Genomic DNA, 144,179 nt, shown 5'->3' on the forward strand with positions numbered 1-144,179 from the left:
AACTGGCTTTAATAATTTGTCCTTTTTGATGCCATCCCCATTTCTTAACACTAAACACTGCTGAAAACCACTTATTTTGCACGTATGTACAAAGATAATATAAACAAAGGATAAATAAAATATTTTACTGTAGCCAACACAAATGATATAACTCACCCCTATAACAATGGGTGTTCACATTATTTTGTCCAACTGTACAAACTGTGTGTGTGCATACTGCATACATGCAATCTTTCAAATGTCTGGGGTTAGTACGTAAGTTTTTGTTTTGTTTTTTAAAACAAAATGAATACTCGTAAATCACCTTTAAGAGCAACGACTTATGCCGTGATACTATTGTTTTTGTTTGGGCACACATTAGTATTCTTTCAAATACCACCACGTAAATAGCACATTAACATATTCATTCAGTACCATGATGTAACATTCTGAGACCATCACAAAACAGTAGTATTTTATAAGTGTGTAATCTCAACAACCCACTAGTCTATAATGCCTAAAAAAAAGTTGTCTAGGTAGTCAGCTTATTAGGTGTTGAGACGCAGCCATTATGAAAATCAACTGTAGCTTGTCATGCTGGATCCAGGCTCTCCAGCGAAGAAAGTTGGACTGCGAGTGTCCATAAAGACTGAATGCAAAATAAAAGCAATTGGACTTTTGACTTAACAAATATTAAACCTAATATTAATCGAAAGACCTTTAACTGTTACCCTGGGTCTCAAAACAAGTGTTAAACTTAACGAATAAAGCAAAGCAGTTATTGTAAACGCCGTGTAACTTACTACATGACAGCAGCGCATTTATCACTGCTGGCAAGCGCGGGCTTTAACTTGGCCTCACGTCTATGACAGCTTTTGCCACCTATTTGTACTAAAACCCGACTTTCTCTAAGAAAAATGTGGCACATTAAACATGTACCAGGCGCCTCAAAAACAATGTATTACCGTGCAGAGAGAGCCAACTTCAAACAGTCGCCATCTTGAACGCTTCACGACCTTTTACACTGCTGGGCTGTTTGCGCAGACGAAAAACTTAATATCTGTGAATATCCCAGTGTAAGTGCAAACCAGAGGTGAGAGTTAATGGGTTAATCATAGAAAGGATACTGACCGACTCTTCTGTCTCGCTGTCACAAGATCACGGCATGAGTGACAGAAAGGTGTGAAGTGCTGCTGTGCTGAGATGAGAGCTAGCTAAGCATGTAGCGGCTTCAGCGTGACAGAATCTCACAGCGCATGCGCGGAGATTTAAAGGACAAACATGTTTATTTGCAAGACCGCAAGCGTATAGGCATAACTAAAATACTGTCAGATAGTAATTTGTAGTTCGTGATAGTAAAACGTATTTTATCATACACTGACAGTGACCATGGCAAAAATTAATTACAACTATTATTATTTAACAACAACATTAATATTATTAGTAATGTTGTTGTTTTATTTAATACAAAACACTGTATTATAAGATTTGTTATTATTATTAAAAATCATAATTTATAATAATAATAATAAACTCTGAGCTTGTTGTCTTGCAGTGTGTAAACAGCTAGGCCTACTGCTACAGGCATAAATATTTTTTTTCTCATGCAACTTTCCACTAATTTTTTAATGAACCTTTGTAAAGAAATGCTGGGTATGTTTCCATACACTTTTTGCATTGTGAGCTCAGATTTCCATTCTTCCATTCTTTCCAGTGTCCCAAAAGTAAGCACACTTAAGCCACACCAGAAAATAGTTGTACAGAAATACAGCAAAATAACAAACCAAAATATTAAAACTAAATTTTAATAGAATTTATCTAACAAATTAATTCATAAAATTTTAATATCTGTCTTTGATTGAACCAAGTCTTTTTGTTGCTGTAATTACCTCTTTCATCAAATAAGTGCAAACACACCAGTCTGCATGTCACTGAGCTATTCTCTTAATAAAGTGTTGTGCAATTATAGTCTGGTAAGAGGCATTCAGTAATGAGGTTTCAAATACATATCTGATTTATTCATTGTTTAAGGGAGAATATCAAAGAGTTATTGGCAAAACTTAGAAAGGATAGCAATCAGATAACACCCTTACAGCATTTATGAGCACTGGGGACCCGATCCTGAGCGAAAGACCAATAAGAAAAAAGAGACGGGCATGGGATTGACCAGGTGCAAACCCAGATAACACTCCAGCTTCATGCTGATATGATGATGTGAGTGCTGTGAAACCAGTAGTAATCTCTGCAGCTTTAAAAAATATATATATATTTTAATCTCACTTATTTAACATGCCCACTCAAACTTCTAGATCCCCTGGCATGACGCAGTGGTCTGGCAAGCCCCTTACCACTTCAGACAAGTATGATTTAACCTTACAGCAATTAGCCCTTAATAATTTAGCATGCATACCATACATGCCCTTTATTTAATTAATGGGTTGTCAAGGAGAAAATGTACTAATCACTCTAAAAAATATATTGGGTAATTTTTTCTACTCAAATCCTGGGTTTAGCCTTTTGGGTCAGTGTTACCCAGTTCCTGGGTCAGACGTAACAACCCAGTTTTTGCGTTTAGATCCTGGGTCAGACATTTAATTTACTGCAGTCTTTTCGCAACTTCTTCAGGATAGAGCAGTTCTCAGCTCCGTCAAATTGGTGCATGTCTTCGACAAACCAACCCAAATTGGGTAGTTTTTAACCCAGTGTTTTTTATTTTTTAGAGTGTATAACGGGCATTAGATATATATATAGGCAAAAAACAATTTAAACTTTGTTAATATTAATAAAAATAATTGTTTGTTTTAGTTCACAGTGCATTAAGTAATGTTAAAAGAAGCAACTTTTTAAAATAACAATTTATATTGTTTTATATTTATATTTCTATAATACATATTAGTAAATGGAGAAATTAACATTAACTAAGACTAACATTGTTCATGTTAACTAATGAATATTTATTGTAAAGTGCTACCAATAAAATAAAAAGCAAGTCTAAATATGTGGATAAAATGTTATTGTTACTTTAATAAAATTGAAAATTTGCAACTCAATATGCACTCCTGAGACTTCAGATAACATTTCAAATTTCTCGGATGATTGCCTTGTTTTCTCAAAACAGATTTGAAGGTCTACTATTACACCATTAGGTGGAGCTATTTTCCTGCCACACACCATTGCACTCCCCTGCTCTTAAGAGTAACACCACAAGCATTCTAGCACAATCTAGCAATCAAACATTAGAGTGTTGTGGAAAATATATAAATACAGAAAAAATCATATTTTGGATCTGGATCAGAAAGAGAAATTATTTTCTTTATTCCAGCTGCACAATAAATCTTGCTTCTGCAAGTATGTATTTTTCTTCTCGAAAATGATCACTTAGGGACAGTACAAAAAACATGATTCCAGGAAAAAGCAATAAAATTAAGCCAGAAAAAGAAAAATATGCATTTTACATATAGAGAATAGAGCAAATAATATTGTAATACTGCCAATCCTGCCAACCTTTTAACCAATACAACCATACATGCATACACATATACCCAAGGAAGAAAAAAACACTAAGGAAAGCTCAGAATTAAAACAGACAGAGTTTAGACCAAACCATTATTACATTGTGTTGCAAATGGCTCTGCCCTGAAGCTCTGCTAAATTCTGAGTGGAAGAGAAAGCCATAAGGTTTTAAATGTTGCATGCACATGCAATGTATTTCCCGCCCTGCACAGCGTTTACACTTCACGGTTTAATTCCAAATAATCTCCTTTAGATTTATCAAAATGCATCTGTCAGAAGAGATAAAAACTTTCAGCTGAATCCCATTTCCCTCTGTGCTAATAGCACCATTACAACACTGTGTCTGTTTTCGTTGTACTGGATAATTATGTGCGAAAGCTTCTTCATTAGGCACGGCTGAGAATAATTAAACAGACATTTTGGATATATTTTTTTTCTGTGTGAAAGAATGTTTTCAATTATGTATGCAAAGGACCACACGTTCCAAAAAAAAAAGTAGATAAAGCATACAGCCAATGAAACATGACTAAAACATTACTTCTTGGTATTCAGTTTCCAGGAGTCTCAGTACCATCCAGAAGGAAAGTGCCATTTAAAAAAATCTTACAATGAAGCAAAGCTTTGCTTATATCAACAATGAATCTGCATATATGTTGTGTGTTGTTTGCATTCGAGTTTGCATGGGAGATACATATCAGAGGCATCCCCTACTGAAATCACACTAACAAGCAGTGCAGCATGTATTATACAGCACATTGCCACTGCATGATCCAAACTGACACTTTGGGAGCTGAGAGCCAGTTTGAGACTAACTCTGCTGGTATCATTTATTGAGAGCCTGAAGCATCTCAGTAGTGGTTCGGCTGGCATCTCTTCTTATTCACGTTCCCTTGTCTTGCAGATAGCCACACTTCAGTGCTCTGTGTATTGCTGTCTAATGATTCCCCTGCTTTTTAATGAGACCACGGATCACATAACTTTCACTGTGTGAAAGTAACCAGGAACATAATAAAGAGGCTGCCGATCATTTGATCCGTTCCAGCCCCGCTGTTGTTTGCGCCTGCACTCAAGTGATGTCATGTCTTAATCCCCCTCTGCATGTGTTTGTGGGTGTGACTAATATGCAAAGCACAGTATGTATGCTATATGTGAATGTGACGTAGCAGGCTCGGTATTTATATTTTTGGTACATACAAACAATTTCTCATTGCAAATCCTATCCATTGGATTGTGATTTTTTGAATTGTGTCATATATGTGTGTGTGTGTGTGTGTGTGTGTGTGTGTGTGTGTGTGTGTGTGTGTGTTAGTGGTTGGTTTTTAGACAACTGAGTGAATGCACTTGTATGGTTGTAAAGGTAAACAATAACCAACGATGGCACTTGCTGTACCCAGACAAGATCTTTAAAATCAAAATTCCATCCATGTCTGACTTAAGTTGCAGTTTTTCGAACTGTGATAATGAGTGATGTCCTCTCAGACTGGCACTAGTAATGAGGTAATCTAAATGCAACATCAAAATGAAGCATTTCTTTCCTGTGACACTAGAATATATATTTGATTTTAATTATTTTTTCTTACACTTCTTAGTAGAAGCCTTCATATATATTTATTTTATTAAACGCAGTTTCCATAATTGCAAGTTAGCTACTGTGTCTTGTCTAAAAAAAAAAAACTTAAAAAAAAAAGCACGCACCTCAAGCCGGAGATGCTTGTTTCCTTGGTAACGGGGGTCTCGTTGAATTTCTCCATTGCACATGAACGCGCCTGTTCTGGAGCTATCTACGGGTGATAGATGGAGACAAGCTCACGTTGATTATTATTTTGGAGAAAATTTGTGCACCCCTCTCTGTTTTAAATGATTGGAAAACAAGTTTATCGACAGTTCGGCATGTAAACGATGATCTTAATAAGAATGACCGCGATTTATCAGGTTGCCATAATTTTTTTTTATTATTATTTTTTTTTTTTACAAAGCTAGCCTTCTTTAACTTGTTATATTGTTATAATGTTGCATATTAAAGGAAACTAAGTTAACGATAGATAGGCTGCACATCTAAATGTAACCAACAGATACATTTGAAAGAATAAATGTTAGGATTCCATAATAAACTAGTTTGTCAGGGGTTTAAATATTGGTTGCTTCCGTGTGAGACAATTCTGGACAACGCAAACCAATAGGCTACATAATATGAAGAAAACGATAATCTTTTATTAATTTATTAATCTTTTTAAATCTAAAAATTCACATAAATAATATGTAGGCTACATCTTGCTGATCTCTTGTGACTTAGCCTACACATCAACGTTGTCCAATCAGTTCAATCACACGGTTCTGTGATGACCTGAGATTTTCCTCGCATTAACGCAAACGTTTTGAAGTCTATTCGACCGTGACAGCTCTGTGATATCAGGCGTAATCTGCGAGTGCGCGCGCATCGGTGCTCGAGCACAGTTCTCAGCACCAAGGACAGCGTCTCTCACAGAGCATCAGGTCACCCTTGACAAAACCTTGACTACCATTTAGTCACGGAAAGAGCGGGAGAAGTGAACGCAAATGACTACAACATTCCTGGCAAACTGATTTCTCCACCTTTTCCCAAGATAGAGAGCGCGAGAGAGTGTGTGCGCTCATATGTGAGGCGACTATCAACAGGAGCGAGCATCATTTCTACAAAGGCGTGTTGACATGGGCTTCTTGAATATGAACGGGTTGCATGAGCGGACTCAATGAGTGAAGCCCATTCCTCAGCGGACTAGACTGAGGCGATCGCATTCCAGTGCTGCTGGAGAGGACGCAGTGAGAGCGGATCTGTCTAATCAACGGACATCGACACGCATCCTCCACGGGGCACTCAGCTGGACTCCTCTGCCATCCAGGGCAAAATGCGTTTGGTTCTGTTCGCCTTCCTCATCTCGTGCTCCTGTGCGAGAGGCGGATGCGAACCAAAGACTGTGAACATTGGAGCTGTCCTGAGCCAGAAGAGATATGAACAAGTGTTCAAAGACGCTGTCACTCAAGCCAACAATATATACGGCAAAGACAAGTTCAAGATGAACGCTATTTCAGTCACCCATAAGCCAAACGCCATCCAGATGGCACTCTCCGTGTGTGAGGACCTCATCTCTAACCAGGTAGCCTATCACTCGCAAACCATTATACTCAGAAAAATGCATTTGAAAACGTATAATAGGCTACATTTGTTGATAAAATAATTTAAAGTAGTTATACGATGTCATAACTAATACTATCGATTTGGGGGATTTTTTACGGATTAGAAACATCTATCTCGATCTATCTGCATTATATTTAAAATTTCACTTAACTGCTGCTAGATTTCACAAACAATTAGCCTATTGAAACAGATGTTGACATTTTGAAGTAGAAAAACTGACAACGTATTTTCATGTAGCTAAAACGTAGCTACAATAACCTTTCGTTTTTATTTACAACTTCAAAAAAATCCTGCACCATTTCTAATGGCTGCTTACAAAAAAAAGTCTAGTCTACTAGGCGTTGTTTCTGTAAAAAATAAATAAAAACACACACACACACACACACACACACACACACACACACACACACACACACACACACACACACAAACACTTCAGAATATAGGCTATAAGTTCATTCATTCACGGGTAGTCTTTTTCAGCCAGATTTAGTTACTGTAACTTTGTATTCTCCAAGGTCAAGCGGTGTCTCGGATCTTGAGTGCATAATGTTGCACAAATGAAAACATTCAACAGGATCCAGGGGTCCATTTTGACCTTACCAATGAGTGAACGTTTTGCAGCCTCACTGCCGTGTTGAAAAGACTGCTCAGAGGTTATATTAACTGAGTCTGATATCATGCTAAATAGGATATGTGACAACCTGTGATTAATGTGGCGTCATATAAATACAAATCCAAGTATAAGTAAAGCGTTAAAGATAACATGACTGACCCCACTATATGAGGCGCCATGGCATCACCGCTGGCCCTCCGCCTCTATTTTATTTTAATAAATAAAAAAACCAGGCCAACATGGCGCCAGACTCATAGATAACAGCTGCTTTGTTCTGCGAGGAAAACTCTTAACAGAATATTGCACAGCATGGAGGCAGAGATTATTGACTTCAACGCTGTAACACGGATTACCATCCAAGTCACACCCGCCCTAACATACGATCGCACGCGCGCAGACGCAAACGTGCCTTCATAACAACTATCAAACTGCTGCTAGATCAACACCTTTGCAGTTTACTGTCAATTGGCTCGTCTGGCAAGGGTAAATCATTGCGTTCCATTCATCTAGGTTATAGGCTAGCACTTAGATTTTATTTTCATTTAGCCTAAATATTTGTTTCTATAGCCTAATTTTTGCTTTGCATTTTGTAAGTGTATTTACAAACGGTATTTTGATACCGTTTATCATATGCTCACACCAATATCAGCAAACAATAAGCACACACAAAAAACAGATTTAAAGCATATTTTAAATAAGGCATTTTAATTTTTTATATATTTATTTCATTTCATTTTTGGTCGTTTTCAGTTATATAGGCCTTGTTTCTGTTTTTAAAAAATCACACAAAACAACAAAACACTTCAAAATAGACTATAAGCAGGAGTCATTTTCAGGAGTCATTTTTTTAGTTACTGTAATTGTATTCTCCAAGGTCAAGCGCCTTCACGAATAAGAGCATGCACAAATGAAAACATCAACAGGATCCGGGGGTTAATTTTTATAATATAATTAATAATAAATAATTATGTAGCAAGAAATATTGATTTGAGGTAAATTATTTGTATATTATTTTATGGGGGAAAGATAGAAAACTATCGGCTTACGTCGAACAAGGCGGAAACTCGACAACAGGTCTACAAACGATAGCTGAAAGTGAAAAATATCTGAAACTTGGAAATTTTCTTCTGGAGTCGAGATTAGCGTATTGCATTCAAATTATGACTTGAGACGGCGTTAGTGTCCTATTTTTTAAACGAATATTTACGATAATTCCGATAGCACGTGAAGGCAGCATAATAGCTTCGCGCCAGTTTCAGTAACCCGGATGAGCGGAATAATACAGCGTCCATAAACAACAGAGAATTACCAGAGTGGCCAGTAGATTTTACTTCACTTCACTGACCGATTAAAGTAAGATTCCACATCGTAGAAGCCTTTTATGTTCAGTCCAAACTGTAGGCTATTAATAAGGGTAGGCATACATGGATATGCCTACCAGTTTATCATCACTTCACAGGAAGCAATCAGGGAAATTAATTTACCACTCATCCCAAATGACGTTAGCCTGACAAGCCAGACCCACGTCAAGATGTTTGGTCTGGAAACTCACCATAGATAGACAGGGCTTAATCCGAGGGGCGGGATAAACGGTTGTCTTTCAAACTCCCTCTGCACGCGATAGGATAGCGCTACACCAACCAGAGCAACGAAGGTGAAACAGAGCTTGTTGATAGATTAAACATTCACCGTATCCGGTCGGCTAAACTCCGAACACATCTTCCCTTTTTAAGAATGAGTGCCGTTCTTTGTTCTTTTCTCAGAGAAAAGCTTAACTCCAAGTCTTCCAGAATCGCGGTCAAAACTGATTCGAAAGACCGCCGCCGTTCGCCAGGTTCTGTGTTTACTAGAAGCACAACTCAGCCGTTGTCATTATGGCCCCGCCCGCCGACTCTATACACGATGTGATTGGCCCGTCAAGATTGAGAGGAATACAGCTCAGAAGGGTATTGAGAGTACCTAGACACTTTCGGGCAGATTAAATTTGCTGCTTCTAGGGTGCGTCTAGATTGGGTTTGATTAGGTCAAGAAGGTTATTATAAAATACCAGAATTTAAGGGGCTTTTTTTTAAGTTTGAAGTTTTTGTGACAAAATACAAAACAAGTGACAAAGCTTTCTCAGATTTCTCTCCTCACTGTGATCTTTATTTCCTCAGGTGTATGCGATCCTGGTGAGCCACCCACCCCAATCCAACGACCATCTGACTCCCACTCCGGTGTCCTACACGGCTGGCTTTTACCGCATCCCTGTTGTGGGCCTCACAACCCGCATGTCCATCTACTCCGATAAGGTTAGTGTGAGAGTGTTTAAAATGTAAAAACATTTTCTGAATGAAACTAAATAAATAAATTGAATGATGGTCCTCCCCCATGATGGTTTTCTATTCCTGCATCACAGCAGAATAATGTGATAAATGTGCATAGCTTTTGTGATTGACTTTAAATCTTTTTAATTTAGATTCACTTATACCCTTTGACAAGATGCCTTGGCATGCTAAGAAGGGATGTTGGGATCAATCTCTAAATTAATTACAGTTAAATTGATTAAGTCCTAATGAACTGAAATTGCCTCGGCCCTTTGAGATTCACCAGTTATTTCCCCCCAACCTTCCATTTAGAGCATCCACCTCTCTTTCCTGCGCACGGTGCCGCCTTATTCCCACCAAGCCCAAGTGTGGTTTGACATGATGCGTGAGTTCCAGTGGAATCACATCATCCTGATTGTGAGTGATGACCATGAGGGCAGAGCGGCACAGAAAAGACTGGAAACCCTGCTGGAGGAGAGGGAGACGAAGGTGAGATGCGTGGCTGTCGACTCACGTGGACCAGCATTTAAATGAGTGTGTGTCTGTAAGTCAGCGTGTGTTCCTCTAATCAATATCTCAGAGGTCCTCTATATATGTTAAATGTTTCCTTTTTTCTGTTGTGTAAACACATTTCTTTTCATTGGCTAACATTATTTATGCCAGAGACATCAGCAGCGTCTTAAGTGGTTTATCTGCAAAACTTTGTACTTTTCTACTCATCTCACATTGCTTTTTTACCATAGTCAGATTCTCCTATTTGTCTATCCACAACAGGAGCAAAATGAGGGACTTAGCCTGGGGCTGTGCAAAAAATCAACCAAAAATCAGGCAGGGGATTTGGTTGCTTTGAGTTTGTCGAGAATTTCTTCCCACCAACAGACTGTGACTGATTTATTACGTTTTCTTTGTGTGCAGCTTTGCACTGTTAAATAGTTCACATTATATAGGAAAATATTTCACAATAAATTTAAAGGTAAGGGTAATTACACACTGTGTTTAACCTCTATAACGTTTGTATTTGTACACATGTATGTGTATAATGTAAAATTATACATATGCATTGTCTAGATTGAAAAAAAGATTTGTAATTCAATAAAAAGAGACATTTCTTCAGGATCTGAATCCATTAGCATGGCACCGTATTTTTAGGACAGCCGCAATGTCGTTGCAATGTCATGTTCAGTAATGGCTGCCCCAAGGCCAGCTGTTTTTATATGCACATGCTCAGACTGTTCAAGAAAGTCTTTCTGTCGTGTTATTTATTACGGCAAAACTTTGCCTGCACATTATCCAGTGCTGGATGGCTGTTTTTCTCGCTGTAGTTTTCACACACACACACACACACACACACACACACACACACACACACACACACACACACACACACACACACACACACACACACACACACACACACACACACACACACACACATATTTGTTCTTGCGACATATGGGGACATTCCATAGGTGTAATGGTTTGTATACTGTACAAATCATATTTTCTATCCCCTTACACTGCCCCTGCCCCTAAACCTACCCATCACAGGAAACATTCTGCATTTTTACTTTCTAAAAAAAATGTATCCTGTATGATGTATAAGCATTTTGAAAAGTGGGGACATGGCCAATGTCTTCACTTCACCCTCTCCTTGTAATACCTATGTCATGACCCAAAAACATGTCTGTCCACACACACACACAAACACACACACACAAACACACACACACACACACACACACACACACACACACACACACACACACACACACACACACACACACACACACACACACACACACACACACACACACACACACACACACACACACATATACATTTTGATTTGACTGTATATATATATAAATTATTCAGACACCTTCAACAACAAATTTAGGTCAACCAATTACCAAGCAAGCAATGCTTAATTTTGTTCAGTCTGTGGTGTAGTGTAAAAGGTCAAATTAGCAATTAAAGAAAAAAACACTTAAGCAAAACATGGTCAGGTCAAAGTGTCTGAATAATTTTGGTCCTAAATTTGTATCAATTTTACTGGTAGTCCACTGTATGAAGAATATTTGGGTATACTATGTCACAGTTGACTTTATTTTGCTATCCTAATTTACATAAATTAACTATAGTGACCTGCACCCACTAGTAGAACATTTTATCTGGTGTCTGAATAATTTTTGGTTTGACTGAATATATAAAAAAAGCCATTAATTACAACCACAAAAAATGTCTGAGAATATGATCAGCAGCCTTATGCATATTCTGACTGCACAAAAAAAACTTTGTATTATATGCATGCAACTATGTATTAAATGCATAAAAATAATCTCAAATAATCCATGTCCATCCATTTAATCTATCAGAATTGTACTCTTTAATTTGACTTCTGCTCTCTAAAAGCAACAAATGCTTGACAGACAAATAAATACATATAGGAATCCAGAGTCATGTCTCTAAAGAATGTGTATTATTTTGATAGAGAGCTTAAAATATTTTATTTTGGAGCATGTGTCTGGACAGACACCTTGTGGCAGCAATGTGGCAGCATGAGCTGTAGTTTATGTTCTTTTACGGTAAATTGACGAAGAAATTTTAATTGATGGATGGCATGAACTGGATTAGGTTGTGCTTGAATGTGCTGCACAATTAACAAAACAGCAATGCATTACAACGAAACAGAGTTCGCACTCAGGGCAGGTGTTTAATTAAATTTAGGTGAAAAGGTTCAACCAATATGAAATATTATGGAAAAGAATTTCAGATGAACTCATCGAAAATAAGAGTGAACATGTTCAGACCATTTGCGAGGATAGATAAGGTTGGTTGATGTTTTTGCAAACCCCAGGATTAGAGTTTCCCAATTTGAAGCAGAAAAGTGGAGATTTGTTGGAATGCTTTACTGCGCACCATATATAACTGTTTATAATATTCTGTGTCTGCATATTTTCTCTGTGCACATTATTCATCAGAGTAAAAACAGGAACTATGAAAACCTCGACCAACTGTCCTTTGACAACAAGCGAGGACCCAAGGTATATTTGCATGGTCAATGCACGCCGCCCAAAAGTTATCTGAGTAGCCACTAGAAAGCAGTCAGACAATCAACAAACCGATTCCAGAGATCCTTATCCTGCCAGCACGTCTATTTATTTGTTTGGATTCTTTTTATGATTTCAATCGAGAATGGGTTATTGTTTCTGTTAAAGCGTATACAAAAACTCGCTCCCCCACCTGTCACTTTTTTATTTTTGTGTAAAGGAATGCATGTATTGAAGCCAGCAAGATTGCAAGTCTATTCTTTTGACACAGTGCGTGGAGATCTGGTCGTGTGGGACAGGCACTATCCAGATGTTTACTCCCACCTTTCTGCAGCATTTCTTCCTTTTTTGTTGTTTTTTTGTTTTTGGTTGGGAAAGAAGCCACCACCACCACCTGCCTTCACCTGTTTTTTGCTTTCCGGTTGCATCAATCTTCTTCTCCCTCTTCCTCTAACATGCACGTTTTTCCTTGGAATCTTGATTCCCTTGAGTTTGCATGTGAAAATGCAGAACTTTTTTTTTTTTTTTTTGTTGCTCCAAGCTTACTTGAGTTTTTTTTTTGTTAATTTATGCAATTTATCTCAGAAACGTTTTTACTTCATTTTTTAAAACCCCTCCTCCCCCTCCCCCCAAAAAAGAAAAAAAAAGAAAACAAGGAGAGAAAAAAACGCAAGCGCTCAAAGAGCATGGTTCATGGTGTGAATGAGTCAACTACTTGACTAATGGTGTGTCCTAATCCCAGGCAGAGAAAGTGCTCCTGTTCAGCCAAGACACAAATCTGACGGCTCTGCTCCAGGAGGCCAAAGAGCTAGAGGCTCGAGTTATCATCCTGTCTGCAAGGTGAGTTCATCTCCGAATCGGTAATCGCTAATGTTACTGAATAATACATGTGGCCAGCCGTGAAACTCATGTGGTGTAGGCAAATATGGCAAAGATTTGGTTTGAGAATTCTTAAAATATGTTTGTGTATCACGGTAAATTTTTCAGCACTGAATCCCTTCTATTCGATTCAGTTGAAATTTGAATTGAATGGCCCCACATCTTGTGGGATTTTCAATTGGAATGAGGGGATAAGAAATGTACTGGATTTCTACCCTGGTCCACAAGAATAACATATAATATAATATAATATAATATAATATAATATAATATAATATAATATAATATAATAATTCATTACATTTATATAGCGCTTTTCTAGGCACTCAAGGCGCTTTACATAGAAGGGGGAATCTCCTCAACCACCACCAATGTGCAGCATCCACTTGGATGATGCGACGGCAGCCATATTGCGCCAGAACGCTCACCACACACCAGCTGATTGGTGGAGAGGAGACCGAGTGATTAAGCCAATCAGGATAGGGGGAAGATTAGGAGGCCATGATGGACAGAGGCCAGTGGGCAAATTTGGCCAGGATGCCGGGGTTACACCCCTACTCTTTATCGAAGGACATCCTGGGATTTTTAACGACCACAGAGAGTCGGGACCTCGGTTTAACGTCTCATCCGAAGGACGGATAATATAATATAATATAATATAATATAATATAATATAATATAATATAATATTTCTATTTATTTAAAAATTCGAAAATTACAAAATCTTGTTTGCTATCTCAAAGTTCAAGAATTGAATTGAAATTTAAAAGGCATTTTCAATTCACTGTGTATATTTGAAAAGCTAACAATTTCAGTGAGTTTATACAATAAAATATTAAAAAACAAGTATAGCAAATTAAGCTTTAATGATGTCAAACACTTTTTAATAGTTAAATAGGCGGTTAATAGTTAAATGAGCCAGCATCTAATTTGTTGACTAGAGATTGCCTCAAAATGTCAAACCATTTGTCTGCCCTTCATGAGTCACTCATATTCAGGCCCACACAGAATATGCTTGACTATCCCCAACTGACTTGAGGGAAAATTTGAGGCATTCTGTGTAATGGATTTAAACATGGCAAAATGCAAAACTTTATGAATAATGATTGCCCTTATTTCGGTGTTCTTCACTCACAGATTCCATGTGGCTTGCTCATAACATTAAAATTGTAGGTGTTTAGTCCAATCCATTATAACCAATCTATGTCCAATTGCAGTGAAGATGAAGCCGCAGCCATTTATAAAGCGGCACGCCAGCTCAATATGACAGGCTCTGGTTACGTGTGGCTGGTTGGAGAGAGGGAGATGTCTGGTAAAGCACTGAGTGAAGCCCCAGATGGTATGTACTGTTCATCCTCTCCGTTTTTATTCTCTTGCTCTCCTTCTCTCTCTCTCTCTCTCTCTCTCTCTCTCTCTCTCTCTCTCTCTCTCTCTCTCTCTCTCTCTCTCTCTCTCTCTCTCTCTCTGTCTCTCTCTCTCTCAGGCTGTTTAACAAACTGAACATGTTTGCCTTTTAAGCTTTTTATACGATTACAATTTGCAATCCCCACCGACGAAATCAGTGTCTGTGCTGTACTTGCGTGTTTAAACGTTTAAACAGCTGCATGTTTAAAGGTTTTAAACACAGTGATTCTTTACTCATTGTACTGTGCTTTATGTCTAATGTTTAATTTGTTTCATTTTTGAGTGTTTGTCCTTTCTTTCAGTAGACTACAAATGATGCAATAGAGAGTTGTGGTAATCCATATTGGTTTGAATGTGCGCACATTTTTAAGGTTTGGCTGTCATGAGTTTATTTATAAGTGGTGCTTTGCTACCTCCACGTTAAGGTGCGGATACGATGGTAAGCGACTACCGCATTTCTTTGTTCCTGGCTTTTTTATATACACATCCGTGTTCAACTTCACATCATTCTGCTCAGTGCTGACCCTGTCCTAACCCCCCATGACTTTCACAGTCCTTCTGTCTGTCTTGAGACAATGCGTCGCTCATATGCAATGCACGTTTGTTTCTCTCTCTGGCAATGTGTACATTTCTTTTTTATGAGTATGCCTTGACGTGCTCTTAAAGTGAGAATCGTGTTGTGAGGCATTGGCCAACACCATGTAATGTTGTCAACTGGGCAGGCTTGCTCGGCCTTCAGCTTATCAATGGCAAGAACGAGTCTGCGCACATCTACGATGCCGTGGCTGTGGTGGCCCAATCCATTCAGGAGCTCTTTGAGAAGGAGAATATCACAGAGCCTCCTCGAGGCTGTGTTGGCAATACAAACATCTGGAAGACTGGCCCACTCTTCAAACGGTGAGGCCAGGGATGAGCGCTGGCTAGCATTCGCTAGCTTTCCAACCAACCAACCATCCATTTGCTGTCATGCATTGTCATACATTACCACTGGCACTGACAAGAGTGGAAGCTTTCACACCACAAACATTGAAATCACAAGCATTTGGCTTCTAAAAACATGCCTTCACTCCTCAAAAGGAGTAATAATAGAGTGCACGGACACATCAAGCCTGTTAAGTTGTTGATTACATTGGCCTTGTGAAATCTGGTGGCACTAATTTGCACTTGAGACCCAATTTTGAGACCCTTACAGGTGTCATTTCTGTTCTCCTATGTCTGTGCCTGCACATTCCGTGCCATCCGTCTCCACCCCACACAACATTCCCTAAATCCTCCCTAGTTAGTCATGTCTTTTCCTCAGAAATACCTGCATCTCCCATCTCTGAATTCCTGGTAAACTTCCATTACTTCGTCATCGTCAATGTCTTCCTTTGTGTTTGAATGAGCATTTTGTGCCTTTTCTAAAAAACCCATCTGGTGTACTAGAGTGCTGATGTCATCCAAGTACCCAGATGGCCTGACAGGCCGCGTGGAGTTTAATGATGACGGAGACAGGAGGTTCGCCCACTACAGCATTCTGAACTACCAGAAAACCCGGCTGGTGCAAGTGGGCGTCTACAATGGCTCGCAAGTATGAAATTGGCTCAGTCTTTTTAATGAGCTGTCCTTCTGCTTGGCGCAAACATTTGCTAATTTAACAGTTTGGACAGTAGCATGCTGTAGTTTTATTGTAACACTTTACAGTAAGGTCACAGCATTAGGTTTCTTGAACCAACAATGAAGAGATGCTGCTTACTGCAGAACAAATGGGTGATTGTTTGTCTTAAAAATCATATGCATTATTTAAAAAATGCAGACAAATTAATTTAAAGTATACTTTCTGTATGTGTCTGTGTGTTTGTGTGTGTGTGTGTGTGTGTGTGTGTGTGTGTGTGTGTGTGTGTGTGTGTGTGTGTGTGTGTGTGTGTGTGTGTGTGTGTGTTCAATTATACTGAATTAAACTTTTATAAGTAAGCCTATATTGTTCATTTAAAAAACATTTGAATTGCTTTTACAATATCCCAAAATAAATGATTGCATAGTAATGGAACTTAATGAAGGTGAATGTTTTTTCCAGGTAGTAATGAACACTCAGAGGAAGATTATTTGGCCAGGAGGAGAAACTGAAAAGCCAAAAGGCTATCAGATGTCAACAAGATTAAAGGTACTTCACTGCAGGTGTATTGGTGCCTCTTTTTTTCTTAAAACCCCTTGCATTTACATTCAGTTCTCTTGTTTCTTTGGTAGATTGTCACCATTCATCAAGAGCCCTTTGTCTATGTGAAACCGACGTTACGAGATGGAACATGTAAGGAAGAGTACACTGTAAATGGAGTCCTGATCAAAAAAGTTATCTGCACGGGCCCCAATGAGACCATTCCAGGTATTATGTGTTATATTATACAATATATTTGGACCAAAGTTGTGCTTTGTCCAGATCTGACTGGCTTGTGTAACTCTATAGGTCGCCCCATAGTGCCTCAATGCTGCTATGGATTCTGCATTGATCTTTTGATCAAACTTGCAATGACAATGAACTTTACCTATGAAGTGCATCTAGTGGCCGATGGCAAATTTGGCACTCAGGAGCGTGTAAGTAATATGATAACTTTATTGATTCTTCACCTGCCTGTAGCAAAGGTCATGCAGCTAGGCTTGTCTGTGCATTCCCAAGCCTTTCTTCACAGATGCCATTAAGAATCTGCTAAAAGATGTATTAAGTTAAGCACATTTAGGCATGACAAGTTGCTTAACGTTATCTTCCTGACGTCAGGTAAATAACAGCAACAAGAAGGAGTGGAATGGCATGATGGGAGAGCTCCTGAGTGGCTTGGCAGATATGATCGTGGCTCCACTTACTATCAACAATGAACGAGCCCAGTACATAGAGTTCTCGAAACCATTCAAATACCAGGGGCTCACAATACTTGTCAAAAAGGTTAGTCTACAGATCATCATTTTAATGTACAGACTTTAAAGGGATAGCTCACCCAAAATAAAATTAAGTCAATGCCTTACAATGTATGGGCAAAATTAATTCTTCTAAATATCTTCATTTTCTGTTCCACTGAAGAAACCAAGTCATACAGCTTTATAGCAACATGAAATAGATACATGATTGCAAACATTTCATTTTTGAGTGAACTATCACTTTAAAACTTCATTATTTACAGTGACCAATGAGAAAATAATAGATGAATATCTTGGGTCAGTTTCATGGCTACTAAGTTTCAAATAAAGTATCTGAAATGTAATTAACGTCTGGAAAAAATCCTCTGAGGACATGATTTTCTGGGACGGAAATAGTATTGCAGTTTCTTGATTTAATTGAATTCCCTGAAGTGGGCTTATCTCTGTACTGAGAAAATGCTGTGATAAATCAATTGACTCTGAAATACAGTGAAATCTATTAATACACCTCTAACCAGCGTAGATGTAGACTCCATTTGATACACCATATGGCGGGCAATGCATGTTGGCAATGTGGGTGGTGTTTGTTGGATTGGATAAAGCTGTGTTGTTTTGCAGGAAATACCACGAAGTACACTGGACTCGTTCATGCAGCCTTTTCAGAGCACTCTGTGGTTACTGGTGGGTCTATCGGTCCATGTTGTGGCGGTGATGCTCTACCTATTAGACCGTTTCAGGTAAATTAAGACTTGTTACATGCATCACACCTTAAAGGGATAGTTTATCCAATCTTGCCTGTCATTCCTTTCCTCCGTGCAACACAATATATGATATTTTGAAAAATGGCTCAGTGTTTATTTTTCATACAATGAAAGTCAATGGGGTTCAATGTTGTTTGGATCCTAGCGTTCCTTGAAGCATCTTCTTTTGTGTTCTGCAGTAGAAAGAAATTAAATCAGGTTTGCAACAACAAGGGTGAGATGACAGGATTTTCATTTTTCATTGAACTATCCCTTTAAGACTCATCCTTAGATGTAGAAATGACTGAACACACAGTTGTGAGAATGTATTGATATTAAGAAAGTTTGCTGAAGATCTCAGAAGTTTGGCTGAATATTAACAACATTTTCTGGATGCAGTCTAAAAGCATCTGTCTCTGACTGATATGCGCTTTGCCCTGCAGCCCGTTTGGAAGGTTTAAAGTAAATAGTGAAGAGGAAGAAGAAGATGCCCTCACTTTATCCTCTGCTATGTGGTTCTCCTGGGGTGTACTTTTGAACTCCGGCATTGGAGAAGGTATACATCAGCAAGGAGAGATTATTATTTGGTCTATTGCGCCGTGAGGTGGAAATATTGCTGACTCTGTTGTCTGATTGATTTTGCAGTAAGCATAATTTTCTCTATTGCTCACCTCCCCACTTACATTCACAGGTGCCCCTCGGAGCTTTTCAGCAAGGATTTTAGGTATGGTGTGGGCTGGTTTTGCTATGATTATTGTTGCATCTTATACTGCCAATTTGGCAGCCTTCCTAGTGCTGGATCGGCCTGAGGAGCGCATTACCGGCATCAACGACCCTAGGGTGAGCACTAACTGTGAAGCAGCTTTGCATGTTATACAACATAATATCAAATACGACTCTAAATTACTGTGCACAGAGATTTCGCATTTCACACGCCATAAAAACACCACATATAATTAAGCTCGTCAAGGACACATAATTATGGGTCATTTGTTAGCAAAGGTTATTTTTATGTGCCTCGTTTCATTATAACAGCCTAGGTTGATTCGGTCATGTGGGCATGTTAAAGTTAGCAAAGGACTGAATGTAAAAATTTGAATAAAAGAATAAAGAAAAAAAAATGGATATTAAAGTCACTTGAGTATAAGAATATTCTGAATGGTATTTTCTAATATAATATGAGATATTTACTTATAAATGTACAGTTTTTTTAGTTTTTTTTATTTACTTATAAATACTTACAGTTGCAGATGCACTGCAGCATGACTTCAGTGAACATTTTTAGGCCATACTTATCTTGGTTTGCCCTGTATTCCCACAGTTATTTTCTTCTCAGAAATATTTAATGTCATAGCAGAGACAAAAAGTCAATTTATTTGATTTGCAGACACCAAACACCAGCTTATTTTAATTATTCAGCATGTTTTGAATAAACGGTCGCTTAAATTACTTTGCATAGCACCCATTTATAACAGGCATCCACCTTGCATTCCAGCTGCGAAACCCATCAGACAAGTTCATCTACGCCACAGTGAAGCAGAGCTCTGTGGATATTTACTTCCGGCGCCAAGTTGAGCTAAGCACCATGTACCGCCACATGGAAAAGCACAACTACGAGAGCGCCGCTGAAGCCATCCAGGCTGTGCGAGACAAGTCAGTCAACAATTAGTTTCCCCTAAATTAAAAACATTGCTATTTTTTGTTGTGCCAGAACAGGTTTATTGGATTTGGAAGCTGTTGTTTTAAGGGGCCGGTCATCGATATCAATGCCAGAAAGTGGGCAGCAGAGAGATAAATTACCTTTCAGTTTAAAGGATGACACATATTCCTCTCTCCTCACTGAGTGTCTGAAGAGCAGAGAGAGGCTAAACTCCTGTTAGTGTGATTCAGTACAGCATCATTGCTGAATACAAAACAGGGTAGGGAGTTGTATTTTAAAGAAAGACCTTCAGTACAAGGCTAAGACGGGAACAGATGGCAGACAGCCAGTGTTTAATACATCTCCCTTACAAATTTTTAACATCTGGGGTTCTATGATCTTCAGGAATTAGACCCACTTATCCTCATTTAGAAGATGCAAGTTCTTCAAGCTGTTTGTGTAAAAAGTAGTAGAGGTGCAAATTAATGATTAAATACAGTGGGGTCCAGAAGTCTAATACTATTAAAAAATTGGATCTAATTTATTTTGATCTTTCTGTTTATCAAAGAATCCTGAGGAAAAATATTAACAAAAATATTAAGCAGGAGTTTTCAACATGGGTAATTATGATGCACATATTAAAACAATTTCTGAAGGATCATGTGACACTGAAGACTCGAGTAATCATGCTGAAAATTCAGCTTTGTCATCACAAATAGAATAGAGATATTTGAAATTGTAATAATATTTCACAATATTGTTTACTGTATATTTACTGTATTTTTGATCAATTTAGATGCAGCCTTGGTGAGCATCACAGACTTCTTTCACAATTATTTAAAACAATTTTTGAATGGTATTGTAAGATAAAGATTTTAATTTGCAAAAATGCAAGACCATATTTTCATTACAATATTCTTCTTCCCATAGCAAACTCCATGCATTTATATGGGATTCAGCAGTGTTGGAGTTTGAGGCCTCGCAGAAATGTGACCTGGTCACCACAGGCGAACTGTTCTTCCGCTCTGGATTCGGTATTGGCATGCGCAAAGACAGCCCATGGAAGCAAAATGTCTCACTGGCCATCCTCAGGTAATCTCAGTCAAGACTAATCATCCACGATATACTTTTGTTTGTTTTTCTCTTTTTTTCCCCACCTCCTGTTCCTTTCAGCTAATCCCTAGGCTTACCGCAATCTGTCAACTGTTTCTATTTCTGGAATAACGGATTGTTTGACTGACGTGTTGGATCTCTGAATTAATAGTTCCCATGAGAATGGCTTCATGGAGGACTTGGATAAAACCTGGGTCCGTTATCAGGAGTGTGACTCCAGAAGCAATGCACCAGCCACACTCACTTTTGAGAATATGGCAGGTATGATCACAGGATCTCTTTTACTTTTTAAAGGGTTGACAATGACAATGATGAAATCCCTAAGATTGTTGGAATGTTGGTTGCTTGTAGCTATTTCTACTAGACCGTGGTATCCAGTTGTATGAGCTAGAATATCGGATGTTGATATCATCATGTCTTTGCTCATTCGCATTAAAGGGATAGTTCACCCTGAAATGAAATTAAAGCCATCTTTTACTCACCCTGCTTTTGATTCAATGCCCTAGGTCCTTCTATTCCTTTCGGACCTCAAAAGCAGTAATTTTAAAAATTGTTCTGCACGCGCTCCTTCCTATAAAGGCAGTGGATAGCAACCAGGGTAAAACATTACAAAAAATATACAAAAGTATGACGCAATGATATAGTGAGATGTGCTTCATATATGGAAAGTGTCCAGGAGGCATACTTTAAGGTTTTGCGAGAAATAAACTATTATTCAGTCAAAACACTGAGCTCAGCCATTACTCTGTGCGCGTTTCTGTAATGACTAGTACAAACCGTCAGCAGGCACGGTTATTATGAATATTATGTAGCGGGTGCCATGACAACAGTGCGTGAGCATGAGCGCCGCACATGCTGATGGTTCATACTAGTAACTGTCCACTGTAATTATAGGAAGGAGCGTGTGCAGCATTATTTTTTTAAATTACTGCTTTTGAGGTCCGAAAGGAGTAAAAGGACATAGGGCATTGAATCAACAGCAAGGTGAATAAAAGATGGCTTTAATTTCATTTCAGGATGAACTATCCCTTTAAATTAAAACCGACCATCATCACCAATGGTCACTGATGCTCATGTCACTAAAAAGTAAAACAATAAAAAATAAATGCAAATCCCTGTCAGTATTAACGACCCTAGACTCTGTCTATTGCCCTCTTTATCACATTAAAGACTGTCTGGAAATAATCAAATCCTATTTTTTTTCATACACAGGCGTGTTTATGTTGGTTGCTGGTGGCATCGTTGCCGGGATCTTCCTCATTTTCATTGAGATTGCATACAAACGACACAAGGACGCGCGCAGGAAGCAAATGCAGCTGGCCTTTGCAGCGGTTAATGTCTGGAGGAAGAACCTACAGGTACAGTAGCCTCCCAACCCCCAAACTCATGCTGGAAGTTATTAGAGCCAAAAACATAGGCCAATCATCGGCTAAACCATGGTTTCTGCCACAGAATGAAGAAGTCTCATATATTTCTTCTAGTCGCATGTCTGTCATCCGTTCATGATGCGACTTAAAGGTCATGATGAGGCAGAAATTAACACATCACCAAAAGAGTGAATTTAAAAAGAACAGCCAAATAAGGCAGTCAAAAACGAGCAGCAAATGTTACAGATAACTAAAGCAATATATTAATGCATGCTAAAATCTTTTAGATTTTTTTTTTTTTACAGTAGAGTATAAAAGTGTGAACTTACAATGAGCTTAACTTTAAAGCAGGGATTCTTAAAAACTTTTTGATGATAAGGAAATCTGATGATACACTTCCTAAAATGTAAAGCCAACTATAAGCCTTTCTTATGTAAAGACCTATTTATACATTTTGGATGTTCAGAAGTTTATGGATGATAAGATTTTTTTCAAGAAGTCTTATGCTCACCAAAGCAGCATTAATTTGATCAAACATAAAGTAAAACAGTAATATTGCAAAAAAATATTAGAATTTAAAATAAGTGTTTTATATTTAATATATATTTTAAGGAATAATTTTTTAAAGTATTTTTTTCCTGTTGAATGTATACAAAAACATATACTTTCTTTCAAGATTCTTTGATGAATAAAAAGTTCAAAAGAACAGCACTTATTTTAAAAATAATATTTGCAACAGATTAAGTCTTTACTTTCACTTGTTATCAATTTAATGGTAATTAAATGGCAAGTAATTTTAGATTTATACATCGGAAAAAAGATAAACCTGTCAATTAAAATGTGTTTGTAATTAGCTTTGGCTTTAGAACAAGGTCAATATAATAACCAATCATTTAATTTAGGAAACAACATGTTGTCTTTAAAATATCAGGCTTAATAACTTCTTTATATAATATAAATGGGTCTTTGGCATCAAAAACGTAATTAAAAAAAATACTGCTTCAGATAATACTAATAAATCAAAGTATGATCTACCGTTATATACTGTTTATAATACAGTGTGATTGTGAATATCTGCTTAATAAATAGAACTTCACGGTTATACAACAATGCCTCAAGGTGAAAAAAGATAACAGGCCTTTTCATTAATGTGGACATTTGGCCATGCAACGGCACACAAGTGTTCAAAATAATTCCTTTATGATAATGATAAGAGTGGTTCTCAGCAGATCCATGCAAGGACACATTTCTTACCATCCAGTCGAAATGCTCAGCATGATAAAGCAGCTCCTGCAGCCTCACTACAGCCAGTAGCATTGCTTTTATTGAGCAGCTTGACAAATACACACACACACACATTAAAGGAGCCTGTGATGCTGCTGTGGAGTCAGGAAGATGCATGCTGAGCAGGCCGGCTGAATGTCCCTGCTGGGCTCCAGCAGGGATCAAACCGTCCTCACGCCCTATACAGATCAGTGTTTGTCTGCTGCTGACCTCCAGCTGTATCCATACACAATGGGTCACAGGCCAACATGATGCCCGGATGTTGGCAAAAGTAACAAGGTCAGCCCAATTGAGACTTGAGACCAGGATGGCTTGCACAACACATGACCATAACTGAACTGCTGTGAAAGTTAGTCCGTTGTTGAAGCGAGATTACTTTTCCTAATGGGATGCAAGTCATTGAGCGTGGCCTTGTTACTTTAGACTCATTATTAGCAGGCACATATTTCACCACAAGGCAAAACACTAAATCTAACTAATGGATCAAGTGTCACTGTGATATCCAAACCGACTGCAATCTGATCAACTTCACACATCAGAACAGTCATGTTATAGGGAGTTAAGTGTTTTAACCTTCAGGCTTTAACGCCTACTTAAGTCACAAGACAATATTGCACAGTTAATACGCCCACATGTGCCGCCTACGTCCAGTCAGAGGTCAAGCATTGTTGAAGGCTCATAATTAGAGAAAAAAAATATATATTTGACCATATGATGATTTTCCTCCCACTGTTTATTGAATACAAGAAAAATAATCCTTATATAATTTACTTGCAAATGAGCCTCCATGTAATCCCCATCAGAATGGGCAAATATGGATGTTTAACCAGCGCTAATGGCGATCGAGTGTGCCGATGAATAATTCCTTCCTGAAAGCTAAAAACAATTATTTCACACTAAAACCGCCACGCTCATTCCAGGTGCACATGCAACGTATGCAAAAGCCGTACACACAACTGCTTCCTGAATGCATGAACAGGCAGATCTGCCCTGGATGCATTTGCATTTCAAACCAGAGCGAGCCAGGAGCAGATCAGGAGCCCATGTGATGTGGGCTAGCTGCCCACTCCAGAGAGGCACTGCCTCATCATCACAGGGCTTTGAAATGCAATGGATGAAATCACTGACGGTTAAAGGAGCTTGTACGGTCACCCTTTCCTTGAGAAACCAGAATGCATTATGTAAAAACAATGAAAATCTTATTGTGGGCATTTTTGTGTCTTGTTTCTTTTCTTATGTTGTTTGAGAGAGCCAGACAGTGACTAATGATTCTCAAATGCTAAACTAATGGAAAAAAAAGTTCAATGCACTTTACTTTACAGAAGCATTTTGTTGACTTTGGGTTAAAATACATTTAGAAAGGAACTCTGCAAATCATGACTCATGACTGTGTTTCACGATCAATTACTCTCTTAAATATTAGATGATTTGATGACACATTTTTTTATGACAAAGCAAGTTGGTTCAATGTCATGTAGTGTGACTCCCTTGAGAAATACATTTAAAGGCACAGTATGTAAGTTTCACAATTATTATGTTGTGAATGAGCGTGGAATCTTGGGAGTTATCATCTTCACCTCCACTGCCGATGCACTGTGTGTGTTCACTCGGTGGCTGGTATGATACATTTACTGCACATGGCAGTAAGCTCGATATTAGAATATCATATTAATAATAGCTGGATGACTTGTGTTGCTAAATGGAATGCGATTTAAACTATATTGTATGGTGGTGAAAATGCTGTATTATTTTTACTAAATAAAGCTCTTTCTGATTATGCTATGTTAACCACTTGACAAAATGGCGTTGTCACTGAAGCATGGTACAAACTAGGGCTGCACGATATTGGAAAAAAATTACATTGCGATATTTCTTTCCCCAACGGTATATATTGCGATATTGAGAGCCATCAATCCATGCTAAAGTCAATAATTACCATTCCGTGATATTAAGAAATGTTGGAAAGTATGTACAAACATGAAACTAAACCTCCAGTAGGTGGCAGCAGGTGACCGCCTTAATGAGTGAGTCACTGAGTCGTTCATTCAAACGCTGAATCGTTCACACTTGTTGCTATGAGTAAGACGCATTACGGGTCTGCTGTGACCGATTATCACTGCTGAAATAGAACAACAACACTAAATATTGCATCTAAAATGTAAGTGACTAAGTGATTGTTAATTAGTTGTTTATGCAACTGTCATATGAAATCAGTGTCATTTTCAGTCGGTATTCAGGAAAACGCTCTAGTGTTGTGATTTCTCCTCGAGAGGCTGCACGAGCGTGAACAGTGCGACCTTATTATCATCCGTTCATTATATATCCACAATCGATCGCCACTTACACTAAATTAATGCACAAACATTCTTGCATTTTGGTGATTCGCTAGTTATTTTTTGTTTTAATCAGGCTCTTGTCCGTCAGTCAAGTAAAATTCTCTTTCATTTGTTCCTTCAAAACACCCACATGTCCCGGACAAGCGTTAATGTCGAGCCCTGCTTTGTATTCGTTGTAAAGATCTTTGTGGTGCCGTTTTAAGTGATCAGACAAATTGGTGGTGTTTTCTTGTTTTGTGGCCACAAGACACTTCATGCAAAGTACCTCTTTTTGGTCAACATCCTCCTTTATGTAGCCGAAATAGTCCCCCCACAAACCCTTTTTTTCCCCTCTTCGGATCCTCTTCGTCGCACATTTTAGCAGTGAACGTTTGGTCGTGAGGGGTGAGCAGCGGCACAGCGAACCAATCCCTGTGCAGGCATGAGGAGCGTACATGTCGCTCCAGCAACAAACTCGGGTTTACTGTGTGCTACCGTTCTCTTAATACACCATGGGCTACTACCCTTCACATCGCACACGTGCACATCGCGATGTCGATGTTAAAACAGAATATCGTTCAGCCCTAGTACAAACATGTTAAATGTTGTGGTAAATCAAGAAAACAATAGATTCAAACAATAGGACTAACAAAGGCATATTAAAGCATCTTTGGTGTTTCCATGGTTTCTACAGAAATCAAGGGTTGCGCGGATAGGACAATTAAAATAGCTGATTTCTCTGGATTTAAACCTTGTTGGAAACATTTGGGATAATGCAAGTACAGTACAAGTCAGCAAAATATATAAAATCGTTTCGTTGATATTTTAATCCAAAAATCTTACATATTGTGCCTTTTAAACAATGTATTTTTGGTTCTGTTTCTTTTCTTGAACCAAGAAAATTTTGTGAAACCAATATGAATACATTATTGAAATCCTGGCACATTTGTTGTAAACAATATAGATGGGAAACTGGTTCACAAACCTGTTTATGCTACAGCTATTCATACATTGTATTGCTGTAAAGTAAAGTGCAGTTGCAGATGGTCACATTTTGAGTCGCTCACTGTAGGGGATCAGACATATGGTCCAAATGTGTTAGTAAATGAGGGAGTGACGGTGCCAGCCAAGGTCAACTGTCATGTCATTCATTTTGCATTTCCCTTTTTGGTTCCATCTATTGCATGTCTTCTGGTTGAATTCACCACCCCCCTCCCCGACGCTCTTGTCTCCTCTTATGAGCCTGCACATCCCTTCCTCCTTCCTTCATATGCCCATTATACCCTCACTGGGGTATAATGCCAAGGAACTGTGTTAAGTTACAATCGTTTGTTGATGAGTTGGTAATTTTTTCCTGAAAACACAAGAACATCTCCTCCCTTTCAAAATGGAGCCTGTTTTCCCCCCCCATCTGATTATGTTTCTTTTGCTTTTTTTCTTTGCTAATGCTTTGGCTTTCCATTTATGGAGTTGCAGAACTGTGGATGATCACACAATCCACAGAAGTCCTCCTCCTCCCCTCTTTAGAGTGTCAGGATTGTAAAAGATTCGAAGTAAGACTTTCTGTACACATTCTCATCCAGTCTATGCCAGTGTCCTCTTTCCTTGTAGAACGCACCGTTCTGACTCACAGCCAGGATGGAAATGGAGAGTGGACAGGAGACACCATGTTAATTGTGATAAGCACTAAAATTAGCAGGGTAGTGCCATTCAGTAGCTTTCGTAGTCGAGGTGGGTGGTGATGGTTGGGAAACCAAACACGCTCTTCCAGAGAGCACAAATAATTGTTCTACATATACTGTATATTTATTTTAGGATAGGAAAAGTGGTAGAGCAGAGCCCGACCCCAAAAAGAAAGCCTCTTTTAGGTCCATCAGTACCAACCTGGCCTCCAACATCAAGAGACGTAGGTCGTCCAAAGACACGGTAAGAAGATTAAGAAAATGACGCCCTGCCTGTACTTCTATCTTCTCGCTCTTTTCCTCTTTTTCTTCCTCCTCCTTCTTGGCCTGCCCTGTTTCTTTCGCTCTCTTCCTTTCTCCTGTCATCTCATCTCTCCTCTCCAAAACAAACGTCTCATCTCAGACTATCTTCACCCTCACACATGGAGTTACAGTCATGGCCACATGTCTGTCAGTCAGCCATCTATACTCCATCCAGACATCTGTTGGGAAAGCCCAATCAGGGATCTAGCTGCCAGGGAAAGTGTGAAGAGGGAACAGAGGAGCACATTTTAGGGCGGGGGCGGGGCTTGTGGGTTTGACCTTGCAGGAGGGGGCGAGGTAGCTTCTCCTTAGCGCCTGTGCTGGTCTTTCTCCCGCGCCTAACCTTGATGTGACTTTACGCTCTGTTTTCACATTTTCTTTTCTTCTTTCTTTATGTGTACTCGTGTGTCTTTCCTCTCATCGCTCGGTCCTGTAATGGTTATTTCCATGTACCTCATTTTCCTTTATTGTCCCATTTTTTGTGGTTGCTCTCACAAAGTCACCCTGTATGCCTCCCGCCATGCACGGTATCGCCATTAACAGCCAAAGACAAGCACACTAAAATAAACTAGGCTGTTCCCCCCCGACAGGCCTGCACTACCAAGATCTCTGCGTTTATTTTTAACCATCCAATGTTTTCTTTGCAGTTCTATGAATAAAAAAAACTTTCATTTTCAGGAAATGCTGCTCAGATGGGTTTTGTGTCTACGTTTACAATGTATTGAACTCTCAGAGCTAAGATTCCCAAACGGGTTCGTTCACACAAACGCCTCCTCACTGTGTTTCTTTGGTCCCACAGGTTTAATAAGACGTAGCTCTCAAACTAAACAGCTACCGGCTCTGAGGATTCAATACAAACAAATGTGCAAACACAAACAGACTATTTCATTGCATTACTTTAATTGGTTTAGACTGAGTTCTTTTTCAATTGCTCGCTAGACATTTTCTGTGTATGGCAATGATTGACCTGGGGCTTTGTTGCTTTCACCGTCAACTTGTAAAATTATTCTGATTGGCAGCTCATTTGGTCAACAGGTTACGAAGAAACATCCAAATCCATGTAGCTCACATTTAAGCAAGATGGTTTAAATCATATATAGATGTGAGGGTGCTAAATGCGTTCTTAACAAAACCTGATATGATATTATAAAATATTTGTCAAAGATGAAGATAGAATAGGAGCAGATTAAAGATACAAAGCCTATAAGTTAAATGGTGACACAATATCTTGTTGAACTGATGTTTACCCATCACAGTCCTAATCATCATTTTCTTTTCTATCAGTGTTTTTTATAAATGGATTTGAATGGCGTTTTGAATGTCGGCGTCCACACCACATGCCACACTGCCTCTCTCTTCCTCTACCAGCATGAACCTTCTGGTTGTAGAATAGAGCTATCTCAAGCTTTTCCCCCTGTTTGTAGACAGGGGGCATTGTGGTTATTGACTCGGAAACACCATAAACAACGTTGTTATGAGTGATGGTATCACGACACCCACTAATGCCTTCTAGCCAAAACTATATCCTCGTCATGTTGTCATGACTTAAAGGGACAGTTCACCGAAAAATGAAAACCCTGTCATCATTTACTCACATCATCATCATGTATGATTTTCTTTATACCGTGGAATAGACCTTGACAGGCAGCGCCATGTTCGCTTTAATTCCTGTTAAAAATCAAAGATGCCGCTGATGTGAAGGTCTATACAGTCGTTGATGTTTCGAAAAAAAACTTGGGGTCCAAAACAACACTGGACCCCATTGACTTTCATTTTATGGACAAAAACAAAGGCACACAACACACGTTTGTTTTTGTGAAATGTGGGGACATTCCATAGGCGTAATGGTTTTTATACTGTACAAACCGTATTTTCTATCCCCCTATACATTTCCCCTTCTCTAAACCTACCCATCACAGGAAGCATTCTGCATTTTTGCTTTTATCAAAAAAACTCATCCTGTATGATTTATAAGTATTTTGAAAAGTGGGAACATGGGGAAAGGTCCTCATAAGTCACCCTCTTCTGTAATACCTTTGTCATTATACACATTTGTGTCCTGATATGTCACAAAACAAGCGCGCGCACACACACACACACACACACACACACACACACACACACGTCTGGTTCACTATCTTTGTAGGGACTTTCCATAAACGTAATGGTTTTTATACCATACAAACTGTACATTCTATCCCCCTACACTGCCCCTGCCCCTGCCCCTAAAAAACTCATACTGTATGATTTATAAGCCTTTTGAAAAGTGAGGATCGTTGGCTGGTCCCCACCATGTAGGTGATGGTTTTACTATCCTTATGGGAACATTTGGTCCCCACAATTCAATATAAACAAGGACACAAACACACACACAGACATTATTCAAAGTATCTTCTTTTGTGGTTCACAGAAGAAATAAAATTGGTTTGGGACAATGACATGCCTGAGTAAATGATGACCTCAGGGTGAAGTATTCCTTTAATTAAATGTTAGCCTTTTCCATATATTTTTGTATATGTGAGTGAATCAAAATAAACCTTTCAGTATAATAATCATATATAGTCGTTCAGAAATTAAGAAATAGCCTACTGAAGGTGAAACCTGTGGAGGACTGGAACAACCTGCACCTTGTGCTGCATATCAGGTCCAGCTGTCATATTTCATTAGGACAGTTACTATGGCGACAATACTTCTAGGTCAGGTAAATTATTAGCCATGGGCCAGGAGACAGAGTGCTCTCGTTTGTGCCATTACAGGTTTCTTGTGCAGGCGTTTTCCTGTGTTGATATATGGTACAGTTTAAGGAAGCGTATTCATTTCGCACTGTATACGTGAGCAATGATCCTTTAAGAAAGCAATTGTACAGTAATAAATCCGTGACCTTGTTTACTCTATTTACCTTAAGCCAAAGTCCAAGAAGGCCTGTCTGTTTTTACAACATAGCCAAATGATTCTGGATGACAGATAAACAAGGCCTGCAGTGGGTGGAGCGATCGCCTCCGTCATAACAAACGTGAACTAAATACCGGGAGGTACAGTACATATTTATGCACATATATTTGCTCTTACTTTTCCTTTTTCTGCTTCCTCCTCATCTATAGCCATATCCCACGGACATTACCGGCCAGCTCAACCTGTCAGACCCCTCTGTGAGCACAGTGGTGTGAAAGTGGAGAGAGAAAGAGAATTTGACAGGTAGAAAGAAAGCGAGAGAGAGAGAGTGAGAGACTGGAAAAGCAGGAGGCGGTGGGCTCTGAATCAGACAGCTTGAGACGACACCTTCAGCACCGTCATTTGAGCAAAATCCAACAGTCTCAACATATGCACACTGGGTATGAAACTCCTATGGACACACTGTGCCAAATTCAACCGCACTGGAGCAAATCCACACTGCCACACAGTTCACAGCAGACCAACACTCACAGATACACAAAGTGCTTCACTTTTTACAATTTTTTTGCACACGTCTAAAGAGTTGTTTTTTTTTTTTTTTTTTTGTGTGAGTTATGTAAATATAGGCTATTCAGACTTGTGTTTCTCCACTGTAGGTCATCGTTCAGTCTTAACAAGAGAAAATGATACCGAAATAGTTTTTCACTTTTATGATACAGACATTCATACACAGTTCATACATAATATAGCCTACATCTTTCTACCTCCACCTAAGATATATGTAGCTTATCTCTACACTTTAGTAGTGTTTTGATGTTTTACCATTTGAAAAGAGCAAACACAGAACATATCTTTGACTTGTTTGTGTATTTAGAGTTGAAAAAGTGGGTCGTTGTAGAAAATGCGGTACTATAAATAATACTGTAGGTGAAAGGTTGGCACATTTTGATCATCGTTGCACTGCGTTTCTTAATATTCGATTCTCTCTCTTTACTGCCGTTTTCAAAACGCACTCTCCTAAAGTGGCCCGAGTTGCTTTGGACACATACTGTGGATTTTTGACTACCTTGTTTCTCTACTTTATTTATCAATTTATGTTTTTTTTATCTTTTATAAAACAAAAATACATATATATAATTCTTTTTTGAATGAGAATTATCTGAATATCAGCATATAATATGGGGTCTATTCAGCCAGGGGCTAAATGTAGCAGATCCGACCTTGTCAATCTAAATGTTTAATGGCAAAACTATAAGCAAACGAAAGGAACCCGTTTATGATAAAGAGTGGCGTAGATGTAATGAAGCAGATATTATTACAGGATCTTTTGAGCTTCATGTTGAACCCTGCTTGAAATTCCCTGTAATGATTTCTGCATCATTGTGCGAGCTGGTAGCGTGCATCTTTTCGCTACCACATAGGGACCTTTCCTTGCATTATACATATCTCATCATGTCATTATAATATCTTAGCAGTATTATATTTTGTCTGTGTGTACTAATAACACTAGATGCTATTTCCATTGTTTGTTGTCAAGCTTTTGCTCTGTGGACTAGTGAAATGGTTACCAGCAAAAGTGGTAATTTATAATCTGAGTCAGTCGTCTTTTTAAGTAGGCTTTTAAAAGTATGCTGACCAATTATAGGCGAGTTAAAGTATTAGATCGCTGTATAGATCGTTTGTCTCAAACAATCAATCTGAGGACTTTGCTAACTATTGTGAGAAGTTTAGAATGTGAACTATGCGTACTGTAAGAGTAAGTTATGAGGTTAAGTTTTATAAGATGAGCACATGAGTTTTAGATTCAAATCGAGAGTTTTTTTATTTATAGAAAAACAGTTTGATTCATAGTTCAGGGTGTGGTGGTTTTTGCTTGACAATGTTATTATATTTATTGGGTTGGGTTCAGCAAAGTGTCTAAAGTCCAGTTTTACTGTGAACATGACTGTGAGCTGCTTTATGTCAAAGTGAAATTCGTTCTGAAGCGAATAACTTGTTAAGCAGATACGCATATTCTCTGTAGATTCATGAATATTAAATATGACCTACTTAGAAAAATATATGTACTGCTATGTTCATCAAGCTAATATTTGATCATATAATTAGAATCTGTGTGGTGAAAACCCACGACGTTGACAGGAATGAATTAAAGTGTGTGGCTTAATAGGAAGCACATTTTTTGACAAAGCAATGCAACCTGTCCCATTCACTGTTGTGTGCAAACATGCATCATTTCTTAAGCTTTAAGATATCGCAAGGCCATTTGAATCTGCTTTTTCCATATTTTTCGACCACCAAATGTGCTTTTGATGACTATTCCAATACTGTTTGTGAAAAAAAACTCGGAATCGAATTCAAACAAAGATATATGTTTAAAAATGTATAATTGCTGTACTCCAGTGTGCCAATAAAATATGTATCAAATGAAAAAATCTAACCTGGATTGAGTAACTATCTACCCGTACCCTGTTAGAAAGACTAATGTTTTAGCAAATCAATAAAGTAAAGGTGTACTAGAAGTGCTAAGCGAAAGCTTTAGAAACAGAAAATCAGATATGAAGATTCACTCCAAGATTAAGAGCAAAGGTCAGCCTTCTCTCGGCTATAATTAACTGTGAACTTTCACACTGAATGCACTCATTCATATTTGGATAATTACCTTGCAGATGTCATATTTACATTACTATTCATGACATATTATCAAGTCTTACTATATGTGTTCTGTATTACCTATACTATGTTTTAATAGTTCCCTACAATACTGAATGGGTTTACCACGAGGAACAAAATCCACTGCTTTAACGTAATGTTCCCACATTCATTATTCAAAAAGATATGAAATATGCCACAATAACGTTTATCATCACTATCTTGGCACCACTCGTGCTCTTGCTCTCATGAGGATATTGCACAGCATGAGAGCACACAATGCCATTTGTTTCACTGTCACGATCAAAGTAGGGAACAACTGACTAAATCTATTTTAATCTTTCAGGGTTTTCTGAAATATGTGCTTGCAGTTGTGAGTTTTCTTACAACAGGAAAAAATAACGTAGGGAATATTCATTCATCATTTATATTTACAGCTGTTGTTTTAACATATTGGTCTCATGCTTGTAAGGGTATTACTTTAAATGTTAAAATCACATCAAATTAATTATCATTGCACAATCCGCCTCTCACATTAAACAGACATGGTCACAATCTGGTGTGGAGAAGGTGTTGTGCCAAGACGGGAAAGGAGGAGGTGCTCTGAATCTGTTTGTTTTGACATTTTGAGCAGAAGTAATCCAAACAGGCACGTAGGTCAGTGAATGGACAAACCCTCGGGCATCTTGCAACCTGATGCTTGCTTGTCTTTGTAAGCTAGCAGCCCTACAGCTTCTACATCAACTGAAAAGGTAGGCATTTATAATGGTGTTTATATTGTGTTTGTGCCATTTTATATCACTATTATGATAGGTGAGACAGCTAGGGAGTTTTTAATGCAGCCCTGTCAGAGACTGAAAAACATAATAACTATGGAACTATATACATCTATGGGATCCAGATATTAACAATGTTCTAATCTTTAAATTAAGTTTTTTTCTTTCTTTCAATATACGGTAACTCTTCTATTTAGAGTCTATGCTAAGCTTGATCACACACTGATTTCACTCCAGACTAAAAAAGTATAGCAATTTAGTGCAACCATTTGTTCTAGTTTATTAAAAGCTTGATCAAAGTATAGTTGGCTTATGAAGGTAGGATTTAGCACCCACTCAAGAAATTGTTCTTTTTATTGAGTGGGTGCTAAATCCAGAGTTAGGGAAGCTACTTTGAATGGTAATCATATTTTTAAGTTGCTAAAGCACAGTTTCGAAACTAAAACTAAAAGTAGCTACACTGAAGTTAGCAGGGTTGCAATGTTTTTTTTAAGATATAAATATATACTTGTCAATTATAATTTAATCAAAGCCATACAGCAAACTTGAACAAATACATTTTTACTAAATAGCTAAACAAAAACATCCTAATAAATCATGTAAAAAAAATATCTATGTAGAGTCAATTATGAATCATTTTTGTGAATCTGTTCGATTTGATTTAATGAATCGGACGTTTCAACACAATGGTTGCTTCTCAAATGAAAGGCTGCATCTTAGACCCCGTCCACATGAAGCCATAGCTTTCCATATCCAATTCATCCCGCCACCCCCCTCGTTTCAAGAAATATCTTACGTACATGGGAGAGCAATGAAAAAGACTCAAAACGATGTAGTATGTATGCCAAGGCCAGTATGTGGCGCTTTAAAGCGATTAGCATATGGCTTTGTATCAGTAGAAACCCTGGAGTATATTCAAATGATTGTGCTTGTGCCCCTCATATCCCCCTGAGACGAGAGATTTATGCATTTTATTTCTGAAAAAATTGCTCCCGTGACGATATTTGCGTTATCTTTGGAATGTTTAGCAGAGTCTAAAGACTACAGCCAGCAGAGGGAGCCATTTCCACATGTTTTCAACCCGCACATGGGGGATGGGAGATTACACTCACAGCTCAGCTCGCAGCTGCAGGCATTCATTTAAACGGATGCTAAACAATGTAAGTGTTTTAACTTCTAAAATTAATTTCTATGAAAGTTAAGCTTCCAAAGGCACTGAAAACGCGCCAGACTGAACTCGCATTGTGAATGTATGCTGCGATTTATGGCGTTAAATGTAATCTGACTCTTAATCTGAGTTAGTGCTGTGATACTCACGCAGCAGCTTGATCGTTATATTGAACAGACACGTTCAGTATTTAATTGTAGTGTCTGTAATCCATTAGAGGTGGCTTTGGGAATGGCCTCACAGGGCAGCGAAGCATTCTGGGAATTGTAGTCTTTCATCCCTATGAGACAAAAATACATTTTCTGTCTTTTCTCAGTCTAGAAGGCACCAAATTCAAAAATAATTTCACATTTCTACTACATTAATGACCCAGTTTAAATACAGATTCATCTTTCCAGCACTGAAGTGCCCCTTTAATTCTGCCACAGAAATAAACTAAAAACGGAGAAGAATAGTTATGGATAAAAGGGGTAAAGCAATGGTAGGAATTGAAGCAAAATCCCACGATAAAATAATAATAAATACATTTGCTACTTAACAAATGTGTTTTAATAACACTTACACCTACCCTAACCTAAAAAAAAAACAAATATGTGTGGACGAAACGCTGATATGGTAAAAAAAAAAAAATGTATACGTATTTAGCTAAACAAGTCTCCGTGTGGACGAGGCCTTAGTAAGTCTGTGGGTGCTTCTTAATATCTATTCTCATTTCCTCACTCCGTCCGTCCGCCATCCTATGCAGGGGTGGTAAGTAATCAAGTAAAAATACTTTGATACTTTACTTAAGTATTTTTTTCGGGGATCTGTACTTTACTTGAGTATATTTTATTTGCATCTACTTTTACTCTTACTCCACTACAATATTAAAGGCAAAGTTTACTTTTTACTCCAATACATTTCCCCATGCCCGCTCCAAGTATTAAGTATTTATTACACTTGATTTCCAAACCGATCTGGTCGGTCATTGATGATCCAGTCGGGTATAGACTTGGAAAAGCTGGCAAGTCAGGTTTGCCACACTAACGTTAGCTCAGTGTTTCCCCAACTTTTTTATTTTGCGGCACAAAATTTACTATGAAAACATCGGTAACATTTTACAATACAGGTGCACTATTATATTTCATGCCTAACTAATGCACAGATAACCATGAGTTAATGTATTACTAATGAAGAACTAAACCATTTATTAATGATTATCAGCAACTAATGAACATTCTCTATGATTAATAGATTAAGTAATATATGAATTGCTATTAAATATGACATCATTAATTCCCTAATAACATATTACATTAACTAATAATGTAAATTCATGTATTCAAAGCCATGCATTTCGACTCTCAGTTGTGTTTAATTCATCATTAATCATAACAATTGGCAAAATTATAATATGACTTTACTTGTTGAGGCACATGACTATTAACTAATTGTTACGTAATATGTCATTGTGGTTATGGCTTTTGAATTAATTTTGAATTAGTTAATAGTATCTTGCTCCTCATCTGTTTTATGGAGCTAATGTTATGGAACATGTCTATTTTAAGTTTAACCCCTATACTGCGTTAAGGTGCTTCATTGTCTCCTATTAATTGCAAATCTAACAAATTCTTAATTGCAGTATCTAATCTTATCATTTGTTCAATTAAAGCATTGCATATCAGTCCCAAAAGATTTTATCTGCTTAATTATTGATATTTACAGTTAATTTGAATATTTACTTTTTACTTTCGGTACTTGAGTACGTTTTAAATCTGATACTTTTGTACTTTTACTCAAGTGATGTTTGAATGGAGGACTTTCTACTTTTACTGGAGTATTTTTTTATTTAGGTATATATACTTTCACTCGAGTATAACTTTTGAGTACTTTTACCACCTCTGATCCTATGACCCGGAAGCCGATTGAGCTCAGTCATCTTTTAGGACATTTCAAAGAACTACTGTTGGTGCCGTTTAGCATCGTTATTGAGGAAGAAATAAAATGCGATATGGGACCTCTTATGGGTACTACATAGCAGCATTTGACAAAGGTGCTGTAGAGCACCTTTAAAGATATGGTGCTATTTGGCACCAAAAGTGGTTCCCCTATGATTACAAGCCAAGAAGCACCAATTTTTTTAGAGTCTACAACAAATAAAAAGCAGTTAATAACTGTGAATGATTCTTTGTTAATAATAACTGGTAATATTAAATAAAATATGGACAAATGTGGTATGTTGTCGAGGCTGAAGCTTACAATATAAATAGTTATCTCTAATGTTCAAGAATCCCGACTAAATCCAGCGGTGAAGAGTCATCATTAATTGACGACGCTTTGAAGTGACGTTTAAGGGAGCGAGGATATATCATTTCACTTGATTCAATTCCTCCGTCCTCACGTCTTTTCCTTGCGTTCTTCCCTCACATCCTGAAGGAGCTAAGGCTTGAGGAAAGGAAACGAGGATGCACAAATAAGAATTGGGAAGCACCCCGTGTCCTTGCTCCAGTCGTTCTGAGGTGTGTGTAGGACAGAGTCCACCCTCCTCAGCATTAAAGGCTAATGAGACAATCTAGTACAGGGGTGTCCAAAACTCTGTCCTTTCTGAGTTTAGTTCCAACCCTAATTAAACACACCTGAACCATCGAAAGCAAGGTCTTATGCGTACTATCGACCTTGAATAGCTGGTTCAGGTGTGTTTCATTGGAGTTAGAGATAAACTCTGCAGAACAGTGCTCCCCCAGGAGCAGGATTGGACACCCCTGCACTACATGCATCCTTCAAAACAAGCTAAATGAAGGACGGGAATTGAGGGCTGCCTTCCAATAATCCTTATAATTGAGGCAGCCTTCGGCGGAGCTTGATAATATGGCAGCTGAGATATGCAGCCTTATAGGACTCAGCCTCCCTTTTGAGAAGCACCTTAAACATGAGAGGAACCGATTTACAATGAATTGCACTTTTACATTATGCTTCAAATCATAGAGGACCATACGGACGAACTGATCAAGTAGAATGCATCGGAAGTTCCAACACTGTGTCCAAATTCAGAGGCTGCATTCTTCGAAGCACACAGACTTCAGAGGGCATAACTTTGAAGTTCAGGAAGGTTGAGCCAAGCATTGTTAAATGGCACTGCAACTGTGACAGCTGCCATTTAAAAGGGCAGGAACGTTTGTCCTGGACTTTTTTTTGTGTGTGTGGAAAGTTATATTCAACTAGCATTTATGTACATAATAAAAGGTATAAACGATCTATAAAATCGCATCCTAGTGTATATGACAACATTTTAACCACTTTATTACCATTTTTATAGTTAGATATTTGAGTTGAGTTGAAACCCAATACTTGCATTTAAAAGGGTAATCCGGCTTTTTTCCAAAAATAAGAGCAATGAATAATGGAATTGGCTAGGCTACAAAGGATCCATCCGTTCTTTCCTTTGCATTGTGGGAAAAGAGGGATCATATTATAGACCGCATTCGAAGGAGACTTGAATTGGGACAGCATTTGTCCGCACCACTGCGATGCATTCAACCTTTGAATGCAGCCTTCAAAGGATGCAGCCTCTGAATTGGGACCCAACCCTTAGGCTACATGGTTCAAGAGAGAACATGTTGGACAAACTGATTCACTACATTGAATCAGATGTTGCAACGCCACAGAGAGGACTACTCGAACGGACAGATTCACTGGAATGAATCAGACTTTCCAACCTTTTCTCATTTGATATAGTAGCTGGTTACTGGGGCAAAATAAAAAAATAACATTGTTATTTGTAGTAGCGTAGCTTTTTTAAAAGTTATTTTCTTCCAAACCCAAGTGATGGATAACATCCAAATTTTTTCAGTTGGCAAAATTGAATTTCTCTAAATTAAATTGCATCAATTCACAGAATTTCAATTCGGCCAACTGAACAATTTAGATGTGATCACTTTTTTTTAACAGTGTGATTAATTCTATGTCTTAAAAGATTGTGTTTGCATATTTATGATAGACATCACAGTCAGGGCCGTACAACTTGGACTGAAATATTAATTTAATCTCTGCGGCCCTACCGCTTGTTTTTCCCATAGCAGGCAGCTTGTATGAATCTCTGAGTGCTTCCCGTACAATGAGTACAGCGCAAACAAAAGATCTCGCCGTGTCTCTGTATCCACATCAGCGCTGTGGATGTGTGCTGAAGAAATCTCTGTGGAAGTACACACATCTCACTGATGAGCGCTGTCAGAACGGATGCTGCCTGGACAAAAAGCGCCTCCTGGTGGTCAGCCTGGTACTGCTGGCATTGTGTGGCATGGTGCTGCTTCTTCTGTGGAACTACCAGTGTTTCATTGTTAACCACATGTGCCAGGACCCGGAGCGCAATTCAGAGTATGTGCTGTTTGAGATGGATGAGCAGAGCATTCTTCATATGGACCAGCCTGAAGCTGCGAGGCCACGACAGCTGCTTACAAAGAATAGGCTACTCTTCCAAAGGGCATATAGAGACTGAGGGAGAGCGAGGAAATGAATATATAAGAAAAGGTCTATTACTTTAGTCTTTAACCTTATTGAAAGAGGAAAAAATACTGAAGTAATGTAGTCTATTGATGTACATCAGAAGTAGTCTTCTTATAGATATAGCCTAGATAGCCTACAGCAAATGTATGCATGCCTAAAATGGACACTAGAGGAAGTAAATAGTTGTTAAATTGTAATAGTTCTGTTCAGTGTGTAATATTGTGTGCGTGGTTATAATTTGTGTTCATTTTGTATAATACAGGCCCTGTTTAAATAAATATTGCATTAATCGATCTTCTTGGCATACAAGCACAGTCATTTTCTGTGGTGAAAGGCCCTGCATGCTCATAGCTTACAATAGGCTACATCCCTGCAATATGAGCTCAGATAACCTAACAGAGTTTCATGTTTTTGTAATTTTTTTTAAATATTGATGACAGTTGCAATGCAGCATTTAGAGATAAACCTCGTCTAAAAAACCCAATATCATTGTCCCTGTGCTGAATAAAAAACAAAAACAACGACCATCAAACAATGACCTTCCTATTGGAAATGAGTCTCGACATTGTGTCTGGAACACCTTACACCTACAGTTGTCGCACAGGAATCTTATCACAAGGTGTGTGTGTGTGTGTGTGTGTGTGTGTGTGTGTGCGCTTGTTTATATTACATTGCGGGGACCAAATGTCCCCACAATGTATATAAACTTGAGATACCAGCCAGCAGTCCCCACAATGTAAATAGATTCATAAACATACTAAATTATGTTTTTTTGAAAATGTAAAAATGTTTCCTGTGATGGGTAGGTTTAGGGGCCGGGGCAGTAAAGCGGGATAGAATGTACAGTTTGTATAATGTAAAATCCATTATGCCTCCCAGTCCCCACAATTCACAAAAACACAACTCTCTCTCTCTCTGTCTCTGTCTCTGTCTCTGTCTCTGTCTCTCTGTGTGTGTGTGTGTGTGTGTGTGTGTGTGTGTGTGTGTGTGTGTGTGTGTGTGTGTGTGTGTGTGTGTGTGTGTGTGTGTGTGTGTGTGTGTGTGTGTGTGTACGTGTGGGCATGTTTTTGTGACATATGAGGACACAAATGTGTATAATGTGTAGGAACTCCTCACCACACAAACAGCCACTCACAACCTCGGCTCGTATCGCCTTAAAACTCCCACAACCAATCTCCTTACTATGGGAGATAGTACCCCAGTCTGTGGAATGCTCTTCCTGACCACCTGCGGACCCCACAGACTGTAAATGATTTTACGCATGGTCTTAAAACCCACCTTTTTAGCAGAGCTTTTAATTGACTTGTTACTTCTTTATTTTTCAGTTTTATTTATTTTATTTTATTTTATTTTATTTACTTATTTATTGATTGTTATTGATTGTTTTTAATTCTGTAGCACTTTGAGATTTTGTTACATATAAAGTGCATTATAAAAAAATTGTATTATTATTATTATTATTATTATTAATGACATGGGTATGACACATATACAGGAGAGGGTGAAATATGAGCACATTGGCCATGTCCCCACTTTTCAAAAGGCTTATAAACCATACCCTCCTGGAACCCAGAAAAAAAGTTTTTCGAATTTTGTATTTTTTCATGTCATTAGATTGTTTAAAGCATAAGAAACAAATGGACACATTATTTTTTAGGAAAATTATATTGTATTCATATGTTATGATATGTCCTCTGTAGTTGACACCAGGACTCAGTTGTTAAAAAAATGTAATGAAATGAAATTGCATGTATAGGCAAAAACAATGGGATTTATTTTTAATTCACGAATACATTTTTAAGTGTCAGGATTTTTTTAAAACAAACTTTTTTTAAAGATGATTCTGAGCTATGTTATAAAAGATATAACGGAATGCTTTGATATACCATCTTACTTTATGCAATATGTGGGTAAAATGGCCATACTTGGATTTTCCCATTCAATACAATGTATCGGTATATTGCATCTAATTTACATATTATTGTGTTCTTGGTGCAACATGTAATTAAAAAAATAAGTGTAATAAGGGGAGTAATAATTGGCAACATTTTCATAATAATATGTAATATTTCATTGGAATATTGTTATGTAATTTATTTCCCTATTTACTATTTGTAAATATTTGTTGTGTACCTCTACAGTGGACATTTATTAAATCAATGCCCTGTATTGTAACAAAAAGTCATATTTTGATTAGAAACCCCATAGTATTTTCCTGAGATGTTGATTTATAACAAACAATTAGAAAATTAATGAGATTTAAATTATAATTACAAAATATTATCATATTTCCATAAGAGTGCTAAACATTAATGTCAGCTATTTTTAAAGAGCAAGAAGTTGTTGTCCTGGTGAAACCTCCAAACATTTTGGTATCAGTGCAAGGCCCTAAATCCTGACTCAATACTGTGACGTGTGTGATGTCACAGAAACTCACTAAAATATAATGTCCACTACAGTGGACAAAAGTCTATTACTGGGTCCCAGGAGGACACAGGATGACTTTTTTTGAGAAAGTAAAAATGCTGAATGTTTCCTGTGATGGGTAGGTTTAGGGGCAGGGGCAGTGTAGGGGATAGAAAATACGGTTTGTACAGTATAAAAACCATTACACCTATGGAATGTCCCCATATGTCACAAAAACAAACGTTTGTGGTGGGCATTTTTTTGTGTGGAATATGAGGACACAAATGTGTATAATTACTTGACAGGTAGGCTATTACAAGGAGAGGGTGAAATATGAGTAGCCTACATTACCCATGTCTCCACTTTTCAAATGGCTTATAAATCGTATGAGTTTTGTTTGTTTGTTTTTTGTTGAGAAAATAAAACTGCAGAATGTTTCTTGTGGTGGGTAGATTTAGGGGCAGGGGCAGTGTAGGGGGATAGAATACAGATTGTACAGTGTAAAATCCATTACGCCTAACTATGGCATGTCCCCACATTTCACAAATCAAACGTGTGTGTGTGTGTGTGTGTGTGTGTGTGTGTGTGTGTGTGTGTGTGTGTGTGTTTTCTTGTGTGTGTGAGACACAATGTATGACTTCAAACAGTTCAAAAGTTTCTTAAAGTCACCATAAAATAAACTATTTTTTTCAATTATTGTTTTCTTAGTGCCATAAACAGCTGTCCACACTTTTTGAATAGATTCGCCTACGTGTAGCAGCCTATCAAGTCTAACAGTCTAACCGCGAAAACCTGCACCACGACACATGACAGGAACAATAGTGCCATGCCCTTATCGCCTGTATTAACACACGACGTTACAATAGTGCCTTACTTGCATGTCTTCGCTGTCATTTGTCCTGTTTGGATCGCATCGCGTGGATGGTATCCATGGGTAACCAAGAGCAATGCCAGATCATTACCGCCACTGCGGCTCTTTTTCTGGCAGTCACTGGCATTATTCTGCTCGTCGTACCCAACAAAGACATCAAAGAGCCGCCAGAGTTTATGGTAATTACTTTTTTCTTATTCGAGACACACACACAGGCTACAAATCCAAAAGAGGGGAAAAGGGGTAATTTAGGTTAATATCCTCGCGACTTTTCGATGATCACGTTATAAGATCAGGAAAATAGGTGCTTATCTGTTTTTATAGCCGGTCTGTTTTTTTATCTGTATACAATCGGTAGTTTTCCGGTAGTGCAAAAAATAGCTAGCGCTCTTCCTCTGCGTGTTTAAAAGTTTTCCCCTCATATAGGCTAGGAGTGATTTTGAAAACTGTGGATTCTCTCACCGGTTAAACACAGTAGCCTAGCCTTGGGTTTCCCCGCTGCAGCCTTGCAGGTGTTGGGGACTCTGATGAACATCTGCAGCTGCCACATTAGAGCAATATAGGCTACATTCTGGGATATAAAATAAAATAATGCATTAGATTAGGCACCGAACGCCTATTCCACTCAATCGTTCTTCACACTGTTGACTTGAAACCGTCTGAAAAAGGCCGACACTCGTTCCACGCCATCGAAAAGCACCTGTTGATCGAACGCCATCTCAAGCTGCTGTGAACGCGCCGCACGCACCGCTGCCATGTTCTGGAGGCTGAGCTCGTGAGGCGCTGTGGAAACAGCTCACTGCTGTTCATCCAAACAAAGCATCACTGATATATTCACTCGTTTTCTCTAATTACTGTTATATTTTTCACAGATTCAGTGACAGTGTGAAACTATTATATTTCTATTACACACTTTTAAAATAATTATTTGATTTTTATTTATTTACGTTAAAGCTTTAATTATTTGGTAGTCATAGGTGGTAGGGGGTTGTGTGTGTGTGTGGGGGGGGGGGGGGGGGGGGGGAACAACATTTACATTTATACATAAAGGAAGATAATTGGAGGAATGTTTGTTACCAAGCAGATCTCGGCTTCCACTATATAGTCAATGTATAGTCAAACACACATACCTAAAGGATTATTAGGAACACCATACTAATACTGTGAATAGGATAGCATCTTGCAGTTGATGGAGATTTGTGGGATGCACATCCAGGGCACAAAGCTCCCGTTCCATTATATCCCAAACATGCTCTATTGGGTTGAGATCTGGTGACTGTGGGGGTCATTTTAGTACAGTGAATTCCTTGCCATGTTCAAGAAACCAATTTGAAATGATTCAAGCTTTGTGACATTGTGCATTATCTTGCTGGAAGTAGCCATCAGAGGAGGGGTACATGGTGCTCATAAAGGGAGAACATGGTCAGAAACATTGGATCCATGTTCTCTAGCATCAACAAGGCATTTTCGCCCACAGGGCTGCCGGATACTGCATGTTTTTCCCTTTTCACACCATTCTTTGTCAATCCTAGAAATGGTTATGCGTGAAAATCCCAGTAACTGAGCAGATTGTGAAATACTCAGACCGGCCCGTCTGGCACCAACAACAATACCACGCTCAAAATGGCTTAAATCACCTTTCTTTCACATTCTGACATTCAGTTTGGAGTTCAGGATATTGTCTTGACCTGGACCACACCCCTAAATGCATTGAAGCAACTGCCATGTGAATGGAATGAAAAAATTAAACTGGTGTTCCTAATAATCCTTTAGGTTAGTGTATATATATATATATATTGTTTTTTTTCTTTTCTTTTTTTCTCACAGTTGTGAGTTATAAAGTCAGAATTCTAAGATATAAACATGCAATTGCGTGATATAATGTCACAATTCTGACTTTTATGACTTATTTTATACTTCTCAGTCAGAATTGTGACTTTATAAGTTTATATCATGCAATTGCGACTTTATATCTCAGAATTCTGACTTTATAACTCGTAATTGTGGGAAAAGGTCAGAATTGTGACTTTATATCACACAATTGCGAGTTTATATCTCAAAATTGTTACTTTATATCAGACAATTGCAGGTTTATATCTCAAAAAAATTCAGAATTCTGAGTTTACTCGCAATAAGTAATCTTATTAATAACTCTGTTTATTTTTTTATTTTTTTTATTTAGTGGTGGGCTTCCATAGGTTGGGCATTTGGTAAGCTAGAGCTTAAAGTTATAGTGAAGGGTAGGGTTAGCGCCTGGGTCAGGATACACGACTGTCGGCTCAACCCTTAGGCTCTCAACCCTGTCCTCAGACTACTGTGATGAGGACATACATCAGCTTAGACTCATCTACATCAGTTCAGACTGTATTATGACCATAACCTTTTTCACATGGATAGCTCATAACAATTTTATTGAACATAATAACCAGGACAGTTTAAAAAGCATCCTACTGTATCTGTAAGCACTTTTAGCTAATTAAATGCATCTTTTCAATTATTTTTCAAATCTTTTTATATTAAACATCCAGTCATTATTTGGAATTTTTGTCTATTATTTGATTTGTATTCCTTGTAGAATATGAGTTCACATTAGCCAGTGGGTTTTCCATGTTTTTGCTGAGTTAATTTATATCTATATGTCAACAAATAGTACATTTTTTAGAATAGGAACTCTTACGGAAATTATGAATGACTGTTGCCTATGCCTCCTAATACTAAAAAGTGATCACTCAATGTATTTTTGCTGTCCCATTTTATTATCTATCTGATAGGGTGAGCTATAAATATTTCTCCAGCTGTGCTCTCAGTTTGATTTGTGACCCCAGTTTCTCTACACAGTTTTAAACGCATAAAATCTCTTGTTCATATTGGCTGGATCCCATTGTTTGCGTTTCCCAGCCGTTTTGATTCAATGCTTTAATCCCTTTTTTCTTGGAAACTGGACAGGGAGTCATTGTTGTTTTAAAGAACTATTTTCATATAGTTTTGTAACCTGTTAAATGACTTAATATGCCTACAGCATATTTTGACAACTCTGTTGAGCTTCAGGTTAACGTCTTTAAGACATTAAAGCGACATGCATTCTGAGTGATGGCAGAAACTGAGCGTTATGGAGTCAAAATGACAGAAAGGCAAGCTTAAACATGTTTTGAGTCATGTATTGTAAGAGCTGCTAGACACTGCTATTATACTAAGCTAAAATGGCTGTATGCAAACTGTAGGCAAAGTCTTGAGAGCAGCAATTGAAAGAGATTATCATGGTTTGCATGAATGAATAGCGTTCAGCCAGTGTCTTGCCCAAAATACACACTCCTTTGGGAAGCCTGTAGCACAGGTGTGTGATAAAAGAAGGGATAAAGACTTGGAAAAAGAGAGCGGTATATGTAAATGAAACATTTCTTGTATCTTTATGTTAAACGCTTATGATAATTGAGCAAGCACTTGACACTATTTAAAGAAGTGTTTGCTTTAAGTTAATCATATTCATATATTTGCAATGGTGACTACAGAGGTAAGTCATGTTGCTTGAATAATAATCATCATTATGAATAAGGAAGGAAGATGCCTGATCATTTAAAATGTCTCTAAAGGAGTTTTTAAAGCAATATGCAGCTAGTAAAGGTATAAATTGGACAAGTTAGTTTGTCAGAAAACCTGACGTACCTACATTTCATATGAATAATTGAATTTATATCCTATACGCTAACTAAAGAAAGGGTAGGAGAATTCTTTTACATTATCAGTGCCTCAGTAAAAACAGTTCCCACATGGCTAATGCTCACATACACACCCTGTTTTTAGCAGCATGAGAACCCGGGGCTCTTTTGCTGTAAGCTATGTGTCTATAGTTGTTGCGTAAATGTGTGCAAGATAACAATTCACATGCTTACTTAAAATGTAACCCTGTCTGTAAGCTAAAGTTTGATTGAAGCCTTCATCCAGGAGTAATGACAGATGCATCAGTCAATGATCAATGAACTTAAGTCAGACTTTAGCTATTTTGATCAGTCCAGGTTTCAGTGCTATCAGTATAAATGCATTAATGTCACATTTGTATTGTATTAGAATTTGTTTATTCACACTGATTAATTATAGAAACAATTCCAGTATATTTATCATTTACACAGTGAACTATATTAGACTTTAATATAATTTATGTGTCCCGTTAAAAATGTTGGGGTCATTAAGATTTATTTTTAATGTTTTAAAGTCTCTTACACTCACCAGGGCTGAATTTACTTGATCAAATATACAGGTCCTTCTAAAAAAATTTTTCCATAATGTAATGATAAAAATTAAACTTTCATAGAGTGCCTTGTGAAAGTATTCGGTCCCCTTGAACTTTGTGACCTTTTGCCACATTTCAGGCTTCAAACATAAAGATCAACAACAAGTGGAACACAATCATGAAGTGGAATGAAATTTATTGGATATTTCAAACTTTTTTAACAAATCAAAAACTGAAACATTGGGCGTGCAAAATTATTTGGCCCCTTTACTTTCAGTGCAGCAAACTCTCCAGAAGTTCAGTGAGGATCTCTGAATGATCCAATGTTGACCTAAATGACTAATGATGATAAATAGAATCCACCTGTGTGTAATCAAGTCTCAGTATAAATGCACCTGCACTGTGATAGTCTCAGAGGTCCGTTTAAAGCGCAAAGAGCATCATGAAGAACAAGGAACACGCCAGGCAGGTCCGAGATACTGTTGTGGAGAAGTTTAAAGCCGGATTTGGATACAAAAAGATTTCCCAAGCTTTAAACATCCCAAGGAGCACTGTGCAAGTGATAATATTGAAATGGAAGGAGTATCAGACCACTGCAAATCTACCAAGACCTGGCCGTCCCTCTAAACGTTCAGCTCATACAAGGAGAAGACGGTGATCAGAGATGCAGCCAAGAGGCCCATGATCACTCTGGATGAACTGCAGAGATCTACAGCTGAGGTGGGAGACTCTGTCCATAGGACAACAATCAGCGTATACTGCACAAATCTGGCCTTTATGGAAGAGTGGCAAGAGGAAAGCTGTTTCTTAAAGATATCCATAAAAAGTGTCGTTTAAAGTTTGCCACAAGCCACCTGGGAGACACACCAAACATGTGGAAGAAGGTGCTCTGGTCAGATGAAACCAAAATTGAACTTTCTGGCAACAATGCAAAACGTTATGTTTGGCGTAAAAGCAACACAGCTCATCACCCTGAACACACTATCCCCACTGTCAAACATGGTGGCGGCAGCATCATGGTTTGGGCCTGTTTTTCTTCAGCAGGGACAGAGAAGATGGTTAAAATTGATGGGAAGATGGATGGAGCCAAATACAGGACCATTCTGGAAGAAAACCTGATGGAGTCTGCAAAAGACCTGAGACTGGGACAGAGATTGGTCTTCCAACAAGACAATGATCCAAAACATAAAGCAAAATCTACAATGCAATGGTTCAAAAATAAACATATCCAGGTGTTAGAATGGCCAAGTCAAAGTCCAGACCTGAATCCAATCGAGAATCTGTGGAAAGAACTGAAAACTGCTGTTCACAAACGCTCTCTATCCAACCTCACTGAGCTCGAGCTGTTCTGCAAGGAGGAATGGGCAAAAATTTCAGTCTCTGGATGTGCAAAACTGATAGAGACATAACCCAAGCGACTTACAGCTGTAATCGCAGCAAAAGGTGGCGCTACAAAGTATTAACTTAAGGGGGCCGAAACATTTTGCATGCCCAATTTTTCAGTTTTTGATTTGTTAAAAAAGTTTGAAATATACGATAAATTTCATTCCACTTCATGATTATGTCCCACTTGTTGTTGATTCTTCACAAAAAATTACAGTTTCATATCATTATGTTTGAAGCCTGAAATGTGGCAAAAGGTTGCAAAGTTCAAGGGGGCCGGATATTTTTGCAAGGCACTGTATGTTGAGAATCACTTATTTTTCCGTGGTGTTTTTTCATGCATTTACATGAGATTTACATATGAAGTAGGAGGCAATGGTGTTTGAGACTCACAATATGTGATGTCCATGTACTGAAATCTTATTATTTCACTATGGCAAGGTTAAAGTGTTAGTTCACCCAAAAATGAAATGTCTTTCCTTAATGACTCACCCCAATGTCGTTCCACACCCGTAAGACCTCTGTTTACCTCTGTAAGAACACAGTTTAAGAGATTTTAGAATTAGTCCGAGGGCTTTCTGTCCTTTGAATGTAAGTGTATGCCCACTTGCTGTCCATGTCCAGAATGACATTGTGGTGTGTCATTAATGAAAGAAATTGCATTTTTGGGTGAACTAACCCTTTAATTCAATTTTTAATTGTAGGGCACCTTTAATCAATTTAATGTGCCCTTGTCGAATAAAAAACTATTGAATGGTAGTGTATTTTAGTGTATTTACTATTTATATTTCAGTGGAAAATTGAACCCTTCACCTGCACGTATCTAAGAACAATTGTCCCATGTCGTCTTTACATAACATTTATTTGTCAGCAATTTGTATTTCAAAGTAACTTCAATGTTTGCATTTTGGCATTGTGTCTGTGTGTGCTCGTGTTCTCTGGAAATCAAAGACTTATCCCTGGGTCACAGGTGTTCAGTCTTAGCCTAATTTTTTTGCTGTTGGGTTTGTTTTCAGTATGGAATAGTCCTGGATGCTGGATCCTCACATACAGCCATGTTTATCTACAAATGGCCAGCAGACAAGCAAAACGGTACTGGGATAGTCAGTCAACACAGCGAGTGTCATGCAGAGGGTGAGTATTGATAAATGGCTTGTGATGTTCCTCATTTTAAAGTCCCTCTGGATAAAAATGTCTATTATGAGACTACTAAACGTCAGCAGATAAAGTTGAGGACATTAGATAAGGAAAAGAACAGTTCAATAGGGATGTGAGACTACTAAAATCTTGTGAAATGCCTTGAACTACAGGGTTGTCTCCATTTTATTCTTTTTTTTAACTCTTGGTTTTTAAAATGTATCGCACTTCTCAATCCACTTACCAGGCAGACATTACCAAACGACAAAGTTAGAAGTTGTTCTTCATTCATATGAACATATTGCCCCCCCCCATCACCACCACCATCACCACCACCCGCGAGTGCTGAATGTGCACACACTGTTTTGCCCACTTCCTGTTTTGTGGTGGTGCCTTCAGTTGCCCTTTTATAATTTCATCACTTTTGTCTCTGTCTCCCACTTATCTCTTAGGATCTAACAATCACAGAATAAGGATGTTAAACTCCTAGTGCCCGGCAAATATTGCTGATTTGCAATGTTTTACGGAAACATCTGGAATAGGCACCCAAAAAAATCTCCGGTTGCATTTATGGTCGCAAAAGTTAGTGGCACATATGGCAGTGAAATAGGAACCGATATTCTTTATGAACTCTGCGTGGACATACTAAAGTTATTCTAGGAGTCATTTCAGATATGCGGTGACATGACCTACTTCTCTTTTTCTAATACTTTCTCTAATCAGGAGGCGGGATCTCCAGTTATGCAGGTGTCAAAGGAGGAGCAGCTCGTAGCCTTGAGGAATGCATGGAAAAAGCCTTGAAGGAGATCCCAAAGTCAAGACACAAACTCACTCCAGTGTATCTCGGGGCCACAGCAGGCATGAGACTACTGAAGTGAGTCAGAAAGCTCATAGCTTTGTGCCTTTTTCATTTTTTTAAACCATTGATGACAAAATGATCATTATGTAGGTAAAGCTTGCCTTATAAATTCTATTTGTTTAGGATTACGTTTTTTTTTAAAGGTCCCATGTTATGACATTTTCATTTTATGAGGTTTTTCAACATGAATATGAGTTCCCCTAGCCTGAATATTGTCCCTAAGTTTATCCGTCATGATGTCAGCACAGGCTTTACCAAGTGGATTAAAACAGTGAATAACAGTGTTCATTAATGCCTGATCTGAGATCAATGATTCTGATTTTCTGTAGATAATCATTCAAGTTCACACAGACTTTCTTTTTAAATCGTTTAATACTGTCAGTCCTGCCGCTGGCCGTCTTGATGCGTCAGTGAATCAAGCCAGTGACTAAAACGTTCAATTTCACATTGTTTCTGTTAGTAGCATGAAACATCTGTTATTTAAATGATAAAACTACAGAGAGTGATCAAAAAACACTTTTTATAATGTTCTGATCTGTCAATCATACGTATATCTGCAGTGCACACTTGTCCAAACTGCCGTTATAATGAATGACGCCGTTAAACTGCTCAACAGAAGCTGTACTGTATTCATTACTGTATTCATGTCGAAGTTGTTTTTGTTGTTAGTTGTGGTGAAAGCATTTTGTGAGAGAAATAACATTGCAAAGTTCAATCGTGTATATTCAGAGCTCTCAGATACAAACAAAATAAACTCGCGCTCTCAAAAACTCGGTACAATAACACTTTCTCAGCAATCGTTCCCCATATCTCCGTCTCTCGACTGGCAGTTCTGCAGCTGCTGCTCGCGCCTGACTAAACCACGCCCCCTCCGCATGTAATCTCATTTCAAATTCAAAGATGTCAGCCAATCACAACAGTGGGTTTTTTCACTGAAGTGAAACAGAGCATTCAAGACAGAGGGCTAATATCAGTATAGGAAAAAATGCCTTTTATTTCTAAATTATGACATTTTTAGATGTAAAAAACACTAACAATATAAGTACACCTCAGGAAACATTATAAAATAATAATTAAAAAATCCATGCCATGGGACCTTTAAAAAAAAAAAAAGTTCAGCAAGGACACAATTGGACTAAAAGTGACAGAAAAGATGTTGTTCTTTTGAACTTTCTATTCATCAAAGAATCTTGAAAAAATGCATCATGGTTTTCTCAAAAATATTAAGCAGTACAACAGTTTTCAATATTAATAATAATAATAATAAAAATGTTTCTTGAGTACCAATAAGCATATTAGAATGATTACTAAAGGATCATGTGAATCTGAAGACTAAAGTAATGGCTGCTGAAAATTCAGCTAATCCATCACTGGAATAAATTAGGTTTTTCTTGATAAAGAAGATTTGACTTCTGAATTAACTGCTTTTTAAAATATAAATATTTAATATATCACTAAGTTACATCAAGGGTTACAATAAAATAGAAATGGCAAATTAAAGTTAAAAGTTATAACTGCATGATGACTTGCAGTTTTTGTGTGTTTACATATGCTGTACAGGTCTGGTATAAAGAATGTTTTTGCTCAGGTGACAAATGTCCACCTATAGAGAAAGGTTTTGCTCAGCGAGAAAAGAAATTAGATGGAACATTGCTTACCGCCCCCAAAACTTTGGTTGTGTGTATACAAAGTCTACATTGTTCAATTAAAGGTGCAGTATGTAGTATTTATGAGGATCTATTGACAGAAATGCAATATAATATATAACTATATTTTCAGTTGAGTATAAAGACCTTACATAATGTACCATTATGTTTTTATAACCTTACAATGAGCCATTTCTAGCTAACAGTGAAGGTCCCCTTACTGTGAAATTGCCGTTTTGCTCTGTCATGTTTTATCTTAGTGAATCCGCATGATTCATGGGTTCACGGACATCTTTTCCTCCCAGCGTTGAACCATTGACATTTTGAAATGTTTCGAAACAGTTATAATGTAACAAAGCCTCGTTTACTAAAATAATGTGACGTTGGCAGTTTGATACACACTCCGAAACACTAATTCGAAACAAAAGATTCGTAAAGGTTTTAATGCTTCATGAAGCAGTGTCGAAATCACACATCAATAGGTTTTTGATCCTTTACCTGTTTTTAGGATTGCCCTTTTTGTAGTGATGTTACGTCTGACACCGATGCTCCGAAGCTTGCTTCAAACTCGAACGGTCCTTGAAATGAACCACTGCTTCGGAGCTTGTATCATTACGTCACTAGTCACGTGAAAATGCCTTCTGAAGCAAACAAACTGCTTCACTCCTGTAGTGAACCACCTGACTGCTTTGACAGCCCAATCAGTGTTGACAGGTTTGAAACCTGCCGACTGTATTTCTGTATGATACTGCCATGCTAAAAAATATATAAATAAATAAAACAACACAAAAATAAATAAAAAACTCTTTTACTGAAATTCTATTGCATTTAATGGTTTTCATGGGAATTATTGTGGTCTCTGCGGGTCTCTTCTGATATGTGTTGGGTTCTATTGGTGGGGGCATCACATCCTAATGGAATATGTCCCACACACAAAGAAAAACAAAATCTGTAGTGGTTTAAATTGTAAAAGCCAACGGTTCCTATTGGTATTTTAATAGAAACCAATAGAATTTCTGTGATGGTTTCCAGCTTTTTAAAGCTGGTCTGATCTTCTGTCCTTGTCTAAAGAAATAATTATACACGCACACATCATTAATGTTTTATTATCAAGGTGAACACATGAAATTCCTCAGTATCTGTAAAATGTACCTACATAAACAAGCTTCACAGCACTAACACTGTTTCAGCTTCGATCGCCTCGGTAAACCCGGTATAAACGGGGCGTGAACATAAGCCTACTTGCATTTTATGGTTGTCAGCTTTGTTGCATTACATTTACTTCACCAGGAGATGGTGCTGCAATTTCTATCTGAATGAAGCTTCGAGTAACGAACCATTTTCGACACAATTGTATCAGAAAGCAATAATGCTTTGAAACGCTTCATTTGGCCATCACTACCTTTTTGCCTGAGATTCCTGCCTGGTGTTTGTTTTGGAATTTTGCATTGCATGTAATTGAATGACATCAATTTATTGGCTTACCCTTTATAAAAATGCTGAATTTTGATTCCAATCCAAAGTCTCAGAGCTGTTCATAACACCAGTTTTATATAGACCGTTAACAAGGGTAAATGAGAAACAGCTGAAATTAATCAGTGATTATAGTTTGGGCAAAGGATTCTGGGAAATGCAGTTCATGGTGGAATGACAATGGTCTGGGGAGGAGTGCCCTCTAGTGGATATCCGGATCATTCCAATCGGTTATTGTGACAGATATGAAGGTATAATTGAAAGTGAAATTTTAATATATTTGATCATATCTCAAAGAATTACCAAACCCAAAGAGTCAGACGAGGTTTTGAAGGAAGTGGGAGACAAACTGAAGACCTACCCGTTCAGCTTCAAAGGCGCCACTATCTTAAGTGGACAAGAGGAGGGAGCGTATGGATGGGTCACAGTCAACTACCTGCTTGAGAAATACATCAAGGTATATGGTTAGACATATTGTGTATCTCATAACATCTTAATGTTCTTTAATAAAGACCTGTTACTTGGCTTTACCATACATTTTTCTCTTTAATTTCTCTAGTATGGTTTTGTGGGTCAGTGGCTGTCTCCAGGCAGAGACACAGTTGGTGCACTGGACTTTGGCGGTGCTTCTACTCAGATCACCTTTGTGACTAAACAATCAGTGGAGAACAAGGACAATCTGATGAAACTGCGGCTGTATGGGCAAGACTATCAGATTTACACTCAGAGCTTTCTGTGTTATGGCCGAGACCAGGTCTTACTCAGACTGCTGGCACATCTGATCACGGTGAAGTGCAAACCTTTAGACTAGTTGTGTGAATTACCATCAGACAAGCTGATGTGATAGTATTTTAGAGTATATTATCTGATGTTTTCTCTTTCGTTATGTGTCTTATAGACTCAGGGTTCAGACAGCTCCATAGTCCACCCCTGCTATCCTGCAGGTTACAGTCACTCCATAAAGCTGGGCAGTGTGTTCGACACTCCATGCAATAAAAGACAAAACCCCTTTAAACCTGATGATGACCTGCAAATAAAGGGCACTGGAAACTACAATCAATGCCTGGGAAATGTTACTCATCTCTTTTCTTTTAACAACTGTTCTTATTCCAAATGCTCATTTGATGGAGTCTTCCAGCCCAACATTACAGGCGATTTTATGGTAAGAGATTCTAGAGTGTATAATTTAAACTTAATGCCTTAGGCAACATTAATGTCTTTACTGGTGGGGGATGGCTGTGGTGATGTGTAAGCAGTTATTAAGTGGGACAGCTCAAAGCATTAAAATAAATCATAAATTCATCTTCTGGGCACTTGTGTGTCATTATTGTGATTACGCAATCTCCCTCTCCATCAGCCTTCTTTCTCTTTCTTTTTCTGGCACAGGCATTTTCTGCATTTTTCTACACCCATTCCTTTCTTCAAAACGCTGCAGGCATCACCATCATATCTCCAGCACATTTAGAGGACGCTGCCCGTGTCGTCTGCAACATGAGCTTTCAGGAGGTACCATCTCGTAAGAGTTCATTTTGAGCCCTGCTATTCTGAGATGACTTTCCCCGTATCTCAGCAATCGACCAGTGATTGAGTCTCAGATTAAGAGAACTTACTTTATCCTTGATAATATTATGATAATAATATGTACAGTTGTGTTTAATTAATTATAAGCAATTGAATGAATACTGAATAAATAGATCTGTTTAGCCAAGTTTATTTTTTCCCATGGAAAAATGTTCCATGGGAAAAAATGCTATGCTTTTTCTAATATTTTTTTTAAATTACATTTTCAACTTTCCTTAGTGTGCAATGTTGCGTTTGAAAAGGTCTGCAAAGTTACAAAGCACAAAATCCACTCCAAGGGGAGTTATTCTCTATATCAGTAAGCACCCCCCTAAAATGCCTCAGGGAGTGTACACTCTCGGTATTTCTCATTTAAATAATTCCCACCCAAGGCATATGCAAAAAAAAAAAGATGTGGGCTAGCTGAGTTACATTAGTAGTGTGTTGGTAGGGGATTGTGACATATCCAAAACATGTTTAAAGCTGTTGACCAATCACAACATTGACCAAACAGAGCATTACTGACTGAGGCGCTCTGATTAATCACCCACGCAGTTTCAATTTCTCTTTCAGAAACGTCTTAACTTCGCTGCATTCACCCACGTGATCTCAAATTCTCTTCCAGAAACTTCTTAACGACGCTACCCCACCTCCCCAAATTTGGTTAAATTTGTAAAAATAAAAACAAGGTTAAATTGAAACATAAAATAAAGTGCAAGCAGTTCGGACAGAGTGCATTCAGTAAATGCGTAGCTATAAAGATGTGTTTTGAGTCTGGATTTGAAAGTTGCTTCACATCTGATCTCTTCTGGAAGCCGGTTCCAGCTGTGGCTGGCATAATAGCTATAAGCAGACTCTCCTTGCTTTGCGCGAATTTGATCCTAATGATCTAAGTGTTCTGGTTTATATTCTTTGAGGATATCTACAATGTACTGAGGTCCATTGATAGACCATTGAGTGATTTATATACCAGTAATAATACTTTAAAATTGATCCTATATGTAACTGGAAGCCAGTGTAAAGACCTGAGGACTGGTATGCTGTGGTCACATTGTCTGGTTCCGCTCAGGATCCTGGCAGCAGCATTCTGTATGAGCTGCAGCTGTCTAATGGTATTTTTAAGAAGGCCAGTGAGGAGTCCATTACAATAGTCCACCCTGCTAGTGACGAAAACATGAACAAGTTTCTTGTCATGTCAAGTCTTGTCTGGAAACAAAGCATCTAATTCTTGCAGTATTTTTGAGATGATAGTAAGCTGATTTAGTTACTGAGAAAATTAACATTGAACATTCTAGCATGAACACCTATTCTTGAGGACCCTAAAAAACAAACTTTGTTTTCGAGGGTATACTTTAAAGTACTTGACCTCTTCCACTCACTTTTCTCTCTCACTCTCTTTGTCCTAGATATCAAATAAGGATCCGGATCAGGGAAACCGTCTAAAGGACTATTGCGCAGTCTCTGTCTTTGTGAAGGTGCTCCTGACCAAAGGATATGGTTTTGATAATCTCTCCTTCGCAAACATCTTCTTCCAAAAGGAGGTAACAAGATCTATTTGGCAAAATTGACTCCATTTACTGTCTTAACACACATTCCCCATTTATAGGTGCACAACATTTCTTTTTGACATCCCCAAGCCATCATTTTTAAACCCTTTCCCTTCAAATATGTCATATGGAGAGTAGTATTCACTGCCTAGCCAAAATCAAGTATTACATTTCAATGTATTTTTGATTTAAAAAGTATATTTATCACTTTACAGAAGTAAAGCTTTTTCATGTTCATTTAAGCATTATGGCCCCCTCTAGGTCAAGAAAATGTCAACGTGTTGCTTTTTTTTGCAGGCGGGAGACACATCTGTCGGCTGGTCCCTTGGCTACATGCTAAGCCTAAGCAACCTGATGCCTGCTGAAGATATTTTACTGAGAAAATCACTGAGCTCAGGCGGCTGGAGTTTGGTGATCTTCCTCTTTTCAATCCTTCTTATCATGGCGTTATTTTTTCTGTTGCGAGCCATCCGTAAGAAAGACACTGACAATGTCCTTTAATAACGAACAAGTTATATCGCTCCCTGTGTACTTCATTATCCACTGTCCCTAGCAAGGATGCACAAAGAACTTCTGGTATTAAATTTCAACATTTTAATAACCTATTTCTTATCAAGCACATTTTTATATACAATATAATTTTATAAGAGACATAAAACATTTTGTGTAAAACATGTTATTACTGCTTACTAACTTTGTCTGTTCATAATGTTGAATGTACATTTTTAGGTAAGATTATGTGCTGTGCCTTAACACCATTTAATGAATCAGGAGCTGTTGTTTTAAAACCGGATAGATTTATTTGAGAAATATGATTGTGTGCTGTATAATACAAAGTCGGAGGCTCTGAAAATATTCAAAATGGAAAATCTTGAAGTTGAGAATCAAGAATGAATGATTTGGAAACTGTACTATTGCCTGCTTCTACTCCTGCCGACTTGTAAATGCTTTTGTAATATTAAATAAGCTTATGTGTTTACAAATTTTTCTGTGAGACATTTTGTTGATAACAATAAAATACAGGTAACAAACAGAATGCTCAAAGCTTTTGGCTTTTAGTCTGTCTCTTAGCTTTGAAGCCTGTGCACTCCTAGTCCGACTCTTAAATATTGACAAAATTTACTTTTGGAAAATATTGATGACTCATCTTGTGCAACACTCCCTGCTACTAAGTAGCAAATTGTAACTAAAGACTACTGGCTATTAAAAAAGATGGGTCCTTTGATACGCCCTGCCTAAATTTCCAGTTTCAAAGAACTGAAACACAGGACAAAATCTATTAATCACTTTTATATTTCTTTACTGGAGCAATAGCCTTGATGTCATCTTCCCCTCTCTCTCCTCATTGTTTTCTGTATCATCTACGCTGTCCTATCTAATCAAAGAATAAAAGACCACAGATATAACTTTAAAAGAAAACAGAAAATGATTTGTATGCCTGCACACTTTTTGGAATATAATCAAGTTCTTTAATGTGCCTCTCCACTTGTAAATCATTATACATGGTATTTTAGTTTAGGTAGTAGAGAAGGAGATCCACAAGGAAATATAAATAAAATGGAATAAATCTCTATCTTAAAAGCCAATGTCTTTTTTCATACGATTTACCCCATTGGCCCAATGATTGAATCTTACAAGATGTCCTGTGTATAAAAAAAGAAGAAAAAAAAGAATATGCTGAATTTATATGTATAGTAGTTTTCAAAATGTATATTGTTTATATGAGTCCTGATTATAATGATAGACAAAACATGTTTGCTCTAGCGCCACCTAGTGTTTGTTTGTATGCTTGACTAGAACATTTGTGTTTGTGTATTGTTTGATGTCAGTTTGTCTCTGACATCCAGACACTTTTAGGTCACATAATTTGTGACATTTCTCTTGCTGTCACTTACAAGTGTGTGAGTGAATAAATATATATGTGTATGAAATGTGAAAATGTTAGGAATTCCATGGTTTTCTGGATCAGGACATAAAAATAATCTAGTGCTTGGCAGGTTTTAAAATCTGTAAAATAAAACCTCAACAACAAGGACAGCAACCCTTGACATATTACACTTTATTTTTTATTAAATAAGTCAAGATGAAAATGGGTTTCATGGGTGACACAGTTAGGACACCCTATCGTTCAATTGCCTTTAGATTCACTTTTAGATGCAATAAGCTGAAGTTATCATTTTCTGAATGATTTATCAGATATCATTCAGGATGAATTTTGGTCAATATGTTGGTAATAATGTTATGCATGTACATACACATGCAGTACTGGTCAAAAGTTTGGAAACATTAAGGTTTTTTTTTAAGTTTTTTAAAGTAGTCTCTTAAATTTATTTAATCAAAAATACAGTAAAAAATCAAACAAAAAAACAAACAGAAAACAGTAATACTGTGAAATATTTTTACAATTTAAATTAATGTTGTTATATATTTTATTCCTGTCAATAAATGGTGAATTGTCAGCATCCATTACTTCAGTCTTCAGTGTCACATGATCTTATATCAATTGTAAAAATGCTGTTTTCTGTGAGGGTTGTGTTTAAGGGTTTGGGTAGTTGTTGGTACACTACAGGAGAGAAAGTCAGTGTCCGGAATCCACAGGATGAACAACATTCAACAGGAGTAACTGTTGATGCACGAGGTGTCCATGTCCATGTGCAGTTGAGATTTCAATGTCACGGTACTAAACTGGATTGTATAAAATAAAATAAAATAAAATAAAAAAGGTTTAATGTTCATGGTTGGGCTTCTAACCTTTGCTTACTCATCCCAGTGCTAAACAGTTTTGTGCCCGCAGCAGAAACTTGCGCTATGGACACTGAGAAACATGTATTGCTCTTTAATGAGTCCAACCTCATCCTCTTTATTCCCATATCCTGGACTATTGCACAGGTTGATGGTTTGGGCTGCAATATCATAATATTACCTAGGCCCAGTTTTTGTTCTAGATGGGTGTGTCACAGCCACGGACTACCAAGTGTACCCAATGGTTTGTAACCTGAAGGTGGTGCTATGTATCATGATAATAATGCTCCAATACACAGCAAAACTGCTGGCGGGGTGGTTTGACTTTGATGAAAATGAAAGTGAAGTTGAACATCTCCAATGGCCTGCATTATTGAATCTCACTGGGGTGTTTTGGAGGAATGAGTCAGGAACCGTTTTACAGCACAGATTACAGGCTATCTATATATTTTTTTTTAAATCAGTATTGCCACAAAACAAGTGCACACTTCACGCAGTCAGACTTTCAATCAATGTCTGTTCTTGATATAGTTTGCATGCCCAAACAGGTCTGACGGGTCGGTTTACTTTAGTGTTAACGTGTCAAACATCAAAAGTTTCTGTGCCAACCTGGCTATAGTCTGACTAGTCGGTCAGCAAATGTCACTGTGTTTTTGTTTGAAATAGATTATAATGCAGTTGCAAATATGCGCCGCGTTTGTAATTCTAGTTATTTCATTTATAGGCATCCTTCTCCTCGTCATCAACCCTGAAGACGTCAAAGAATCAGCTCAGCTCATGGTAATGATATTTTTTTGCTGTTCATTTGTAAAATAGGCTGTAAATCCGACAAAGACTGACACAAGACTGTCCAGCAAAATAATGTTTGAGCTGATTAGATTTGATTCTAGGAAGAATTTTTTTTATATCTGTCAATGGGAATCTTCTGGCACGCAGCCACTGAAGCTTTAGTTCAACCAAAAATGAAAAATGTGTCATTAATTACTGACGAGAATAGTTTTGTGAGCAAAAAAACCTAAATCACGACTTACATAGTTACTGGCTGATTTCAAAACAACGTTTTAAACTGGTGTGAATCGAGTGTGCAATGTCGTGGAATGTATACGCCACAACTCATTTTGGCGTGTCTATGGCACGCTGTTTTTCGCGTGCATATGATACGCATTTTATGGCGTATTATACATACGAACCCCCCACCCCACCACCCTAAACCTACCCAAGCGCGTGTCATATATACGCCATAAAGTGCGTCTCATATGCACGCGAAAAACAGCGTATCATATGCACGCCAAAATTAGTTTTGGCGTATACATTCCACGACATTGCACACTCGTACTATTTATACACATTTATGTGTGATCGGGTTGCAGTTGCGCACAAAAACTGTTATCTTCTTCATAAAATTATTTGGGCGTTGGGCGTTGGGCGTTGTAGCCGTCTTCAGTGCCTTTTATGGGCCTTGAGAGAGGAAATAACATTGGTGTCATGGAGCCATCAGATTTGAAAAATATCTTTATTTGTGTTCAGAAGATGAACGGTCTTATGGGTGTCAAACGACATTAGGGTAAGTAATTATTGACAGATTTTTCATTTTGGGGTGAACTAACCCTTTAATGACTGTCTGGCTGGCTTCTTTTGAATTATGATTTATGTTGCTCCTGAGTCCTGCTACAAACAGATCAGAAACATTAAATCAATTTTTACAAATAAAGCTCTTATTAAAAAAAAAAGTAAAAGCAGTTTTGAAAGAACAGTTGAATTAAAGACAATAATTAAAATATTGTGAGTGCCATATCATTTATTTGTGAATTGTAAAAAATGTTTTGCCTTAGCTTCAATCCAATTTTAAGACAGGATAGCTGCAGACCGTAAATGGCATGCCAAAAGGTTTGGGTGTGTCAACTAGGCTACATAATGCTTCAACAGAAACAAACCTCTAATATGTGAGGTCGGATGGAATAAAACACATTAAAACACTTATGCATTTATAAAGACCCTTTTGGCACGCTTATTACTCCGACCTGCAGATACCCACAGCTGGCAGTTTTAGCTTCTGTTCTCCCTCCCCCCCGCAGTATGGAATAGTCCTGGATGCTGGATCTACTCATACTTCCATGTACATCTACAAATGGCCAGCAGACAAGAAGAATGGTACCGGCATAGTCAGTCAACACAACGAGTGTCATGTAAAGGGTGAGTAGACAGTATAAAGTGTGGAGGAAAAAGAAGGAAAAGTATATATTTTCGCAACATGGTTGTATATAGGAAGAGCACAAAGAGAATAGTTCATGTGATCCAAAAATACACCAAATACTTACAAGAGAATATCAGGTAACACATCCACGTCACCAAAATGAGACCAGACAAAGAACTGAACAAAACTGGGAGTATAAATAGAGTACAGATGGTAAATGAGATGGTTAATTGAATGACAGGTAAACAGAATCATTAATCAAGGGAACAAACTGGCACAGAGGGGCTGCATCCGAAATATTAAAGGGTTAGTTCACCCAAAAATAAAATTGATGTCATTAATGACTCACCCTAATGCCGTTCCACACCCGTAAGACCTCGTTTCATCTTCGGAACACAATTTAAGATATTTTATATTTAGTCCGAGAGCATATCAAAGTGTATGCACACTATACTGTCCATGTGCAGAAAGGGAATAATAAACATCATTAAAGTAGTCCATATGTGACATCAGTTAGTTAATTAGAATCTCTTGAAGCATTGAAAATACATTTTGGTCCAAAAATCACAAAAACTACGAGTTTATTCAGCATTGTTTTCAATCCTCAAATAAAGATTCAAATGGTCACAAATCAGTGAATCGATCAATGATTCGGATCGACCATGTCACGTGATTTCAGCAGTTTGACAGGCGATCCGAATCATGAATCAATCAGCTGATTCACAACTGTTTGAATCTTATTTGAGGATTGACCACAAACGCGGAAGAGAATACAATGCTGAATAAAGTTGTAGTTTTTGTTAGAAAATACATTTTTGGACCAAAATGTATTTTCGACGCTTCACGAGATTCTAACTAACTAACTGATGTCACATATGGACTACTTTTATGATGTTTTTATTCCCTTTCTGGACATGGAGAGTAAAGTGTGCATACACTTAGATATGCTCTCGGACTAAATATAAAATATCTTAAACTGTGTTCCGAAGATGAACAGAGGTCTTACGGGCGTGGAACGACATTAGAGTGAGTCATTAATGACATCGATTACATTTTTGGGTGAACTAACCCTTTAAGCAGCTGACTTATAGGCAATGACTCCTCAGGCAGCGTTTACGCACAAAGATACCTCACGAAACTGATTTCGGACAGACTTCTGAGGAAACATAATAACAGTTGAATGATCAACAGCAAAATAGAGCAAGCTTTGGTGATATGATATAAAAAACAAATATTTAATAACTTCAGTAATCATTTCTTGCTAGAAATGACCAAACGTTGGTCAAAAAAGTACATTACTCACAAACTGGTGTGTAACTAAGTTAGCAACTTTGTTGGTTGCAATGCAATCTCCCATTGCCAGCCAACTAAGTTGCTAACAGGTTAGCAACTAGGTTTTGGGAAACGCACCCCTGACCAGCAACCACAATATTTAGACACCACCTTTCTTCTTCTAGCTCAACTGTCACTCAATGGACTTTGCTGTACTAGAAGTTGAATTGGCTGTTGCATTTTATCTCGTTGTTATGCTTCTGTTTTGCTTGTTTGGACATCACTTCAGGTCAAAACATCTACATAAATGTATATAAGACAACAGATAAATACTATAAATACTTGCATTAAGATATACCGGTTTGCATTAAGTCCTTGCCCCATTTTCACTCTCTTCCTATTTTCCCGTCACATTTCCACTATCCTGTCTATAAAAGCGACAAGAGCCCCCAGAATAAAATGATTTTGTTCGATTTAATTAGTTTCCTTTTGATCCCCCTTCCCCTCTCTCTCCTGCCCAGGAGGCGGGATCTCCAGTTATGCAGGTGTCAAAGGAGGAGCAGCTCGTAGCCTTGAGGAATGCATGGAAAAAGCTGTGCAGGAGATCCCACAGTCAAGACACAAACTCACTCCAGTGTATCTCGGGGCCACAGCAGGCATGAGACTACTGAAGTGAGTCAGAAAGTTGTTCAAATGATGAATATAGTCTTATGAGTTAATCATTGTAGCTTTTCTTAAAGGGTTAGTTTAATCAAAAATGAAATTGATGTCATTAATGACTCACCCTAATGCCGTTCCACACCCGTAAGACCTCCGTTTATCTTCGGAACACAGTTTAAGAGATTTTATATTTAGTCTGAGAGAGTAACCAAGTGTATGCACACTATACTGTCCATGTCCAGAAAGGGAATAATAAACATCATCAAAGTAGTCCATATGTGACATCAGTTAGTTAGTCAGAATCTCTTGAAGCATCGAAAATACATTTTGCTTCCAAAAATAACAAAAACTACCACTTTATTCAGCATTGTCTTCTCTTTGTTGTTTGTGTTCAATTCTCAAATAAAGATTCAAATGGTTATCAAACTGTGAATCGATACATGATTCGGAACGCCAATGTCACGTGATTTCAGCAGTTTGACACGCGATCCGAATCATGAATCAATCAGCTGATTCATGACCGTTTGAATCTTTATTTGAGAACTGAACACAAACAAGGAAGAGAAGAAAATGCTGAATAAAGTCGTAGTTTTTGTTATTTTTGGACCAAAATGTATTTCCGATGCTTCAAGAGATTCTTATTAACTAAATGATGTCACATATGGACGACTTTGATGATTTTTTTATACCATTTCTGGAGATGGACAGTATAGTGTGCATACTTTTGGATACGCTCTCTGACTAAATAATAAAATATCTTAAACTGTGTTCCGAAGATGAATGGAGGTCTTACGGGTGTGGAACGACATTAGGATGAGTCATTAATGACATCAATTTCATTTTTGGGTGAACTAACCCTTTAATGTCCACTTTGCATTTTTTTCAAAAACAACAAAGCAGTACTGTTTCACATCATACGTTCATACTCTGGATTAAAAAAAAGTGCTAAATAGAGTGGAATGTTCCTTAATGGATCACAGATAACTAACCTACTTTTTCATATCACAAAGTATGACCAAACCCAAAGAGTCAGACGAAGTTTTGAAGGAAGTGGGAGACAAACTGAGGACGTACCCGTTCAGCTTCAAAGGCGCCACTATCTTAAGTGGACAAGAGGAGGGAGCGTATGGATGGGTCACAGTCAACTACCTGCTTGAGAAATACATCAAGGTATGGACTGAAGATTTGTTCTATTTGATATATCAGAAACTGATTAATAAAAAAAAATCCACTGTATAATTTTATGTCATGAACATTCTCTTTCTAATCCTTAATTTCTCTAGTATGGTTTTGTGGGTCAGTGGCTGTCTCCAGGCAGAGACACAGTTGGTGCACTGGACTTAGGTGGAGCTTCTACTCAGATCACCTTTGTGACTAAACAAACAGTGGAGAACAAGGACAATCTGATGAAACTGCGGCTGTATGGGCAAGACTATCAGATTTACACTCAGAGCTTTCTGTGTTATGGCCGAGACCAGGTCTTACTCAGACTGCTGGCACATCTGATCACGGTGAAGTGCAAACCTTTAGACTAGTTGTGTGAATTACCATCAGACAAGCTGATGTGATAGTATTTTAGAGTATATTATCTGATGTTTTCTCTTTCGTTATGTGTCTTATAGACTCAGGGTTCAGACAGCTCCATAGTCCACCCCTGCTATCCTGCAGGTTACAGTCACTCCATAAAGCTGGGCAGTGTGTTCGACACTCCATGCAATAAAAGACAAAACCCCTTTAAACCTGATGATGACCTGCAAATAAAGGGCACCGGAAACTACAATCAATGCCTGGGAAATGTTACTCATCTCTTTTCTTTTAACAACTGTTCTTATTCCAAATGCTCATTTGATGGAGTCTTCCAGCCCAACATTACAGGCGATTTTATGGTAAGAGATTCTATTGTGCTTATTATGAAACATTTAGAATATTTATGTATTCACTTACATTATATTGTTTTAAATAAGTTCTACTGACTTGATCAAAAAAAAAAGAAGACCAAATGATGGTTAATGGTTTTTGCTCTTGCATTCTTTCTCTTATATGCGGACGTAACATACTGTATTTTCTATAAGACTCATTCTTCAGTGACATTGCAACACCGCTGAATCTATATTTTGACAAAAGCCAATGCGACCACCATAGTAGTCTGATTACAGATTATTGAATAGCCTATTAAATAGTTTATTTTTAGTGAGTCAAAAACATACAGCACAATCAGTGTGGTATGACTCTTATGAATGAGTTGGGTTCTTTTTTCAGCAAAAACATACAGTGCAATCAATGTAGTGTAATTTGCTAAAGAATTACTCTCTAATGAATCAATTCTTTTTAGTGATTAAAAAACATACAGTGTAATCAATGTGGTCCAACTACCGAATTAATTACTTGTATGAGTCGGTTCTTTTTAGTAAATCAGAAACATGCAACAAATGCAAACTGATTCTCGAGCAAATGAGTCAGTTCTTTTAAGTAAATGTATGACTGCATCCAAAATTGCATACTTCTCTATTCTATATAGTAGGAGGAAAACAGTTTATGACAAAAGTAGCACACTATATTGCCAAAAGGTTTGGGATGCCAGCCTATAATAGCTTCGGCTCTTCTAGGAAAGGTTTCCACAAGGTTTAAGGGAGTGTGTTTATGGGAATTGTTGACTATTCTTTAGAAGCGTATTTGTGAGGTCAGGCGCTGATGTTAGACAAAATAGCCTGGCTTGGAGTCTCCGCTCTAATTAATCCCAAAGGTGTCCGATCAGATTGAGGTCAGGACTCTGTGCAGGACAGTCAAGTTCCTCCACATCAAACAGACTTATCCATGGCTTTATCGACGTTGCTTTGCGAACTGGTGCGCAGTCTTGTTGGAACAGGAAGGGATCATCCCCAAACTGTTCCCACAAAGTTGGGAGCATGAAATTTTCCAAAATGTCTTGGTGTGCTGAAGCTTTAAGAGTTCCTTTCACTGGAACTAAGGGGCCAAGCCCAACCCCTGAAAAACAACACCACACAACCCCCAACCCCACCACCACCACCAAACTTTATATTTGGCACACTGCAGTGAGGCAAGTACTGTTCTCCTGGCAACCGCCAAACCCAGATTCGTCCATCAGATTGTCAGACAGAAAAGCATGAGTTTTGTAGCGACCCATTCTTTCACAAATGTTTGTAGAAGCAGTCTGCATCACTAGGTGCTTGATTGTACACATGAAAGGGATTGGAACATCTAAATTCAATGATTTAGAGGGGTGTCCCGATACTTTTGGTAATATAGTGCTTGAGTGAATTCACAGCAGGCCTACTCATAATAGAGTAGGCAAAAAGTACCCAGATGTCCTACTTCTTCCAGGGAGATTCTGAAGAGTGTACACTTTACTATCCCATGGGGCCTCAGGAGTGGACTTGTGAATGGCAGTGAAGCGATGTAACTGATGCTGTAGGTCACATGATAATGACAACATGGCGAATGAAGTAGTATATCCAGATTACATTCAAACTACACATATTCATTCTATATTGAACATATTTTTTAGTGGTCGTGAAGTAATTACTTGTTCAAAATAAGTACCTACTCAAGAGAGAATGTGATTTTGGACGCAGCCAAAAACAGAGCACAACCCATGTACCATGACTCCTTAACAAATGTTTCTCTAAATCAGTTATTTTTAGTGACTCAAAAACATACAGTGCAATGTGTCCGACTATTGAAGGAATGACCCTTATGAGCTGGTAATTTTTTCGTGAATCAAACACTTTAAAGTGTTAAATGTTTCACGATTCCCATCTCTCCTTATTTGGCACAGGCATTTTCTGCATTTTTCTACACTCATTTGTTCCTCCAAAATGCTGCAGGCATCACCATCTCCTCCCCAGCACATTTAGAGGACGCTGCCCGTTTTGTCTGCAACATGAGCTTTCAGGAGGTACCATTCCATAGAGTTCATTAGATGACTTTAAGATGAGTTTCTTGTCAATGTTTGACCAGGAAACCTAAGAACAACCTCATGGATCAAGACAACTTGCATTCTCACTCTATAAAAAAGCATATTTAGAATGTTCAATCTGCATTGTTTGATTGAATCATTAACAACTGATGCAATATTACTAAAGCTACTAATTTTAATTAAACTTAAATGTGATTACATTTAAAATATTCCCTCAGGCAATATCTCTTTCTAACTCCCTCCTTGTCAGATGCAAAAGAAGTTTCCTGATGAGGGGAATATGCATTTGAGGGATTACTGTGCAGATTCCATTCTTCTGCGGGTGCTCCTGATCGATGGATATGGCTTCAGCGATCTGTCCTTCCCACACATCTCCTTTCAGGGAAAAGTAAGCACCCAGGAAGACAACACTATATGCAGTTTAGTTATCCTCTCAAGCCAATGTTTACATGTTACTTTGGTTTGCAGGCTGAAGACAACTCGGTCGGCTGGTCCCTTGGCTACATGCTAAGTTTAAGCAACATGCTGCCTGCTGAAAATGTGTTACTGAGAAAAGCACTGCGCACAGATGCCTGGCGTGCTGTCACTTTCTTCTTTTCAGCACTTCTTATCGCGTCTACATTGTTCCTGCTGCGATCCTATTATAGGAATTCTACTAAATTATGTTGTTACCCTTGATCATTATGCACTAAAGAGTTTTTATTCATAAGCAATAAGGCTTCTCACTATGCAAGTTCAAACTTTTGTATTGCTTTTTTGAAAAAAAAAAAAGAAAGTTGGATTGTTCATGTTTTGTAATGCACTTTGCAGTCAGATTAATGTGGAATTCATGAAAATGTATGTGAAGTTTTGAATTATGACATTAATTAAATATGTCCAACACCGTTAAAGTGCCCTCCCCGACCCCCAGTTGTGACGTGTGTGTATGTGAATAAAACGGCTTCTTGACTAAAATTAAAATGTAGTGCTGGATTTTTTGTCTATCTGCAATTGATTGGATAGTGGTTTAGGTAGTGGTCTGCTATCACTGATCTCATGTGAGTGTTATTCAAGAATTGTGAAAACAGACAACGTGAGTGACAGGTTGTCCTGCCCTTGTACCAATGAACACGTAATCAGATAAAGGAATATCTTTGCAGGAGAGAAGGAATGTTCTTTTGATGAAAGATTAGGCCTATGGGAGCACATTAATTAAAAAAGGATCATTAATTAGGCTATAATAATTATATTATTGATCAGCTTAGCAAGTAGTTAGGGTTTATCAGATTCACTGTATGCAACGAACATAAAAAAGTTATGACCAATCAAACTTGATGACTAACTTGTAAGACTAGTCTAAGCAGTTAATGCAAATGGTTGCTGCTCTTTAAACTGCTTTGCTGAACTTATTAATAACTTTGGGAAGTGTGGAAATGTGAAAAAAATTGTTATAGTCATGCACTGTTCTGAAACATCTTAGTTTCTGATCCTCAATCAGCTGAACAGAGGAACATGTGGGCCAAAAATTATGAATTATTTTATGAAACCTGTTGATATACCAATCCAAACAAAAGTCTGAAAAATACGTCGCCTAAACAAAAGTTTGCAGTGCAAGACATCTTTTTCCAAACTGACACAGCCCTGCTTGTGAAAGTAATGCTTATGAATTTGTATTTATTTAATATTTTGTTTTATCCAAGAATCAGAAGTTTTAAATTATCATTAGGCACACATAGCGCATTTATTTTTCGATAAAATGCTATCAATTTCACAGGTTATGCCCAGCTAGGAACCTTTCTGACGCGGAACCTTTTACGATGTATCAGAAACAAGAGTCTGTTGACGAGGTTGCACAGTTAGGAAGTGTGCGACTACAGATAACAACGAACAATGCGAATCTAAGCAAAATTAGTCTTATTTCTGCAGCCAATGCATTTCAACATTTTTTTATATAGTGGATAGTTAAAATAGAAGAGCGTCTCAAAATGTTCGCAGGGTTACCTGAGCTGGGAATATCTAATGGAGAAGATCTGAAAGAAACTCTCACTAACTGTACAGAACCTCTGAAAGCCATCGACCAGTTTCAGGTCAGGTTATGTCTCTAAAATATTCACAGTCTTCAAATGTATTGTGTCAGACATAAAGCACTTCTCTCGCATGCAGCAGTCCTCTTCATTGATGATAATGGGAGGGATCTAGTTTCCGGCGTCGCTTTCAGCGTGACTTGTAATATGACAGCCTTTAACAAGCGTCTTTAACAGTTATCCATTTAAGCTGACTAACTAATATCTATTAAATTAATAGTAATACTTTTAATTACTGCTAAGTAATCCAATATAGAATAATTAGTTACCACTACCTTGTGAATACCCTTGTGAAAAGAAGGGTGCCTGACGTTAATTTAATTAAATGCGCACTTGTTAGTGTCCTTCAAACCTTTTTTTAAAAAAGTATTCGCAGATAAAATATCATTAATGAAATAAAATGTCACTTAAGTGTACCTAAAAAGAGCACACTTTCCTAATCATTTCTTAAGTACACATTTAAAAAGTGTGCTGCCACTTTGTAAAATTATAATGTAAAATTAAACGTTTTACTTTAAAGTACATTGTTTTACTGTGCAATTTTAGTCCTGTTAGAAGTACTACTAAAGAAGTACTAAAGCACATGTAAAGTACTTGATTTAACTGTAGTCTGTTATTTGATATGACATTAAGTTATAATATATATTTTACATTTACGAACTTCATCAAATTAGTTCACCATAAATGCCTGTCAGTGCATTTGGCTGTACACTTTAACAATATTTCAAAGCCAATGAAGTTAAGGATGGGGTAAAAAAATATATCAGAAAAACATCTTCAGTTTGCACTTAAGTATATTATTTTAGGTAAATCAGTTTTTTCCATAATAAGTACTTTTTTTAATTTAAAAGTTTAAAGTATGTTAAAGTGTTGTGCATTGGTATAACATTTTATTATTATTTTTTGAGACGGTTAACAATGAAATATTTATTTGTTGCTGTTGGGATAGTGACTAGCAGCAAAAGAATAAGTACCAGCATTTACGTAATATATCAGAATTGAATACATACTTGTCATTACTGAAAACAAGTAGTAGTATTTCATTAAAGGGTCATGAAACCAAATTTTCTTAGATTTTAGTTTTGAATTTAGGAGAATAGTGACTTTGAATATAGTGACTGATACTACTCACTACTTGGTTTCTTACTAGTAATACACAATAAGTATTAGTAACACTTATCTATAAAATAGATATTAGTTAATTTTATTATAATTGTATTGTCATTTACAGGCGGAAAATGGCATATTGTTGCCAACCCTACAGTCTGCATTGCCTTTCCTGGATCTTCACGGGACTCCGCGGCTAGAGTTTCATCAGTCAGTGTTTGATGAGCTTCGAGAAAAGCTAATGGAGCGCGTTGCCACAATTGCAGAGGGCAAGGAGGAGGACAGGTGAATGAAAAGTTTGATTTTAAACCATTCCTTTATGATGTGGATCATAAGTCATACTAATGCATCCCCTATATTCACACAGATACGTAAAGCTGGAAGAACTTCTTGAAAAAAGCTTCCCATTGGTGAAGATGCCGTCCATACAACCCGTTGTTATGCAAGTGCTGAAACATCTGCCAAAGGTATACATGTGTTTTGTGCATTACTCTCTGGTACTCAAGTGACAGATACATTTCAAGATCTCTTAGTATATAGTCTTTTGCAGATCATTTCAGCCTTAGGTGTGCATTTGTGAAGTTTATAATTTAAAACAATATTGAAACAAATTTCTGTTTGGATGCTCATGCAGGTGCCTGAGAAGAAGCTGAAGCAGGTGATGGCTGATAAAGAGCTGTACAAAGTCTGTGCAGTGGAGGTGAAGCGGCAGATTTGGCAGGACAATCAGGCTCTTTTCGGGGACGAGGTGTCTCCTCTTTTGAAACAGTATATTGTGGAGAAGGAGGCGGCTCTTTTTAGCAGCGACCTCTCCATCCTTCACAACTTTTTCAGTCCTTCCCCCAAAACACGGCGCCAGGGTGAGGTATGTGCCAGGTGTTTTTTTCTCTCTCTTAAGCTATTTAAAATTTTAGAATTTATTAGGACCATTTGGATAATGAATCTTATTTAATTTGAAAATTGTGTTAATATTACTTTTTCTGAAATTCTAAAGCATTTTTAAACCATTAAAAAAATCTTATTTTTTGACAATTCATGTATTCCATAAAAATAGAAATAAACCATTTTAAGGTTCATTTTGAATTTTAATATAAGTTATAAAATAGTGTTGCTTTAATATCCTTTTAATATGTAATGTTGTAATAATATCATCATAATGTTTCTTTAAAGGTGCCCTAGAATGAAAAATTTAATTAACCTTGCCATAGGGAAATAATAAGAGTTCAGTACATGGACATCACAAACTGTGAGTCTCAAACACTATTGCCTCCTACTTCTTATGTAAATCTCATACATGAAAAACACAGCAGAAAAATAAGTGATTCTGAACATAACGGCAACTGTGACGCAATCGCTGGGGATCATTTATATGTACGCCCCCAACACATTTGCATATGTCCGAACATGTGCATTGTCAGGCGGAACTGACGGAGCCGAATCATCGGGACTGCAGTGTGGGGTGCGCGTGCGCGTGACCAGAGGCGAGAGAGCAAATGCACGGCCAAAAACACTGCTCTCAGGTGCAGGTCCGTGAACACGTCTGTCACGTCTGCCGCACTCCACTTTATTCCTATGGGTGACATCAAACGACTTTAACGCGGCCGCATAGCATTCCGGAAGGCAGCGCTGCATTTGAACCAATTTGAACGCTGAAATGACGGGAAGCTTCACAACATCGCTTCAGCCGTGTCGCAAAAGTGGATCTCCACCGTTCACTGCTGTCACAGGACTTCACAAAATCAACAGTTACCAAAGAAGTGTGTTTTTGACGGAGCGGTCCCAACGATAAAGGTTCGGTCCTGCTTTGGAAGCAGTCGGTGAGTAAAACTGCTTCAAATGTCTTATGTTGTTGGCTATCGTCGCGTAAGTAAACATCAGTAAACAACACGATCGTGTATAACGTTAGTTAACTTATCAATGGAGCATGCAATCTATGGTGTGTATTTAAACACATTTGTTTAGCTGACCAATATAGGTGTCAGTTTGTTTATTGTAAAACCACCCAAACATAAACCTAGCGTTCTCACAAAGCGTGCTTCGTCATTCAAATGCGCTAACGGTCACTCCATTGTTGTTCTATGTATAAAACGTTACACTAGTCTGACGTGCAAAACCCTTTTGCTTGCTACTGCTAATGTTTACTCTCATACAATAGTCCATAAACCGAATCATATCCTCATAAACTGCGAGTAAACGCACACAAATGTTGACAGGCCACTAAATACAGTACATACCACAGAGACGGACGTCCTGCTGTTTATTTCAGCCTCCGGATCTGATTCTGGATCATATCTGTATTAGTTGAATCTGATTGATAGCCATTTATTAGGGTAACGTTTTCTTCTCCACGCTTGAGGATGTCAGCTTTCAGAAGCTCTCGTGCTGTAGCTTTGCGCTCGTCATTCTTTAGCTCCGCCCACACGATAAGCCTCCAGAGGCTCGTTTTTTTTCTGGAAAGACTCGGTACAGCCTATATTTCTTTTATAAATATAATAAAACTAAAGACTTTTCAGAGATATGAAGGATTCAGTACTACTCTATAGGTACTCAAGATTGACATGAGATTGACTGAAACTGAGTGTTTCACCCCCCTTTAATGAAAACAGAGCATTACATCCTAGGGACTATTTATAGGGTTGTAAATAGACCTATAAAACTGTATCTGGATTATTTTTGCCCTTAAATAAACCACATACCCTCTATGTAGATATCAGAGAACAATTTAACATATTGTTACAACTCATTGTAGGGCACCTTTAACATTAATCTTGTGTTCTGCTAATTCTAACATATATTGGTGGTAATGTAATGTCAATGTTGTTGTAAGATGCTTCAATAATATTTTATTTATTCTTTATTTTCTTATATTTTTCATAAAATTGTTGATTAATTTTAATCTGATTATTTGTTAAAATAATTTTTTTGTTGTTGCAAACTTTGAATTTGGTGATTAGGTTTGAACAACACACAACACTGTCTTCTTGTTACATCTTTATATCAACAATGAAACACTGTAATTTTTGGTTAGGTGGTGCTAAAGCTGACTCAGATGATTGGGAAGAACGTGAAGCTCTACGATATGGTGCTACAGTTCCTGCGGACGCTGTTCCTGCGCACACGGAATGTGCACTACTGCACCCTACGTGCTGAGCTGCTTATGTCCCTTCATGACCTCGACATCAGTGAGATCTGTTCAGTCGACCCCTGTCACAAGGTATGGAACTACTTTCCCATCTGTACTAGACAACACACCTTTTCAACTGCAACGTCATGATTATTGAGCACCATTTGTAGGGTCCTTCCATTTCACAAGGTTCTACAAAATGACCTAAATAACTTACAAAAAAAAATAATTTTCAGGAAATGAACACTTTCTGGAAGTCAGACCTTTTAGTGGTTACATCTTTAGATTGTTTATGATTAAAATATGTATAATTATAAACAATCAAAAACTTGGAACTATTGCAATTTGTGATCATGTACCATAATGGTGACCACTGTCACATGGTCTGCACCCCAAAACACACACTATATTTATGTTTTCTCTTACTTATCCTTTTGTAGTTTTCATGGTGTTTGGATGCCTGCATCAGGGAAAAGTTTGTGGATGCTAAACGGGCTCGTGAGTTACAAGGCTTCCTGGATGGTGTAAAGAAAGGGCAGGAACAAGTGTTAGGGTATGAGATTCATGTATCCATTCAGACACAGCGTACAATTAAACCCATGAAAATGTAACACGCTCTGTCTCTGTTTCTCACAGTGATCTGTCGATGATCCTCTGTGACCCATTTGCCTGTAACACACTAGTGTTGAGCACCGTGAGGAACATTCAGGAGCTATTGAGCCAGGACGCCCTTCCCAGAGTAAGACCATTTATTTAAACTGATTTATTTAAACACTCTCCTCCCATACATTTTGTGTCTGAAATGGAAACTTCTACAAATGCAAATGCAGCAAGTTTACTGCAAACGATAACCATTCATGCCATTTCATCGCTAATAGTGTAGTACAGTGTTGTCTTTATTAAAGGTAGGGTATGCAATGATTTTATAAACACTTTTGTTATACTCTGGTTGAAATTTCTTCACATACTGATAGAAATCAATAAAAGTTGTCTAAATAGTACTTTTTTTAAAACATATATCTTCTGTGGAAGTCTCAGGACCAAAACATGTTGATCCAATCTTTGCGTTCAGTCTAAATAGTAACTAATAACGAAGAACTTCAAACACTTAAACAAATAACTTGAAAAATATGTTGCCCTGGCAGCTTACTAAAATAAGTTGAAGTTGTTAAAAATGAAATACAATTTTATTTTTGTAAAATATTTACAATTTTTTAATTGAATATATTTTAAAGTGCAATTTATTTCTGTGATTCAAAGCTGAATTTTCAGAATCATTACAAAAGCTTTCTATTTCAGATAGATACTATTCTTTTGAACTGTCTATTCATCAAATAATCCTAAAACTATTTGTTTTACACAACTGCTTTCAGCATTGATAATAATTATAAATGTTTCTTGAGCAGCAAATCATCATATTAGAATGATTTCTGAAGGATCATGTGACACTGAAGGAGTAATGATGCTCAAAATTCAGCTTTGCATTACAGGAATAAATTACATTTTAAAATATATTCAAATAGAAAACAAGTGCTTTACATTTTAATCATATTTCACAATATTATTAATTTTTTTGTATTTTTAATAACATAAATGCAGCCTGAGCAGAAGACACTAAAAATCTTGCCGTTATATATATATATATATATATATATATATATATATATATATATATATATATATGTATATATATATATATATATATATATATATATATATATATATATATATATATATATATATATATATATATATAAACATATACATATACATATTCATACACACACATCTCAATGTAGTCCGATCAAAAGTTTGAGAACGGCAAGATTTTTAGTGTCTTCTGCTCAGGCTGCCTTTATGTTATTAAAAATACAAAAAAATTAATAATATTGTGAAATATGATTAAAATGTAAAGCACTTGTTTTCTATTTGAATATATTTTAAAATGTAGTCTTCATGTGACACTCCAGTCTTCAGTGTCACATTATCCTTCAGAAATCATTCTAATATGATGATTTGCTGCTCAAGAAACATTTATAATTATTATCAATGCTGAAAGCAGTTGTGTAAAACAAATAGTTTTAGGTGAGTATTTAGGTGAATAGTGACTAAATAGTTATATATATATATATATAAAATGTATGTATAACATAACTAAACAATCTGTGTTCATGTACAGGACAGCCCTGAACTTCTCCTCCTACTGCGGATGCTTTCTCTTGGCCAAGGTGCCTGGGACATGATTGACAGCCAGGTTTTTAAAGAGCCACGAATGGTAAGATCGGTTCTCTGTGTTCTTCAGTTAACACCAGTCTAATGTTTGTCGGTTTGTAACGTTTCAACAAATGGGTGTGTGTGTTTACACAAGTCTGGTCTTGTTCACCATCAGGATTTGGAGGTGGTAACACGCTTTCTACCTGCCATGATGTCAATAGTGGTGGATGACTACACATTCACTGTAGAGCAGAAACTACCAAGTGAGGAGAAGACCTCTCTCACGTACCCCACCACCCTGCCTGAAACCTTCTCCAGGTATCTGCTCCATCTCATGCCTCTCCTCAACCCAGCCTATTTAGCAAGTGCTTATTTTTTTCTAAAATGTATGGTCTTTTTTTGTCTAGGTATATACAGGAGAACAGGGTGGCATGTGAGATCGGTCTTTATTATGCACTTCATATCGCTAAGCTGAGGAATAAAAATGCTTTACAGCGGCTTCTGCCTGGACTGGGTAAGACTCCTGCCAGATAGATTGGTAAAAATGGATTCTCAAGGCAAAGCTGCACAGAGACCGATCACTGTGTGTGTGTGTGTCTGTGTGGTGTGTGTTTTTGCAGTGGATACCTATAACGACATGGCGTTTGGAGACATCTTCCTCCATCTTCTCACTGGTCATCTGACTCTGCTCTCTGATGAATTTGGGTCAGAGGAGTTCTGTACTGCCGTCTTTGACAACTTCCTCCTCACATCTTTCTCTAGGTCTGTATTATCTTTTTTAATTGCATTATATACTGAAAATTCTTCAGTGTTTGAAAGAAAAATATTCATTACTAAAACAAAACAAAACAAGGTTAAAACTGTGGCTCAGTTCACTTCAGTTCTAGTATATTCAAGCTTATCGCTCTCATTTGCAGTAAGGAGAACGTTCACAGACACAGTCTTCGCTTGCTGAACCATCTCCATCAGAAGGTGCTGGTGTCCTACATGGAAACATTAATGAAGACACTTGAACCACCAAAACAGGTATTTTAATGGAAACAGTGAATGTGAGTTTGCTAATGTTTAAATAGCTAATGGGCTATAGGTTAACATTCCCCAATAGTCTGCTGCTCTAGATGGATTTAGTCACATCAGGGTGACTTAATCCGTGACTAAATCCATTTAGTAAGGGTGACTAAATCATGCAGTAATTTAAATGATTAAAAATGATCAAAAAAAATATTTTTCTTTCTTTGGCACAACTTGCCATAATGAATCATTCAAAAGACTAGGGACATGCATAAAGGGTTAGTTCAACCAAAAATGAAAAGTCTGCCATTAATTACTTACCCTCATGTCATTCTAAACCCATATGACCTTTGTTCATCTTCGGAACACAAATTACGATATTTTTGTTGAAATCCAAGGCTCAGAAAGGCCTTCATTGACACCAATGTCATTTCAACATTGAGCATTAGCATTGTTGTTACAAAGCCCATCTCACTACAGCGGTTCTACAATAATTTTATGAAGCGACGAGAATAGTTTTTGTGTGCAAAAAACCCAGAAATAATGATGTAGTGATGGCTGATTTCAAAACAACGCTGCGTAAAGCTTTGAACCGCTATGAATCGGCGTATCGAATAAGCGGTTCAGATCACCAAAGTCACGTGATTTCAGCAGTTTGACACGCGATCCAAAACATGAATTGATACGCTGATTCAATAAGCTCCGAAGCTCCAGGAAGCAGTGTTTTGAAATCAGCCCATCACTATATAAGATGTTAATAAATTATAATTTTTTTGCGCACAAAAAATATTCTCGTCGCTTCATAAAAAGATTGTAGTGATTGGCTTTGTAACGACATCTTTAGTGCCTTTTATTGGTCTTGAGAGGAAATGACATCGGTGTCAATAAAAGCCTTTCTGAGCCATCGATTTCAACAAAAATATCTTCATTTGTATTCCAAAGATGAACGGAGGTCTTAGGGGTGTGGAACGGCATGAGGGTGATGAAATAATGACAGAATGTTTTTTTGTTGTTGATAAACTTACCCTTTAAGACACTAAATGAGGCCTAGTTGTTTTAATGTTGATTTCAAAGGTCACTAGGTGGCACACTTCTGTTTACAGTATGATTTTTTTTATTATTATTTATATACTATTATAGTATTTATTAATATCTTGTTAATTAGTTTTTTATATTTTCAGTTTTCATTTAGTTTTAATTTTAGTTCTAAAATAGTTTTAATGTTTAGTAATTTGTTTGTGCAAGCCATTTTTATTTATTTATTTATTTATTTAAATACTTTTATTTAGATTTAGTATAAATATATATAGTTTTTTAAAGGTATGTTTTTCATCTTATATTTATATTTAATTTTATTTCAGCTTTATTTCAATTATGGAATTTTTTTTTAATAGTAGTCATAGTTAACAATAACAACACTTGTTCTCAATGATAAAAGCACTCTCTGTTCCTCTGTGTACTCTGATTCTCTTGTGCAGAAACCTTATAGTAACTGAATCTTATTTCATGTTATTACAGAGCAGTGAATCAGTGAAAGAACTTTACACCCTGTTGAAGGAGAAGCTAGAGGCTTCTAAGAAAAGCCCCCCTGAACCAGAAGAAGCCCCCTCTCTGGATCTCGGCCTTCACCCTGTTACTGTACCTCCAACCCCTTCCACTCCTACTCCTACCACCCCTGTCTAACAGAGACTGGATGTTCCAGCCACTAAAAGGCAGCAACAGCAGAAATGGAGGTAGATGACACATCTAATGGCAAAAAGACTGACCTAAACATGTGTAAAATGGAACTGTGCTGGCTAGTATAGGACTTAGTTTAGTTGTTTTTCCTTGCTTTTCCTTTTTATAAGGATCATTTTAAAGCTTTTTCCAATTTGTAATTTGTGGGTAAAGATATTTCAATTTCTATGCTTCTTTTAAGAAAATGTAGTCTTGTCTTAATGTACAGCGTCTCATGTTTGAGTATCATTTGCTTTGGAGTCAGTGTGACACGCCCTTGTGTAAATAAAAAAATTGGTTTGACAAATTTAGAGTTTGAGACTGATATTTGATTCTCTCGCTTTCTGCAAACCAACTGCTGTCTCGCATTCACAACGATTATTCACAATAAATGCATAATTAAGTGAATCAAAATACTCGACTTATACAATCTTTGTCATGCAATACACTTGTTTGTTTACGTAGAGCTCACAATTTAAATGTTCTTGTTTGATCTATTTTATAAGGTCTGAAAGGTCTAAATTTTCCATTGTCACTTTATCATGGCTATTACAGTAATATTAAAACGACATGGCTATTAAATTGGATATAACACTATCCTGTGGTCATAGAAATCCAGATAATATGGAAAAATGTGACGTCATGGAGGTTCATACAGTGTTATATTTTTTTTATACTCTTTTCTCAAATTGAGTTTTTTTTTCTCCACTTTAACAGCACTTACATATACCAAATGTTTTATTCCTATCTGTATTCTAAATGTTTTTAAAGAGGGATGTTTCATAACAGTCACCTGGTTTATAACGTTGTATTCCTAAAAACAGTAAAAAAAATTTAAAAAAATTGGACCAATGTTCTGTGCTGCTGTCTTGCCATCAGAGCTGGGCTTATGTAAATGGCCTTCTGTCTTGTGATGGTCCAGTTATTGTCTCGGTTTGTACTGAAAGATGTGCCACTGTAATCTCAGACTGTCATAGTTGAGCTTTTTTGGGCAGGGCGGGGCCAGTGGCGGGGGTTTTGGGATTCAATCATGCCATTGTCAATTGCTATAAATTGCGTATCGCATCAAATATCATGATGGCACGCAATCAGTTTTTTTTCCACTTGTGGAAACATTTCATCTTGTGGAAATGAGTGTGGTGTTTCCCCAACTGGAAAAAACATTACCGCAGCAATATTTAAAATATACCCCTAACCACATTATATTTAACCACATTATATTTAAAATATACCCCTAAATGTTTACTTACCAAAATAAAAAGGGTAAAAAGGAATTGAGAACATATATAAAAGGAAGGCATGCCCACAATTGAAACCGAAAAGATGCTAAGCTCCCACTGACAAACTCTTCCTCTTTTTCTTTGAGAAAAAAGGTTGTTTTATTGTCAAAGCAATGGTTCTTCAATAGAATAGACCATCTTTAACAGAAATGGTAAATGCACTGCATTTATATAGCACTTTCAACAGACCCATGGCCACCAAAGCGCTTTACATATTACCTCACATTCACCCATTCATTCATATACTGACGACAGAAGCTCTTAAACATGTTTTTTTGTTATAGATTAAAAAAAAATATATATATGTATGTATATATAAAATGTTAAATTGGAGCAATATTTTTCTTACAGTGCATAAATGTATGCTTTTTGACAATTTAGTCGACTAACTGAATTTAAATGAATTATATGCAGGCCTAAATTGCAAGAATGTTATAATAGCTATATATATATATATATATATATATATATATATATATATATATATATATATATATATATATATATATATATATATATATATAAATACACACACTATATACACACTATATATACATATATATACATATATATATATACAGTCTTGTTCAAAATAATAGCAGTACAATGTGACTAACCAGAATAATCAAGGTTTTTAGTATATTTTTTATTGCTACGTGGCAAACAAGTTACCAGTAGGTTCAGTAGATTCTCAGAAAACAAATGAGACCCAGCATTCATGATATGCACGCTCTTAAGGCTGTGCAATTGGGCAATTAGTTGAATTAGTTGAAAGGGGTGTGTTCAAAAAAATAGCAGTGTGGCATTCAATCACTGAGGTCATCAATTTTGTGAAGAAACAGGTGTGAATCAGGTGGCCCCTATTTAAGGATGAAGCCAACACTTGTTGAACATGCATTTGAAAGCTGAGGAAAATGGGTCGTTCAAGACATTGTTCAGAAGAACAGCGTACTTTGATTAAAAAGTTGATTAGAGAGGGGAAAACCTATAAAGAGGTGCAAAAAATGATAGGCTGTTCAGCTAAAAGGATCTCCAATGCCTTAAAATGGAGAGCAAAACCAGAGAGACGTGGAAGAAAACGGAAGACAACCATCAAAATGGATAGAAGAATAACCAGAATGGCAAAGGCTCAGCCAATGATCACCTCCAGGATGATCAAAGACAGTCTGGAGTTACCTGTAAGTACTGTGACAGTTAGAAGACGTCTGTGTGAAGCTAATCTATTTTCAAGAATCCCCCGCAAAGTCCCTCTGTTAAAAAAAGGCATGTGCAGAAGAGGTTACAATTTGCCAAAGAACACATCAACTGGCCTAAAGAGAAATGGAGGAACATTTTGTGGACTGATGAGAGTAAAATTGTTCTTTTTGGGTCCAAGGGCCACAGGCAGTTTGTGAGACGACCCCCAAACTCTGAATTCAAGCCACAGTACACAGTGAAGACAGTGAAGCATGGAGGTGCAAGCATCATGATATGGGCATGTTTCTCCTACTATGGTGTTGGGCCTATTTATCGCATACCAGGGATCATGGATCAGTTTGCATATGTTAAAATACTTGAAGAGGTCATGTTGCCCTATGCTGAAGAGGACATGCCCTTGAAACGGTTGTTTCAACAAGACAATGACCCAAAACACACTAGTAAACGGGCAAAGTCTTGGTTCCAAACCAACAAAATTAATGTTATGGAGTGGCCAGCCCAATCTCCAGACCTTAATCCAATTGAGAACTTGTGGGGTGATATCAAAAATGCTGTTTCTGAAGCAAAACCAAGAAATGTGAATGAATTGTGGAATGTTGTTAAAGAATCATGGAGTGGAATAACAGCTGAGAGGTGCCACAAGTTGGTTGACTCCATGCCACACAGATGTCAAGCAGTTTTAAAAAACTGTGGTCATACAACTAAATATTAGTTTAGTGATTCACAGGATTGCTAAATCCCAGAAAAAAAATGTTTGTACAAAATAGTTTTGAGTTTGTACAGTCAAAGGTAGACACTGCTATTTTTTTGAACACACCCCTTTCAACTAATTGCCCAATTGCACAGCCTTAAGAGCGTGCATATCATGAATGCTGGGTCTTGTTTGTTTTCTGACAATCTACTGAACCTACTGGTAATTTGTTTGCCACGTAGCAATAAAAAATATACTAAAAACCTTGATTATTCTGGTTAGTCACATTGTACTGCTATTATTTTGAACAAGACTCTATATATATATATATATATATATATATATATATATATATATATATATACACTCCTGAACAAAATCTTAAGACCAGGGGATGCATTGCAAGTTTTACACATTTCGCACTTGTGGATCATAACCGTGTTGTAAGTGCTGATTCAAAATTCCAAAAAAAGAAACAGGAGCAAGAGACAAAAAATAGACAGTAGGAAATTTATTGAAAACTGCATTTAAACGCAAACCGGTCCATCAGCTGATCAAAAGTTTAAGACCATAGCCATAAAAAGGTCAAATCTGCACAAAAATATGGCTTTCATGTCATGGTCCTTCAAGCAGTCATACTGTCAAGATCTCCTGATGGCAAAGGCAAAAAGGCTTTCTCTCTTAGAACGTGGCAGGATTGTTGAGCTGCACAAGCAAGGCCTTTCACAACGCGCCAACGCTGCTGAGGTTGGACGCAGTAAGACAGTCATTTTACATTTCTTAAAAAATCCTGAGAGTCATGGGACAAAAAAGTCAAGAGGTAGACCCAAAAAGATTTCACCTGCACTGAGCCGCAGGATCCGACGGGTTGTCCATGAAGACAGGTCGATCCTCAACCCAAATTAAGGCCCTTACTGATGCTGACTGCAGCCCAATAACCATAAGACGTCATCTGCTAGAGAAGGGCTTCAAGAAAAAAAAACATCTTCAAAGGCCACGTCTCCTCCCACGACACAAACTTGCCCGTTTAGAATTTGCAAGGAAGCACCAAACATGGGACATTGAAAAGTGGAAGAAAGTTTTATTCTCTGACGAAAACATTTTAACCTGGATAGTCCTGATGGCTTCCAACATTACTGGCATGACAAGGAGATCCCACCTGAGATGTTTTCTACGCAGCACAGTGGAGGAGGCTCCATCATGATCTGGGGTGCTTTTTCCTTCAATGGGAAAATGGAGCTTCAGGTTGTGCAGGGGCGTCAAACGGCGACTGGCTTTGTGGATCTGTTGCAGCAGGCATCCCTCTTGATCAAGGGCCTTATCTGTGCGGTAATGACTGGATCTTTCAACAGGACAACGCTGCACCAAAGAAATGATCAAATATTCAAAGAAAAAAATTCACAAAGCCCGCCTGACGAAGGACTTCTTCCAGGAGAATAACGTTGCTCTTTTGGACCATCCTGCGTGTTCCCCTGATCTAAATCCCATTGAGAACATTTGGGTATGGATGGCAAGGGAAGTTTACAAAAATGGACGTCAGTTCCAGACCGTGGATGCCCTTCGTGAAGCCATCTTCACCACATGGAGCAACGTTCTCAACAGCCTCCTGGAAACAGTCGCGTCCAGCATGCCGAAACGAGTTTTTGAAGTGACCAGCAAGAACGGTGGGGCTATTCACTACTGAGTCCTTTTTTGACACTTTTAGTACTGTTGTGCGTTTATTTTTGGGCTATGGTCTTAAACTTTTGATCAGCTGATGAACCTGTTTGAGTTTAAATGCAGTTTTCAATAAATTGCCTACTCTCTACTTTTTGTCTCTTGCTCCTGTTTCTTCTTTTGGCATTTTGAAGCAGCACTTACAACACGGTTATGATCCACAAGTGCGAAATGTGTAAAATTGCAATGCATCTCCTGGTCTTAAGATTTTGTTCAGGAGTGTGTATATATATATATATATATATATATATATATATATATATATATATATATATATATATATATATATATATATATTGTGATGGGGTGAAGAAGTACACGACACAGGAGGGCAGGTGAATTTCCCCGAAGGGTGGATTTATTGATGAAAGTGAACGTGAGAAGTGCGTCGAGTGGGGTGCTCCGTGCTCGGTGTGGTCTCTCTTGCGTCCTCGGTGCTCGCGGTGATCTGGATCCGTGCTCCGAGTGAGTGCTGGCCGTCACACGCTGCTCTCTGGAGGAAGAATGGAGACAACAGTTAGCCGAGTCTTCTGGAGACATCTCTCACCTCTTTGGGCGGCGGGCAGGCTTATAAAGCCGCCCGCTGATGAGCTGCAGCTGTGACGGCTCAGCCTGTGATGAGCGGGTGCAGGTGTTCCCGCCTTGTTTCCAGGGCGATGCTGATGAGCGCTCGGGACACTTGTCACACTCCCCCCCCCTAAGTGACGTCCTGGTCCTGCGGAGAAGCGGGGAAACTGGGGGGGGGGGGGGGGGGGGGGGGAGTGGAGCGTTGGCCGTCCCGGCACGATGTTGGACGGTGAAGTTGAAGTCCTGGAGCCACCAGGAACCACCGCGTCACCCTGGCATTCGTCTCCTTGGCCCGGGCCATCCATTGAAGTGGTGCGTGATCAGTGGTCAGGGTGAAGTGGCGGCCCAGGAGGTAATACCGGAGCTCCAGGACTGCCCACTTGACGGCCAACGCCTCCCGTTCCACGGTTGCATAGCGCTGTTCTGCTGGGGTCAGCTTTCGGCTGATGTAGAGCACCGGGTGTTCCTTGCCGTCGGTGACCTGGGAAAGGATGGCTCCCAACCCGGTGTCGGAGGCGTCCGTCTGCAGCAGGAAGGGGCTATTGAAGTCGGGCGCTCGTAGGACCGGCGCCGAGGTGAGGGCCGACTTGACGCGGTGGAACGCCGCCTCCGCCTCGGTGCTCCACTGGATCTTCTCTGGCTGCCCCTTCCTGGTCAGGTCTGTCAGGGGAGAGGCTAAGGAGGAGAAGTCAGGGATAAAGCACCGATAGTAACCCGCCAACCCCAAAAAGGCTCGTACATGCGTCTTCGTGGTGGGACGGGGAGCGGAGAGAATCGCCTAGACCTTCTTCTCCTGGGGTCGGATCAGGCCCCGTCCCACCTGGTAGCCGAGGTACTTGGCTTCTGCGAGTCCGAGGTGGCATTTCCGGGGGTTGGCGGTCAGCCCAGCCCGACGTAATTCCGACAGCACCTTCCGCAGCCGATCCAGGTGGTCCTCCCAGGTCTCGGAGTGAATCACCACGTCGTCCAGGTAGGCCGCCGCGTAGGCTTTGTGGGGTCGGAGCAGGATGTCCATGAGCCGCTGGAAGGTGGCGGGTATGCATCCGTGCATATATCCGTGCAGGCCGAAAGGGAGGACGCGGTATTGCCAGTGGCCGCTCGGCGTGGAGAAGGCTGTCTTAGGCTTGGCCTGACTGGAGAGGGGTACCTGCCCATACCCTTTTGTGAGGTCGAGGGTGGAGATGTACCGCGCCCTCCCCAGGCGGTCCAGCAGCTCATCTACGCGGGGCATGGGATAGCCATCGAACTCCGAGACCTCGTTGAGCCGGCGGAAGTTATTGCAGAAGCGGAAGGTGCCATCGGGCTTTGGGACCATCACAATCGGGCTGGACCACGGGCTGCGTGATGGTTCCATGACCCCTAACTTCAGCATCTCCTGTACCTCTGCCTCGATGGCGTGTCGCCGAGCCTCCGGAACACGGTAGGGCCGCTGCCGAACGACGACTCCTGGGGCCGTCCGGACGTCATGCTCCAGGACGTGAGTCCGCCCGGGGCGAGGGGAGAACACTGCAGAAAACTGACTGACCAGGTGTTGCAACTCCGACTTTTGGGCCGCCGACAGTTGGGGGTCCATGTCTACCATCACGGGTGGGGACTCTGTGAACGCGGAGAGCTGGGGCCCGGTCCCGACCCAGCGCTTCAGGAGGTTGATGTGGTACAGCTGGTCGGCTCTCCTCTTCCCAGGCTGCCGGACCCGGTAGGTGACGGGCCCGACCTTCTCGGCGACTGTGAAGGGACCCTGCCAGGTGGCCAAGAATTTACAGGCGGCTGTCGGGACTAGGACCAAGACATGGTACCCACGCTGGAACTCTCGGGGTTGGGCGGCCCGGTCGAAGTGCCTCCGTTGGGCCTGCTGGGCTTTGGCCAGGTGCTCCCGGACGATGGGCATCACGTGGTCGATCCTGTCGCGCATCTGCCGCACGTGCTCGATCGTGGAACGGTGTACCCCCGGTTGTTGCTCCCAGGCCTCCTTGGCCACGTCGAGCAGTCGGCCGAAGAGGAGCTCAAACGGGGTGAAGCCGGTGGACGCTTGGGGGACTTCCCGGATGCCAAAGAGGACGTAGGGCAGCATCTTGTCCCAGTCCCGCGGGTCTTCGGCGGCCACCCGCCGCAGCATCTGCTTGAGCGTTTGGTTGAACCGCTCGACGAGGCCGTCGGTCTGGGGGTGGTACACCGTTGTGCGGAGCTGTTGGACCTTCAGGAGCCTGCAGAGATCTGCCATCATCCGGGACATGAACGGGGTGCCCTGGTCAGTCAGAATCTGGGCGGGGATGCCGACCCGGCTACAGAGAAGGAAGAGCTCCTGGGCGATGGCCTTGGTGGTGGCTTTCCGGAGGGGAATGGCCTCTGGGTAGCGGTTGGCATAGTCCACGATGACGAGGATGTGTTCATACCCCCGGGCGGACTTCGGCAGCGGTCCCACCAGGTCCATTCCGATTCGCTCGAAGGGTACCTCTATGATGGGCAGCGGAATCAGCGGGCTGGGGGGAGGAACTTGTGGCGATGTCCGCTGGCAGGTGGGGCAGGCTTGGCAAAACCGCTTCACCTCGGCCTCCAGGCCGGGCCAGTGAAAGCGGTCTCGGATCCGCTGGATGGTATTCTGAGCCCCGAGGTGGCCTGCCATGGGGTGTGCGTGGGCGATCTCAATCACTGCCTCGGTCTTGCTTCGGGGCACGACGAGCAGGTTTTTTTCCTCCCCCCTTCGCTGAGCGACACAGTAGAGCAGGCCTTGTTCAATTTTGAAGTGGGGCGTAGGGTGCGGCGCGGGCTGTAGGTCCTTCCCCTCCGCGACCCGTACTTGAGCCCAGCAGTGCTTCAGACGGTCGTCCTCGTGCTGCTCGCGGGCGAACGCCCCGGCCCCCGAGACCTGCTGGAAGAGATCATAGAATAGGTTAGCAGCTTGGGGGGTGGACTCACCGTCACGGGGGCTGTCGGAAGCCAGCAGCACCGGACGCCGTCTGGGTCTCCGCGCAGTCCGGCGCTTTGGGCGGCTCCCGGGCTGGCTGACAGGCTGAGTGGTGGCGGTGAGGAGACGGTTGAACCCCGGCCAGTCCCTTCCGAGCAACACGGGGACCGGCAGATCCTTGACGATTCCAACTTCTATGGCCCCGGGGCGGCCTCGATGGACACGCGACGTGCGGGGACTTCTCGGGTATCGCCGTGCACACACACATGTGTGGGGGACGGAGGTCTTCGAATCTCCTCGCGGCGGCAGGATGGCCGCCTGTACGAGGCTGATGGCGCTGCTGGAGTCCAGGAGAGCCAGGAAGGGACGGCCGTTGATCTTCACCTCCGCCCGGGGCGCGTTCTCGGTGTGCACGGCGCAGCCTGCCAGCCATGCTCGTCCAGGGGATCACGGGGCTTCGGTGGGCATGGGCTCGTCCGGAGGCCCGGGAACCGCCGACCTGCCTACTGGTCGCGAGGTACCCTCCGGCGTGCGTCACTCCTGGACCACCCTTCGGGGAAAAGGCGACGCTCGCTCCCCGACCTTCCGGTGGAAGGTGGCATCCGCCAGCTCAATTGCCTTGACCAGCTCATCCTTGGTGGTGGGCTTCCGCATCCCCACGGCTTGACGGAGGTGGCGCGGGAGCGCGTGCAGGAGGCGGTCAATGACGACGCGCTCCGCTACCTGGATGGCGGTGGAACCCTCGGCCAGCAACCAGTGTTGTGCCAGACGAGAGAGATCCGCGGCTTGGAGTCTGGGTGGGCGCTGTGGGTCGTAGGACCAGTCATGGAAGAGTTGTGCAGCGCTGATCGAAGATAGCCTGACGCGGCCGAGGATCTCTTTCTTTAACACCGCATACGAAGTGCTTTGCGCAGGGGGAAGTGCGAAGTACGCCCGCTGCGCTTCCCCGGTCAACAGCGGGGCAACGATGCGAGCCCACTCGTCCTCCGGCCACGCTTCGCGGGTAGCGATCGTCTCGAACATCTCGAGGTACATGGCGACATCGTCGTGATCATTCATGCGAGGTAATAGTTGGGTTGCTTGGGCGCGAGGGTCAGGCAGCGGAGCGCGCTGGGCAGCGGCCGCCCTCAGTGTGAGCAGCTCCCGCTCTGCAGTGTCTTGTCGAGAGGCCATATGCTCCATTATTTGCTGCTGGCGGATGCTCACCTCGGTGAGGTGCTTCAATAGTTCCTCCATCGTTGCAGGGAGGAGCGCCACCTGGGGAAACAGAGGGAAAAAAACAATAAGTGCGGGGAAAAAATAAATCCAGGGAAAAAGTCTCGGGGAAACGGGAACCACTCCACGTGAACCTGATGTCGGTACTTCTTCACACTCTTGCCCGCATTCTCCACCAGTGTGACGGGGTGAAGAAGTACACGACACAGGAGGGCAGGTGAATTTCCCCGAAGGGTGGATTTATAAATGAAAGTGAACGTGAGAAGTGCGTCGAGTGGGGTGCTCCGTGCTCGGTGTGGTCTCTCTTGCGTCCTCGGTGCTCGCGGTGATCTGGATCCGTGCTCAGAGTGAGTGCTGGCCGTCACACGCTGCTCTCTGGAGGAAGAATGGAGACAACAGTTAGCCGAGTCTTCTGGAGACATCTCTCACCTCTTTGGGCGGCGTGTTCCCGCCTTGTTTCCAGGGCGACGCTGATGAGCGCTCGGGACACTTGTCACAATATATATATATATATATATATATACACACACACACACACAGAAAGAGAGAGAGAGAGAGAGAGAGAGAGAGAGAGAGAGAGAGAGAGAGAGAGAGAGAGAGAATTTCAATGTGGTTTCAGACTTTTGAAAGTAAATTTTAACCAGCAGCTGTGTTACATAGATGGGCAGGAGCACTTCCCTGTTCAGTTGCATGTCCCTGTTCTGTCAGTTCAGACAACATCATACTTGCCTCACAGCACCAATTCTGCCTCATTTCATTATCCATCAAATGTTACAGCTGCTCTAGACATGTTACATGGACTCTGAGTCTGACAGTGTTCCGCTGAATGTCTTCTAATGCTGTTATCTCTAATGCACTGTGAGCACAGAAAAACCAGGGAGACAAGGATCTTTACATTTACTAACAAAACGTAATTTAAAAAAACATACAAACAAGATAAACTAAGGAAAATGAGAAACAAGGGAAATGGAATTGGAACTAAACTCAACAAAAACAAACAATGAACATAGGAAACACTGGGTATGTAACCCAGTGTTTCCTATGTTCATTGTTTGATTTTGTTGATAGACAAAGTTCTGTCATGAAACTAGCAGTCGGCTTGCAATCACGTCATTCTTTATAGGGTACAGAGGATTGATTCCTGCTGTATCAGTAGCCAATGAGCTTCCTGCTGAACCTTCAAATAGGGGAGAATGGGGTAATGTGAGACATCGGGTAATGTTAGACACCCCCTGTATCTGGTCAACAAAACACATTTGTGGTCATATGACCATTATGTTTTCAAGCCCCTCCAATTTCCCCTCGGCCATGAAGGAGTGGACCTTATGGTGTTGTGGTCAGCATGTTTATTTCACAAAAATATATTTTTTACATGTAAAAGTTAATTTTCTTGCTGTCAACTTAATCAGCTGTTGCGGCTGTTGTTGTACGGTAACACCAGAGAGGTACCCGCCCAGCGAGTGACCATAATGGCAGCGGCCGGTGCCTGGCCAGTGGAAGTGGGAATCGTCAATGATCTGCCCGTCCCGGTTCTCCTCGGAAGGGAGTGGCCCCGGATTTGACCGCCTGCTTGCCGCATCCAGCCAGCCCGTCAGCCCGGCCGGGAACCGCCCAAAACGGAAGTCGACCCGGAGGTCCCGACGGCGTCCCGTGTTGCTGGCCTTGGACAGCCCCAGAGACGGTGAGTCCGGTCCCCGTGATACTAATTTGTTATTTGATCTCTACCAGCAGGTCTCTGGGGCAGGGGCTTTCGCCAAAGCACAGCATGAGGACGACCGATTAAAGCACTGTTGGACTCAAGTGAGGGTGGTGGATGGAAAGGAGCTCCAGCCTGCGCCCCACCCCACTCCGCACTTTGTGGTCAACAATGGTCTGCTGTACTGCGTCGCCCAGCGGAGGGGGGAGGAAAAATTGCTGCTGGTAGTGCCCTGCATCAAGACCAAGGCCCTACTGGAGATCGCTCACACGCACCCTATGGCAGGCCACCTGGGGCCTCAGAACACCATTCAGCGCCTCCGGGACCGGTTTTATTGGCCAGGCCTGGAGGCCGAAGTAAAGAGATTCTGTCAAGCCTGCCTTACCTGCCAGCGGATGGCGCCTCGTCTTCCTCCCCCCAGCCCGCTGATACCGTTGCCCATCATAGAGGTGCCCTTCGAGCGGATTGGAATGGATCTGGTAGGGCCGCTTCCGAAGTCCGCCCGGGGCCACAAGCACATCCTCGTCATCGTGGACTACACCACCCGCCAGGGGCGTGGGACTGGGGGGTTAATGGGTACTGAGTAACCAGGGCCCGAGGCAGGGAAGTCCGTTTTCTATACATACACATACATGGTACGGGGGCCCAGCAGGATGGTTAGTACCCAGGGCCCAAATTTGGTGCTACGCCACTGCCACCCGCTACCCAGAAGCAGTCCCACTTCGCAAAGCCACCGCGAAGGCCATCGCCCAGGAGCTGTTTCTGCTGAGTAGCCGGGTGTGCCTGCCAGCCCAGATACTGACTGACCAGGGAACTCCCTTCATATCTCGGGTGATGATGGACCTCTGCAAGCTGCTGAGGGTGCAACAGCTCCGGACGACCATCTACCATCTCCAGACTGACGGACTTGTGGAGAGGTTCAACCAGACGCTCAAGCGGATGCTGTGCCGAGTGGCGGCGGAAGACACTCGCGACTGGGACCTGATGCTGCCTTACATGCTCTTTGGGATCTGTGAGGTTCCCCAGGCGTCCACGGGCTTCACCCCCTTCAAACTCCTCTTCGACCGGCAACCCTGAGGCCTGCTGGATGTCGCCCGAGAAGCTTGGGAGCAACAACCAGCCGCCCACTGAACCACCATCGAGCACGTAAGGCAGATGAGGGAGCGCATAAACCCGGTGATGCCCATCGTCCGCAAGCACCTGACCCAAGCCCAACAGTCCCATCAGCGGCATTACAACTGGGTTCCTGCGAGGGGACCACGTCCTGGTGTTGGTTCCCACGGCCGCCTGCATCCCTAACTTCTCCTCTTTAGCCTCTCCTCTGTCAGACCTGACCAGGAAGGGGCAGCCGGAGAAGGTGGCCTGGAGCCCTGAAGCAGAGACGGCATTCCAGCAGGTCAAGACAGCCATCTTGGTCGGGGAAATGTGACAAACCTCCCGAGCCTCAATCAGCATCGCCCTGGAAACAGACCGGATGCACTTGCACCCGCTCGTCATGGGCTGAGCGGTCACAGCTGCTACTCATCCGGCACCCGCTTCATAAGCGGCAGAGACAGACAGCACGGTGAGAGATGTCTCCAGAAGACTCTGCTCTTTTCTCTACTGTTCCCCCCAGAGAGCAGCGTGTGACCGCCAGCCCACCACCGCAAGAGGTGACCACGGACCCACACTGCCCTGCACCCGGAACACAGCACAGAGAGCGACCAGCCGAGCGCCGAGCACCGAGCACCACCGACTTCACCACTTTTCACCCCAAAACCTCAATAAAATCCACCCTTCGGGGAACTCACCTGCACTATCGTGTCGTGTGCTTCTTCGCCCCGTCACAATATTTTAATGTAATATTTCATTACATAAGTTTTATTTTTAATGTCATGAACATTGTTTCCTGAACATTCCGCTTTCCTGTAGCTCAACCAGTAGGGCGTGGTGCTAGCAACACCAAGGTCGTGGGTTCAATTCCAGGGAAAGCAAGAACTGACAATAATGTAAAATGTGTATCTTGAATGCAATGTAAGTCGCTTTGGATAAAAGCGTCTGCCAAATGCGTAAATGTAAATGTAAATTGTAGAAAAGCCATCATGCCAAGGCAATACACCAGGAAGACCTGAGGCAAATGTTGCTATAAGTGATGTGATGAAGAAGCTGCTTCAACCTAAAAGGTCTGGAGGAACTACACGGAGAGAGCAACTCCAAATCTTTCTCTGCAAGCTTCAGGGTTGGAATGTAGAGTGGGCCTAGTTGTAGAGTATGAGTAGGTTGATGTTCTAATCCAGGTGGTTCTAGTCCTGTGTTCTGAGTTCCAGGCTGGTTCTGATTGTCCTTCGTTCTGACCACAAGACACTAGCTGGCTTTAAGGGTCCTGTGTTCAACTTCTGACCTCCAGACTGTGTTTTAATCTAACTGGTTCTCTGTCATGTGAATTTTAATTAAAACATTTTGAATTATATGTTGTATTTGATTTTGTTTAGAGTTACTTTCAAATGTTTAGAATTCAGAGTGGAAAAAGTAAGTGGTTCACTGTACCCTCTTGATTTCTCTGGTCTGTCTCAGTTTACACCTAAGCTGGGGTAAAGTGAAACACAAGAAGACTTTTTTTTATAACAATCATATTTTCTCTGACCTTGTAATGTAAAAATGACCTGAGCAAATGTAAAAACTGTCTTACTTTACCCCACTCTCCCCTGCCCTACTTGAACAGCATTTGCTGTAGCAGTTGCAGCGCCCTTTCAGAAATCCCCCTCCTTTCCCAGCTCCACCTGTATAGATCTGCTAAGGGTGATTCATTATGCTATTGGGCAGCAGCAGCATGTCTTCCTCTCGGCATGTGTTGCGTATGTATTGCCAGTAGCCAAACTCTCAGAGAGTTGTCAAGACAGAAATATACACAGAGAGAGTAACAAGCTTTACAAGGAAACGAGAAACACCTGACAGTCAATGGAAAATCAAGGAACTACAAACATGGCACACAAGACTGGTCTGATTATCAAAATAATGCTGCGTTCCAGGCAGGTTTTTGAGAAATGAAGTTATGACTTCAAACCACTTTGTAGCCTTTTAGAGCAAAGTCACACCAAACTGCCTGAGCACAAGGAATTGTGGTAGCTAGATATAAACAAAACATGGCGAACCGTACGGGCTTTGTGCTAATTTACAATATTTCTATTGCCAGAGGTGCTTACTCCTTACTTTGAGGGAAACGGAAGAGAAAAAAATGGGCCATAAGGCAAGAGAAGCGGTTATAGCTTTTATTTTACATTATTTGTATATCCATAGGGGCTGCCATTGTTGTTTCGCGAGCCATGTGACGTCAGAGTGCATGGTTGGGAGTGCATCGCGAGTTCACGGATGGGAAGTCACGGGTTTGACTGCCGTTCCAGTGCACTTTTAAGTGTAGTAGGTTGGTAAACACGGGTTAAGGGTTGCCTGGAAAGTGGCATAACATAAAAGTCCAAAAATGTCAAAGTAAACATATAACAATAGCACTGTGGTGATATTTTTTTCACACTACTCTGTTCAATGTGATGATAAAATTTTAACAATGGCCATTGATTTAAAATTAATGTTAACAAGCTCATACCAGTCTGACAAATAATATATGCTGATGTCTGATGTTAAGGACTATAAACCCCAGAGGACATTTTTATACTTTCTATAAAATAAATTACAGTTGGCAACTAACTGTTTAGAATGGAATCCGTTGTGTATGGGGATTTTTGTTCTATTTTGTGGGCATTCACTTCTCACTTCTGGGATTTGTGGGTGGCATGTAGCAAATCACTTCCGTTGCAGTCATGCAGAATGTCAAATAAAAAATAAAAAAAAAGTGCAAAGAAATTATAGATGCTATCTAAATCAGACAAAGTTTGCATTAAATGATTATCTATATGTTATGCAACTGTTGCCTCATTAATTGGCTCACCACTAGTACCATTTGTTTGTTCATTCTCTGTCCGTTCTCTTTAGTACTATGTTGTGTTATCTCCCTTATCTACTGAGCTTTTGTTATTAAAGATGATTTACATTATTCATCTTTGTTGTGCGATTAATACCAACAAAAAATAATCTATATATTAATTATATATTACATATCTTCTGTCTTTCACTGTTACTGCAGCCAAATACAAAGTGACAAGATGCAACCCCACTGCATGCTCTTAACAAGTTAGCAGTTGAAAAGTCAAGTTTGCTTACACCTACCTTGCAAGTGGTGACACATAATTTAAAGATAGTATCAAAACACTTGATCATTGTGTGATCAAAAGGAAATATAATTTTAAATTATTACAGGAAGTCTTCACTTGGCATATATAATGCCACGCAGAAGTATAACCCATCAAGATATCCAGGCTTCTCTCTGATGGATTCAAAGGTAACAAAATTGTGTGTTCTTGAATCTTTGCAACATTTTGGTATGGGCTATATAGGTATTTTATAGTGCTATTTGGGTGCTAGTTGCTCTTTTACTATTTTATATGATTAGATTATTAAAACAAAGTTGTCATTTATTTAAATTAACTACACTCTTAAAAAATGCTGGGTTAAAAACAACCCAAGTTGAGTTGGAAATGGACAAACCCAGAAATTTGGTTGTTTGAACCCAGTGAATGGACCCATTACAACAACCAAATTTCTGGGTTTGTTTATTTTCAACCCAACTTGGGTTGTTTTACACCCAGCATTTTTTAGAATGTATACACTGTAAAAAAAATTCAGTTCTCCAATTGAAATTTTTCAAGTGACCGATCACATTTAAATTGTTCAGTTAGCCGAATTGATTTTCTGTGAATTAAATTGCATCAATTCACAGAATTTCAATTCGGCCAACTGAAAAATGTGGATGTGATCGGTCACTAGAATTTTTTTTGAATTGGAGCAATATTTTTCTTACAGTGCATAAATGTATGCTTTTTGACAATTTAGTCGACTAACTGAATTTAAATGAATTATATGCAGGCCTAAATTGCAAGAATGTTATAATATGTATTGCTGATACAAATCATCCCTTAATATACATAGAAATGGCAATATAAATAAATCAAACAAATTTTTTTTATATTCAGCTAGCATCTGTGGTCATCTATATGTACAACCAATTCAAGTCTAACCTTTCATCTGTTATATTTCTTTATTGTAACCATAATGCTTTTTAATAATGATATTAATAATCCCATTTGGTTATACTTTATTTTAAAGTGTCCTTGTTACAAATTACATACTATGTACTTACCATAGTAACAACAGTATATTATGTTCATAATTACACCCAACTAGATCTAAACCAGACCCACTATAACAATGACACCTTAAAATAAAGTGTAACCTGCCATTTCTATTTTCGTCATCTCTTTCTTACAGATGAGCAGCACAGAGTTCTCCTCCATGTCTTTAGGGAATGCCACCAGTGGTGACATCGCAGGCTTTTGTCCAATAAAGCCCCAGCACATCTCCATCTCTGTGCTCATTTGTCTGACCTTCTCGGTGGGACTCCTGCTCAATGTCTTCAGTCTGTGGGTGTTCACATGCAGGACACCAGTGTGGAAATCTGGCACAGTTCTTCAATTTCATCTAGCTGTCAGTGATGTCATAGTATGTCCTATGGGACCATTTATGGCAGTATATTATCATTCTGCTAACTGGTTTTTTGGGAAAGCTCTCTGCCGGCTTAAAATAGCTGTAATAACCTTTCACATCTACAGCAGTATTCTATTTCTCTCTCTAATTAGCATTCACCGTTATGTGGCCGTGGTGCGCTACAATCGAGACTCATACATGAATCAAAAGGACTTTGTCCAGAAACTCTGTGTTGGAGTTTGGCTTTTTGTATTGATTATGGGAGCTGCATTCGCCACTATTGTAGACACGAGCACTGTGAACAATCACACTTTATGTCTCAGCATTCACCAAGGACAATATATTGACCTTTATTTAATCATAAACTTCACTTTCCTCGTTCCTGTATTACTTTTAGCATTCATTGTTTCTGCAATCTGCTACAGTCTTCTCGTGCGCTCGATGTCCCTTCTCGACACTAGCCACGACAACGGACAAGCAATTAAGAACAAATCACGTAAAATGGTGGCTGTTTGTCTGGCAACATTTGTTGTTTATTTCATGCCTATGAATGTAGTGCGCAGTGTGGGTCTTGTGGTCAAGAAATTCTTCCCTCACAAATGCAGCCTACTTTTAGAAATAGAGACTGCATATTATGTGTCATGGATTGTGGCTGGAGTCAACTGCTGTCTAGATCCTGTTATATATTGTTTCAGTTCTCAGAAATTCACTGAAAATGTTCATCTATCTCTTAGTAGAATAGGTGTGAGGCTTTCAACGAGGAATGATGAATCTTTATAAGACTGACCTCATGTTAGCAAGAACAGTACCTCAGATAGCAAGGAAATGCTCTTAAATGTGTACTATGTAAAACTATTTCAGTAAAATATCTAAAAACCACTAGGCCAGTTTTATATATTTGGTTCAGTTGAGTAATGTTTATAGCTTTTTGTAAATCATAAGAAAATTGCTATTTTAACCAATGAACCTGAATGTGTGAGCCTAAAGGAGTAGCCAGTCAATTGCCTCATATCTGTGGTACACCCTTGGTTTCCCTAGAAACGCTTTACTCTTACAGCAATGTGCAACAAGTGTCATAGCAGCCACTGAGCAAACACAAAGAGAAACATCATAACATAATTTTCAACACACTCAAATGTATCTGATATGGTAAACAGAGCTGCGTTACCTCATACTCATGACCGGAAAAGCTGAAATGGCGCCGACGGCTGTGGCATAATAAAAGTCCCGCTGCTCGCGAGCCGTGTCGCGCTCGTCTCTCATTAGCAATCCAGCGACCTCGTTCAGCTCCACAGCACTCACCCCTGCTCTGCTTCATACTACAGTAACGTTAATAAATGCATCCATGAACATGATTTCTGCCCGAGTCCTATCCTGATTCTTTCCCACTGGTTGTGATGGTCCCAAGATGCTGGCTCAAACTTGGTCATCAAACTACTTTGTTTTGAATAGGCGCCCTCTAGTGGATGGAAAAGTTACATTGCTGATATCATGTATATGTAATATGCAGTATGTATGCATTTTGTATTGAATTCTGATTTGTTTTAAATTGCAGTGAAATTTCATATATATTCTTATTATTTTTTATGTAATTTAATGCTTATGATATGATAGCTAATGATTAAGTGCAGCTTATAAAATTGTATTATCTGTTTTGTCTTCCTTGCCATTCAATATAGCCACACTGGACCCACTTTATTTTAGGTAGCCTTAACTACTATGCACTAACATTTTGTATATAATTTGATAAAAAATCCACTTATTGTGTACATACCGGTACATGTTTGACAATATGAACACAATACACTGTAAAAATATTCAGGTCTCCAATTGAAAATTTTCAAGCGACTGACTGCATTCTAAATTTTTCGGTTGGCCGAATTGCATTTCTGTCAATTAAGTTGCATCAATTCACAGATTTTCAAATCGGCCAACTATTTTTTTTTAGATGTTATCAGTCACTATAACATTTTCAATTCGAGACAATTTTTTTTTTTTTTTTTACAGTGTAAGTACATTGTACTTATACATAGTAGTTAAGGCCACCTAATATAAAGTGGGACCACAACATTAGAATAGTAAGATGGAAAAAAATAGCCATATATATATATTTAAAGTGTTTACTTTAAATTAGAATGCCACGGGTGGGGTTGGGGTTAATGTCTGCTGACTAATAAAAGGAAATCCTGTCTTGGTTCCTTTTTGTCACGTACACTGATATTGAAATGTCCAAGTCATTTGCTTTCATATTGTCAACTCTGTAGGTTTGAGGGGAGTGTTGCATGATCTGGTAAGTGCTTTGTAGCTTGATATTCATGAAGAGGTATATACATAATTAGTTAGTCAGTCGTGTGCTCACATATATTTAAAAAAATCCCATTTAGACATTAAGAAAAAATTATAATGTGCTCTGGTGATTCATTAGCATTCACTGCAACAATATATTTGGATGTGCAGGGCATTTGTACGTTTATTCATGTGCTATATCCCTACACAAAATATGTTCACAATAACACTTTTTTCCCTGCGCAGTGATGAACACCTCAGATTCAGTCAGTTTGGTAAGTGGCATCAATGCGAGCCATGACGCATGTCCTCCTGAGCCTCAGCACATGTCTCTGGCTGTGATCCTCTGTCTCGTCTATCTGCTGGGCCTCCTGCTCAACGGATTCAGCCTGTGGGTCTTCACCTGTCGCATTCACAAATGGAACTCTGGAGCTGTTCTGCAGTTCAATCTGGCTATATCCGACACCATCATTACTCCACTCACCCCACTAATGGCAGTGTACTTCGCCATGAATAGCAACTGGATTTTTGGGAATTTCGTCTGCCAGCTGAAGATTGCCGTGCTCAGCATCCACTTCAATGGCAGTGTGATCTTCCTCACACTCATTAGTGTTCATCGCTACTTGACCGTGGTTCACTACAACCGCTCCTCGTTGATGAAAAGGACGACTTTCGTGAAGAAGCTGTGTGCTGGGATTTGGTGTTTTCTGATAATAATGGGCATTGTCTATGGATGGCTGCTTCCTGTAACCACTGAGAAAAATCATGGGCAGTGTCTTACTATTCATCAGACGACATTGACAGATTCTTACTTTATTATTAACTTTGTGATATTTTTCTTTTGGTGTATTTTACCATTAATTATATCAGTGTTTTGCTACAGTCGACTGGCGAGGTCAGTGACCCGCATTAACATCAGTTCTGTTCAGGGCCAATCGGTCAAGACTAAATCCTTGAGGATGATAGGGATATGTCTGGTCATATTTAGCCTTTGCTTTCTTCCTCTCAATGTTGTTCGGACCATCGGGGTAATCGTGAAAAAATATCACCCTGAAAGATGCAGTCTTCTGTTGCAGTTGCAAACGGCATATTATGCATGCTATGTACTGGCAGGAATCAACTGCTGCTTGGATCCCCTAATCTACTTTTTTGGATCACAAAATTTTATTAAAGCATTCAGGAGCTCTCTTAGGGTAATAGGGGTTAAACGCAATGTCGAAAAGCAAATTGAATCAGAAACACTTAGTCAAAGTGCGAACAAAAATGTAGTTTTAACTGTCTCTTAGGGCATTTTAAAGGGGACCTATTATGCAAAAACACCTTTGTGTAAATGTGTGTAGGCAGGATGTATACACAACCACCCTATCAGGGCTGTGCAATATATTGAAATTATCGAAATATCGCAAATGTACATATCGCAATATGCATATCGCAATGGCTCGCAATATCTGAATGATTTTAATAGGCTACATCAACATTGTGAAAAGTGTACGTTTAAGGTCCCATATTGGGCAGAGAATAGACTGGGCACATTACTGTTACTTATGTGACTTGCTTAACGTTAAAAACAGTTATTAAATGCAATAAGTTGCGAAAAACAATCATTTGGAGTCTCGTGCTGACACACACACACACACACACACACACACACACACACACACACACACACACACACACACACACACACACACACACACACACACACACACCGAAACGTGAACAATTTGTGACAATTTTTTTCTACAACCTTGCTGGTCACTTTCAGAAGTTGTAGTGATAATTTCTTTTCCCAGAAAGAATGTGAAACACAAATGGTTTTATTCTCAGTTTTTAAATATTTTTTAAAAATATAATTTAAATAGATTTTACACACTAATTGCAATATCGTATGGCATATCGAATATCGCAGTTTTTAACAAGATATCGCATTTTTCTTCAAAATCGCACAGCCCTACACCCTATAATAGTAAACATCTACCCATTTATTTTTTATTTAATCCCCATAAATCATAAGCAGTGTTTTAGAACAAGACTTGCAGATTGTAGCTTTGTGACGTCACATTAGGTCACGCCCACAACTGCTGATGAACTCTGCCCTATTAGCATAGACCCCGTGGTGTGTAAGCTGTACACAGTCTGCCGTGTTTATCTCTTCGCCAGAGCATTTAACAGCAGCATTCAAGAAAGAATGTATTTTTATTAAAGCTATTAAGTTATTCAGTCACGAGTGCTTTTCTCTTTTTCTTATGTTGTGTGATTCATATTAACATTATATATAGCAGTAGGTACTGTTACGCTGCTTCCACTTTAATACACAGATCTAATATGCATGCAATTTCTTTACTTGCTGTTTACATTCACAGACATAACCAACTGTGTTTATTTGAACTTTGTGTGTTTTTGACATAAACTTGAGTATTTTACATTTTAAGTGGAATAACACATGAGAGAGAACTTAATTAAATACTCACACGTTGTTCCATCTGACATCCAGCTTTCTGTGCGCATGCATGCTTCGGGGTGAGTGCACTCAGAAAACCATGCGTCAAAAGTTTAGACTGATATGGCTTTAAAATGCATACAGATAATAATAAACTTTCATGATAATGAAGAACTGCAATGTCTTGTGCCCATGGCCACAATAGAGATGACAATCAAAGCCAAACAGATGTTTTGTAAGTTTTGGAAGATTATCGGAGGCACAAGCTGTAGGCTCTGCCCTCTGACTGGAAAGCGGGGTGGGGGGAGCAGCAGCTCATTTGCATTTAAAGATACCTGATCGAAAACAGCAGGTTTTTCCTTCACTCAAAAAAACAAACTGTTGAATAAACATGTTTAAATTAAGGGAAGCTTATCCATGAAATTGAATTATGCTTTTCCAACAAAATCAACTTGGTTTGAAATAATTTGTTGCATCTTGTTGTATGAACTTAAAATAATTTCGTTAAAACTACAAAAAATGATCATGTTCCAACTAGAAGTAGGATAAAAATGGATAGAATTGATGACCATATTTTGTCTATGGGAACTGTGTCACATTAATTTATGTTCTTTATTTCTATAAAAACTACTAGTCAACAACACTTGAGCATTTCTCGTCACTTGCTTAAGCACAGTTACAGGTCATTGTGAACAGCATAGCCTAACAACAAGGTCTACACTTCACGATAATGGTAACCTAAAAAAATCAACACAACATAACACAACTTTTAAATGTCAAATATAACATCAAACGTTAACAGGTCTTTCCCTTTACTAAAAAATACATTAAAGCTACACTGTGTGACTTTTTCAGTTTATTCTTAGCTAAAACACTTAGTTCTTTCAAAAATATATGTGCTCATTAATGTATATTTACTTCTTTCGAGTAATTAAGTATTCTCGTAAGTTTATAATATGCCATTGAAAATACATACGGGTGAGGGGTTCGAATGCCGGTTGCCATGTTGACCCTCCATCTTGAAAGTACATTAACCAAAGAGGGACATACCCGTAAATTCAAGCTTCGCCTTTCGTGTTTTAACACTCGATGGTACTCATGGACGAGGTCTAACTGGAAGCCATGTTAATCTTGGACTAAATCGGCCACCGTAGGAGTTAAAACGAAATCGGAAATGAGAGGAACAGAAACTAATATTCACTGGATGGTCATATACCTTTTCACCACTAGATGGGGGAAAATATTATATTAAGTGTAGCTTTAAACAGCACTTCATTTCAACATTTACTCTCCTGATTTATTCCCTATGCAAAGCATGCTGGGAACTAGAAATACACTGCCCAGTTCAGTTAGTGCAACATGGTAAATTGACTGCATTTATATAGCGCTTTTATCCAAAGCGCTTTACATTTTTGCCTCACATTCACCCATTCATAAACCGACGGCAATGTCAGCCATGTAAGGCGCCATCCAGCTCGTCGGGAGCAGCTGGGGTTGGGTGTCTTGCTGGAACCGGGGATCGAACCACCAACCTTCTGGTTTGTAGACAACCTACATAAACCACTGAGCCACTGCCGCCCCAACATAAATGATCCATGTAGTCCCAACACAAATGGTTTAGCTTAACTTAACATTTTACAAATTTTAGTTCATTTAACATAATAAAATTGAGTAAAATGGCAATTAAGTAAAAGATTTTAGTTGTTTGAGCTTATTTTATTTAAATAAACAAACAGCTAGAATCATTTTTTTGAGTGTTCCTTTCAAAAATGGGCATTTACAACATGGTATTATAAATTGTCTGTGGGGTATTTTGAGCTGAAACTTCAGAGACTTGTATTACTTGTAAAAAAGGTTTATTTGAAAGTCTGCGTTAAACAGAATTCATGATAATATTTTCATCCCTATTGTAACGTATATCCAAGTGAAACGATTTCACGAATGAGGAAAAAATGTAGGGAGCGACTTGCTTTTGTTCATCTGGAATAGATTGGATGGTTGTGGTTTTTAATTGCTGCGAACTCCTGTGAGTGAAAGGTTGTCCTAACCTCATGCTAGTAAACAGAGAAGTTCTTTATCCCTGCAAGAAATGTTCTGCTAACAACTCAGCACTGAACTGCCCTAAACAGGAAACGCATTAAACATTTTTTTTTTTTTTTACAATATTTTGAAAAGTAATATTTTAGGACATAACTAGGCTACTGTATCCAAAGCAGCTCTGAAACTCTTATTCAGTGGTATATTTATAATGGTGGTAATAATAAATTGATTGTAATTGAAAATAAAAAATGTATTTATGAAGAAATATTTGGAATTGTATAGCATGTGAGTGAATCTAAATAAATAGAAAATCTGATATTTTACACAGTGAAGCTGTTTGTCTCAATGTTGATGGATAATACAATACAGAGAGAGAGAGAGAGAGAGAGAGAGAGAGAGAGAGAGAGAGAGAGAGAGAGAGAGAGAGAGAGAGAGAGAGAGAGAGAGAGAGAGAGAGAGAGAGAGAGAGAGAGAGAGAGAGAGAGAGAGAGAGAGAATTATTAAATATCTAATATTTTGTTCTTCCAAATAAAATAACTATGGACCAACATACTAAACTTAAAGGATAAAGTTAAATATATATATATATATATATATATATATATATATATATATATATATATATATATATATATATATATATATATATATATATATATAAACTGTGAATGAAATTCCAAAGAAATGTAGAATCTTTTTTTACTGAAAAAAATACTTTATCCATTTACATTTGAAAGAGTTATTAAAAGAATGGTTACAATTAACTCAAATCCCCCCATAGTCCGGTCAGCTTTCATAACTCTTTTCATATTGCGTATTAGAATTCCAAAGAATGTTCTGCAAATCTCCACAGAAACATCCAGTACCATAGCAGGAGAATGGCTCAGTGTTTTGGTAAGAACCGCAGAACTCTTAGTGACGTCACGTCACCAGGTAGGCTACGTCACGTCGACAGCCACAGGTAGAGCATTTCCTTTATTCCTTGTGAATCCGTTTCGCTCACCCACCTGTTCAGGGTGGATAGAGAACAGAATGGGAAAGCTTCAGGAATTCGAAATAACTCTTAATAACAACAAAACGGTTTATAACCCCGGCGAATCCCTCTCTGGAACTCTGAAAATCTTAATTTCGCAGCCCTTACTATGCAAAGGTAGGTAAACCAACGAGCGCAAACCGTAACTACTCTTTGTGTTATTACTGGATGTTTTGTCAAAAGTTTCTGAACAAGTTTACACTTTAAAGAGTCTTACTTGTGTATAAAATATGAACGTTAGCCTACAGGCTGTTTTCCTAGACGCGCGCGAGTTTATCTAACTAATTGGTTTTGTCTTCGTGAGTTCGCGCATCGAGGACTGAAACTGGTATCGACTCGAGCGAAACTTGCTGCGGATGTTTTATTGACACACAAACTAGGAATGGTACCAAAACATCTTCCCGCTTTCGTTTTCATTTGATTATTTATCCTAAATTTCCGTAAAAAACAGAAACACACGGTACTCAAAGGCAGTGACAATAATGTTTAAGGCTAGGCTATAGCCTTAAGAGAAGTGTGTATAATCTATAGGCTACTCTGTTTCTCGATAACGTGTCACATGAGCTAATTGTAATCTTGGATATCAGGTTAAGTAGTGACAGAAAATATAATATGAAGGCCTTATGTTTAAATAAAATTAGTCAAACTAGGACCTAAACTAGTGTAAAGAAACATGGTCGCAGACTCTCAGGGGCAGCTGCTTCGCCATGTTTATTGTTTTTCCGAACGGCCTTTGCATATTAATGCCTTAAGCTTATAGCAGCGAGTCAAATCATTCAAACCTGAAACCATCCTTTAAAATGGTTCAACAACGCAGATTTTCAAATCTGGACTCTCTAACTAGTTTTCTGCAGTAGCCTACTGGTCAGACTGCTTGTTACAAAAATAATGGTATAGACCTTTTATGCATTTTTTCACCCACCTGTTCATGTTTAAGTCTGATATCCTGACACAGCTAAGCCTAACACATTCAGTATTGCTTTTCTCTGCAATATTTTATTAGGACAGTAAAAATGTGCTCTGATTTACCAATATATGCGAAGGAATTTAAAATGTAGATGTAATTTGTTCTGCCCAGACTTAGACATTTGCACTGGTCATTTGTGCTGGTCAAGCCATTTTATGCAGTATTAATAAGATAAATTGTAAATTTGATATTAAGTTTCCACTTATACAAACACATACAGGACAGGACAAGGGGCGGTAATGCCCATCAAATCTTGTCCTGTCTTGTCCTGTACTGTAAGTGGAAACCTGTATACAATCCAATTGTTAATTGCACACCACATTCTGCTGTGTATAAATTGTACTGAGGACTTTATAGTTTACTTCTCATGTGTCTACTGTTAGAAGTGCATTGGCACAACAGTAAATAATAAATAAAAATTGTACTGTACATTATACAAAATTGCATTACAGAAGAATTACTATGTAGTAATGGTATATGTGCAGAATAGCATGTATTATAAATAAATAACTAGCTATCTGAAAAGTACACGGCTTTGTTACTTGCTGTTCAGTTTCAAAAGCATATAGTGTGCATATATTGAATGCGTTTTTCACTGTACATTATGCAGATATGGTACAGCCCTGACTTGTTTATACATCCATAAAACTAATATGAAAGTAACCAGCGAAAACTGCAGCTACTTGTATTTATATAATATTATATATAATATATGTGTGCAGGCCATCGTTTCTTCCTGTGTAAAAAAAACCAAAAAAACAATCAATGTGAACAAGGAAGTATGATTAAGAGTGCCTTGTTTTTAGAACTGCTGTGGGCTAGGCAAATGTGATAAGACTGAAAAAAGACTGAGTTGAGATCAGATGATCATTCAAATAAAATAATAATAAAAAATAGCTCAGGCCACACTGCTTTATTTTATATAGCATCACTAAAGCCAACAATTGTTGACCAATGTGCTGTACACTATATTAAATATCATCAACATTTAATACCGTGTACAATATAAATTAGATTAAAAAACAGTGAGCGCTAGTAAGCAGAGTTGTAACCCCCTAAAGTAACAGTATCAGATATGCAGTCAGTGCTAGAAGTCATATGGTCATGTCAGTGGTTTGGGGCTTGTCTTTTGTTTGAGCTGAGATGTTGATCAAGAATACTCACCGAACTGGTTCGCTGACATTCTGCTTCAAGGACGGCAAGAATAACAAATTGCACGCAGTCACCATTACAACGTCATGGATAAGTGAATTCAGCAGACTGTATTTCAAACAATAGCTGTTTGAGTGTTTATTGTTTTGATTTTGTTTGTTGAATAAAACAAAAAAAAGTTATTATTGACCCAAGCAATGGTTTTGCCCTCTTTAAAGGTGCATTAATAACATATGCTTTTTGACAAAAAGTTTCCTCCCACATCATTCTTGAATGAGCACTCATTTAGTAGCACTCCTATTCTCTTTAGGAAGTCTCGTAAAATCTCAAGATTTCAAATGTTGTTGTTCACCCAGTTTCTTAGAGTCTCTTCTGACTTATGTCTCATGGCTGCTTCTGTATCTGTGGTTACATCTCTGCTTACTAGCACTCAGTGTGTGTCTGGAGGGTAGACAGAGAGACAGTGAGAGAGAAGGAGGGGTGAGGATAGAGATAGAATCAGAGATAATTGGACAAATAAAGACTAATATGCCCATATAAAGTGTCTGTATTAATACGCATGTTCATTTTTTTGTACCTTGATATTTCAGATTAGGTATGTTATCTCACTTACATTTTCAGTAAACTAGACAAAATATGTATTAGTCTGTAAGCAATTACATTGTAGGCTATTATGGAAAAATAGGAATGATACTAATCTGCATTCATTTTGTGTGTTTTTTTTAAGTAAAAAATAAAATAAGCTACATGGTAAATTTTTCAGTGCAAAAGAAATGAAAGAAGATGAACCAATGAAGAAATTACTTGAGAGAAACTTGCAAAAAACTTCTTGTGAAATTAGAAGTAAATTATTTTGCTAACCTCATTGCAATTCTAGACCTCCCCCGTTGACTTAATGTATGTGTTTTTGTCTGTTACCATGGCAGTCTGAATCTGTTGATGCAACATCCTGCTAGTAAAAGTAAAGGGCAAAGTGTGGTCAAACTAAGTTCTCAGTCAAGGAACAAGCCTCTCATCTTGGGGCCAGACAATTCCAGTCATCATTTACTCATTTCAAATAGCTGTTACCAGGTTATTTCAACATAACCCCAAGCACTGATGCATTTCTTGTCAATTGAAATGCTGTTTTAGCACATTAAAATTGTTGTAGGCACATTTCTTTTCACTGACCTATGTCTTTATTTCATAATCAGAAATCAAAGTGAACTGCCAGGGCTTCTGTGGAGTGACCAGCAAATCAAATGACACAGACTGGACAGAGGAGGAGCAGTACTTCAGCAGCTCAGTCTCAATAGCAGATAAAGGTACACTGGGGTCATGGTCTCGCTTTAAACACATTAAATGGCAGAATGCTTGTTCAAATCCCTTACAGATTCTCCCCATCTGTTTCCCAGGCACTCTGAAAGAGGGCGAGCACAGTTTTCCTTTCAAGTTCCTCTTGCCAGGTATGACACACTTTTATGTAATTGAACTGACCTGTTGCTCCTCATTCCTCCGAGATTCGTTAACCACCGTTTACATTTAACCCCGGCAACAGAACAACAACAAAAAATGTTGTATAGCTAAATATACAACAATGTCTTACCTAATAAATGCGAGTCACCCAATTTAGGAATTTGCTGGGGTTTGTCTTGTAGGTGGATGAACATGCACTACCATTGTATACCATTGAAACAAGTTTGGGGTCTCAGTAAAATCCAGTAAAACTGTTTTCTATGTTAATATATTTAAAAAATGTAATTTATTCCTGTAATAGCAGTATCACAAATCATTCTAATATACTGATTTGGTGCTTAAACATTTCTTCTAATCAGAGTTGAAAACAGTTATAATATTTATATTACTGCTTAATATTTTTTTGAAAACTGATAATGTTTTTGAATTCTTTAAGGAATAGAAAGTTTTAAAGAACCACATTTTTTTTGAAGTGGTAATCGTTTGTAACATTATACATGTCTTTACTGTCTCTATTAACACATTTAATGCATCCATTGAATAGTGCAAACATAAATAAATATAATTAAATATGAAATATCAATCCAATAGCCAGATTCATTTGATTAAATATACATTTCTTTCACCCCCCTCAATAAAATCAACTTTTGAACAGTGTGTAAATAAGATATAACAAACTGATATTTTGTTTATGGTCAATGAAATCACTAAAGCAGCAATTATGTGATGACCATAATGTATTCATGAGATTTTTTTCATGAAAGTATTTCCTGTGCAGTCCCACCCTTTCCAGCTAAGAGCAGATATTACATTTTTCACAGAATACTGGTGCTTATTAAGATGTAAATTGGGAATTCTGATAATGTCAGTAAAATGTCACACAGCTAGAGGTTTAATTGGATTCCTTAATATTTGTTCATTTAATTCACTGTTCTCACAATGTGAACCTAAGACACCCGCTAGCCCATCTAGTTTATCGCTGCTTTTATTGTCTGAAGCTGCTCGGCTGCTATTTGAAACCCCCATCTGCTGTTCCTCTCTTATCTGAGACTCTTCAGCTCCACCTAGCAGAACAATAGCATTCTTAGTGAAACGTGCTTTCTCGTGCTGTAACGGTGGTTTCTGTGGTTTTTAGCCTTTTGCTAAAAATATTTTAGCTTAATGCAAAATGCACCCTTTTAAATCTTTTGCTTGAAACGAACACTGTTGTAATGCAAATGCCCAAACTTTAGTTGTGAGAAGTCACAAAATGAATTCATTGTTCTTTTGTAGCTGCTGCACCAGCATCATTTGAAGGGCCTTATGGACGGATTATATACAGGGTTCGGGCTTTCATAGACACGCCTCGTTTTGCAAAAGACTACAAGATAGAGAAGCCATTCTCTGTGTTGAACACACTCAACCTGAATGAAGTACCTGGTATTCAGGTATGTGTACAACACCGACATCCAAAGAAAACAGCTACAAGTTTGAATACAATTTTAATTTGATTACTTATATACTACATGATTCATACTATCTGCTCTGTTATCGAATGCCAGTGATTTTACATTACTATTTGCTTTGTGCAGGAACCTAGCTCGTCTTCTGTAACCAAGAACTTCTCATACATGCTTGTGAAGAATGGGACCGTGATTCTGAAAGCCGAGAGTGACATGAGAGGATATATCGCTGGACAGATCATTAAAGTGTCCGCTGAGATTGAAAACAAATCTGAGAAGTCCACAGGCCATGTGGTTGCCAGTCTAATGCAGGTATGATGACACTAACTTGTTAACTTTGTTGTGCTGTCATAAGCTGCAAGTGATCTGGTTAATGAATCTGACATTAATTATTACATTAAACAAGGCAATCTTAAAAAAAAAAAATGCTGCATTACATTATGTTTTCAAACTGTTTTCAGTGAGCTCAAATAGTTCAATAAAGTGTGTTCCAAACCCCCAAGACAGTCGCTCATCTTTGGAACACAAATTAAGATGTTTTTGATGAAGTCCGAGAGCTCTCTGACAGCGTAGGAGTCTGACACAGACTAGAAGAAATTATTGAATAATTTTTGTTTTTTGCGCAAAAGAGTTCTCATCGCTTCATAAAATTAAGGTTGAACCACAGGAGTCACAAGGACTATTTTAACGATGTCTTTACTAACTTTCTGGGCCTTGAAAGTGTGAATTAAATGGCTCTCTATGGAGGAGTCAGAGAGCTCTCGGATTTCTTCAGAAATATCTTCATTTGTGTTCCAAGGATAAACAAAGGTCTTACGGGTTTGGAACGACATGAGGGAGAGTAATTAATGAGAATTCTCAATTTTGGGTTTCCAACATTGATGATAATTAATGTTTCTTGATATTGGAACTTTACAGCAAGAATTACAGCAAGAAATGTTTAATTATAATTTGTTTCTCATCTAGCCTATCACTTGAAGAAGGAATTTAAATGTCTGTATTTCAAGAACAAGTTTGGCCATTTAGTGAAGCTGATTACTGTAGTCTATATGTCCTCCTTCCTTTAATTTGGAGCTGCTGCTCGATTGATAAATCGATCAAATATTTAGAATCTCTACACTCCATAAATAAAGTTGGTACATTATCAGCGTGAGCAGTTCAAACTATTATCAAACAATATATGTGTCTACACTGATTGATTGGTTATACCAAGGGATATAGGGTCCCCTCTGCTGTGTATTTATTTTTACACTAACTTGTCAGTAATGCAGGTTATATATTTTTTATTTCTTATGAATATTTTAGTAAATTTTCTTTGTAAAGTACTTAATGAACTGCGGAAAGTGAATTGCTTGATTGTGATCGGCTCTGGATTTGCCACCCCCTCCCCATATCTATCCTCTCAGACTAGCCTTAGCAGTTTTCTGAACAGGCTCAGCACGTTCAGGGAAGAGCAGCGGTGGTTCTAACTTCAGTGATATTTTATGGTGTTACAATAGTGAAATTACAAACAAGAAATTCACATTCTATGACAAAAAGAAATGAATGACTGGAAATTTTATTAACAAATATCGTCCTTCTCCCATTTTCCACCTCAATTTTGATAGGCTGTGCTTCCATTGCCTCCAGATTAGTTGTTGACTGATATAGGTTTATCAGTGGTTGTGGTTGAATATGCAGTTACATCTTTGGTCAGTACCATGATATGATATTGTATATTGCTCATCTTTTCATTTCAGAAAGTAACGTATAATACCAAGAAGCCAACCTATGATTTGCGGGCAGTAGCGGAGGTAGAAGGACCTGGAGTTAAGGGCGGAAATAAAACTGTATGGAAAGAGAAGATAATTGTACCTACACTTCATCAGTCCTCCCTGACTGAAGGAAACCTCATCCATATCTGCTACTACATTCAGGTGAGTTTTTGTTATGCATATTATTGTTAATGTAATGTAATGTACAGTCGTAAGTCTCTCCTGTAGGTGTTTTACTCAATTTTTGAGCATTTAATAACTGGCTGTACATAATCACTGGCAACATGCATATCAGAGATGCATTTTATCAAAGTTTATGCAAAATACATTTGGTATTTCCTGCTTCCTTCCTCTCAGTGACTCATTTGGACATTTGTTTCTGCTTTTCCAGGTCTATTTGAAACACCCAGATGCATCATTAATTCTTCCCATTTACATTGGAAACGTCGCAGTGGATCCGACTCGACCTTCCCCCTCCCGGCCGGTTCCACCCATGCCAGCCCCACGTAACAACCCCACCCCTGCACCTGCCACTGCCCCTGCCACTGCCCCTTCTCCTGCTGCTGCTGCTGCTGCTGCTGCTCCCGCTGAATCAGCCCTTCCCAGTCTGCCATTACGCAGGACCCCAAAAACTGCACCCAAACCTAGACCTCGAAGCGCCTACGTGTCCCCCAGTGCACCTCCAGCGGATGCACTGTACCCTGAACTCCCAGGTGTGGCTAACTACAACGGGGAAATGATAAAGAGTCCCCAGCATGAGTCAGGTTCCCAGGCTCCAGTGTCCCCTAATGCATTCAGCTACGCCCCTGGACTCAGCTTCAGACAGAGACAGACCGCCAACGGACCATCAGCACTGGCCATCAGTTCAACCTCCAGCCCTCAAGACGCAAACATGAATCAAATGTCTTCTTCAGCAAGCTTGCCTCCAAACTATAGGAGTTCGGCATATCCGCATGGTATGGGGAATTCTTTGAATTGAAACATTTGAATAGTTTGTTTATTAGTTATACAATGCAATTCAGCCTTTGGATCACTTCATATAAAATCTTAATGTGAAACAGGTCTTACTTTTACATTTTAATCTTTAAAATGTAGAATTTATATGCATATTATTTTTAATTGATCATTCAGTGTTACCTGATGATTAATTAGATGTTTTTTTGACAGAACCTCCACCTTCTTATGAAGATAGCTGCAATACATAGGATGTTACCCAACCAAAGGAAGAAGGGAGAAAAAACATTGAAAACATTAGTAACACTCCTCTGACTTCATAATAGATGCAGACCTCAAGCACCTTTGAACCAAATGTGTAAATATACAAATTCTGTGTTCTGAGTTCTGATATTAAACCTGATATAACAATTCAGATGTTGTTTGGCAGCTATAATGCCAAACAGTTGGGATTTTGTCTTTTCATTTTTGTCATCGGAAATTAGATCTTCCTCTTGAAAAAGTTATTTTACGACTTGTTTTTATGAGTTTTATCATGGAAGAGTATTAAGTACTCTTTTACTATTAGACTGTCCCTTGACTTGTACATTTGTGCTTGTAAACACACAACCTCCAAGGTATATATGCTTTTATTAGCATGTTCAGACTTTGCTTTTGTTTGTTTCTGATAAGATACATAAGGATCCAGTTCTAATTGAAATTGTAACTTTATATATAGATTATGTTTGCATATGACATTTTTATTATACGTGACTATAAAGTTTTGTTGTATTTAACTATTCTTTTCTGACGTCGATAGTATTTCTCCCCCTAAGACAGTTTTATTGCACACTACTTGATTGTTAAAATGTTTTTGTATTTAAGCAGTGATTTACATTTATATGTAGTGCACGGATTAATAAAATTCTTTTGAAAATCAATGTCATGCATATAAAGACAAATTCATTTTGCAGTTGAATTGCACTAACTGAAAAAGTATACTTAATAGAATGTGAATGAATCAGTGATGCTGCTTGTGACTTTGATATGACTCCGATTCGAATGGCTATATTTATGCCTTGTGCAGATTGAAGATGAAGATCAGGAATCTGATCAGAAAGTTAAACCAGCAGCAGGATCGTAGTAGAGTTGGCTAATAAGTTACAGTAAGAAAAGTGCTGTTTCAAGCTGTCATATGTACCATAAATAAAGGAGAAATTATACAGTTCGGCCTTAACATGAGACAGTTCTGCTGCACAGTGGAGATGTGCATATTATTATACAATAACTTTCAGGGTGTTTCACTTTATTTTAGGAATTTCCATAATTCTTTGGACTCAATTTGTTGAGGTTCCCCACACAAACAATAATGTCAAAAAAGTGTGATTATATGTGTGATACGTGAATCTTAAATAAAGTGATAAATATTGACATAATATATTGTCGGTTTTGTTGCAAAGAAGTTGTTTGAAACATTTCTCTTGTAACACGTTGGATTAATCAATGTACTCCCCAACCAAATCCTCAATCTCTCCCCTTACCAGTAGAGGGAGCGGTGCGGTCACATGACAGTCGTAAGGCGCATGTAGCAGGGAAGTAAAGAGAGGAAGACAAACCTAAACTTTCGGAATGAACCGTATTTAACAAAAATGCAAACCATCATAAGTTAACGGGTAAGTATGAGAAAATCGGTTTGTACAAATGTCCAATGTTGTTGTATTTGTAGGTGCATGCATTGTTTTCTTATAGAATTGTGCTGCTGTGGACGGTGTCATGCGCGTGTTGTGTTAGCTACATTGTTTCTTGTTGTTCAATGTAATTCCTCCTACACTGAGCGCGCTGCATCCGACAAAAACATACACAAATGTTTTTATATTTCTCAGTTAATAAGACGCATGAAATTACGAGGCTGTCAAAGTTAGCGTTTTAGAGTGCCAAATATACAGATTTGTTGGCTCCATCTCAATCTAGTGAGATGTAATCAAGCAGACAACATTTTATGGCCAAAATGCTCTAGTTAGGCATCTTACTAGAATACACAACCGCAATTGCTCTATTTCTGCCCTTTTACTTATTAAATAACCAGTAGACTGCAAACATACAATATAATTAGCATATACTATTCATGTTGGCCATGTTATTTTATTTTTTACTAATATGTTTTGAAAAGTTGTTTTGTGTTAATTGGTCACACTTTATTTTTATATTAACGATTTTTATTGTCATTCCAAAAACATACATGCGCTGGAAGGAAATGAGGTACTGAGGTCCGGTTAAAAACACTCACAAATAACTCAACTACTCCAAATAAACAAATAGAAACAACCAATCATAGACATATATACCGGTATACACACTAAAACTAAATCTTGACAAGTAAAAAAGCTGTTATTTAACCTAGTTATTCTAGTTCTGATGCTGCGCAGCCTCCTGCCTGCCTGAGGAGGGGAGAAGGACAAATAGTCTTTTGGCAGGGTGAGAGAAGTCTTTCAAAATGCTGGCAGCCCTATTCCTGCATCTGTTGATGTATATGTCACTGATTGCCGGGAGACTGCATCCAACAATTTTCTCTGCCGACTTAACCATACGTTGCAAGGCCTTCCTATTGGTACTAGAGCATTTCCCATACCACACTGTAACACACGAGGTGAGAATGCTCTCCACTAATCACCTATAGAAAGATATAATCACGGTAATTCCCAAGCCAGCCTGTTTAAGCCTCCTCAGAAAATACAGCCTCTGGTGTGCTTTTTTTTTTTTACTAGGCTGCTGCCATTGGTTTTCCAAGTGAGGTTGTCATTGATATGTCCCCCCAGATGTTTGAAGCTAGGGACAACCCCCCGATATTAAATATCTGATTAATCTGGACATTATTAAAATCAGTAATAACGTAATCAATTATTGTTCCATTTAAAAATATAACACTGTAAATTCTCATAGACGAAGGAGCTTGGAGGTGGTCTTGGATTGATCCAGGTTCCCCCTGCCATGGCCAAGTCCAAGAAAGGTGAGTTCATTGATTTCAAAGTTATTAGTGTTCTAAATAATTACATTCCTTTCATTATGCAAGAGTTCAGTTAATGCATTTTATAACTCAACAGTGTCTGTCTGGTATTCTTTTATTAGATTTTATTCACATAGTGTAAGGCCGCCCAAATCGTCCCAATGGAGGCTAACGATCGGCGGGTGAAGTTCGCTGCGCGTTCGTCTTTTCAGCGGGGAAAAGGGGATTTTATTCCAATTCCTCGTTATCTGACTCCATTTAATGATAATTTAGAATTTGGGTTAGAATGCCAATTGGTTATTTGGTCATTCATTTTTAATAGTTTAACTACACATTTAATTATTCCGTTTAACCCATTGTTGAAATTATACCCAACCTGAATAATTCCAGAGCAAGTCAGAATCCATCAAAGTGTAACAATTTATTTAACAGTCAGGTAAATGTATAAAGCCAATTACATAGTCAATTCAAAGGTAATCCATATATAACATCAAATACTCTGAAGTAAAGAATGAAATGTATACCTGACTTCTGAAAACTACATAATGCTGGCTATTTTGAGACATCCAGCATTACGGGCTGACCGGTTTAAAGTGTCAAGCGTTGAGCTCTTTGCAACATTTCCTTAAATACCCAGAAACAAATGCACAAACTCTTTCAAATGTAAACACGAGTGCACAATGGGAATTTGCATTGATCAAGACTTGTATTGATCCAAAGGCCAAATGGCTGAAAGCCACACCCACCATACACCAAGGAAAGATATCTTTAAACCCTTAAAACATTTATGATGTTCTAGTTTACTTCTGTGGAGTAGAGATATTTGTACCAGTCGCACTGAGACATTTCAAACGATATCAAACACATATAATACTGCATTGTGAGGATTGACATTGTAACAAAGAGATTTCTGGTGCATTTCAGGTGATCTCAAGTTTGTGGGAGCAGTAGTTTGGGGGAAGTTTCATGTGAAAGGAAAGGCATGTAAATTAGAGTCATTCATAGATGATTCACTCAGTGTGATGTCGTCTCGGACAGAGACTCTAACTCTATGAATAAGCTCAGATGCTAATTTCCTTTATTTTCTCAGAGAGTCCTTGTTCTTCATTCAGACATTTCGGCATATACTAGTTTTTTCAGTCTTACAGTTCCACCTCTTGATCCCAATGGGTCAAACTCTGGTGGTCCTATGGGATCACTGTTAGACGTTGGTTAGACGTTGGTTCAATCCTTGAGATGACGAAATTGTCTTAGCAGCTGCAGAGCCCTTTGGAAGGTTCTTTGTTCACCTGCAGGACACCGTCTTACCAGGTGTGTGTAGCTTGAGTTTAAGCTGGTGGGTGAATGTGTTCAGGTGTTCTACCTGTGGTTCAGCACAGCATGTTCATAGAGTCAGTCTCGGACCTTGGTGAATGTTCAGTTAACGTGTCACTTCTTCATGGGGAAGCTTCTGCTTCTGCACCTTCCCGATAATCTGACTCTCCTTGTGTAATTCTCACACCTCCAATGGTGTGGTTCACTGGGTAGATTTCAATAGGTGGAAGGCTTCTCCGTAGTTGACACCTGAAAAGAGTCTTAATGTCCACTTAACGACTGAACACTGATGAACTTAAAGCCATAGAGAAATGCATAAGAACATACAATGCAAGAAAACAAAAATAAAAAACAATGTGGGTTCACGTCAGCAGTGCGATTGGTACACCTTCTCTCAAGTGTTTTTTTAAGGTCATAATTGGTGGGGTGGTATTTAATCACCTAATTCTTCACTATCACTGTGATAAAGTGACAGCGGAATTTAAGTATTCTTGGTCTGGATTACCTAAGGAAATGCAGCAAAAAGTCAGTGCAGTTTATATATTAAAATAGATGATATGCATATAATAATAACATCATCAATAATATTCAATATTCAATCACAATTATGAAGATATACATATATATATAATAACCACTGTGTTTGTTCAGGAATCTTCCAATGCAATTAAGGCAGATCTAAATATGTTTAGTCATACAATAATGGAGATTGTGTATTCCTTGTCACAGTGTGTGTGTGTGTGTGTGCGTGAGTGTGTGTGTGTATGTGTGTGTGTGTGTGTGTGTGCGTGTGCGTGTGCCTGTGCGTGTGAGTGTGTGTGTGTGAGAGAGAGACTTTGAGAGACTGTGAGAGAGTGAGTGTGCGTGTGTCTGTGTGTGTGTGTGTGTGTGTGTGTCTTCGTTAGATTGTCATCATGTGACCAACTCTACTGTCCTGTGTGTTTGAAGCTATTTGGATCTGTTGGTGTGAAAAGATGGACAATAGATCTTTAGTGAAGTAACACTTTTGGACTCTATGCCATCTATGATGTGTAGTGTACAACCTGGACAGATTTGATCTGTTTCAGGTGATATGAGGGTGTAGTGAAGGAGGTGTGTGTTCTGTGTTCTGTGTTTGTTTTTGGGAGATGGGTGGAGTCTTATCAATAACAATCTGTGTTGCAAAATTTAGTTCCAGTGCTACACTGGTAGGTCATTTTGTGAAGTGTGAATGACCCCATTAAGTGTTTTCGCACCCATCTCCATCATTCCAGGTTGTTCTGACAATTCCATTGTTTTGGCTCTGATGGGGGTGTTAGCCCCATCTTGGTGTTCATCCTACAAGGAATTGCAGTTGTAAACCTGAGACAAAAATAATGCAGAGAATCACAGTTAATTCTGACATTATCAACAGCTTCACAGTCAGGTTTGGACTTATTTGAATGGCACTATTATGTCTGTTGCAATTTTCATCCTGGCTGTCACATGAAACAGAGTTTCATCGGCCAGGTCTGAATTGTTGCTGTTGTTTTAGTACAGTGTGTGACACCTTAAAACTGTTCTTACAGTCGAGCCTTCACAGTCTGCTGTGAGCATTAGAGACCCCAGTTCTGCTGGAGAATTTTTCTGGATTAATCAGAGCTTTTATCGCTCATACTGTCATGAATTCCGATGGGTTGGTTCCCATGGCTTTATTTCCAGTTGCTCTCTTTACAGTCAGATCTGTGGGCAGAAATTGATTCACCTGTTTTGGTGTTGTCTGCATTGAATTTTGTTTTACGGTGTCGCACACACATTTGATTATTTGAGGTCTCTGTGACCTGTAAAAAAAAATTGAGGTACTTCTGTGGTGAAGGGTGAATTGGTTTGCTATTATCAGTGCCACACATATAGCTGTGTTCTTGTAAAGGCAAAAGATAACAGCACAACCCCTCCCTTTTGGCACTGGGAATTGAACCAATGCAACACAAGATTAAAATCGAATACATTTCTTTATGCATTACCTCAATATTTTATCTGACTCAATAATGTAAACGTTTTAATTATTTCTAATACTTTATAAATATGAATAAATGTCTGATTATTCTGCTTAACTCTTTACTTTATTGAAATCATTCATTAGGTTCTTAGAGTCACAGGGTCTTCGCACTTTCCAGTATGCGGGCCCATAATCACAAACTTATCAGTCTTGGTCAAGTAGACAGAGGTTAAATCTTTTATATTGAGTTATAGTCAGTAAACTAAGATTCCGATAACATGAGTATTCACAAACTCGTCAGTCTTGGTCGTCAGTAGAGGCCATACGACTGATATCTTGGACGCCCGTGCTACACGTTGATCATTCCAAGATATTTTTGTTCAGTCCCCTTGGGTTTGAATTCTCGTAATTAATGCAAACTGCTTTCAATCAGAGGCCCATGACCATCACCACAGATTCAAGTGACCAACTTACTATCTCTAATGGTGACTTTCTATAATCATGCCGTGGTTTTCCACGTCTACGTAATTTAGAGCAATATTACAACAATCAGGAATTAGGGTTGCCCTATTTAGATTGGTCTAACAATTTGTTATTGTTCTAAACGGAAGACGTCTTTAGTCTTTCAACCCGCAGTCCAAGTCTACGTATCTGAACGCCAATGTGTTAGTCGGAGCTCTAAAACATCAGCCTGGTGTGCTTTTATGCTCCACCGAAAAACTGTGTTCTAGTCCGTGTACTAACCTGAGCGTAGTCTTGTGGTGTCATGGATGTACATGATCCACTGAGTTATTAACACAACATACGTTATAGCATTTTCATGGTTAAGGCAATTGAATAACACTGTAGCCACATGGCAATCCTATGCTCCACCTGGGAGACAAACAAATTCAACAAAGAACCACATTTATTCAGTTTTTCTCAAGATACATGGTCTAGAATGCATATAGCATCTACAACCTTTATCCTAAGTGTTTCATACACTTACAGTAAAGCAATCTTGTGTTTTAAAGAATAAACTTAAATAGCCTAGGTGTTTTTATTAACACAAACAACTATCGTGTGTTCAATGCGCACGTGTTTAGTACAATTACAAATTTGAAAATGCATACGAACTAATACCAAGCGTTAGGCGGAACTCTAAAATCTCAGTCGGCGTGCCTCAAAGCTCCACCCAAAAACTGAACTCCAGTCCGTTACTAACCTGACAGATTTGCGGTAACAATACATCCTAATGCACTAAAATCAATAATTTCAGAGTAAATCAAAATTAAATCGAACGCAACAACATATTTGTCAAAGTGTCTTAAAGATAATGATTTTGATTCGGCCCTGCAGTCACAACTGGCTGGCATGTACATTGATTGCACGACAACAGTCAGGCTTAAGTTCAATGAGCGACTCTGTTGCTGTTAACATCCAATGAACTAGCAGCACATGCTGAGTGCAGTCAAATTCCTGCTCGAATTCTGTTTTGAGTGAGGTTTCGGATTTTATTTTCATGCCAATACATTTGAATATGAAAGACTGGTTCAAGACTGATGCAAGCACATTCGTTGTATCTCTTTTTAGATTTCAAATGCCTATTTGCTTGATTTAGTCTATTTACAGACTAATCTGCTTGGCAGCACAGTGGCAATTTTAACTGAATTTACAAAATGTGATAGATTTAGGTGTTACTTATTTGGCTAAACGCTCCCATTGAACATAGAGAGAAAGTCATTGTTCTCCGAGTGGGCGTGGTACGCCCCGTGGGCTCGCTGAGCCACTCAGAAACATCATGAGGTTTCTTAACAAAAATACAGTAACAACATCACTATCATTCTGTGTATCAATCTTAGATTTGAATCGTACCACCTCTTAATCATTTGTAGCCACGAGTAATTTATCTGTGTAGCAATAATAGCTGTAGCCAATTTTGATCAAACAAAAAGTTCTCTTCATTTTTACATGTTGCATATGCATCAGCCTGTTTTTCCCAACTTTGTTTTTCATAAACAAATGCATCAACGTGCGTATCTATCAAATCACAAATGCCTTCCAATTGTTTACAAACTTAGATTTTTAATTCTATTGTTTGCTCGTTCTCATCATGCGTTGCTGCAGCTAATAAAACAACGGAGAAAGCATTTAGCTGATTTTAAAAACGCTCTAATTTACAAATGTTTATCGAGTCTCAGGAAATAGTTTGGAAGATGTTTTTCCAATTTAGGTTTAGTTGTTGTAGGTCTACGCCGACAAAGAAATATTTTAAAATCCATAACATGAGTTTTAATTCCTCTACTGCGCTGTCGCTATCATGTCCCTGATATGTGATTGTATCTAAATTCTTAAACCCCACCGGATTGCGGTTCCGGTCTAACATTGGGTATTCCGACCCATTCTATTAATGTGTCTATATGGGATGCGTCTGTTTTTCCCTAAACATTTCTAAAAAGGCAAAAAGAATTTTACTTACCAGAACAGCTGAAGAAAGAGAAGTTCAAACCTCTTGTTGATTTTAAAATCGAATACTTCGCTGAAAAGACGTTGCTCGTAAGAGAGTTGCAACATCACGTCGGGGTCACCATTTTGTAAGGCCGCCCAAATCGTCCCAATGGAGGCTAACGATCGGCGGGTGAAGTTCGCTGCGCGTTCGTCTTTTCAGCGGGGAAAAGGGGATTTTATTCCAATTCCTCGTTATCTGACTCCATTTAATGATAATTTAGAATTTGGGTTAGAATGCCAATTGGTTATTTGGTCATTCATTTTTAATAGTTTAACTACACATTTAATTATTCCGTTTAACCCATTGTTGAAATTATACCCAACCTGAATAATTCCAGAGCAAGTCAGAATCCATCAAAGTGTAACAATTTATTTAACAGTCAGGTAAATGTATAAAGCCAATTACATAGTCAATTCAAAGGTAATCCATATATAACATCAAATACTCTGAAGTAAAGAATGAAATGTATACCTGACTTCTGAAAACTACATAATGCTGGCTATTTTGAGACATCCAGCATTACGGGCTGACCGGTTTAAAGTGTCAAGCGTTGAGCTCTTTGCAACATTTCCTTAAATACCCAGAAACAAATGCACAAACTCTTTCAAATGTAAACACGAGTGCACAATGGGAATTTGCATTGATCAAGACTTGTATTGATCCAAAGGCCAAATGGCTGAAAGCCACACCCACCATACACCAAGGAAAGATATCTTTAAACCCTTAAAACATTTATGATGTTCTAGTTTACTTCTGTGGAGTAGAGATATTTGTACCAGTCGCACTGAGACATTTCAAACGATATCAAACACATATAATACTGCATTGTGAGGATTGACATTGTAACAAAGAGATTTCTGGTGCATTTCAGGTGATCTCAAGTTTGTGGGAGCAGTAGTTTGGGGGAAGTTTCATGTGAAAGGAAAGGCATGTAAATTAGAGTCATTCATAGATGATTCACTCAGTGTGATGTCGTCTCGGACAGAGACTCTAACTCTATGAATAAGCTCAGATGCTAATTTCCTTTATTTTCTCAGAGAGTCCTTGTTCTTCATTCAGACATTTCGGCATATACTAGTTTTTTCAGTCTTACAATAGCAACTCTTAAATTTACTTACATTAATGTTTTATATTCCAATACGGTATGGTTGCAGGTATGGACAACCCTGCAGACCCTCCAAAAAGAGGCAGGAAGCCTAAATCCCTAGGTGCTGCTCCAAAAGCTGGTAAACAACAGAGCTCTCCAGGCAAAAGGAAGAGCACAGGGTCCAGCTTTCAGCTTCCCTCTGGTCACACATCCCTCAAGCCACCAGCTGAAAACATAATATCAGGAAATCATGGCTCCATCCAGCAAGATAAACAAGATGCTCCAGAAACACAGAATTCTGAGTCTGGTAATGCTGCCAAGAGCATCCCTACTTTGTTCTTACCTGCAGCCAGACAGGAAGAGGATGCTCAGAGAGAGCCGGAGGAGTTTAAAGCCGTGAATCCTGCTCCTCCACGTTTGGCTTGGAAAACGATGGTTAGACCAGCACCAGCTCCATCTGCTTTAAAGGTAGCCTGTTGTTTGCTTGCTTATGTTGTTTACTTTATAGTTGCATAATTGCATGTAGGCATCATAGTAATAAATGTATGAGGCACATTCAAACATGATTATCGATTATTTTAAAAAAAAGTGTGGCGGACAAACAGGCATTTCTGAATGTGGTTGAAGGAGATTTGTACTGGTGGGTAGTAAAATTCATGGGACCAGAAAAAATGTATGGGTTTATCCCCTCTCTGCTGATCCCAATTAAAAGGTTTAATGAGTACCTTAGTGATGCCCCCCTCATCAACCCCTGATAGTAATAATAAAAATAAAAAAATTAATGGCTTGCATACATTTCTTACATATGCACTACTACCTTTCAACAGTTTAAGGTCAGTTTAGGGTGAAATAGGGTCATTTGTCTTATGCTCAGTAAGGCCGCATTTATTTTAGCAACAGTAACATTGTGACATATTGGTCTTCAGTGCTGCTGATTTTTCAGAAATCACTCTTAATATTCTGATTCAGTGCTTGAAACTTTTGTTATTATTTTCACGGTTTGAAATAGTTTCTTGTAATATTATACATATATTTGCTGTCACTTTGGACCAATCAAATGCATCTTAACTAAATAAAAGTATTAATAATTAAAAAAAAAAGTATTCTGCCCCAAAAATTTCTGGAAAAAAAAGACTCATATATTATATGTATATGTCTGTTTTTGTTAATGCAATGACGTGCAAAGACAATGAACAGAGAGAAAAGCGTGAATGAGAGAGACGTGGAGTCCTCCCCCACACAGCATCTCAGTTTACCTCAGGAACTCAAAGACTCAACACAAACAGGTGGGAATGTTTAGCTATAAAGCGAAGCTGAATTCAATTCTCTTTGTTTACAACACAAGAGAGTAAAACAAATGGCATCCCCCTTTGTTTGTATTCTTCTGCAGCCTCCAAGAAGAAGAAAAGAAAAATGGGCTTGTATAATTTTGTTCCCAAAAAGAAACCGAAAGTGTCCAAGAAACCAAATGTCTCGTCCTCCTCAAATGCGCAGGTCTGATATCTAGCATATTAGAGACTACTTCCATGTGTGTGAAATAGTCTTCCATCTCAGTTGTGAAATGTGAACGTGAAAGTTCTTTGTTTCCATACCCTGCAGGAGGCATCACATACAGCTGGATCCAAAGGTGTACAGATGTCCATTGAGGAGGCATTCAAAAATAAAGTGAGTCCTGAAAAACCAGAGAAGCAAACTTCAAGGGATGAGAGAGACAATGCAGCAGAACTGCACAAGAACAAGGAAACGGAGGACGTTCCACAAGGCCACGCTGAAGAATACACAGAGATGCCTCTACATGCTTTTGCTCATGATGGCATGTTCACAGCAATTCCCACAGGTAGATGATATCTGCGCATGAAGACAATAAAATTGCGCTGCACTTCTTGCTGGCTTCTTATATATCTCGTGTTGCCGCCTCATGAAATGTGTGTACTTCCTTTCTGTTTGTTTTCATCTGATAGGTTGGTCTCAGAATGAGCAGAGACAGGTTTCAGACAGAGCATTCTGACTTTGTGAGGCAGTAAGATCACATGGCAACATACATGCAGACCAAACCTTTTTGTTGCACATTTGCTTAATCTAATATCAGATCATGAAGAAATAGAAAGATATAGTGCGAGAAGGAAGAGTTTAGTGCACAGGACATTCTAGTAGCCAAAATAGTAAGAGATCCACTTTCAAGTGCTTAACCCAGTTATTTATACTTAAAAATGAACAGTGCAGGTGGTTTTTGTTTTTATCAGGTTTGCCAGAGGATAAAGAGAACATGGAGGCTGATGACACGTTGGAACCTCCGCTGTGTAGCTGTCGTATGGAGACCCCGAAGAACCAGGATGTAGTGAAATTGGCGGAGGGCAAGTGCATGGCTGTAGAGAGTGTGGATGGAAAGGTAGAACTAGCTTCCCCTTTTTTATTTTCCATTTGAAAAGGTTCCAAAAGGAACTTATTGGCTACATTCACACTCCTGCAATGATAATTTTAAGGGTGCTAAATATTAGGCTTGGGCGGTATCCAAATTTTGATACCGTCAAACCTCCTCCCTATTTTACCTCGGTATACGGTATTACCGTGAATAATTAAAACATTATGATGTAAGGCTCAGACAGCGTCAACAAACTGTTGGCTTGGCTTATATATATATATATATATATATATATATAAAGCCAAGCCAACAGTTTGTTGACGCTGTTTGTTGACGCTGGCTGTTGACGCTATATATATATATATATATATATATATATATATATATATATATATATATATATATATATATATATATATATATATATATATATATATATATATATATATATATATATATATATATATATATATATATATATAGGACTATATTTTTATTTAATTTTTTACATTTGAGCCCCTGCCCCTGAGAAACTCTGCACGTTTTATGCTTACCGTTATGAGACAATTGTCAGACAATTGACTTTTTTTTTTGTGAGTCCCATGTCCACTTGATTTTTGTGGAGTTCATGCTTATTGCTTACATTGCCAGCTGTGTGACAAAAGGCTTCGGCAATATTACAGCATAGTCCGAGGGTGCGCTCGGTTTTTCATCCACGCAGCAGTGAGTGGATGGTGGTTTCGGATATGCGCCCTTAGGTTCAAGGTATTTCCATCTCTCGCGGTCATCTTTTTGTTGCACAATTTGCAAATTGCCTCGTCTGTATTTACCGTCAAAACCCAAAATACTTCCAAACTGCAGAAGTTTCGAGACCGAATAACTCAGTGCCCGACTCGCCGTCTTTTCCCCCCTCTCTCTCTCTCTCTCTCTCTCTCTCTCTCTCTCTCTCTCTCTCTCTCTCTCTCTCTCTCTCTCTCTCTCTCTCTCTCTCTCATCCACGCTGTCACAACAACGCATACACATATTTAGGCATTTAATAAATAAATAGTATTTAATATGTAAATAGTTTAATTAGTTCAACTTATTAAATATTTAATAATTAATTGTTGATCAGCAATATGTAAGTTGATCTGTTTTTTTTTGACGGTTTGACGGTATTGAAACTGATACCGTTGCTATTTTTAGATCCCGCGGTATACCATTTTACCGTATTACCGCCCAAGCCTACTAAATATAGTTGCGTTCACACACACAGACAATAACTGTAGCTTATTGCAATTTCTCTGTGATAGCGTTAAACTAATGTGTTTGAATAACTGAATGATTAATACATTTCAAGAAAGTGATTTGGACAAAATGTTTTTTTCTCTCTAGTTGAGTTTATGTCGGAAGGTGATTCTGAAGCAGGAAATGATGCGTCCCTCTCTGAGGATCCCATTACTTGTGCTGTGTGAGGATCATCGTGCAGGCATGGTGAAACACCAGAGCTGCCCGGGCTGTGGTTTCTTCTGCAGGGCTGTGAGTGAAAAATACACTACCGTTCAAAAGTTTGGAGTGAAAAGTTATGTTGATTCACTCTTGTGATGGTAAAGCCAAATTTTTAGCAGCCATTAGTCATTAGTGTCACATGATCGTTCAGAAATCATTCTAAAGGCCAATACACTCCGAATTAAGGATGCCAAAATTCTAAATATAAAATTTAGAAAAAACGTTCGGTACGGCATTCGTGGTTCAATACCAAGCCTGCAGTCTCCCTCTCAGATACTGAAGCTTTCGCGCCTTGATCGCCCCCCGGTGGCCGGTCCCAGTATAGCTGCCCCTCTGTGTTTTCTAATGGACGCAAGGCAAACTAAACAATAAAATTACACTTCAAATATTTTTTCCCCAAAGTTAGTTAATGTCACTGAAGGCAGTTATCATCACGATGATTTCATTTCAAGTGTTCGTTTTTAAAATAAGTTTAGTTTGAGTTAGTTATTTGATGCTTTAAAAACTGGGGGGTGTGACGTCATGATTGACAGCTGAGATCAACGTCTTCTCTGAGTGAAATTATCACTGAGGCACTAACAAACTTTTTTTGGGATTTTTGGGAGCAGATTGGAGCTTTAGCTTTAATTTCTACATTTCCATAACTGGTTATTTCACACCAACATAATTAATTGTTCTGCATCTGCGAGAGTGTGGGCTGGCTTTTGATATCGCGACTGTACTTCCTGCTCTACTTCCTGCTCTCTACTCCGCAACTCCGGTCCCGAAATCGCTACTGCGCAGACTCGGTCCCAAGATGTCAGCGCCATGCACGGATGATGTCGAGTCGTCCATATTTTTTTACGGTCTATGTTCAATACGCGCTTGTGAATTGTGAATCGGTTTTGCGTTTAATTAATTATTTTTGTTTCTCTCTGTTTGAAATATTTTTCAGTTTATTTCGGCTCTGTTTGAGCCTGTAAGTCTACCAGCTGATATGAGCAAATATCCAACCATGAACTAAAGTTAGGGGTTGTTGAGCCACGCTTGAAATGCTGGTGTCAGAGTTATACTCACGGAACACTGTAGTTATTCACAATCACGAAAGTTCAATATTTGCATGCATTGCCGGTTAAACATTTAATTTGCGTGCTTGTGCAAAGTTTTAACATCCGCTGAGGGTGCGCACTAAAAGCCTGACAAAAATGTGATTACTGGACTAAGTAATCTTACTGGTCTAATACTGTCAAATACACACAAGGTTAACATATTCGGTTATGTCTTAAGTGAAAGTAATATCACGTGCGTCTGTATATTATATGCATGCAGGTCTTCTACACAGCAGTGCAGCCAATGAACAGGCTTCTTGTCCTCAAATGGACATAAATGGATCATTTTTTAATGTTTATAAAACAACAAAAGACAAAATCACTTTCTGCTCTTGACTAAAAAAAAAACTTAAATAAAGTAGCTTTAATAAGAATCAAGTTATATTTTATATTGAAGACTGTAATGTTTTAATTTTACATTTTATTCAATTAAATTTCATTCTTAAATGCTGTTGTACAGGTAATGATGTGACTAGCCATCCGAACCAGACTGAAAAGCGTGGTTAAAAACCGAGGGATTTATTGAACCATGGGCAAACTGTACTGTTGCATCTTTACTCCAAATTGACGCAGATAAACGCGGACAATCACTAGATTGCAGAAGATCACTTCTCAGACATTCCATGACCTAACAAATGGCAATTTGTTAGTGCGGTGTGATTGAGCTTTTATATGCTGATTTGGTTTGTAGTAGTTCTAGTTTCTGTGTTGGCCTTAGGATGCCATTATGAAAATGTGCAATTATCACATTTTATCAGCTATTAGCAGTCAGCCATGATTAATAAGTGCTTTAGCACACTGATATGACTACAGTCTCATGGGTGTGCATGATTTAAAAAATGCTGTGAATTCCTTTAGGGGCTACACTTTTTAATGATGAAATATTAAGGATTGCACCTTTAATAGTTCAGTTATGGACATTAATCCCTGATAGACTGAAATGGCAAAACTAATATTACAGCGGTCCATTTAATCCAGGGGACGTTTATGGAATGCCAGCCAGATGGGAACATCTCTCACCGCTTTCACCGGAGCTGTGCGTCTCTGATCAGAGGTCAAGTCTACTGCCCCCACTGCGGCGAGGAGGCTACTCATGCTAAGGAGGTCACGATCCCCAAAGCTGACTGTGTTACTGCGGCGTCAACAGCTGCTGTGCCCGTGCACAAAAGAGACACCACCTTAATGGAGTAAGTTTAGATCCTGGTGTTTGATTGTTTAACTGTACCTGTTCCCAGCTTATTTCACTTGTCTAATGTTGGGAGGAGTTTGCTGACTCTGATTGCTTTGTTATTTATTCGTTATGATTGTTTCTCACTGCAGGGCTAAACTGGACTCTGCCACTGTTGGTGGAGCAGTTGACCCTGCTAAAGAATCAATGGAGAGTGTATTAAATGCACTGGAGGATGGGAAGTAAGCATCCCTGTCTTTCATCAGTACTGTCTTTGCCATGTCTTGGTATTGTTTAATAAGTTAATATATTAAGTAATATTATTTGACTGTTCACCATTTGTAGACATGCCTTTTTACCTAAACTTAAAATAAATATTTGCACATTTTTTAAGGTATAAGAAATTCAAGCTGCCCCCAAAGCAGCTATATTTCTCTGCTAAGAGAGGAGAGCTCCAGAGGATCTTGCATATGCTGGGTAAGACCATTCTCTGGCAATTAGTTTATATATATATATATATATATATATATATATATATATATATATATATATATATATATATATATATATATATATATATATATGCATTAGCGTACAGAAAGCTTTGTGATTGATAAGTGTGGTTGTTGTGATGGTAATCAGTAGAAGGTGTGGACCCGAACTTGCGGATGAACAGTGAAAAGAGAAAGACTTCCCTGCATTGTGCTGCCGAGGAGGGCCATAAAGAGATTTGTCATATACTAGTGCAGGTACTGCATATGTAATGCACATTCATAGATCATATATGTTCCTTTAAATATACACTACTGTTAATTTTTTTTGCATTTGCATTTTTTAAAGTAGCCTTTTATGATCACCAAAAGCATATACATTTATTGGATCTAAAATGCAGTAAAAACAGTAATATTGTAAAATATTATTACAATTTAAAATAATGTTCTATAGTAATATATTTTATATTGAAATGGATTCCTTTTTCCGAATTCATTCAGGAATGAAAATGGCAAGAGAACAGCATTTATTTGAAATAGAATTGATTTGTAAAAGTGTTATAATTCATTATTGTCTTTTTTAATGAAATGCGACCTCGCTGAATTAAAAGGTATTTCTTTCTTTAAAAAAAACTAAACAAAAAAAACAACTTTATTGGCATTGTGAAAAGTCTACGTTATGTAACGTTTATTAACTTAAATTACTTTTATTATTATTTTAATTAATCTGCATTTACATCTAACATAATGTGCTCTAATGAACACTGAATTTTATTAATGTTAATGATCTCTTTACTTTTCTGTAGGCTGGTGCAAACCTGGACATGTGTGATGTGGAGCAGAGAACTCCTCTGATGTACGCCTGTGAGAACAACCATCTAGAAACAGTGAAATACTTGCTGAAAGCTGGTGCTTCTACTGGTCATAAGGTACGATGGCAGCCATTTATCTGTCAGTAAACTGTATACAAAATGTTTTGCTACGGTTATCATATACTAAATGCTGAGTTAATAAGATAAGCCACTGTATGCATGTCTCTTTTGCATGTCTAAAATCTTGTAATTTATGTCAAACTTGCAGGATATGAGAGGCTCCACATGTCTTCATTTGGCAGCTAGACGAGGACACACAGGTGTGCTTCAGTATCTCCTCTCCATGCCATCCATAGATGTCAACTGTAAGGTAAAACTGCACAAGTTTGCTATATAGTGTATAAAAATACACATTTTGTCTCCATGCCATTTTTATTATGTACCAGTAATTTACATTTTTAGTGATACTTTTAGAAGTACTCAGTTGCAGAATTGCACACTGTTAGATGCTGAATGGATACCGGGGTGCTTAGGGATTGTATTAATTGTGGGTCCATGGGTTCCTCTGGTCAGGATGATGGCGGATGGGCTCCTCTTACCTGGGCAACTGAGAATATGCGTTTAGAGCAGGTGAAGATGCTGATCTCAGCAGGAGCTGATGTCCAAATTAGAGATAAGGTCTGGGTCTGCGTATTTCAGCTTTTTGATGCCCTTATTTATCTTACCTTGTTTGATGATCTTTAAAATCAGACTGCATGAATGCATCAATGCCTACAAATATTTGCACATAGAACAATCTGACAGTGAACATGCAGTTACACTATCTTTCAAAAGTTTGGGTTTAGTACAAAATGAATATTTTTATTTCTTTTTGTCTTGGAATCCTAAAAAAGTATATTAAGCAGCAGAACTCTTTTCAATATTGCTAATAATAGAAAATGTTTGAGCATCAAATCAGCATAAAGTGATTTCTGAAGGATCATGTAACACTAATGGTGCTTTGCTATCACTTTGCTTTTGAAATATATTAAAATATAAAACTGTTATTTTAAATCACAATATTTCACAATATTTTTAATCAAATAAAAGATTTAGCAAAGAATGTATTTTAACAGTATTCTGTGTGAACCGGCCCTTTGTGAGTATTGGAGACTTCTTTCAAAAACATTACAAATTCTTATTGACCTCAAACCTTTGAATGGTAGAGTATACAGATGGATTTGAGAATATATCAGCCAGAGATGAATGTTGTTTGTGGTCTGATTTTTAGGAGGAGAATGTCTGCCTCCACTGGGCAGCGTTCTCTGGCTGTGATGAGATTGCTCAGCTTCTGCTTGACAAGAGATCTGACCTACATGCTGTGAACATCCATGGAGACTCGCCTCTCCATATCGCTGTCAGACAGAACCAGCTGGACTGTGTAATGTAAGTGCAGAACTACTAGTGTAGAGTATACCTAGATGACTGGGAACAAGACCCTGAAATATAAAGGAACTATTAATATTCCCTTTGAGGAAAGTTGGTCCACTCTAGGCCACCTGAGTAACAAAGAAAGCTCTAGGTTTCTCTGTAGGCTATAGGCATTCAAGTACATCTCATATCTGCTTGAATGAATGACTTTTGGAGGTATTGGATAAGTGAAATTACGTAATTTTGATTATTACTGTCTAATTTATTTTTTACTAGTGGTCCGAGGTACCCCCTATTTACACTGTCTCTGTTATGTTTCCTGTTAATTTAAATCTAAACATCTTATTAAGAATGAATTTATTAGTCCAGGAATCCCTAAACTTTTTTTGTCAGCCAAACTACAAAATTTTATCTGAAGTATTTGCTTGAATCACTTCCCGAGATTAAAGGGTTACTTCAGTGATTTAGCATATGGCTTTGTATCAGTAGAAACCTGGGAGTATATTTGAATGATCGTGCCCCCCATAGCCCCATAGAGACGAGATTAATGTATTTAGCAGAGGGAGCTATTTCTGTATGTTTTCAACCCGTCCATGGGGGGGTGGGATCGCACTCAGGCTCGGGCAGCTGCGGACATTCATGTAAACGGAGCGGTGTGGAGCAAAGTGAGTATTTCCACTTTTCATATTAATTCCTATGAAAGTTAAGCTTCAAAAGGCATGAACTGAAAACGCGCCAGACTAAACACGCGCTGTGAATGTATGCTGTGCCCGCAGTGGGTATTGAACACAGTGGGTATTGATCCAGTAATCCAGCGGTGGCTTTGGGAGTGGCCTCAGAGGGCAGCGATGCAAGTGCATTCTGGGAGTTGTTGTCTTTCATCCCCATGAGACAAAAATACATTTCTTTCTTTTCTCAGTCTAGAAGGCACCAAATTCAAAAACATTTTTTTAACATTTCTACTACATTAATGACCCAGTTTAAATACAAAGCTTAATGCTAAATTACTGAAGTATCATTTGCATGTTCACAGCCTCTGATATTGGTTAATGGTCACATGACTTTTTTTTTTTTTTACTGTTTTACTTTGATAGTTGGTAATGATTTAAATTATAAGCTTTTCTTCAGCTCACTAACCTTTCAGTTTGGGAATCCCTCAATTAAATCGACACACCAAGCTAACGTCAAGGAACTAGCCATGAGAAAAAAACAACTGTGTTGTCACCTCACGTCATCTGCACTTGCAACATAAAGCAGCGCTTGAACTAGCACAACGTTGGCCGACAGCTGACGGTCGACTTGGTGTGTCATGGCATAATGTCTAATCATCAAACAACTGGCAAAGGTTTGTGGTTGAATCTGTCAGTTATAAAGGAATAATCCGAAGCTTTGTCTCTAGGCTGTTTCTGTCTCGAGGAGCAGATGTAAATCTGAAGAACAGGGATGGCGAGACTCCTTTGGACTGCTGTATTATAAATTCCAAGATGTGGACAATCCTGAACACCAATAAGAAGCTGACAGATGCTAGAAGAGGCAGAGACAGCCTCAGAGAAAGACTCCTCTGCAGGTAATGCAAGAACACGTGGATTAAATCTTGGATTAGATCGGGTTTGGCTGCAGAAGTTTTAGAAGTTCTGTTCTTTCTCCAAGCACCTTGTAGGTGTCAGAGTTCTTATGGATTTAGTTGGTCTCAGTTTATGTTCTTCAATAAAAAAAATATGATTTTAGTTTACGCTTTGATATTATGTTTTTAGCTAGTTAGATTCCTATATTAATAGTCTGCCCTTACCCCCTAGTGAACCCCTGATCTAAAAATACTAATACTGAAAAAATACTGATACTAAAAAACTGAAACAAATTTTGGCAAGATGAGTATATATTTATAAACACTAGACATTTTTTATATTTATAATACAACAAAAGTTAAAAAAATTCCATGTTTTGTGAAATATTATTTTTGCTACTCTCGATTGATATTGCATTTGAAAGTGCTATGAATTTAATTATAAACTACTGCATTTTTCCAAACCAGATTTGTTGCCGCTTTAGATCCATACTGAAAATCAATGAAAACTGGCTACAGTTGAATCACTATCCTATATTTTTTAGCTCGACTTCAAGAAATCTATAGTTTCCACACATTCCTGAACATGTGCAGCTTAGAAGGAAGATGGCCTCAAAATCCATTAAAGGTGTCATGAACTTTTTTTAAATGTATTTTTTATATGCTGTTGTCTGAGGTCAACTAATGATGTTCATATGGTTTTACATTCAAAAACATCATAACTAAAAAGTAATAGGCTATTTTCTACACTGGTTTTGAGGCTCTCTCCAAAACGCTGGGTTTTGATGGGCGTGCAGCACTGGAGACTTGCAAGTAAACGCCAACGGCTAGGATTGGATAATATTTGCATATTTAATGAGCTTGAGCTCCCCTGTCAGTTCAGTTCACATGACGGAGGGGAGAGAGTGAGGGAGAATCGGCAACCAGAATGATTATCTCGATCACAGGGCTCGTAAACGTCGTTATCAAACAAACACAATGTTTTATTTCTCATCGACCCGCGATTGATTGGACTATTATTTTTATATTACACATAGCCCGCAAGATCGGAAGATATAAGCGCGAACCGCAAGCGCACACATACACGTTCGGCGCGCACGCCACCCTTCAGATGTCAACTAGAGAGAGAGAGAGAATATAACAGAACAAGAACGGAATATAATGAAATTCATCGGCCTGCCGGTCCAGCGTGCTTAATGTATGTTCTGTTAGACACGTACACATAAGCAAAACAATCTAACAATGCAGTACTATTACATATAAAAACACATTTTAATCACATGTTGCACTATTCCTGTCGGATCCAAATCCAGCATCGACCGGAGATTTGTTTACAAATGATTCCACAGTGAAATGACGTGAACACCACTGTCTTCCCCACGTGAGCTGGAAATTCATTAAAAATAAAGTTCAACCACTCATTCCTAATATTAGGATCAGAAGGAAGTATAAAGCACAGGACCGTTTGCTGAGCCTGGTGTCTATAAAAGCTTTTCTTTGACTAACAAGGAAGTTTTCAGCTCTGAAACTTATATGATATTCTAATATTACCATGACCCTTTATATATCAAAAGCTCAAGAAAAATGTGATTCCTCAATTCATCACCCCTTTAAATATTTGATACAGAATGTGGGGAAATCTTATGTCACTTTTGGGACTGTTGTGTGTGTGGTGTTTCAGAGATGTGTCCCGAGGCTATGAGGACATCCCTGTGCCCTGTGTGAATGGGGTGGACCATGAGCCCTGCCCCAGCTTCAAATATGTTCCAGAGAACTGTTTTACATCTCAAGTAAATATAGACGAAAACATAACCCACTTACAGGTAAGAGGCTGTCATAGTGCAAAAGCCATAACATGGTAAATGCTGTTATCAGAGCTAAATGAAATGCTCATCTCTCTCTCACTCACTGGAATAGCACTGCAGTTGTAAAGATGACTGCTCATCTAGCAGCTGTATATGTGGCCAGCTCAGTATGCGCTGTTGGTATGACAAGGTAAGATGCTGCTTGTGCTAAATTATTCACTTAAGCAGAATAAATGACATGGTAATAATAAAGTGATATATAAACAATTGATGCCAGTCCTGGCTCTTTTGCAGCTGCACCACAACATGTTACTACTCACCAACCATGACTATGCTGTGATGTCATCTTAGCCTTGTGTTATGAATAATGCTTATTATGAATGACTCTTAAAATCTGTATTTACGATTTCTTTGTACCCAGGATGGCCGCTTGCTGAAAGAGTTCTGCAGGAAAGACCCACCGTTGCTGTTTGAGTGTAACCACGCCTGTTCCTGTTGGAGAACATGTCGGAATAGAGTGATACAGAATGGCCTTCAGTAATATAACTAATATATATGTATTATTGCATAATCTCTGAATATGTTGTAAATCTTGAACGTATGCACTCATATTCTTCATTCTTCCTCAGGCTGAGACTGCAGGTGTTTAGGACTGAGAAGTTGGGTTGGGGGGTCCGAGCACTGCAGGATATTCCTGAGGGAACCTTTGTATGCGAGTACGTCCCTATCCTATCTTTAGCTCAGTTGCTTTACACCTGTTTTAGAAACACTGTTTTAAATGGTTTATTATAGTTATCTCTAAATATTGTGTGTGTGTGTGTGGGGGGGGGGGGGGGGGGGGAATGCTGTTCTAAACCTGTATGAGTTTCTTCTAACTTCTGTTGAACACAGAATAAGACATTTTAAAGAATGTTGGTAACCAGACAGATGACAGAGTATTTTTTTTTCTCCTACTATGAAAGTCAATGGCTACCAACAACTGTTTGATTACCAACATATCTTTTTTGTGTTCAACAGAATAAAGAAACAAATACAGGTTTTATACAACTTGAGGGTAGGTATGTGATGGGTGAAGTATCCCATTAACCTGGTATGTAAGTGTTTTACTGTGAAAAGATTACACACAGCACAGCCTAAAGGGGGTCGCACACCGGACGCGGAGCTCGGCGGCGCTCGGCGGCGTGCCACGTCTTTAAAATTCGAACACATTGTTTTCAATGAGTGTACGCACACCGGTGGCGGCATTCGGCGCCTGTCTGCGGCGACTCAGGAAGTGGTTCTAAATCCTGCCGCGCCACAGAGCGCCATTTCAAGGCTTTATATTAAAAGTATATTATCGTTAAGTTATACTGATTTCAACCTTTGCTACAAGACACATTTGTTTTACATTCTGAGTTCAACAGCTTGAATAAAGTCTAAACATATTTTGGGGAAATGTATAATAAACGTAGCCTTTTAAAATGTGCGCGTCCGGTGTACGATACCTGAGACACTGCGCGGCGCACCGCCGAGCTCCGCGTCCGGTGTGCGACCTCCTTAAGAGTCTGTAAAAGCCATGTTATTGTCATTATAGTGCTATTATTATAGCTAAATTAAATGTTCATCTCTCTCTCTCTCTCTCTCTCTCTCTCTCTCTCTCTCTCTCTCTCACACTGGAATAGCAAAGCTGTTCTTCAGAACTCTTACTGACTCCAGTGTCAAGGATATTCATTTAATGTGAAATTTGCTACAAAAATGAAAGCCATTAGGGAAATTATAAATTATTCAGACATGATTCATCTCATGCTGTTTTGCTCCAATACTTTTGCCCTGAGGATTTTGCTCTGTGTGCAGGTTTGCGGGTGAAATCATTTCAGATGGAGAAGCTAATATTCGGGAAAATGACTCGTACATGTTCAACCTAGACAATAAGGCAAGTTTAGAGGTTTGTCCTCAATTTTTTTTGCTGAAATGCAAAAAAAAAATGCATTTCATAATTGTGACGTCCAGGGGGCGCTAAAGTATATTAATATGTGGATGGAGCTTAATCATAGGTCCTTTGAATTGCTTCATATTTTTGTGTATATAATGGTGAATCTTTTTCTAGGTTGGAGAGGTCTACTGCATTGATGCCCAATTTTATGGTAATGTTAGTAGGTTTATGAATCATCTTTGCGAACCCAATCTGTTCCCTGTCCGTGTGTTCACCAAACACCAGGACATGCGCTTTCCTCGAATTGCACTCTATGCAAGCAAGCCTATTCGAGCTGGAAATGAACTTGGGTAAATCTTTATATATATATATATTTTTTATAAACCTCTAGCACTTTTTATCCCTTATTATTTTTTGTATTTATCCATCTTTTCTCTTTCATCAGGTTTGACTATGGGGATACCTATTGGCAAATTAAGAAAAAGTACTTCCGTTGTCAGTGTGGCTCTATGAAATGTAGATACTCCGAAACCGTTCTGGGCCAGAACCACACAGACTGCTCAGTGCGAATGCTCAGTGATCAGACCGTTGCTCAGGTGGAACACATTCAGTCAGCTAACACGGCGATATTAATTACTCAACCTTGAGCCCTCCACACGTACAGCAGGATATGCTGAGGCCTTTAACAAATAAATATGGTCAGGAGTGCAACGCATCATTTCCTGAATCTCAGCTCGAAGGGAGGACAATTTGTGCAGAGATACAGCATAATTTTATCACCGTTCCATTGAGGACATTTTCTAATAAGACTTTTAATCAATGGCCTTTTGTATATGAATGCATGTCACAGGATTTTTTTAGGATGATGAAGCAGCTGTTTAATTGGACAAGATATATACATTAGCATAACAGACATTTCTAATAGACATTTTAGGCATACATTTTTATAAACTTGGTATTAAAAACTAAGGGTTTCTAGCCGATTATCATGAATACAATGAAATATTAAGTTGAACAGATAAACAAAGTTTTTAAAACTCAGAGATCAGGGCTTTTTTTGAATCTGTTTTTATTGAAATTTCGCAAAGATTTTAATTTCACAGAAGTTGAATGTCATACCTGTGAGAAATAAAGCTTTTGGTGATGTTTTTAATTATTAATTGGTCATTTGTAATTTTGCTGTGGCCCATTCATCTTTTATGCTGTGGTCGGCACACAAATTTTTCTAAAGTACAATATGAATTTATGCATTACAGGTATATCTAACATTCGTAGTGTGCTTCATCTGTCACTCCATCAAATATAATTAATAATAATAATAAAATGATAGGCTTTATATAGAACACATTAAATGTATCAAATTTTGACAATAAAGATATGCATAATGTTAAAAAACAACAACAAATGAACTAAATCCTGAAAGAAAATATCACGGTACCACAAAAATATTATTTAATGAAACTATTTTCAACATTGCTAATAATAATAAATGTTTCTTGAGCAACAAATCAGCATATTATAATGATTTCTTGTAAGGATCTTGTGACACTGAAGACAAATAAGGACTATTTGCTGCTAAAAGTTCACCTTTACCATCACAGGAATAAATAAAAATTTGAAATCTATTCAAATAGAATAAAAAAAGTTATATTTGAATAGAATTTTAAAAAGTTCCATTTTTAAAAATCTTGTTTTACTGTATTTTTGATTGATAAAACAATAAATTTTAAAAGCACACTAACCTAAAACTTTGCATGGTAGTGTATATAGATATACACATTTTTTGTTTGTTTTTGAGTATTTAAACATAATGTAGTTTTTTTTTAAAAATATATATTCTTTACTGAAAACGAGTAAAATATTGTGCTCATAGCAACCAACTGTTTAGTCATTACGTCAATATTTGTAGTCGTCAGCACACTTTTTTTAAATCAAAGTATTTTTCGAAGTAAATTTCAAATCCCCTGCATGTGTGCTTTTAAAAACATTGCAAGGCATTATAGGAAGGGATTCAAGGAGCTAGCATACAATTACAAAGGTTGATCAAGCACGTAATCTGAGGTAGGCCTACGTAAATTATGTAGTAGAGCAAATCGCGAAAGTATCTTCAAGTAATGTAAAACGCCGACATGAATTTATTTAAATCGAAACTACCATTTGAAAAAAAAAATCCCATGGGATAGCTATGTCTTACCAAAAAAACTAAACTAAACAAAAAAAACCCCGCTAATTTCCTTCCGGGGTTTAGTTGTATACGGCTACCGACGGATTAGTCTTTTTCAGCTCTACTAAAGGGTTAAATCTAAAAGAGATCGAAGACCTTCCGAAAGGCGTCAGTCTCGAAATAATGTCCTGATTTACCCCACCCAACAGCGGTTCCACCCTTTTTTAAAATTAACAATCTGTTTACAGTTGTGGGAAGTACAGCTGCAAACCCACCGATGCACCAAATAATGTGCCGTATTCTTCTTAACTTGCTTTAAAGTAGCCTAACCATCAAAACCATTCGAGTAACTGTTTAATGGACTGCTGGGGTCTGAAGCGAGGACATGCTGTATTTTCCCCTCTTGCCCCAGTGCCATGGATACTGTAGCGGCACAGGTGGAGCCACTGACAGACTGCTTCACAGTCACGTGATCTGATTTAGAAGAAGCAGCGGCTGCAGAAATTGGTTAAAATTTCATTGCCAGGCTACGGTCCAGTAAAAAAAGGGTGTTAATGTCCTTTGCTCGTTTTCATTTCAACGACAAAAACACGAGGGCGACGGACTGCGCGTGTTATCATCTGTTAGAGCGAAGAGTGCAGGCAAGATCGGAGGAAAACATCGAAGCATCTGCAACAGCATCGCGCGCAGGGGAGCAGGATCTTACCATCTGTGGGCTTGACTCCATTCAATCAATCGCAACACACTTTGTAAAGGCACATTTTCTGATAGGACTTAGTTCATGACATGGCTGGTTATCTAAATCCTTCGAGTGAGGCGTGAAAAGGATCATTATTGGATATGACCGGTCGCTTTTTGATGGATTGTGTAACATGGAGCGATAAACTTTAACTGCCGTCCTTTTCATAACAGAGATGCGTTTAGATGTGCTCTGAATGGCTGGAATACTTTAAGCAACTCTTTGTGTATGTGGTGGCTAAGCTCTTGTGGATGCCAGACCTGTACGGATGAGAAGAACTCGTGGCTGGAACTACATCGCGCGTTGTGATGCTTCTAATTTACACTCTGTCTGATGTGAATTTGGATTTCTATAGTCAAATCTGCGCGTTTCTAGAATGGCTCGCTTCGAAGACGATCTCCCGACCCGGTACGGAGGCGGTGGCTCTCCAGCGGGTCCAGGCAGAGGGGCCAGCCGGCAGCCAGGTCCCCCGAGCGGACCTAGGATGTATAAGCAAACAATGGCCCAAAGAGCCCGGACAATGGCCATATACAACCCAATACCGGTCAAACAGAACTGCCTCACGGTCAACCGATCTCTTTTCATCTTCAGCGAAGATAATATCATTCGGAAATATGCAAAGAAAATAACAGAGTGGCCATATCCTTTTACACCAATCACAGGCACTTGTAAGAGGGTAAAATAGCCTTATATGACAGTAAAAAGAGCTGTTTGTAATAAGCAGTAATTCTGTTTCACATATCAGTGTTTTAACATGCTAGGATAGATCGCAAAAGTTTGTCAGAAATAGAGGTATCGTTTTATTCAACATACAAGTTGTTATGTAAAAGTTGTGTCTGTTACATTCACTCTCATTGGACTGAAGTGACATGCAGTAGCCTATGCAGGGTGGTGTCTCGCTGATGAAGCAAACATCACAAGAGGGGTCAGTCAGATATTCCTTTCACGAAATTACCCCGGAAAATAGCTCTTTAAAATTAATATTTGCGATTAACATGCGCAATGTATTTCGCGACTGTTCGACATAGGCTAATGTAGGGTAAGTCTCGTGACGTGAAATGCCATTTAGAGTTTTTATTGTTTTTGTCCTTTTCACATCCAGTCACTGCGGTATTGATTCTTTTCAGTCAGGAAACCAGACTCGGTCTCTGTCGCTCATGGCAACCAAAACAGCTCTTGCATTGGGCTGTCTAAATTGCTTTGCAGTCTCTGGAGAATTGCCTCTGGGAATACCAGTCATAAAGTAACTGAGATATACCTGATGCTACTCTGTAGCCTACGTTATAATATAAAAGCATTCGCATCTCATGTCGAAGGATAGTCTAAAAGCAATAAAGTTGATAGTCTGGCCAATTTCAGCGGAACAGTTTAGTGCTTAAAAGTTATGGGCGCTGATATCATTCCCAAGGTCCTCAAATTTGGATGGTTCCGAATCTGAATGATTTCGAGAAATGGAGTAGCCGGCCTATTTCCCTTTTACGTGGAAAAGTTTAGGGTCTGTTTTATTCGCTCTCCAAGGTGCTGAAACGCCTAAGTGTTTAATACTTGTCCAGAGAAAAGCGAAAATTATGGAGGCCGATTGAGCGCCTGAATAGTTTACCACAAGAGAATAAAGATTAGAATTTACATTTCGATTGTATTAATTTATTATTTAATGAACAAACAAGCATACAAGTTTTAATTTTTTGCCTTGTTTACCAATATCTGTCAAAAATGTTTCTATTTGCAGCAGGCTTCAAATTTGGTGTCCAACTTGACTGTTTGTGACTACAAAAAGAAATTGATCACACATTTAACGTTGGGCATCTAATATTAATAATACAGTCAAGTGATGAGTTTTTTTTCAACAAACAATCCATCGCTGATCACTGACTCTTGAGATATGGGACTAAACATAGCTCACAGCTTCATCTGCCAACCCCACCTATGAAATCATTCCAGTTAAAATTCAATCAGATTGAGCTGAAAAACAGTTTGAACCTTAAAGGTGGCTAAAACAAGTTTTGTGAGAAATGGAAATTTGTACTCAAACATATATCTGAATATGTTGAACTATATATATATATATATATATATATATATATATATATAGTCCATATATATAATATACACACATACACACAGACACACACAAGTATCAGTTTTCAATTTCAAGTGCTAAGGGACTAGTATAATTAATGAAATTCCCCTATTTGTTTATAATGTTTTTATGCTCAGACTACAATGAGTCTACTAGTCTGACGCAAATTTGTTTAGAGGAGTGCCACGGGAAATAATTATCCTCCTCTCCACTAACCAGCAGCTTTGTGAGGAATGATGCAGTTCACAGTTCACACACAGCTCTTGACTGATCCATAAGCTACCTGAGATGAATGGAAATTATTTTTATCAGTAGGAGCTATCGTATGGTGCATTTGAAATATTGTACTAAAGAAGTCTCAGCAACTTCCATAGATACAGCATTAAGTGAATTTTATTCTTTATTGATTTCTGCCATAGCTTCCAAAAGTGCTTGGCGATCATGCTATTGCTTTGAATTAATTCTAACTATTTGTATCCCACGGGCTCTTTCCTTAACGCCGTCACTCCATTTGAGTACATGATTCTTGCCACCATCATAGCAAACTGCATTGTACTGGGCTTAGAGCAGCATTTACCGGCTTTAGACAAGACACCCATGTCAAAGCGGCTGGTGAGTTGAACTTTCCCTCATTAATCACACTGCAATTTTATGCACCCTTATTGTTTATGTATTAGCCTCTTTTGCAGCATTACCATATACAAACCACTTTTTTTGTTTTTACTTTTTAAGCTTTTTTTTTTGTTTCTCCAAAGGTTAAAGTAGCAGTTGCACATTTATGTGATTCATTTAGACACTTCGATCCCTGTGAGCTGCTGTCAGTCATTCAACAGTGGATTCTTTAACTGCCCTCCTTTAAGTTGATCCACAGATCTTTGTTGGTGCTTGACAATTTATTGACATCTCAGTGTCTATAATAAAAGAGGGCAATACGCTTATAAGTGAACTATTTGCAAAAACTCCTTAGTGAAAATTGTGTTATTCTGTATTATGTATATTTTTTTTCTGAGATTAACCTCCATATAGTCAGGGTATTGATTATGAGCTTAACTTATGAACTGCTATTCTAATAGCACCCCTCTGCTATTAGAGGTTTTTGCTTTGAATATTTATACTGACAATATACTGTTTTATAGTAAAAGGCTTCCCATTTCTACTTTAATTTGTTTTATTTTACTCTATTGTGCTGCTTTAGTATTCTATAGAAGAACATCAGTTTATTGAAAGTTGTAAAATATTCAGTGTGCTTGCCACTGAGAGATTTATTTTCCTCTTTATACTTAAGTTTTCATTGTAAACTTGCATCTTGTGTCTTATTTTGTACGAATAACTGCTTGTGTCTCTCCTCTCTCATGACAGGATGACACTGAACCCTACTTCATCGGAATATTTTGCTTCGAGGCCGGGATCAAGATCATCGCTCTAGGCTTTGCTTTTCATAAAGGCTCCTACCTCCACAATGGGTGGAATATTATGGATTTTGTTGTTGTGTTGACGGGGTAAGTTCAAGTCTTATTCAAATTGCTACTCACTGAATAGTTTTCATCTAAATGAAAAACCTTAAACCAAAGGAAACACACACACACACACACACACACACACACACACACACACACACACACACACACACACACACACACACACACACACACACACACACACACACACACACACACACGCACGTTTGTTTTTGTGACATATGGGGACATTCCATAGGCGTAATGGTTTTTATACCGTACAAACTGTATTTTCTATCCCCTTACACTGCCCCTGCCCCTAAACCTACCCATCACAGGAAACATTCTGCATTTTTACTTTCTAAAAAAAACCTGTATGATTGATAAGCATTTTGAAAAGTGAGGACATGGCCAATGTCCTCATATTTCACCCTCTCCTTGTAATACCTATGTCATACCCATGTCATTATACACATTATACACATTACACACACACACACACACACACACACACATACACACACACACACACACACACACACACACACACACACACACACACACACACACACACACACACACACACACACACACACACACACACACACACACACACATATATAAAGCATATGGCCAGGGTCTGTGACATGAAAAAGAAAATAGCCAATTGTTCTGTCGTTTAAATGCTGTCATTGACAGAAAACCTCAGTGGAATTGAGTGGAGATGCAAATTGGTCTGCTTGACCCTGGAACGGGCAGTGTAGCAGAGGTCCTGTGCATAGATACGTTATGTTTTTGAATCTTGCCTGCAGTCAGACCAGGAGTCTGGATGCAGGGGGTCTGGCTTGCCCTCCAATATTACAACTGAGCTAGTACTTTGGAGGTGTAACGGAGTGGAGAGGGAGCTACTTCATCTTCAGCAAGGCATACAGTGGGGACACTGATCTTTATTTATAGCAGTTTACTCTAGTGTAATGATTGCCACTGTTGGTATCATATTTGCCTAGAGATGTTGCTCTATTAGTTTTTGCTGTTTTTGAAATGTTTCTGAAATGGATTTGCATTGTTAGATGGTTTTGTCAGAGGCAACATCAGTCAATATCAGGATGCAGCTTTATTTGTTCCTAGTTCTATTGAACTTACACAGTGATTATTGCATCACTTATTTAGTAGCATTGCATTTACAACTAAATTATACAATTTTGCAAAGCAATTATGCAAGGTATTTTCTTATACAGGGATGGTGCAGTGCTGTTTTCACTAGTAGGTATCAGATAATTATTGGTTAGTAGCAGGTTTATGGGGGTTCAACAGGTCAAATAGCTGAATTTACAAAGCACAAAGTCCTCTTTAAAGGGAGTTATTATTCTCGATATCAGTAAGCACAGTTTCTGAACTCCCTAAAACACCTCAATTGTAGTCTTGAGTTTTCTTCTGGGAATATACACTCACAGTATTCCTCATTTAAATAATTCCTGCCCAAGGCATATGCAAAAAAGGTGCAAGGCCTGGTTGAGTTGTGTTAGTAGTGTGTTGAAACATTTGTGGTAAATCAGAGCACACTGTGCTCTGCAACAATGTAAAATATATGAAAAATAAGTTTTCTGAACATTCAAGCACGAAAACTTATTCTAGTAAACCCCAAAATCAAGACTTTTTAAATGAACATAATATGGCCTCTTTAACTTGGTGTGCTAAAGTAAGTAAAGGTTAAAGGGGTGATGAATTGAGGAATCAACTTTCCCTTGAGCTTTTGATATATAAAAGGTCATGGTAATATTAGAATATCCTGTAAGTTTCAGAGCTGAAATCTTCCTTGTTAGTCAAAGAAAAGCTTTTATAGACACCAGGCTCAGCAAACGGTCCTGTGCTTCATACTGACGTCAGTGTGCGATGAAACACACACCTTTACAGCGCGTCTAATCCAGTAGCCTCGCCCACTGACTCATGGAGGGCTCGTGCTAGCTGGTCAACAACAATAAATATGCAGAGGAAGATTAAGATATTGCGCTATTCCTGCTTGTGGAAGAACACAGTTGCTGCATAATCTTCCTTCTGATCCTAATATTAGGAAT

The 144,179-nt window shown here is 38.7% G+C and overlaps 10 protein-coding genes across 27 annotated transcripts in view; 9 read left to right on the forward strand and 1 right to left on the reverse strand.

Annotated features, from left to right (window-relative positions):
- Window positions 1-1,229, reverse strand: part of tsc1a (TSC complex subunit 1a) — a 19,966-nt gene extending 18,737 nt beyond the window's left edge. For 2 of the 3 annotated variants that reach the window (XM_067438859.1, XM_067438857.1), the window contains exon 1: window positions 1,111-1,229. The gene's annotated coding sequence lies outside the window, so the exon portion shown is untranslated. The other variant, XM_067438858.1, reaches the window with a different exon arrangement.
- Window positions 1,230-5,861: 4,632 nt separating this feature from the next.
- grin1b (glutamate receptor, ionotropic, N-methyl D-aspartate 1b) lies at window positions 5,862-33,583 on the forward strand. Of its 6 annotated transcripts, XM_067438863.1 has the most exons (21): window positions 5,868-6,626; window positions 9,440-9,574; window positions 9,902-10,078; window positions 12,571-12,633; window positions 13,382-13,479; window positions 14,736-14,857; window positions 15,645-15,819; window positions 16,348-16,492; window positions 16,979-17,065; window positions 17,149-17,284; window positions 17,366-17,493; window positions 17,675-17,839; window positions 18,430-18,548; window positions 18,995-19,107; window positions 19,243-19,391; window positions 20,047-20,204; window positions 21,121-21,282; window positions 21,455-21,564; window positions 22,516-22,661; window positions 28,085-28,195; window positions 31,356-33,583. In XM_067438863.1, the coding sequence occupies exons 1-21, from the start codon at window positions 6,378-6,380 to the stop codon at window positions 31,419-31,421; spliced, it is 2,814 nt and encodes a 937-aa protein (XP_067294964.1). In that variant the 5' UTR covers window positions 5,868-6,377; the 3' UTR covers window positions 31,422-33,583. The 6 variants fall into 6 exon arrangements, with proteins under 6 accessions (XP_067294963.1, XP_067294964.1, XP_067294966.1 ...); XM_067438862.1 differs by having other exon boundaries at window positions 5,862-6,626; window positions 17,149-17,493; XM_067438865.1 differs by lacking the exon at window positions 12,571-12,633.
- Window positions 33,584-34,328: 745 nt separating this feature from the next.
- Window positions 34,329-58,316, forward strand: entpd2a.1 (ectonucleoside triphosphate diphosphohydrolase 2a, tandem duplicate 1). 3 transcript variants are annotated; one of them, XM_067438870.1, is made up of 10 exons: window positions 34,329-34,547; window positions 35,600-35,731; window positions 50,126-50,243; window positions 50,970-51,120; window positions 54,522-54,681; window positions 54,784-55,011; window positions 55,123-55,386; window positions 55,611-55,730; window positions 57,191-57,325; window positions 57,629-58,316. In XM_067438870.1, exons 2-10 carry the CDS (start codon window positions 35,642-35,644, stop codon window positions 57,830-57,832), a joined length of 1,470 nt encoding a protein of 489 aa, XP_067294971.1. In that variant the 5' UTR covers window positions 34,329-34,547; window positions 35,600-35,641; the 3' UTR covers window positions 57,833-58,316. The 3 variants fall into 3 exon arrangements, with proteins under 3 accessions (XP_067294971.1, XP_067294972.1, XP_067294970.1); XM_067438871.1 differs by lacking the exon at window positions 35,600-35,731 and having other exon boundaries at window positions 34,330-34,547; XM_067438869.1 differs by lacking the exons at window positions 34,329-34,547; window positions 35,600-35,731 and adding an exon at window positions 43,371-43,677.
- LOC137071148 (ectonucleoside triphosphate diphosphohydrolase 2-like) lies at window positions 50,986-69,075 on the forward strand. 2 transcript variants are annotated; one of them, XM_067438874.1, is made up of 10 exons: window positions 50,986-51,120; window positions 60,798-60,853; window positions 62,149-62,266; window positions 64,061-64,211; window positions 65,210-65,369; window positions 65,483-65,710; window positions 65,822-66,085; window positions 67,996-68,115; window positions 68,387-68,524; window positions 68,605-69,075. In XM_067438874.1, exons 2-10 carry the CDS (start codon window positions 60,851-60,853, stop codon window positions 68,812-68,814), a joined length of 1,392 nt encoding a protein of 463 aa, XP_067294975.1. In that variant the 5' UTR covers window positions 50,986-51,120; window positions 60,798-60,850; the 3' UTR covers window positions 68,815-69,075. The 2 variants fall into 2 exon arrangements, with proteins under 2 accessions (XP_067294975.1, XP_067294973.1); XM_067438872.1 differs by lacking the exon at window positions 50,986-51,120 and having other exon boundaries at window positions 60,661-60,853.
- An 854-nt stretch (window positions 69,076-69,929) lies between these two features.
- Window positions 69,930-79,678, forward strand: nelfb (negative elongation factor complex member B). The gene is made up of 13 exons (XM_067438868.1): window positions 69,930-70,202; window positions 71,431-71,591; window positions 71,674-71,773; window positions 71,941-72,171; window positions 74,335-74,520; window positions 74,871-74,983; window positions 75,067-75,169; window positions 76,610-76,705; window positions 76,820-76,962; window positions 77,052-77,158; window positions 77,265-77,406; window positions 77,562-77,670; window positions 79,174-79,678. Exons 1-13 carry the CDS (start codon window positions 70,101-70,103, stop codon window positions 79,336-79,338), a joined length of 1,758 nt encoding a protein of 585 aa, XP_067294969.1. The 5' UTR covers window positions 69,930-70,100; the 3' UTR covers window positions 79,339-79,678.
- Window positions 79,679-93,947: 14,269 nt separating this feature from the next.
- Window positions 93,948-96,992, forward strand: LOC137071643 (P2Y purinoceptor 4-like). Its single transcript, XM_067439824.1, has 3 exons — window positions 93,948-94,038; window positions 94,929-95,010; window positions 95,997-96,992. The coding sequence occupies exons 2-3, from the start codon at window positions 94,999-95,001 to the stop codon at window positions 96,990-96,992; spliced, it is 1,008 nt and encodes a 335-aa protein (XP_067295925.1). The 5' UTR covers window positions 93,948-94,038; window positions 94,929-94,998.
- A 1,434-nt stretch (window positions 96,993-98,426) lies between these two features.
- On the forward strand, window positions 98,427-100,154 carry LOC137071953 (P2Y purinoceptor 4-like). Its single transcript, XM_067440171.1, has 2 exons — window positions 98,427-98,502; window positions 98,745-100,154. The coding sequence occupies exon 2, from the start codon at window positions 98,747-98,749 to the stop codon at window positions 99,782-99,784; it is 1,038 nt and encodes a 345-aa protein (XP_067296272.1). The 5' UTR covers window positions 98,427-98,502; window positions 98,745-98,746; the 3' UTR covers window positions 99,785-100,154.
- Window positions 100,155-103,931: 3,777 nt separating this feature from the next.
- On the forward strand, window positions 103,932-112,648 carry arrdc1a (arrestin domain containing 1a). Its single transcript, XM_067438878.1, has 8 exons — window positions 103,932-104,128; window positions 107,324-107,434; window positions 107,525-107,575; window positions 108,858-109,012; window positions 109,157-109,339; window positions 110,767-110,943; window positions 111,173-111,737; window positions 111,949-112,648. The coding sequence occupies exons 1-8, from the start codon at window positions 104,011-104,013 to the stop codon at window positions 111,984-111,986; spliced, it is 1,398 nt and encodes a 465-aa protein (XP_067294979.1). The 5' UTR covers window positions 103,932-104,010; the 3' UTR covers window positions 111,987-112,648.
- Window positions 112,649-113,257: 609 nt separating this feature from the next.
- ehmt1a (euchromatic histone-lysine N-methyltransferase 1a) lies at window positions 113,258-137,076 on the forward strand. Of its 3 annotated transcripts, none has more exons than XM_067438876.1 (24): window positions 113,258-113,387; window positions 114,655-114,721; window positions 121,632-122,032; window positions 122,751-122,850; window positions 122,955-123,058; window positions 123,164-123,401; window positions 123,808-123,953; window positions 125,301-125,444; window positions 127,481-127,689; window positions 127,823-127,912; window positions 128,065-128,147; window positions 128,316-128,419; window positions 128,968-129,090; window positions 129,242-129,343; window positions 129,547-129,651; window positions 130,244-130,398; window positions 131,783-131,950; window positions 133,629-133,770; window positions 133,865-133,942; window positions 134,174-134,289; window positions 134,382-134,468; window positions 135,586-135,664; window positions 135,839-136,014; window positions 136,110-137,076. In XM_067438876.1, the coding sequence occupies exons 2-24, from the start codon at window positions 114,703-114,705 to the stop codon at window positions 136,309-136,311; spliced, it is 3,171 nt and encodes a 1,056-aa protein (XP_067294977.1). In that variant the 5' UTR covers window positions 113,258-113,387; window positions 114,655-114,702; the 3' UTR covers window positions 136,312-137,076. The 3 variants fall into 3 exon arrangements, with proteins under 3 accessions (XP_067294977.1, XP_067294976.1, XP_067294978.1); XM_067438875.1 differs by having other exon boundaries at window positions 128,313-128,419; window positions 136,110-137,075; XM_067438877.1 differs by lacking the exon at window positions 129,547-129,651 and having other exon boundaries at window positions 128,313-128,419; window positions 136,110-137,075.
- Window positions 137,077-138,242: 1,166 nt separating this feature from the next.
- cacna1ba (calcium channel, voltage-dependent, N type, alpha 1B subunit, a) overlaps window positions 138,243-144,179 on the forward strand; it is a 139,068-nt gene continuing 133,131 nt past the window's right edge. For 5 of the 6 annotated variants that reach the window (XM_067438880.1, XM_067438881.1, XM_067438882.1 and 2 more), the window contains exons 1-3: window positions 138,244-139,205; window positions 141,153-141,259; window positions 142,007-142,146. In XM_067438880.1, the coding sequence (XP_067294981.1) occupies window positions 138,944-139,205; window positions 141,153-141,259; window positions 142,007-142,146 (509 nt within the window). In that variant the 5' untranslated portion in view covers window positions 138,244-138,943. Of the gene's footprint in view, window positions 139,206-141,152; window positions 141,260-142,006; window positions 142,147-144,179 lie in introns of all 6 variants that reach the window. The other variant, XM_067438879.1, reaches the window with a different exon arrangement.

This window comes from Pseudorasbora parva, chromosome 3 (genome assembly GCF_024679245.1).
Source record: "Pseudorasbora parva isolate DD20220531a chromosome 3, ASM2467924v1, whole genome shotgun sequence".
NCBI classification, from domain to species: Eukaryota; Metazoa; Chordata; class Actinopteri; order Cypriniformes; family Gobionidae; genus Pseudorasbora; species Pseudorasbora parva.

Excerpts from the sequence above, each read along its gene's own strand:
- grin1b (XM_067438862.1), top strand. The coding sequence starts at position 6,378 with ATGCGTTTGGTTCTGTTCGCCTTCCTCATCTCGTGCTCCTGTGCGAGA. Across the intron at positions 18,549-18,994 it reads TACCTATTAGACCGTTTCAG|CCCGTTTGGAAGGTTTAAAG; the intron begins GTAAATTAAGAC and ends TTTGCCCTGCAG. Across the intron at positions 21,283-21,454 it reads GTCTCACTGGCCATCCTCAG|TTCCCATGAGAATGGCTTCA; the intron begins GTAATCTCAGTC and ends CTGAATTAATAG.
- entpd2a.1 (XM_067438869.1), top strand. The coding sequence starts at position 43,549 with ATGGTATCCATGGGTAACCAAGAGCAATGCCAGATCATTACCGCCACT. Across the intron at positions 54,682-54,783 it reads TGCTTGAGAAATACATCAAG|TATGGTTTTGTGGGTCAGTG; the intron begins GTATATGGTTAG and ends TAATTTCTCTAG. Across the intron at positions 55,387-55,610 it reads ACATTACAGGCGATTTTATG|GCATTTTCTGCATTTTTCTA; the intron begins GTAAGAGATTCT and ends TTTCTGGCACAG.
- LOC137071148 (XM_067438872.1), top strand. The coding sequence starts at position 60,746 with ATGCAGTTGCAAATATGCGCCGCGTTTGTAATTCTAGTTATTTCATTT. Across the intron at positions 65,370-65,482 it reads TGCTTGAGAAATACATCAAG|TATGGTTTTGTGGGTCAGTG; the intron begins GTATGGACTGAA and ends TAATTTCTCTAG. Across the intron at positions 68,116-68,386 it reads GCAACATGAGCTTTCAGGAG|ATGCAAAAGAAGTTTCCTGA; the intron begins GTACCATTCCAT and ends CCTCCTTGTCAG.
- nelfb (XM_067438868.1), top strand. The coding sequence starts at position 70,101 with ATGTTCGCAGGGTTACCTGAGCTGGGAATATCTAATGGAGAAGATCTG. Across the intron at positions 74,521-74,870 it reads CAGTCGACCCCTGTCACAAG|TTTTCATGGTGTTTGGATGC; the intron begins GTATGGAACTAC and ends ATCCTTTTGTAG. Across the intron at positions 77,671-79,173 it reads CACTTGAACCACCAAAACAG|AGCAGTGAATCAGTGAAAGA; the intron begins GTATTTTAATGG and ends ATGTTATTACAG.
- LOC137071953 (XM_067440171.1), top strand. The coding sequence starts at position 98,747 with ATGAACACCTCAGATTCAGTCAGTTTGGTAAGTGGCATCAATGCGAGC.
- arrdc1a (XM_067438878.1), top strand. The coding sequence starts at position 104,011 with ATGGGAAAGCTTCAGGAATTCGAAATAACTCTTAATAACAACAAAACG. Across the intron at positions 109,013-109,156 it reads ATGAAGTACCTGGTATTCAG|GAACCTAGCTCGTCTTCTGT; the intron begins GTATGTGTACAA and ends TGCTTTGTGCAG. Across the intron at positions 110,944-111,172 it reads ATATCTGCTACTACATTCAG|GTCTATTTGAAACACCCAGA; the intron begins GTGAGTTTTTGT and ends CTGCTTTTCCAG.
- ehmt1a (XM_067438875.1), top strand. Across the intron at positions 127,690-127,822 it reads AGAGACACCACCTTAATGGA|GGCTAAACTGGACTCTGCCA; the intron begins GTAAGTTTAGAT and ends TTCTCACTGCAG. Across the intron at positions 136,015-136,109 it reads CGAGCTGGAAATGAACTTGG|GTTTGACTATGGGGATACCT; the intron begins GTAAATCTTTAT and ends CTCTTTCATCAG.